The 144,179-nt window shown below is 39.5% G+C and overlaps 1 long non-coding RNA gene and 2 pseudogenes across 4 annotated transcripts; 1 reads left to right on the plus strand and 2 right to left on the minus strand.

Moving 5' to 3' along the window:
• Positions 1 to 26,494: 26,494 nt before the first annotated feature.
• On the minus strand, positions 26,495 to 99,208 carry LOC148367508 (uncharacterized). Of its 4 annotated transcripts, XR_015850204.1 has the most exons (6): positions 98,838 to 99,208; positions 98,132 to 98,230; positions 33,063 to 33,299; positions 31,013 to 31,213; positions 28,889 to 28,928; positions 26,495 to 28,791 (listed from the first exon to the last, which is right to left on the minus strand). It is a non-coding gene; the product is annotated as an uncharacterized LOC148367508 (long non-coding RNA). The 4 variants fall into 4 exon arrangements; XR_015850203.1 differs by having other exon boundaries at positions 31,013 to 33,299; XR_015850202.1 differs by lacking the exons at positions 26,495 to 28,791; positions 28,889 to 28,928; positions 31,013 to 31,213 and adding exons at positions 45,673 to 45,866; positions 69,207 to 69,285 and having other exon boundaries at positions 32,548 to 33,299.
• A 14,403-nt stretch (positions 99,209 to 113,611) lies between these two features.
• LOC148367509 (U2 spliceosomal RNA) lies at positions 113,612 to 113,751 on the minus strand (annotated as a pseudogene).
• A 20,659-nt stretch (positions 113,752 to 134,410) lies between these two features.
• LOC148367510 (U2 spliceosomal RNA) lies at positions 134,411 to 134,526 on the plus strand (annotated as a pseudogene).
• The last annotated feature ends 9,653 nt before the right edge of the window (positions 134,527 to 144,179 follow it).

Here is a 144,179-nt window from a genome sequence, read left to right on the forward strand (position 1 = left end):
TCCTAGCCCTAAAGCCTTGCTGCGATGCGTGGTAAGTTCCACAAATTCCAAATCCAGAACCACGGTTGTGGGGTTTTGGGGTTTTTAAGGGTTATTGATCTATCTTCGTTATTCATTATCCATTATCCGTAATCGGTCAGTTCATAATACGCTACAAAGCCAAGGAGCCGGGACTCTTACTCTCAGCCAAAAGGCTAAGCTAAGGTCGTGACCAACAAAACGGTGCACAACACCATCAGAGGGCGCATAGGACCGCTACGAAGAACTGTTGTAAATTGGGCGTAGATGGACACTTCAGTCACACGATCGCATACCTGTCAACCTGTACGGTTTTGCCGTACAAAGTACTTTTTTAAATGCATTTTAAGACGAGTACGACGTACAAGGACATCTGTACGGAAAACTGCAAATTTGTCAATCGCATGCGTCTGCCGCCTGGGGATTTCCCATCATGCATCATTCCGGAAAAAAAATGTGTGTGTACGATTATTTTGTATTTTGTACGGGAACATTCGACAGTTTGTACGGGCATGGAGCCCTGGAGCTTGACCGGTATCGGATCATCAGGACTAACCAAGATAATCACCAGGGCACAGTCCAAGGGGTCAGGAGGAGAGGAAGACGCTAATAAACTGGGTCGACAACATTTAAGAAATGGACTGTGCCAATTTTGCCACCACCCAAAAACAAGCCAGGAACCGTCAACAGTGGAGAAACTTGTCCAGAGTTGCTTCCTCATTGGTGCCCCGTTAAGGGATCCGTGATCCGTAAACTGTGATGTGGTTATTTCAAAGCAGTTTTAAGGGGTCTGTAGGTTTATATGTGAGGAAATACAGTACTTGTGGTCGTTTTGGATTGATTTGAAAAAAAGGAAAAAAAGAAGTCGTATTAAACCTGCTTAAAACTGCACAATCCTTTGAATCAATGAGTTTGAAAAGTGGATTCTTTTCATGACTTGGGTCACAGCTTATCATTAGGGTGGAATGGTGAGACCTTATGTCAGACCAGTTGAGAAACACTGCTCAATATGTCATTTATTTCTACCTACAAAATACAACCAACTAAATTTATGGTGGTGCCATCTCAAGCACAGCGTTTATGATGGCACTTAATTTACCCTCACGCAGATATTCTCCCTAGCGCAGAGCTATCCAAACTTTTCTGGAAGCAGTCCAGATTTGGTAGGATAAAAATGTATGAGGGCCGACTATTCAGCCTGGCATTCTTTGAACAGTCTAATAAATTCACCCTCTGTGAAAGGTTTGCAGTGCTTAGCGATCAGCGTCGAGACCTTACAGCTCGCCTTTGTAGCATTTTCTTTTGACTCAGGGTCTCGTGAAGTAGCGCTGCTTTGCCTTTAAAACAGCTTTCATTTGCTTCACCTTCTCACAGCGTTCGTTTCCAGTTAGCTTTTTTAAGGCCACGTGTTTCGTCTGGCAGTGGCTCTTGATATTATATTCTTTGAAAACAGCCACAATCTTATGGCAAATCAGTTCTAAAATTATTTTTGCAATACACCATGTTTGGAGAAGAAAAAAACCCATCCTGTACAGTAGCCAGAAATGGAGAAGGAAATATTTAATTGGTTTAAAGCCCAGAGACAAAATGGATCTGGATTGTATCGGCTAAGTCTTCGTTTGCAAGTCCTCAAGATTACGCAAGTCAAGAAATATGAAGGGTTCACTTCTTCCACAAGTCGCTATCCATGCTTTCTTCTATGTCTTTATTTTTAAGCATTTTAGGCCATTGGCTTTTATGCAAGTATATATGGTAAATTGTATCTAGATGAGGGGGTTGAGCATGTGGCCTGCGGGCCAGATCAGACCGCCCAAAGGTTTTAATCCGGCACGCGAGACAAGCTGAGATAAGTGTAAGAGAAGAATTAGCAGCAGTTTTAAATATGTCCACTTAATGTCGCAAAAGCCAGGTACTACTCATAAAGCTCAGTAGCCTAGATGGTAAGGCGCCCGCTTTGAGACTGGGAGGTCGGTGGTTCGCGCCCCGGCCGAGTCATTCCTAAGACTTAAAAAGTGGTCGGCGGCGCCCTCTGTTGGCTGCGGCTGCATCGGCTCGCTACAACGGGTCAGGTGCAATCGACATTTCGTTCTGTGTACATTGTTACACAGAATGACAATACAAGGAAATTATTATTATTATTATTATTATTATAAAGCAACTGGAGCTGTATTTCTCTTTCTGCTTTCTCTTTTTTGTCTTTGTCTCTCTCGCTCTCTCTATTTTTGTCATTCTGTCTCAGTTTTTCTCGTTCTTTTTCTCTCTTACTCTACCTCCCTCTCCTTTTTTCTTTGTCTTTCTATTTTTTCCTTTCTTTGTCTCTTTCTTCCTTTCTCTTTTTTATCTATCTTTCTCTCTCTGTTTCTTTCTTTCCTCCTAGGTTTAAAACATACTTATATTCTATGGCTTCTGAATGACCTATAATTCATGTTGACAATATCTGTGTATTGTTTGTTGACACTCTTGCAACATCCATTGCAGCCTGGTCATCTTGGAAGGGGGATTACCTTCTCAAGGTTTTTTCGTTTTCCTCATGTTTAGGTTTTTGAGCTTTTCCTTACCCTTATGTTGGTTTTAGACCAGGCATGGTGTAGTAACAGTCTGTAATAGTCAGTAGTGTAATGGTCTGTAGTCTGTACATCCTTTTTGATGCTTCTTGTGATAAAGGGCCATACAAATAAACATGACTTGACTTCTCCATCTTTCTTCTCTCTGTCTTTTCCATCTCTTTTTGTCTATATATATATATATTTTCTGTCTTTCTCTCACTACCTTTCTTAAACTCTTTTACCCTCTCTCTTTTTATCTTTTGTCTTTTTATCTCTTGTTTTAGTTTGTCTTTCTCTCTTTTTTATTTTCTTGGTCTCTTGATCTCTCATTTTTCCCCTCTTTCTCTCTGCCACTTTCTTCCTCTCTCTTTACTTTTTTTCTTTGTTTTTGTCTCTCAGGGTCTCTCTTTTTGTCTACCTCTATTTTTCTTTTTCTTACTCTCTCATTCTCACTCCCACACCCACATCTACTAGTTCAGCCTCTGTGTGTGTGTTTTCTACCGTGTGGTTCCCGAGCTAAAAATCAGATTGACACCCCTGGATTAGGTATTATGCTACCTTTTTGTGTCAGCAATCTTGGATGTAAAGGAATTACATTTTGAATTTAAAATATAATTCAAATGTAAATATTACTGTAAGTAATCACTTTGTTTAGTAACACGCCCAAGACTGGCCAGCAATACTATGTAACGGTTTTGCTTACTTTGGTTGTTGTCATAGGATAAAGGAGAGGGTGAGTGAGTGAGAGAAGCGGATCACAGAAATTCAAAAAGCTCGTGTCCGTCATCCCCCGCCAAGATGTCACACATCTCCATGAGTGATGTTTACCTTTGAAGCTCCACTGCTTTGAAAGACGGCGATGCGCTTTAGATGAAGGGCTCGCCTCCATGCGGGTGGTGGATCGTGTGTGGGCTTCTATGTAAATCTTCAGGTCAGAAGACTGTTGTACAAAAAGGCAGCGTGATGCTGTGTGGCACGCTGATGGTTTTTGATGTTTCCCAACTGATATCTCTTAACTAGCACGCAACTACATGGACAGGGGATGTGTGGAAGCTGCTGGGTTTGCCATTGCATCAAGTTTGTCTTTTTCCCAGGGGCCCTTTCTAGTTGTCCCCTGATTGACTGTCTCTGGCTTGCGTTCATGCAAATAAGCATGATTATGAGGGGCCTCCTCCCTCCCTTCTCCCAGCGGATTTGAGTGAGAATGGCAGGTGAATGCAGGGATGAAATGGACCGCTCCAACTTTAATGAGACAAACGCGAGCTTACGGGCTGACATTTGGAAATAGTCCGTGTGAATGACATCGTCAGCAGTCACCTTTTCCCAAAGCTCTCTGTAAGGAGTCCCGTGTAATGATGGAAGGAATTAAGATGACCGGTGGGGGCGGCTGGGAGAGAAAGCTGAGGATTTGGGTGGAAGGCCACAACTCTCCAATCTACTCATCTGAAAAACCTTATATCAGGGGTGGGTAAACTATGGCCTGAGGGCCACATGCAGCTTGTCAAGTCATGTTTATTTGGATAGTCCTTACTCACAAAAAGTCTCGAAAGGCTGCACAGACCACTGTTACAACATCCACTGTTTTAAAACCTACATGAGGGCAAGGATTGTTCTCGGACTAAAATAGCAATAAAACCAAGATTTATTTTACCAATTAATTATGCTGTACATGCACAACACAGAGCTTACTGTGAGTGAATTTTTGCCTGAAATACAGTGCGAAAAGGAACTAAAACTATACTCAAGACTATTATTAATGTCAGATGGCGTTCATTGTCCATTTATTAAAAAAAAAAAACATTTAATCCAATTTTTTTTTGATTGAGAGAAAATTTACAAAAACCTATTCATCTACATATAAAACTATAAGAGTTACATCAAACTTATATCTCGGGCTTTTTCAAATTAAAACGGTCAATAAAAAAAAAGTGTATATATATATATATATATATATATATATATATATACATATATAAGGGCAGCACGGCGGTGCAGTGGTTAGCGCGTGTGCAGGCACAGTTCTAGGGTTTTGGGAACCTCCTGTGTGGGTTCAAATCCAGCTACCGGACTTCCTGTGCGGAGTTTGTATGTTCTCCCCGTGCTTGCGTGGGTTTCCTCCGGGCACTCCGGTTTCCTCCGGGCACTCCGGTTTCCTCCCACATTCCAAAGACATGCATTTCAGATGGATTGGCCGGTCCGAATTGTCCCTAGCTGTGAATGAGCGAGCGAGTTGTCTGTTCCTGTGTGCCCTGCGATTGGCTGGCAACCAGTTCAGGGTGTACCCTGCCCACTGCCCGATGATTGCTGGGATGGGCTCCAGCACCCCCGCTACCCTACTGAGGATAAGCGGTGCAGCTAATGAGATGATATATATATATATATATATATATATATATATATAAATAAAAGTATTAGTCATCTCTTCCTTCCAGCATATATATCAATATATATATGCAAAAAGGTACTTCTAATAAAACTTTGTCAAGCTTTTGGCAGGAGGTAGAGTGCTCATCTTGGTTTAGCGTTATATGTCAAAGTGTCCATGGGCAAGGCACTGAATCCCTAAATCCCCCGATAATTTGCCTCGCATGGCTGACGCTGCTATCGGGGTGTGAATGCTTAAGTGTGAAGCACATTGTAAAGTGCTTTGAGAAGTCTTCAGTGACATGAAAAGTGCTATAAAAATGCAGACCATTTACAGTTAATGTACTTAAAGGTCCAGTGTGTATTATTATTATTTGACCACTAGATGGCACTGTGATGTCAGTTGGGAGCCAGGGCCAGTGCCACAGAACACAGCATGGCGGCGACATAAGTGGGGCTTTCTCTGTGTAAAAGAAATAAAAATTTCTCGACCTATGTTTATTTTTTATAAAAGTAAACATTGGTATGATAGTTCACATATTTTTGCCTAGTATTAAAACACTAAAGACACTGAATCACTAATGCCCCCAATAAGCAGGTAGGTGCCTTGCATGTCTGACTCGCTATTGGTGTGTGGGTGTGTGTGTATGAATGGGTAAGTGTGAAGCACATTGTAAAGCGCTTTGGGAGGTCTGCATTGACTTGAAAAGCGTGAAATAAATGCAGACCATTTACCATTCACTGTTGCTTTGTGTGTCTACAGCAAAGTTATCTCCTTAAGAATATTAAAGAATCACTATGAAACTACTATGGAAATACAACAAAAGTACTACTGCTGAAATACTAAAAAAATTGTACAAAATTAAAACAACAGCCATACTGTACTACAAAAATACAATAACTATTGTACTTCAACACTAAAAATCTAAGTGCTTTGAACAAGGACCCAATATATTATTTTGCTTTATTTTGTGAGCGTTTCAAAAACAATTTGATGAAACCAATCTCTTGGAAAACAATTATAATGAAATGGTGAACGTGGATGTCTGCATGTATATTCATTCATAAATGAAACAATTGGATAGTTGTCCTTGGCCAATTTTTTTAAATTAATGCGGCCCGCATCTCCAAATAGTTGCCCAAACATGCCCTCAATCAAGATGGTGAAAAATATGATTGGTCGGAGGGATCCATAAAACCCCATTAGTTCAGATGTTTTCAGTTTTACTTTTGTTTTGTAAATTCAATTTGCGTTGTAGTTGTCGAGATTGAGCTTGACCAAATAAATACATTTAACTTCATTGAGCACATTATTGATATAATATACCCATTATTACCCGTATCTCGTATCAGTCACACGCCGCTGCCCGTCAATGCCGAGGCTCATCGCTGAAGGGCTGAAAAACAACGGCGACCAGATGATAAATGTGCTTTATCTGAGTCAGATCAGGAGGCTTCTCCTGCTACTGGTAAGCATGGAAACCAGCACTATCAGTTTCATGTGGGGAAGATTATTACCCCTTCCTCCAAAAAAAGAGCCTGGAGAGGAATTGGCGCTGCCAGGCCCATTTCCCCAAGACACACCAAAGGATGGGTGGCCCCGACCACCCTGAATTAATGAATATACTTTTTTTCCACGTTTTACAAGAATAACTGCCGCCATTTTTTGTTTCATCAGCCACCAAATATAGGAGCCACCAAAGCACAAGTGAGCCTGATAAGACAACATCAAGGCATCAAGCGCTGTTTTAATTAACTGCTGCAGTGGGTAGAAGGAAACACTTTCTCGTTTTGTCGCTCCTGCATGGGTTTTGTTGCCTGTAAATGAAGGCCCTTCTGGGACGCAATTACAATCCAAGTCTGCATTAAGAGCACAGCACGCCTGATGGAAACTTCAACCCCCTGTCACCCTGCAGGAGACGGCCTTCGCTTGATTGAATTTTCAAAGGTACATGCACCACATGCAACCCCCCCACCTTCACTCGCCTCCAAAAGACATCCCTCCCTCTTGTGTTGAGGCCCACATGTGGTTCACGACTGAAACCTAAACAAATTTGTGTTTTACTGCTTTTGCTTACCTAAGAGTAAACTACGGTATTGTTTTCTAATCTTGACTATGTGCGGATTTCAATGATTAATACTGTAATTCCTTGTTTTCATACGTGGTGGGTTCCAAAAAAGTCACGGGATAGTCAAAACATACATTTGTTAGATATCAGTAACATATATACGACTGTAATAAAATAAAAAAATGTATATCTTCAAAAAAAGAAAAAAAAGGACAGAGGATAGTAGTTGAATGAAAGGTCCTTATTTTCATACAATACTACAACAAAATTGAAGGACCTTCTCTTTCTGTGTAAGAAAGCAATTTAGAGAGTGGCCGGCTAATTGCACTCTAGCATCAGGAATCCTCGGATAGGGCCAGGTCTCCGTGATGATTAAAATGCAAACGTCACGAATGTAGCGGTTTCCCATGAGTTGTAGCTCCAGGTCATCCGTTTCATGGGTAATGGATCTGGCGTTGGTGAGATACAGGCTTGGTCCGGGTGGCTTGTCACAGCTGCTACGTAGCCTAGTTGCAGTTAGGCTGGACCTGCAGCCTCGCGATTGTTTTCTCTCCCGACGCTGCCCGAATCTCTTCCGCGACCCGATAACAATCCACGAAGCACTCTGTGGTGATCAGTCTTTTTTTTCACTCCCTTGACATTCTTTAGAGTCTGATTGAATTGATTAATTGATTTTTTGTCTAATGAGCCGCTAAAATACTTGTTGTTGCCGTGCTTCGCCATTGTTGGTGGACACAGTGACTTGTGGGTCACTGGTACCCCTGTAACAGTGTTTTGCTGTGTGCTGTCTGCTGCAGAACAGAATAAACACAAAATGAAAATCTGCGAAGTGTTGAAACAACGAAACATGCTGTAGTCCCTCTTGAGTTTATTTTTAACCCGGTCATTGTAAATGTATTTTTAAGTCATTATAAGATAAGGCAGGGGTGGATAAATATTTTAACCTGCAGGCCGAATTGGCTTCTAAAATTCTAAAAAAAATGGGATAAAAAATTTTTGATTTGATTTTTAGTATCTGCCAATACAGTGTCTGGATTAGATAACCATTGAAAAATTGGTTTTAAAATAGTAGAAATTAAAGCAAAATGTTATAATATGCCCCTTTTGTTAGGGGACATTGTGTATTATTTAGGCCTCCCTAGTGGCGAATTTTTTTTGGGTGGGTCTGACGGTGCTGCGCTTCGCGAAAGAGCGACGGAATTCATTGCGCAGATGCTTTACCATGAGACACACAAAGCCTGTCAAGATAATCAAGACTGTATAAACATTTACCTCTTTAATACAGTGGAACCTCGATTTTTGAACGGCTCTCAGTTTGAATAAATCGGAGTTCGACCAAAAATTTCAAAAAATTCTTGCTTCGCTGTTCGGTCAAAAATTCGGAGTTCCAACGCCGGTAATGCGTGAGTGCGTACGCTAGGATGCGATGCTGAGTGGCGTACAGGTGTAGATCGTGTAGATCGCCCCCACCCCTCGTGACCAACTGTTATCATGTGCGCACTTGTCTCTTTTTGCTTTCGCTTTTAATATCGGTGAACGGAGTGTTTTAGCCCCTAACTATGCCTTCGAAGAAGGTCGGTGCAAGCAGGACAGGTGAAAAAAGAAAAGTTGTCCGTACAACTATTGCCTTTTAGAAAGACATAATAGCTAAATATGAAAGAGTTTCCGATCTTGCTAGGGAATACAGCATGCGCCTTCTGCTGACCACCACAAAGGTAAGAAATCCTATTCATAATTCTTTTCTTCATCTTTTTTTTTTTTACACGTTCGTGTTAGCGTAATCTTTCGTATGGAAGATTACGATTACGCGAACATACAATTAGCCTGGGTTAGCTTTAGTTTACGTTGAACATTCAGGTAAACATTCAGGGTGTTGGAACTGAGCCCAAAATTCAGGGTGTTGGAACGGAGCCCCCTTTCTAATGAAGCGCTAGCCAGTTGTTGTGGAGACCCGGGTGCCAAATGACTTGTAAACGACCTGATTTTTATAATTTTACACGTTCATGTTAGCGTAATCTTTGTACGGAAGATTACGATAACGCGAGCGTATGATTAGCCTGGGTTAGCTTCATGTTTACGTTAAACATTCATGGTAAACATTCAGGGTGTTGGAACGGATTAAAACGATTTACATTATTTTTAATGGGAAAAATTATTTTGGTGATTGAACAAATCGGTTCTCGAACAGGGTTCTGGAACGGATTATGGTCGAGAACCGAGGTTCCACTGTAATTGGATTTTTCCGGAGGTTACCTCCAATTTTCTCTAATTTAGGGATTTCTTTTTAAGAATATCGGTCATCTTGATATTTTGACCATAAACCACATCAGCAGTTCATCACAAATACAGTGAGGCACTTTGATTGTCAAAGAGACAAAGAAGAACAGTGACAGGTGGATACAATAAAAAGTCAGCAAGAAAGAATCCCAGCCTGACCCGAACGTAACGATTAATAGTTTAGACTTGGGCCAGACTTAGGCTTAAGATCTTACCTCTACTGCAAAGTGTTGTCGAACATTCAGAACTCATTTGCTCCCGATAGCTTGTGGTACAGGTCTCTACTACGATAGTACACAAAAAAATAACAAGTCTTAAATATAGAGGGAAAACTTTACATAGTGTAGTAGTGATAAAGGTAAAAAATGTCTGGACTACCAATGAAAAAAATGTCATATAAAAAGCATTGGGACTTAGCTAACTATATTTTAGGCAGTGGTGGGATAGATTATTATCACACTTTATCGTGAATAGAATTTTTTTGATTGGAACATGTAAAACGTGCAAAACGATTAACATTTGTTTCTGGTACCATGATTAAAGAAAGTGTGATAAAAAGATCAAATCTACTTCCTTTTTCACAAGTCACCTATATCACTAGTGGTCCAGTACTCTGAAAACTAAGCTTTAGTTTATGTATCATGGACTTTTTCTGTGAAGACCCAAATAGTGTTATTTGGTTGTTAGTCATTTCCATGATAGCCCAGTAGACAAAAAAATTATCAAGTGTAGTTGTGATAATGGGTCGAAAATGTCTTCAGAAACCAAGAAGAGTCCGATTGCCTTCAATCCGCATTTTTTCGCCGATAAATCACGTTGTTTTTAATCACTCTAGTCAAGTCAAGTCAAGTCATTTTTATTTGTATAGCCCTTAATCACAATTAGTCTCTAAGGGCTTCACAAGTTATTACATATAAGAAGATTAGGTTACTCGTATGCTATAGAGTAGAAGTGAGTTTTAAGCCTAGATTTAAACATTTCCACCGAGGTTGCAGATCGGATATCAGGGGGAAGAGCATTCCACAACACCGGTGCCCGGATGGAGAACGCTCTCGAACCAGCGGAACACTTCTTGGCTCTTGGGATCACCAGGAGACCGGCGCTCTCGGAACGAAGGCTTCGGGCCGGGACATAAGGGCAGATCAGATCTGAAAGATACGAGGGGGAAAGTCCATGTATGATTTTGTATAGTAGTAGGAGAACCTTAAAATCGCATCTTAGGCTAACAGGGAGCCAATGCAGGTTAGCCAAAATTGGGGTGATGTGATCATACTTTTTTGTCCTTGTTAAAAGCCTCGCTGCAGCATTTTGTACCAGCTGAAGACTCTTGAGTCTGGTCATCGGAAGACCGGAAAGTAGTGCATTACAGTAGTCGAGACGGGAGGTAACAAACGCATGAATTATGATTTCCGCATCCGACTGAGAAAGTATAGGACGAATTTTAGCAATGTTACGGAGATGGAAGAAAGCGGTTCTAGTAATTTTCTTCACGTGTGTTTGAAAGGACAGATCAGGGTCGAAAATGACACCTAAATTTTTAAGTGAGTCACTCTGTGTGATGTGGCAATTGTCCAAGTTCACTGCGGTTTTAGAGAATAAGTCACGGGACTTAGAAGGACCAATTACTAACATTTCAGTCTTTTCAGGGTTAAGACGCAGGAAATTGAGTGACATCCACTCTTTTATCTCAGTGAGGCAGGCCTCCAAAGTTCCACAGTTTAGTGTGGTAGATTCCTCCATCGGGAAATAGAGTTGAGTGTCATCTGCGTAACAATGGAAACTGATGTTATACTTGCGAATAATATCACCTAGTGGAAGCATATAAATGCTGAAGAGAAGGGGGCCAAGCACTGAACCCTGCGGAACACCACAAGTTACACTAAATGGCTCAGATGTCAATTCGCCATATTTAACGCAGTGTGTCCTATCTGAGAGGTAAGATCTGAACCATAATAGGACGTTTCCTGAGAGACCAATCCATTTTTCCAACCGTTCTAGCAAGATAATATGGTCCACTGTGTCAAATGCAGCACTAATGTCCAGCAGCAGCAAAAGTGATGATGCGCCCGAGTCCATTGCCCGTAGGAGATCATTGGTTACCTTTATCAGAGCTGTCTCAGTAGAGTGGTTAGCCCTGAATCCTGATTGCATCGATTCAAAGAGATTGTTATCGGACATGAAATCATTCAGCTGCTGTGCCACTACTTTTTCAAGTATTTTAGAAAGAAACGGTAGGTTTGACACAGGTCTATAATTACATAAGTTTTCTGGATCTAGGTTGGGTCGTTTCAGTGTGGGTTTAATGACAGCGGACTTAAAAGCAGCTGGAACTACACCAGAGGCGAGTGATATGTTTAAAATATTTAGAACTGAAGGTGCAAGAACGCCAAAGAGACCTTTAATAAGTGAACCTGGAAGTGGGTCGAACTGGCAAGTCGTCGGTTTGGCAGTATTCACCATCTGTTTAAGATTTTCGAGTGACAGTTCACTAAAACGGGACCAAGTCCCTGGACAGCCACCATGTCGTGCATCTAGGGATTTGAGTGCTTTAGTATGTGTTGAATTAATATTGTCTTTAGCAATTTCTTCCTGTATGCTCTGGATCTTCTTAGTAAAGAAGACCATTATGTCGTGAGCAGAATGGGTGGAGCTATCTGGGATAGTCTGTTGCCTTGTAAGTGATGCTACAGTGTCAAAAAGGGCCTTGGGATTGTTCTTTTGTGACGCAATCACTTTCGAAAGGTAGGCTGATTTTGCAGAGGCCAGGGCCGCTTTATACTTCAACAAACTATCACACCAGATTTGATGGAAAACTTCAAGCTTGGTAGCGCGCCATTTTCTTTCAGATTTCCTGCATTCTCGTTTAAGGGATCTAGTTTCATCATTAAACCAAGGTGTGCGTCTTTTAGGTCGTAATTTATGCCGGATGGGCGCAACTAAATCCAGGGCATTGGCCAGGGTAGCGTTAAATTCATTTAGGAGTGGTTCTATGGAGCCTATGTAGGAAGGAAAGGACGCAACTGCTCCTGGAAGAATATCGGAGAGCTCAGAAACTGTGCCTGTGCTTATATTGCGTCCGGTGAATCCTTCAGTTTTTTTGGTACTACATTTAGCTAGCACCTCAAATGTAACTAAATAATGATCCGAGATAACTGTAGTACACGATAGCACCGCCATGTTTGAGGTTGAAACTCCTCTAAACGTTCCCGACATTTGAAACAAGTTATTGAATGCCACATACTATAGCCCCTCAGTCAAAGTAATAATGTATGAAGATTGCAGCATCCCACATTATTTTTCCTGGTCCCGTGTCTCATCCCTAAGGGCCCAGTCACACAGCCGTTTGAGTCTGTATCGCGGGTAAAATTTTGCGTTTTTTTTTTTTTTTTGCCCGTGGTTGCCCGCGATGGAAAATGCGCAAAATTGGCCAACCCGCTGTTCATCGGTGGTATGCCCGCAAAACAGCTGCCGGCGACTGTTCCGCTTCCTCATCGCGACATTTCCGCGTCATTTTCTCGTGTGGACCACGGGTATAAAAGCTCCCGAGTCGGTGTTGTGCCCAAATCCGACTCCCACGCAAAATGGATTAAGACGAGATCACTACGGTGACGGGGATCCATGTCCACCCCTTGACGTCTCGAGCACAACTGACGTGTGCTCGGCAAATCGCGCTGTATATACGGGGAGAAAGGCGTTTGACCGTCACACGTGTAACACGCTAATTTCACGTAATAACACCGCGATACAGGCGCAGAACATGATATTACCGTGCTCCACCCACGATGACCCGCTGAAATTTCCCGTCCTACCCATGTGTAACCACGCCCTGGCCGCGGCCAGAGCACGTCATTCCGCGTCATTTCCGCGTCATTACCTCGTGTGCCGCCCGCGGTTAACACGTGCTCAAAGTTTTGAACAGCTCAAAACTTTTTCGCGCGGCCAACCGCGTGTGAATTTCCGACCGCGAGTAAAGCACTGCTGTATCTCGTCTATATGGCGGTCTCAAAGCGTCCAACAGCGCCCAAGAGCGTCTGCTTCACTGGCCGTGATTCAGCCACGATAAACCCGTGAAAGGCTGTGTACCCGTGCTCTAAAGTATTGAGCAGCACAAAACTTTTTCGTGCTGCCAACTGCGCGTGAATTTCCGACCGCGTGTTAAGCACTGCTGTATCTCGTCTGTATGGCGATCTCAAAGCGTCCAATAGTGTCCGCCTCACAGGCAGAAATTTCTGGCCGTGATTCAGCCGCAAACGGCTGTGTGACCGGGCCCTAACCAAGGCTTGTCTATAGCCGGCTATCGCGCTTAGTCTCTCTCCCTTTCGATGCAATGGTTACTAACAGCTTATCCACCATTGCTAAGGGGTCTTATTTTGTTCAAGAAAAAATTACTTTGCACTGTCAAACTCAGATATCCCTTGTGATTGAAAGCCAAAGAGCGTGGAACTCTCCAAGCTGCACTCACTTTCACTCAACCTAATTTTAGTGGATGGAGTGGAAGAACAAAGAAAAACTTGTGAAGGTTTGGCTGCCTTTATTATTCTTTTGTTTGGCTGCAGTCCAGGGGTTAGAATATTCGCCTAACACGCGAAAGCTCCCTGGTTGAAGACCGGGTGGAAACATTTGTTGGCCTGGAGAGGGTTGGGCGCCACCAGGCTGTACTTGCCCAGGACACACTACAGGAAATGGTTGTTAAGGGATACAACCAAGCCTCTACCCACCCACCTTGTGTTCATTTACAGTTTAGGCTGTCTTGCCCTGTCAGTGACTCAAGGAGTTTAATCAGTTGCACTTCTTTTTTGCAGCAACTCACCCAAAAGAAAAGTTTAAGAAGAAAATATTAAATGTTTTTTTTTTTTTTATCTACGCGATGAAGGATATGTATACTTAAAATCAGTGGAGGGCCGTGCATTTCACACCTAGACCTTCAGCAGTTGTACGTCTGAATCAATCCAAACCTCAATAAATATTTTATGCCTATCTGCAGCTACTATAAAACGCATCAATAATAACCTCTTAAAATGGCAATATAATAAGGAATATAGCCACATTTTACTCAACCAAAAATTGTTTATATGTGTACACGAAATATATCCTCCTGTTTCCGTATCTGAATTTCTCTCACCAATGAAAGAAAGACGCTTCACATAGTTTCCTTTGTGTTTGGATCCAGCACCTTCGTCGTGTTCCCTGAAATGAAACCATCTGCTTAGCCTGGTTTTGACAGACAAGCTAGCTTTGGAGTTGTCTGACCTTTTGTAACGATGTCCAGCTTTTCTGGGGCGGCAGTAGCTCAGGAGGTAGAGCGATCGTTTTAGGATTAAGGGATCCCACTTCGAATCCCGGCTTGTCCGTGTTACATGCCGAAGTGTCCTTGGGTAAGACACTGAACCCCCAATACCCCCAATAAGCAGGTTAGCGCCTTACATGGCTGCAGAGATCACGGCCGCCATTGGGAAATGTGAAGCACAATGTAAAGCGCTTTGGGAAGTCATTGACTTGAAAAGCGCTATATAAATGCAGATCATTTCATTTCATTTCATTGTAATGTCCGTCTCAAATATGGCTTTGACAGTAAATCTGCAACCAAATCCATTTTATTCTCCTTCTTCAGCCGTTGTGGACCGACAAAACCGCAATCAAATCAGCACAACAAAATATTTGCTTTTGCAGCTCACTACAAATACAGTTTGCTAGCTCTGGCAAGTACAGTCTATCACTAGCTAATCATTCCTCTTCGTCCTCTTTGGTACATTACTGCCCCCTAGCCAATCATAGTTTGTGAAAACACTGACAATTCCCTACGGCAGCTAGAAAGCCATAGTTTCGCCAACTTGAAATCTGATTGGTTAAAACAACAGCTTTTTCAACACTCATTTCTAGCAGCAGGGCCCGCAGAACTGATTGGGGGGTCCTAAAGGTACATTTCTGACCCTGGCAAAAAGTAATGGCTTAAATGTTATTGTTCAAATGCTTGAATATAAAAACACACATGTGGAAGCAGCGCAACCAGGGGAAAAGCAATGTAAGAAAGCTGACAAACGACTTGGAACTATTTAATACGTTTTTGTGTGCAAACTATAATAAACATCACTAGATTCAAACATTTTTTTAGGCCAGCAGAGAAGGCCTTGCAGGCCCTGACATCCCACCACTGCCTAAAATATAGGTAACTAAGTCCCAAACAGCAGTTGTGGGATACATGGTTTAAAGCAATACTCCCTTAACATCCACATTTGATCTGGCCCTTAGAATGATACCAGAGAAGATTTTGATTTTATGTCATATACCATATCAATTCCAGCTGCGCATGGTTTCGAACATATGTTGCGGCTGAAAGATAATATAAATGTCATTTGAAAAATCATTTTGGTTTCTTTCGTTGTCACACTTTATCCTGAATACAATTGTTTATGATTGGAACATGTAAAACGTTCGAGTCAAGTCATGTTTATTTGTATAGCCCTTAATACCAAAGAGTCTCAAAGGGCTGCACAGACCACAAATTATTGCAGACCACAGATTATTGCAAACCACAGACTATTATGACACCATCACCAGATCTAAAACCTACATGAGGGCAAATAATACAGATATTGTCAACATAAAACATAGGTTATTCAAATGCTATAGAATAGAAGTGTGTTTTAAGCTTAGATTTAAACATTTCCAATCTCAGGGGGAAGAGCATTCCACAGAACCGGGGCCCGAATGGAGAACGCTCTCGAACCTGCGGATCTCTTCTTGGCTCTTTGGATCATGAGTAGACCAGCATTTCAGAGCGAAGGCTCCGGACCGGAACATAGGGGGAAATTAAATCTGAAAGATATGAGGGAGCAAGTCTATGCATGATTTTGTATACTACCAACAGAACCTTAAAATCACATTTTAAGCTAACAGGGAGCCAATGCAGGTTAGCTAAAATCGGAGTTATGTGATCAAACTTTCTTGTCTTAGTTAAAAGCCTCGCTGCAGCGTTTTTTACCAGCTGAAGGCTCTTGATTTGGGGAGACCGGAGAGTAGTGCATTACAGTAATCTAGACGGGAGGTAACAAACGCATGAATTAGAGACATTATAGGGTGAATTTTAGCAATGTTGCGAAGATGGAAAAAAGCTGTTCTACTAATATTCTCAACGTGTGTTTGAAGGGACGGATCGGGTTCAAATATGACACCTAGATTTTTGACTGAGTCACTCTGGGCGATATTACATTTGTCAATGTTCAGAGCTGTTTTTGAGAACAAGTCATGTCATTTAGATGGACCAATAACCAAAGTTTCGGTCTTTTCAGAGTTAAGGCGTAAGAAGTTGAGTGACATCCATTCTTTTATCTCAGTGAGGCAGGCCTCTAAATTTCCACAGTTTAGTTTGACAGATTCCTCCATTGGAAAATATAGTAGAGTGTCATCTGCGTAGCAATGAAAACTGATATTATACTTGGGAATAACAAAATTAACATTCGTTTGTAGTACCATGACTAAAGATCATGTGATAATGAGATAAAATCTACTATCACTAATTGTCCAGTACTCCGTTTCATTGACTTTTTTCAGTAAATAAACCCAAAAAGTATTATTTGGTTATTATTCATTTCATTAATACTGTTATTTATTTTTTGACTTTTGTTCTGCAAAGAATCCAGGAGGGTTATGTAATTGTTGCTTTCTGGAAAACGGTAAAAGTGACAAACGAAAAAGTATGCAACACTATTAGAGGGAGTTTAGAGGCAACTTATGAAGAACTGTTATCTACTGTGCGCAGACAAAAATTGCAGTGGTAGGGTCACCTCACGAGATCATCAGGACTGGCCAAGATCATTCCCCAGGGGACAGTCAGAGAGGGCAGGAGGAGAGAAAGACAGAAACAGAACTGGGCCAACAACATCAATGAATGGCCTAATTCCAACTTTGCCATGACCGCAAGGACAGGCCAGTAACCGTCAACAGTGGAGAAAGCTGCCCAGAGTTACGTCGTCAACGGTGCCCTGACGAGGCGGTCAAGGGATCTGTGAACCGTGAGCAAAAAGAACTACATTAACTACTAATTGGCAAAGGGAAACAATTAAATATTACAAAGATATGTTACATTAATATGTTGTTCCAGGAAATAGGCCAAAACAGAAGCGTTTAACTGCCTACCAAATTCCATGTTTTTTCTTGCACGAAAGTGTGACTAAAACAAAATGAGTTGTTAGTTCAATCTAAATGTATTCACCAATAGCCCAAAGCCAGAAGGCCTGTTCTATTTGGCATAGCTAGGAAGAGCAAGCAGACTGTCAACTTGAACAAGGTTCATGTAACACAGTTAACTAAAGTCCCAATCAGCCAAGTCCTGTTATCCTCTTTTCTGTGCCTCAATACCCCCTTATTACACGAGGGGGAGTGGAACAAAAGCTTTAATGGCTTTATTTGTGAAACAGCCCTCTAACTAGATGTCAAATCAGAACAGAATGCAAATTTGGCCTGCTAATTCGGACGGACCCTCTGCGGTATCCAAATCCCTCTTAAGCTTCTTGTTGAGCACGTCTGCCAGCTTTGTGTACACAATTGCCTCCTCAAATATTCGCACTGCATCATTAATGTCGACCCCCTTTTGTGCCGCTCTCTTCTACCAGAATAAACAGGATCACACGTGCAAAAGTTCTTCTATCTAGCAGATAATTAGCGCACGGCACAATCTGAGCAATGATGTGCTCGGGTGAAATTAAAACTTTGCATAGCACGGGTAAATGAAGGGATTTGAATGCCCGGGGGCAGCCGCGCTTATCAAATAAACCTCGAAAAAATGTGTGCAGGGAATGAAATGAGCCAATCATTTTTCTGGGAGATGGGAGCCCTGAGGAGAATAAATAAGCAATCGTCACGTCATGCAGGGAGAACAAATGAGCATGGTACACAATTAGGTAGGGTCACATTCTGCCAGATCTGTGAGCGTAGGATGGGCTAATGAGCTGTCCCAGTGAGTGCATTTGTGTGTGCGTGTGCATCTGTGGAATGATCAATGCATACAAAAAGCCACAGAGACAATAAAAACCGAAAACCATCCTTGATCGTCCTAAACTTGTGTTAAAGGCCATGTTCAAAATGAAAAATGTTGGAATCAGGGCAGACTTTAAACAAATTGTAATTGACAGCCAGAGTAACTGTGAACTTGTGGATAGATTTGTATTCATCTTTTCTATCCATCTATCTATTTTAAATCTTTGTTATCGCTGTTCGAGATCATGTTTGACAATGGTTAGATATTGGTTGGAATCCCAAAATGTAATTCTAGGTCATGTCGATAATCAATCATTTAAATTATTGTTTATTTCATGTAGACTTATTTATTAGTAAGTTTCAAGATGTTCTAATATTTTGTGAAGGCTGAGGTCACTGCTAGTATTCATCAGGTAAGATTTTTGGGGGTTTTACCCTCAACCCAGCAAAGTTTTTTTTGTCAAAGAGATAATGGAAAAGAGAACTGCATTAGATGTCCATGTGGCATATAACACAGATGCACAGTGAGCTCGTGTCCTTTGGGGCTGATGCAGCAGAGTCAAATATTTTTCCTTTTCTCCAAAAATGATTAAACATATTTCAAGGGAAGCACATTTGATCCTTGGTTGCTCTAAACCCTGGGAACATATACAGACACCTTTTGCCTGGATCCTGTTTTAATTATATCTTCATTTTTGGTACATGAGCAACATACCTTGTAGTTTCAAATTATTAGACTGGTAACAGAGCCAAATACCCAAGATAAGCTCAAATAATACACTTACGACCATTTGACTTACGCGAAACTGTAGATACGTTTTTTTTTTTGGAATGTCGAAAAATGTCCGGACATTGCTGTGAGATTTTGTATTGTGTGCACCTTTTTCTGAGTACAGGACAATACTGTAGTGCTTGTTTCCACCGCTACAGGCGTGTGACGCTGTATGAGCTTACCCAGCATCCACACGGAAGAAAATAAATCCGCTTTCTCTTCCTAGTTCGCGTGTAAACATTCTACACTGTATGTCCAGCGGGCTAAAAACGTTGACATTTTTATTGTTTAATATCTCGTGCATCCATTTAATATGGTTGGTTTGAAGTGTAAAGAAGAGGCAAGCCGTTTCTTTTGAAATGAAAGTGGAATGAGAAAGATTGGTGCGGTTGAGAAAATGGTTGGATCGCTTTTTTTTCGTCCACTCTCTACCACGGAGGAGGACTTCTTGAAGCCCATCTTCCAAAAGTAAGTTTATCTTTACAGAGCATATTATTTTATGAAATGTATATTTTTGAGTAGAAAACATTACAGAGTCCTTATACAAGCCTTTAACATACTTATATAAACCTTAAACATACATTCCATACAAAATATAGCACTGAAGATACTTACGAACGATCGCCCGGAACCTATTTCGTTCGTAAGTAGGGCAGCGTCTGTATAATGTAGTGTCTTGTTTTTGAAAAAGTGTAAGTTGGAGTTCCGTTCAGACACAAATGTAAACACGGGGTCAAATTTAACTGTTGAATTTTTCTCAATTAACCAATCATATGAATTCAAATTACCGTTGTATGATTGACATGCGCGTGGACCAAGCAATTGGCCTGGCAGATCAATTTCGATGGAAAGTTGCAATGATATCATGCTCTTAATGGAACTATCACCATCATACCTTTCACAGCCAGATGAAGAGTCCACTCCTTTAAACTGCTGGTTGTGCACATCTCTGATGGCCTATCCCACTCTGCCAATACCAGAGCTGGTGTAGGGAAGGCCCAACTTTGACTTGACTTCCCAATATTGCATAGGAAAACCAACCTGAAACAGAAGCCACAGAGCCCCAGTCGAGAGCATACTGGCATACTGCGTCACTGTGTGGTATGCCAGCACAACAGCAGAAAGAACTTTACAAAGTGTCGTCAACACAGCCGAAAAATCTGGTTCCATGCCCATTCTGGAGCAATACCACAGCAGATCTAACTACATTATATAAGACTCCTCTCACCCTGGCCACTGACCCTTTGACCTGCTTCCCCTGATAGATGCTGCAGATCCTTTAAAACAAGGACTAACATGCTCAAAGACGATTTCCTCCCCAGGGCCATCACCACCCTAAGCAAGCAGAAATGACTGTGAAAAAAATTACATTCATATTTTATTTTTCAACTCTTATTTTGGAAACAGGCTACCGCTAATGTGATTACTTTTTTTTCAATGCACCATTGTTCTAATGCGCTTGTAACTTAGGCCAGACTACAAGCAGTACTTTTAAATATTATCATATTCATCCTAATATTCTATTCATCTTATTTTTTGTGTAATATTTGATCAATAGATGTCACAGTAGTGTGTAATGCAACCAAAAACTAGTGCTACAAAGCACAAGGAGGTATACAAACTACAGAGACTCAAAGTGACCAAACTGCACCGTTTTTCTCCTTATTTTTTCCCCCAGCCTTTCACAAGGTTTTTGGTTGTTGGGGGCAGCAAGAGTGCAAACAGTCATTTCAAGTCCCTGTAGGTGAGCTACATGTTATGTAAAATGAATACAAATTTCTTGAGCTACAAGTGTTTAAAAATACTTCTTTATATGATATTTAATGTAAGTTTTCTTATTTCATGAAAACATATATATATTTGTTAATGGATTATGTTTTTTTTACCACTTGGATGAGCTACACAATATCCCTTTTAATACAGTGCCACATCTAATCTCGTTGTTATCAATGACAATAAAGAAATTTCTTATTCTGTGGAAATAAAAGCCAAACCGTACCATACAAACCGCACAGTGTATGAATAACGGCTTTATAGAAAAGGACAGTGGACGGAATAGCCAGCCAGGTATGTGGACCTGAGAAGACGGTGGCCTATCACTTGTCTAAGCATACAGGCCACACCCTAGGAATTTCCACGGGCACTCTGCAGGTGCAGTGGCCAAAAAGACGAAAACAGAAAAGCTTTTAGGCGCGACTCATAGTTATTAACTATTCAATCACCAAAAGGAAAGTCAAAGGCGTGAAAGGTTGTGGGCCGGAGCTTTTTTGCTTCAATGCATTAAGAGCCATGGAGAAGCACTCTGGAGGCGAGAGCGATTGCCCCCTGTGGAAGATGATTGCTCAAAGGAGTTTTCCTCCTTTAATAATAGCAATCTGATGTGAAAACCTAATCCCAAGTAGCATTCCATTGAATCTAGCAACATCTGCTCACAAAAGCGTGCAACATGAATTTTACATTCTCTGATATACAAATAAACAACGCTACCCTTGCCCCTCCATCAATCGCAGCCACAGCCGAGGGAAGTGATGTGGAAGAGTAAACTGCTAATGAATACCGCCGAGTGAAAAATTCACATTTAAAAATGCCATCATGTATACCACAGGGATTAAAACACGCTTCTTCAGGGGAGCGTCTAATCTATTTTCACTCAGGGGTGTGAATGCGCACAACCCAAAAGGTCGTTTAACGTGACCTTCTCGCAGTGTTGATCACCTGTGTGACACTACAAACCACAGACAAGCAGACAAGCATGAACATCGCCGCCCCTTAGTGGGAGTAATAGCTCCATCGTTGCCATTAAAGTCAGATATGGATGCTCCTTTTAAGCCCCCTACTCTCCTCCTCACTGGCCTAATTCCCTCGTCCTCGGTGCGGGATGAGAGGGATCAGAAATCCATCCATATGCATGGCTTAATATCCGACGAGGTGCTGTCAGGTCTCAGTCAGGCCAGTTTCTCTGAAAGTGCCACTAATGACACATAATAGAGGCATGGGGTCAAGCTCAACGCGGCAATACTCAGAGATCAACAACCCCCCAACACAGAATTCATAATGGGCCTTCCTGCATCAAAGTTAAAAACAACCATTTTGCTGCCTTCTACCTAGCAAAAACAGAATAGTGGCGATGTTGATGATGATACTAAAGGTGTTCCCAAAGATTTTTTTTCTCAATTAAGCACAGAACGTGTAGCATTCCTCCCCACAATTATGCAAATATGTTTTCTACTCATGAGCCAGGGGACTTTAGAAATATTGTCTTAAAGTTGACACATCTGGCTTGTATGTTCTGTAGAGCTTTGAGGTAATTGAAGAAACACAACACTTTCAAACTGGCCGATACCATTAACACAACATGTGTGGCAGCTCTGAAACAGAGCGATTGTAGTGAACAGTTCAATATCTATCTATCTGTATACCGAAGCCATACCCCCCTAGTGGGAGTTTGCTAAAGTCACACCCTTACATTCACTGAACATTTATTCCCCTGCGTTCTTTCCTACCTGTCCCCAAACATTAAGCCATGCAACCCTTAATCAGCAGAGAGACCACACAGCCAGTTCAATATGGTAGCAAGATTATTTTTAAGATTATAACTTGACAGGACCGAAGTTAGATAAAAAAATGTTTGTAAAGTACAGTACTTTTATGTGTTGTTTGGGATGTTCTTTTCATACCAAATAATGGTGACAAAATATCGTGTCCTGAATCAATAGCGCAATAAAGCAGCAAGATTATTTTTAAAACTAGAATTTGACAGTACAAAAAAGAAAAAAAAAAGTTATAAAGTACAGAACTTTCATTTGTTAAACAAATGCTCAAGCCTGTTATTTGGGTATGTTCTTTGGTTTCATGGTACTATAATAGAGTATTTAATAAAATAAATAAATGTTTCCACTTCGCAGGCTTTGGTTATTGTGGATCCTTGTTGAAACGCAAACACCCACGAGAATAATGGATATCACCATTAATTAACCTCAATTCCAACTACAGCAAAACTACTATGAACACATTTCACAAGGGATCTCTGACTATTGTGGACACCAATTGGATCACAGCATCATGCTTACTTTGCGCATCTCTTCTTGATGTAAGCCAACTCGGAGAGGATAAGATTGGGAAGGTCTCTAAGTGTCGGTGGTCCGACTCAGAGTAAACACAAGGAATGATGGGATCGAGAAGCTGGTCCAAGCACAAGCCCCTCATCAGCACTGTCAACACATGGCAGATTGGGTTCACAACTCTCCACCTCTGAATTCCCTCCTTCCACCATGGAAGCACACCCTCAATCAGCCCGTATTTCCCTCTTTTCAATCCTGGACGATGTCAGGTAGAAGTGTAATGCAAGCAAATACCAAGTAGCAGCAAGCCGGCTGACCAAATGGGTAGATTTCTCCTTATACTGAGATTCCCATCCATCAACGTATGACTCTCACTTCCTACCTACGAAACAAGTCATAAATTATTGAGTAGGTTTGGGAGACGTGTTTAAAAATCCCATACATTTCTGTCGGGAAGGTCATGCGAAGGTGATACTATCGTAAGTGATAAGGACATATTATAAATGTTTGATTATTTTGTCAATTGATGTGGCGGGTCCCTGTATTCTAATGAAAAACATAGTTCAAATCAAATGGATCGTGGTTCAAAACATAATAAGTAATACACTTGTTCAGCGTATAATGTCTCTTAAAAATGCAAAATTTCGATTGCAATATTTATTTTTTTAAAGTAAAAGCACATTTCTTCTGCCGGGTTGAAGCGACCTTACCTCAAAAAGTTTCGTTACATTGCTTTTTAAAATTGTATTCTCTTGGCTTTTGTTCTGAAACAGTTGTAATAGAGATGTATTAAAAACATGTTTATACTGTTAAAATATGAATTGTAGTTATTTAATAAAAAGTGGGCCACTCGTGCTGCATGATATGAAGCTGTCATTACCGATGTGAATCACCTGCTCCTATCTGTCACCTTTTGTCAGTCCGTCTGCGAACCTCATTTATCACTAGGCAAGCCTTTTTCGACCCTGACTCCCACCTGTTTTTTGCTCCTGTCTGTCCCCTGGCTTCGACCCGTTTTTGATCCTGACCACGTCTACTGAAATGAAATGAAATGATCTGCATTTATATAGCGCTTTTCAAGTCAATGACTTCCCAAAGCGCTTTACATTGTGCTTCACATTTCCCAATAGCGGCCGTGATCTGTGCAGCCATGTAAGGCACTAACCTGCTTATTGGCGGTATTGGAGGTTCAGTGTCTTACCCAAGGACACTTCGGCATGTAACGCGGACAAGCCGGGATTCGAACCGGGATCCCTTAATCCTAAAACGATCGCTCTACCTCCTGAGCTACTGTCCCGTCCCGGCTTTCGACCTCTTTTGTCCCCGACCACGTCTACTCTCCTTTCCTGGCTTACGACTCGATTCTGACCCCAACCACGTTTTTGCTCTCCTCTCCCGGCTACTGACTTGTTTTTCCGTTCCCGACACCGCCATCGCTCGCCACGGAAGATCCACTTCCGTGTTCGGAGCGAGCTGCTTCCCGCGTCCAGCAATCACCTGATCGTGGGCGCAACCCTTTCTCTTTCTTCCAATAAAACCTGTGAGAAACGCAATGCAAGTGGGTCCTGTCTCCGTTCTGGTCCTGACAGATGCATCCATACACAAGATTGGGATACGCGTGGGACAACTAATTTGAATTAGTGAGACAAAAGAGTGCGAGAGGTCAAACATGTTGAATTTCTTGAGAACCGAAACAAATGATCACATACACTTTCAACTCTCTTTGAATGAGAAAGAAAGATTGTTCGTGGGTCTTACTAAGCCGCAGTGGATTGTGTGTGGTGCCTTGTCCTCAGATGGAATTCACAACTATTATTCCATTCTAAATCATATAGTGAATTATAGATGTGATTAAAATCTGCTCAGCGTGTTAGTGGCCACCCCATTGTGTCACTGGTTTAGCGCCTTAGCCAATTTCTGCTTGTCAGGAGTGTGTGCGCTTGTGTGTGCACACGACCGCCATCACAATGACCTTTCCACAAGCCTGGGGAGCGCGCAATGCAGAGGAGAGGCAATAAAAGTAATGAAAGAAGCAAAGGCAATTAAAGTGGTGTGTGTGAGGGGAGCGTGGCGGAGATGAGCCTAACTGGAGGCAGCCCTGCAATGCACTACGGCACCATATCCCCCATAATCCCTCTGTGATCGCACAGCAACCCTGGTGTGCTCCCGGTCTGATCATCCTCTCGCAGCATTCAGCGCCTTAATCCAAGCAAAAGGACAGACGTCCTCTACACACACACACACACACACACAAACACAGGAGTCCTTCAGTGAGCAAAAATAACCACAGTTATGAGAACCGCTGAAATCAATCGGGACAGCTAGGATATATACATATACATAAACATACAAACATACAAACATACTCTTAAATAATAATGATGTTATTAACAACACAAAATGGTTATAGTTACTAGTTACTCCATTTAAAAGTAACTATCTTGTTACAAATTAACATGTATACTTGCATTGAAGTCGACCACCTAAAACTGCTTCAAAAGAGCAACTTGGTAAAAGAAATAGGTGACCACGTGTACACCAGCCTGTGGAAGAAATAAAGCCTTCATAATTCTTCGGTGTTAAGAGCATGCAAACAAAAATGTTGCAGAGACATGCCATATCCATTTTGGCTTCAGACCACAATGTTGCAATGTCATAAACATTTAATGTCAAAAATGTTGCTCGCCTTGGTTAAAGTCTATAATTTATGATCTCTTGATGATGTTCTTCCGTGACATTTTACTTTTTTGTTTTGATCTTGTTTATTTTGATACTTTGGTTTGGGTGGGTGATAGAACCTACTTTATTGTAGCATTGATTATTTTAAAGAGAGAAGACTGTTGGTCTTCTGCAAACGGTACTTTCCCGATCCCTTAACCGCTTGGGTCATTGGGGCACCTCTGAGGATGAAACTCTGGACAACTTTCTCCACTGCTGATGGTTCTTGGTCTCTTTTTGGGTCGTGAAAAAGTTGGCACCAGTCCATTCCTTGATGTTGTCGGCCCAGTTATTTTCTGCGATCCTCTTTCTTTCCCTTTGAATTGTCCCCTGAAGAATTATCTTGACTAGTCCTAATGATCTTGTGACATGACCATACTACTGAAGTTTCTGTTTCTTTGGTTTAAGCTAACCTGAACACGATTCCTGGTTCTGTCCTGTCTTCTGATATGAAAGCTCCAAGATATTTCCTTTACCATTCTTGACCAAAACATTTTCTGTAAATAAATCCTTTTCTAAAGACCTTTTTTAGTGTATACGTTCATGGGAGGGTGCAATAGGATGCTAAATGACCCAGTTCATGTTCAAAAATATACTTTTATTACTGTATTAAGCATAAATAATACAAATCACAAGACAGAAACAACAGCGAGGGACAACTATTGATCAGCCGTCATTTTTTTGGGTTTGCTTTAGGGGAAGATAAACATGCAAAGCAACACAACAACTAAATACGATTCCGCAGACGTAAAGGCTTTTTGGAGAGAATGATGGAAGCCGGCTTCCCATCTTTCATAAGCCGAGACGCTTATTTTCTCTTGAAGGTGGGCGTGATTGGTCAAGATGCTTTTTCTCACAGATTCCGTGTTGAATGTATAAACTTAAATCCGTTTTCTATTTGGTCATTTTTCGATTAAATCAACAAAACAATGAAAGTGATGTTTGGAGTCAAAAGTTTTTTTCGTGAGCCAAACTAAAAGACTCTCTACAAAAAGACAGAATTCCCATTACCAATAGACACCAAAATCATATCTAATTATGATTCAGCACACAACACTATAACTTAAGATAAACATCATATCAAACAAACTGTCAACAACTTTGTTAACCACGCAAGGGCATAAAATTAACATTCTGTAATAATCAGTTCCTCGTCTTGCTGAGAATTTCAATAGTCACGTCCCAGCTGTGACAGATTTAAAACACATAGGTGGCCAGATAAGAGGTGATGTCAAATGCGTGAAAGGAAAAATCATATTAGGATTAAGGAGATTAATTTAAATTGTAACTTTTTCATCTGATTTGATCAAACTTTCTAAAAAGGTGTCAGGTGTAGTGTGATTTAATTTGCTGACGGATGAATGGCTGCTAAATTGCTGCGCTTCCAACTTTTGTCCCTTTGGTTGCTGTTTAATCAGAGATCAGCGCATTTCACCACTTTTGAAGATATGACTCATTTTGCTCGATTCCGCTGGGGTTAAAACATAATTACTAAGATTGAAGCGTAAATTCACACTGAAACAAATTCAATCTACGAGCGTGACTGGAGGGTGACACTTGGTACGGGGAAAACAGTGAGCGCTGGCTTTCATCACAAGACAAGAACATGGAATGATCCTTTTACAGATGAGAATGTGACCAGGCAATTTCAGCCATTTCACCACAAGATTCTCATTTTAGTCTGAGTAATTGAAGCAGACAAGACGTGAAAATTAAAATGTTACAAAATTTGTTGACAAATAGATTCATGTGAAGGGTCATTGTGCTTTGCAATTCATTTTTTGGACCAAATTATTTGAATAATTGCATAATTAAAATCATTGTTCATACAGATGCTTGAAGTCCTTGAAAATGCTTGAATTTTAATATTGTATTTTCAAGGTTTAAAAAGTGCTGGAATTTTGGATGAAGTTCTTGTAATTGCCTAAAATTGTTGTCATGTTTCTCGGCAGTGTGACTTGATGGTCTACGCAATTGACGAAGAAAAACAATTCTGCTTAAAAATGACGCTGACACTACCCTCTGGTGGCTTCTCTTTATCATTGCATTACTCGTGATTAGTGGCAGATGGCATTTGTTTGTATGTTGTGTGAAGTGTCACTGCCTCCTACGCGTCGCATCAGACCAACATGCCGGGGGACTGCCATTTAAATTAATTATTGCTAGAATATGGAAAATATAAACAATGGCTTAACGTGGAGCATTTCCATGGACAGAAAGCTGCAAGGTAAGAGATCCAACCCTTCACAATGGTTGAGTCATCTCGCTCCAGTCATATGAGAGGTAATTCACAGAGATGACTAGCTGAACTATGCTAAACTTATAAAAGATAATGTAGTGCTACCCAGTGGTAAATTGTAATGGGAAGAACTTCCCGCAACTGAATATGTAAGTTACATACTACTGTCATTTTTACCAAACACCTATATGGGGAGAGATTTGTTTAAAAAACATTTACAAACGTATTGTTCAGATCCACAAATATAGTCGCAATTTACTCAAGATCTAAAAATGAAATGTCTCGATAAATGCATACGCAAGATTAAAAATCTTTTTTGTAAATGATGGATACATTTGTTCATCTGCAAAGTTCATTAATCACACCGGATTTCTTCTTTTAATGGTACTGGAGAAATTGAAAAATTGTCTTTGAAAGTAATTCAAAAGTGCTTGAATTTGGCCGTGAAAAAGGTGTACGAACCATGTAAAATGAAGAAAAGAGCAGACATTTTCACTTGTAGTTTGATGTTAGAATATCCTACTTCCTTGTTTATTGGAGGGGTTACGCTTCAAATAGAACCAATGATAGACAAAATCTGTAAAGTTTAAACCTTTCCTTTTATATATTGCAGCATGGCGGATGCGTGGTTAGCGCACAGCCCCACAGACTGGAGGTCCAGGGTTCGATTCCAGCTGCTGCAGCCTCCCCGTGCAGAGTTTGCATGTTCTCCCCCGCCTGCATAGATTTCCTCTGGGCACTCCGGCTTCCTCTTAAATTCCAAAAATATGCATGTCAGGTTAATTGGCCAATCCAAATCGTCCCTAGGTGTGACTGACAACCACTTCAAGGTGTACGCTGCCCACTACCTGAAGATAGCTGGGATGGACTCCAGTGACTCGTGCGACCCTACAGAGGATGAGCAAAACAGAAAATGGATGGATGGATTATATATTGATGGAAGAAATACTACTGATTTGAAGAATCTAAAATTCCTCTGGATGCCCCCAAAATCAGGACTGAACAGGATCCTTTAGATCTTCAGTGTAACACTCCCAACTGAGCCATTTCGGCACACACCCTGTCATCTGAAATAGTTTGTTGGATTCTGCATAAGAACATCAGAAAATGGCCTGGATTTGTATTTTTTTTTTTTAAATTTGCTCGATCTATGGAACCACAAACATGGTCCTGTGACAACATCATAAACGTTTTAACAACTTGACTAACAAACAGTAAATACAAGGAAATAGAAGCAAAACATGGTGTTAGGATCTGGTTGTTTGATTTTGTTTAGAAATTTCGTTGTTTCGTGCTCCCTTGTTTGTTTTTTACTTGTTCCTTGCATCTGAAATTCCATCCCGGTCTTTGTTTCTGGTTGGGATATTGTCAGGTTTGATTTCATTTGGACATGTCATTTGTTTTGTGACCCCTGGTTTGTGTGTTACTTGTTTCCTGGTTTTGTTATTAAACACCATCATTAATTTTAGCACCCCTTCTTCAGTTACTGCTTCTCTCCACTTGGCTACCCCTTCTACACATGGCAGTAACTAAATGGTAATGATGATAACAATGATGAATAATAATTTTAATACTTATGAGGAATGTTATTTATTTCTTAAATAGTCTCTGTTATAGAAACATCGGTGGCCATTTTAAATTGATTTGATGTATTCTTTTTCCTGTTTCTTGCGAATAGGATCCTGAGATTCAACTTACCTGCATAGTAATAATATTGATAATAATCATCATGACAGTGAAATAGATCACCGACTTGTTTATTAAAGATATAAAAAGATATATAGAGCAAGAGGATGCTTTACACTGACAAAAACAAGGACTAGATATATTTGAGTAGGATCAGCAGGCTTCTCTTACTAATGGTAGCTGTTTAATGTGAGGGAGAAAACCCCAACCCCCAAATTGGCCTGAATAGGGATGAGCGCCACCATGCTGTGCTTGCCCAAGACAGACCACAGAAAGTGGTGCCCCGACGATCCGACCGGTTAAGAGTTCCAAGTACTGTGACCCAGTTTATTTAAATAATCTATCATACACTGAAACCAAAGAACAAACCATTTTTACAGGCTTTAGCATTTGTTTGACAAAAAAAGTATTTTAAAGTGAGGGATTACTGTATATGAAATTGTGGGAATATGTGTTGTGGGATATGTTTTGCAAGAGGACCCGAATGAGATGAATAACGACAACCTTGGTTACAGTTGGTCATGAAAGGAAATCGAGAGGGAATTGCACAAATTATCTTTTTATTTTGTGCCTTATGTTTAACTTTGGAGCATGAGCCTATATCTATCTGAATTGTCCAAAAACTTTGAATTTCTAATGTAATCAATCAGGAAATTAGGAAGTGGTAAGTTAATACAAACTAATACAAAATCTCAGAATTTGAATTATTAACGGTGTAATGAATTTGGGGGGAATTTTAGATTCAGCTCGGGATCAATTCCTCAACTGTTCCAAATAAGTTGAACATTTCAAACATATTGGAATCAGGAAAAATAAGAATATCAAATAATGTGTACTATGTCTGAATGTGGCGATTTTTATCTTATGTTTGATTTGAATTGTCTTTATTATCAATCTTGTGAAACATTGTATGCAACAAGATTAGACATGCCACTCAGGATAAACATGTCTTTATAGAAAAAAAAGATAAAAGACTGTCGGGATAAAAAGGCAAAAATATTTAGTGCTTAGAGACTGTTCAAAGTTTTAATAATATTGCAATCAAATATAATTGTGCATCATAACAGTAGTGCAATGTAAAGAATTGCAATAACAGTAGTGCAATGTAAAGAATTGCAATAACAGTAAGCAGCAACAAAAATCCCCAAATAATTCGCAAGCAAGGTATATATTTTCACAGTTTTGTGCGATAGCATTTTTGTGCGCTCGTTTAGGTTGGTGATGGCCCTGGGGTAAAATCTATCTGAGCTCATTTGTCCTGGTATTAAGGGACCAGTAGCGCTTACCAGAGGGCATCAGGTCAAAGGGGCGGTGGCCGGGTAGGCGAAAGTCCTTTATAATGTTGACCTATCTGCTGCGGTATCACAAGCCGACAATGTCCTCAAGAATGGTCAGAGAGCAGCCAATAATGTTCTGGGCTGTGTCGATCCGTCTCTGTATGTTTTTCCTGTCCAGTTCCGTGCTCCCAGGATACCACACTGTGACGCCTATTAAATGAATAGGAAATACAGTAGTCCTTATTTTCATCGATTCCAATTTAGAACATTGTTCATGATGAGATTTTATGTGGCACTCCAAGATAAACTGGTAATTTTTTGCAAAAAAATTCTTATAATTCTAACAACATTCCTAAAATACAATTGAATCAAATATAACTTTTTAAAATATTGAAGTGGAATGTTGAAAGTTCAAATGGAAAATTAACTTCAAAAAGTAATGATAGCCGTGTCCAGATATTTGTAATAGTGAATGATTTTAATTTGTTTCGAAATATTTAAGAGCACACTATTAAACTACTATACAAAAATCAGATCTGTTTGAAATTTGAGGCCCCACTAAGACCCTAAACTAAAAGTGTAATAATTCAAATGCAGACTTCATCCTCTAATACAGTGAATTGAAGAGTAAAAGATTTGAATCATGATAAGATTCAAGCAGATAAAAGCAGCGGTGTGTTTACAGAGCAGCAAATGGAGACACTTGTTTGGATCAATATATTGATGCTTTTTAATGGTCTCTAAGTGACTCGGGCTGAACTCTTCTGCTTGGCAAACCTGCTTGGAAAACCATTTTCAGCGCAAAGTCATAAAATGGTTCTGAACAAAGGGTTATAACGTGATCATTCTTTTTTGCATATAGTTCAAGCGTACATCGACAAGCACAGGGTTTTCCTGGAATTCGAGGATAACTGGCACTCTGAGCCGCGACTCAAATTCACCTAGCAGAGGTAACACACTGCTACATGTACTATTCACCTCTGTGGGGTTCCTGTCTGCTTGAATCAGCTAGGAGTCAAAGTTGCGCGAGAATGGCCAGAATATTATGAAGAGCTTTACTTAAGAGCACAAATACACGCACACACACACAAAATCAATGATGCTATAATGTTTGATATCTGAGCTCCAGAAAAAATAAATCGCCTAGCATTGGCGATAGCAGTGAGTTTGACTCCTTTAGCAGTTGTATCAAAAGTATGAGTGGTATGCTTATATATGTCAAGAAAATGTCATTTTCACTCTGTTCTTTGAATTTTGGGTCAATATATTTTTCCTAAAGTTAAATTAGGATGAAATAAAATATTTAAGACTTTTGTGATTAGTAGGGTTGGGCGATACTGAAATTGTAGTATTAATCCAATCTATGTAAATACATTGTAGTATTGAACAATACCGATAACAATACTTTTTGCTTGGAAATGTCATAATCATTAATTAGTTAAACCCTCCGCCTTGAGTTTAGTCTATAATTACAATAAACACAGCACACATATTATAACACTAAAAATATTTCAATTTCAATTTAACAGTATTGAAAAAATAAATAGATTTTTAACTTTATTTAATCAAAAGCCAACATAGTCAAATATAAAAGCGGCAATATTATGACAATACAATATAACGATGTCAACATGTCTTCTCTACCCTTGATTTCACAATAGTTTAAAAATAAAGTCAGTAAGTGCAAATCATGTAAATAAAACATTTTATAGCTAATAAACAGTATGACAAATATAATTCCACTAAGACTGTTACAGAGCAAAAGTCAAGAGAGTCAAACCAAAAAAATCAGCAATGTAACAAGTCCTTCTGGCTCTGTTGTCAAAGTGACAATGGATTTAGAGGTTTTTGCTCAGAAACTGTAACATGATTACATTTTTTGTTGCAGTTCGTTTTTCTCTGTAGGGTGAACGTTTATCTAAATTCGCCACAGAAGCAGATCACTTTTCCACACAAATGACACATGGCCTTGTCATTTTCTGTTGTCCACACACAGCTGCGCCTCCCGTTTACCTGTCCCTCTCCTACCACATAGCCTGCACGGTGGGTACTCCCTCACCCGCCACCTGTTCAGGTTGGTTGGTGTTGGAAGAGTGTCGTGCAGTGAACGGAGCAAGAAAGAGATCCGGAAAGGTTCCAACTTCCAGAGTTCTGGACAGGTTATTCTTCGCTTTGGAAGGTCCTACTTCGTCCAGGCTCCTTGGACTCCAAGTTCCACAGCCCCGGAACAGCTGCCTTCCTCCTCCGATTGGCGGACCTCGGCCTGCACCATGTGAATAATCTGAAGTTGCTGCATCTAAAATAAAAGCAGAAAAAACAGCCTGAAGATGCAATTCATTCAGTCATCCGATGGAAAGGTTTCCAGATTCTAAGTGTATAAACAACACAAATTAGGATACAAAAGTGTAAATTGATGTTTTCGCTAAAGTACCAAGTTCTTGTATATTGTTTCGTTCGACGGTGCGTGACTGTGCATCTAAAATACTTGAGCATGTATTGCATTTATAAAGCAGAGGGTTTATTTTGTGGTTTCAGACAAAAATGCATTGGCGGCGTAGAGTCATGTTTAAGGATAAAGTGTGTGTTTTGACAACTTTAGGGAAGGAAATTTTGGCTCCATAAAACATCGCTTTCAGTTTTGGCAACAATTTGGTTTTGCTATTTTTAGTCAACTGCATAGTTCATTAAAAACAAATCAAACATATAATATCCAATCTTAAAAATACAGACGCTGCCCTACTTACGAACGAGAGAGGTTCCGGACGATCGTTAGTAAGTCAAATTTGTTCATAAGTTGCTTCAGTGCTATATTTTGTATGTTTAAGGTTTATATAAGTATGTTTAAGGCTTGTGTAAGTAACCTGTATTGTTTTGTACTAAAAAATAAACATTTAATAAAATAATATGCTCTATAAAGATAAATAAACTGAGGTTTAACTTATATTTGGAAGATGGGTAGAGAGTGGACGAAAAAAAGCGATCCAACCATTTTCTCAACTGCATCATGCTTTCTTATTCCATTTTCATTTCAAAAGAAACAGCTCGCCTCTTCTTTACACTTACTCCAACCATATTGAATGGATGCACAAGATATTAAACAATAAAAACATCAAAGTTCTTAGCGTGCTACAGATACAGTGCATTGTGTATACAACATAAACCAGGAAGTAGAAGCCGGATTTCTTCTTCGGGTGGATGCTGGGTGACCTCTCACAGCGCTATGAGGTGGAAAGAATCACTACAGTACAAAATCTAACTCACAGCGGATGTGTTTTGACATCTCGAAAAAAATATTCATATCCACCATTTTTCAAAAGCCGCATGGTCGTAAGTAGGGGAGCGTCTGTAAATCCTTTCTTTGTAAAGTAATCTTTCGCTGTATCACGGCTTACTTTTTACGGTTTGAAGCTTCGTAGGTTTTTATTGGGCATTGTGTTTTGCACTCTGCTTGGCTAAGAAGCCCCCTTTTCTGCCTGTGTCTGCCTGTGCGTCAATGACTTTGCGTTCTAAGTTGGACATAGACAGCTTAATGGACCTACATTACGTACGTGAAAGTCTTTTTCAGTTTCGAGTTTCTCTAAAAGCTAACATGTCAACAAAACACCCTGGACCGACAAAAGCACCAAAAGGCAGAGAAAGATGCTTTCTATCGACAACAAAGTTGAACTTCTCAAAATACTAAAGAACGGTTTACTAGTTTTTTACATTTTTGTTCTGCCAATAACGTCTACATGATAGCGACAAAATATCATCTGAAGTAAGTAAAGTGTCCTGAGATTATTTTCAACGCTATAGTGCAATACATAATATACAGCAGACAACACACAGCAAATGCAATCACAGAGGCTGGTCACCGAAGACTCTGTGTATGTGTGTGTCGTGTGCGCGTGACTGTCTGTGTGCGAGATTGTGATAGGCTGGTGTATGGTGTCCGCCAAAAATCTGGGTTGGCAAACAAGTCAATGGGTCCATCCAAAACAAATTGTGAAGCATGGTGACAGCTAATAGTTCAGCATCTCTTTACATTTAAAATAAATTCATCAATTAAACCGGACTCTGAGGAAAGTCAAAAGAGCGCTAAGAAATGCTTATCACCAGTGGGTTCTCCGTAGATTCGGGTCCGGGAAGAGATTGAGGCAGTGTCGGTAGACAAAGCAAAACTAGGGCCGCAGGTCTGGCCTACTGCTACGACTATATAAAAACTCTTACAAGCCACCCCGGCCAAGCCTGTATCTCACCAACTCCAGATCCATGACCCATGAAATGGATGACCTGGAGCTACAACTTGAGGGAAACTGCTACATTCGTTACGGTTGTATTTTACTTCAGACCTGGCTCAATCCAAGGATTCCTGATGCCGGCCGCCCTCTACAAAGCTTTCTTATACTGAAAAGAGAATCTCTCCAATTTTGTTGTACTATTGTAAAATGACAATAAATACCATTCAACTGAAATTCTGTGTCCTGTGTTTGTATTTGTCTCATTATCTCATCTCATTAGCTGCACCGCTTATCCTCAGTAGGGTCGCGGGGGAGCTGGAGCTCATCCCAGCAATCATCGGGCAGTGGGCAGGGGACACCCTGAACTGGTTACCAGCCAATCGCAGGGCACACAGGGACAGACAACACGCTCGCTCATTCACACCTAGGGACAATTTGGACCGGCCAATCCACCTGAAATGCATGTCTTTGGAATGTGGGAGGAAACTGGAGTGCACGAAGGAAACCCAGGCAAGCACGGGGAGAAAATACAAACTCCGCATAGGAAATCCGGTAGCTGGATTTGAACCCACACAGGAGGTTCCCGAGACTTTAGAACTGTGCCGCACACGCGCTAACCACTGCGCCGCCGTATACTGTATAATTGTCATTTTGTTAAGAGTCACACCTATCATATGTTACTGATATCAAATAAATACATCTTTCTACTCTAAGGGTTTTGATTACTGTGGTACTTTTTGGGATTGTAACGCCCGAGAGAAACAAGAGATTACTGTACATAAAAGCTGATAATTTGTTTTTCTCTAAAAATAATGTCCAATTCATCTCTTGTATTTACATACTTAATATTTTTGCGCATTATATCCTCTGTGCTAAAAGCACCTGCCAGGCCTTAAACATTTGAAATCCGTGCCCCCAGCAGCGACTAATTGTTTGTTTTGTCATTGCCAGTTGTGCTAATTTGCTTTAATGCAGTGCACTGTAGCGATCCATCAGGGCCTCACATCAAGCTGAAGGGGTCGCATGTCAGTGGGCTATACGTGCCTTATGCATGGGATTTACTGCTTGCCCTATGTGGTGCCGTCTCCCCGCCTTTTACCAACCTATGCAGCTCACTCCTTTTCTACACTCTTCTCAGCTTTTCTCACAGACCAGATTGATTACTGGCACGGCTGGCTTGTGACACTTGCCATCAACCGGCAACCTTTTAGTGCCATTTTATAGATGTTTAGCACACCTCATTTGGCTATTTATACATCTGTAAGTGGCCATGAAATATAGATTTGTCTTGATGGCTGTCAGCGGCAGCCCGACAGAAGCAGAGCTCTGGCGGGCAGGTCGTCATTTTAACTGTGCGAGATGATGAGGCCACGTGTCGAGAGTCATTTTCAAACATGCATAAATGGTACTGTTTTTATTTTCATCTAATGCCCACACTCATATTTTACGGAGTGCAATAAGGCAGCTTGTGTGCATGAGGTGTTTATTGGTGCTGGGAGATGGAAACCGCGAGAGGAGACGAGTAAAATGCGCACACGCTGTTAAAGTCTATGTGGATGTTAAAGTTCCCCTTACTAAGAACAGTAACCTGCTGAGAAAGCTGTCATCTTGCAGGTAATTAGACGCTAGCACACGCTGAATGTGACGGGATGCTTAATTGAATAGTTAACAAGGACGACGCGCACATCGGAGGTGGCACCTGTCACCAAGCTCTTCCATCTCAGCCCTCTGCATTTTTCTGCTATGCCTTGTAAAGAATGTCAAAGTTGGTGCGAAGCCAAATTAGGGGCAGGCACGCTGACTGAGTGGTGTGCAGCAGGTGGGGAGATAGCTGGAGGGTGAAGGGAGACAGGTGCCCGCTGTGCCCTTCAATGAAGCTCCAGGAGCCCATCCGTACTTCCCCTAAGGCCCTTTTCATGACCGTGTGACAGAAAAGTGACAGTGTGACAGTGCGTGTGACCTGTGTGTCTGTTAATCTGTCGTCTGTCGGTTGTCCAGTTTTAAGTCCCGAGTGTCAAGTGTGTCATGTGCAGTATTGGGCGTGTTACTGATGAAAAGTAATTCGTTACAGTTACTAGTTACTTCATTTCAAAAGTAATGACGTTAACCCCAAGATCAGTGGTCCTCAATTTGTCTAACTTGTGGACCCACCGTATCACTTTTGTTACAAGCTGTGACCCGAAACAAGAACAAAAAAATTCTTTGAAGGCAAAAGATTGTGCAGTTTAAACAAGATATTGTACATTATATTCACTCCCCCCCCCCAAAATATGCCCACCCAGCAAAACTAAAATGACTTTAAAGTACTGTATATACTTACATAAGCCAACATCACATGTAACTCGATCTCCTAACACTGCTTTAAATAACTACATACCAAAAGATACACAAAATATCAATAAAACTTATTGAAACTTATTTAATTATGTAAATAATAAAGATTAATGTATTAGCAAAAAAAAAGCATTTTAATGGTGTTTTCAAGTAGCGCTTGAACACCGTTTTGGTAGTTCGCAATAATTTCCTTTTTCGACTCGATAATTGTCACTGTTTTCCGCTTTTCTTTCCCCTTTTCACTAACTTTCTGGGGATTCATTTTTATGGGCGGAAAAGTAAAGTTTAATGAAGAAAATCACAATAAAATGAGATGTGGTCCCACTCAAACAAAATTGTGACGGCAACATTTGACTGGACAGGAACAAGAGATTAGGCAGGGCATTATTATCATCTACTGTTAAAGATTGGAATTGAACTTAATTTTCTTTTTCTTTTTAGCATATTTTGCCAAGGCAAATGCCCGCATCCCACTGAAAAAAGGTCCGAGACCCACTTTTGGGTCCTGACCTGTCATGAACCGGAATTGGATCAGAACCCAAATGCGTGACGTTTCTCACACAAGCCTTTTATTGTACGGGAAATGGGGAGTCGTGCACGTTAGGCAGCAGTATGGCGAGGAATGATAAGAAGCCAGAGGCCGACGAGATTGAAACCAATTGCCCGAGCAGATATAGGAGAGATGTGGTCAATACTGGACAGAACGGGACAGACAGGATTGATATCAAAACAGGGTGTCGGAATCAAACAGGACAAACTAGACGGGAACAAAACTGTAAACCGATATTAAACTGGACAAAATGAATGGAAACCATACCGGACACATTGTACCAACAGGAAACAGGACCGAGTCAACACCCACGTCTTGCGGGGCAGATGTTTGTTGACAGACTGACAAACGAAGAGTGAGAGCACTGAGCCTAAATAGACGGAAAGCCAATCTGTCAACGAGCCGCAGCTGGCGCCTCGCAGGCGGGGCCAATTAGGCGCCATGGCAACCGTGACACGACCCACCAGTTGAGAAACACCACCTTCGATTACTGACGCCCAAAAGTAGTGCGTTACTCTGAAAGTAACTACTGTATCTGGTTACAAATTATTGTACATATTCGCATAGAAGTTAATCCCCTATAACTGTTTCAAAATAGGCACACAATAAAATAATGAACAACCCTGGCATCTTAAGTAATCTTTTTAGCAGGTGTCCAAGATTAAAATCAGAACCACATTCTTGTTTGTAAGCAAGCAGAATTTTTTATTATTTACCTATCAAGTGGACTCTGTAAACTCAAGCACTTAATTTAGGCACGAAACACACTAGCTTTATTAGCCTTATGTTAACATAGCACAAGAGTCAAAGGTGTTTAGCCCTACTAGAATATTGTTACTAACTAGCTAGTTGCAGCGTCAAGTAGACCAAGCTTACCTCAATGGTTTATTATCACCCAAAGCATAGATAAAATTACAGTAGGTGTGCCCAGTACAGTGAAGCTTTTGGGGAAAGACAAGACTTTCATATGGCAATGCTATAAATGCTAATTTTAAGCTCAATGTCCGAGTGAATAGTCAGTAGGAGATCAGCGTTTGAGACCAGAGTGTGTGAGCAATACTGACATGAGCCAAGCATGCTCTAAAAAGCAATAGCGCACAACGACCTTACTCATGTTGCTGAGTTTTTATGCTGCCTGTTATAGACCATTGCAGACCGGCACTCTCCAACTGCATAAAATTGTCATGAAAAACAGTTAACAGTCTGCACATTAAAACATAAAAAGTATGTCTCACATTCAGTAGTAGCCTTCAATTGGTTCTGCATGCAGTGAAGCACTGTTGAAGGCATCACCGACTTAGCAGTAGGCACATAAGCAGTATTATCTGAAGCAATATATCCTGAAATATCCTTTTCAATATACATAGTTTAAGTTCAACCTCCTCTTAACTCTTTTTGTTAGCCGTTTTTTTGAATGTATTGCTTTATTTCTATCGAATCTTTGTTCTTTTTCGTCAAAGCATTGAGCATTCATTTACAAGCTCATTTCTCAAAGCAGTTAGTTTTAAGCATGAAAATCACCTGTGCCCACTCATTTGGCGCCAACCGCTGTGGGCTCTGATTGGCTCCCTGTCCCTATTTATGCCCAGTCCTGTCAATCCCCTTTCGTCAGTCTGTCTGCGAACCTCTGTGTATACAAGGCAAGCCTTTTTCGACCCTGACTCCCACCTGGCCCGTTTTTGCTCCTGTTTGTCTCCGGCTACGACCTGTTTTGATTCCGACCACGTCTGCTCTCCCCTCCCGGCTTACGACCCATTTTTGATCCCGACTTCGTCTACTTTTCCGTCCTGGCTTACGACCCGTTTCCGACCCCGACCACGCATTTGCTCCCGACCGTTGTTTTCCGTCCCTGACACAGCCATCGCAGGCTACGGAAGATCAACTTCCGTATTCGGATCACAATCGGAGTGCGAGAACAACTTGGTTCCTGTGTCTAGCGAGCACCGGATCGCGGGCGCTGCCCTTCCTCTCTCTATCTCAATCTCAATAAACTTGTGAGAAAACGTTACGCAATTGGGTTTACCCTTTGTTCTGGAAGTGACAAGCACAGATAGTTTCAAGGGGCAACATTTTAACATTTTAAAGACAGCTAAATGCAGTTTTGCACATTCCATTTAGGCAAAAACATGGATTTGAGCCTTTTTAAAAGAGAAGTTACGATATATTCTTTTTTTTTGGTCCATAACTGTTTAATCAAAGTAGTTTGGAAATGCTCAGACTTAAAGCAAACTAATAAATTGAAACTCAAAATGCGATATAGCTAGCTAACTTGTTTTTTTCTCTTGTCATTAAATTTGACAAACATCTTGATAAAAAAAATGAATACAGATAAAGTCTAAGTAAAAAAAAACTAACCAGCTATTTTAATGTATGGGACACTGGGGACAAGATTGGTAGCAAATGAACACATTTTCATTACTTTTTAAAACGATTTCATACACGTTACCATATTTTTACCATTTTTGTTTGGCGGGCCAGATTAAAACGCCTGAAAGCCCGTATGTGGCCTTCTGAAGTTTCCCTACCCTTCTTCTAAAGTGTTATTTTAAATCTCTGTACTTTGCTTTACAATACTGTATAATATTGAATTTTGTGCTGGATTTCAATACCTTGCATTCAGTTCAGTGTCGGTTGTACGTGTAACCTACTTCAGGGTATGTACAGTTCTAGTTTATTGGGAGCTTTAAGAATAAAACAACAGAATGGCACAGATGGAAAAATAAAACTTATGTAATAATTTTGGAATATTTACAACACAATATTTACAGAGTATTGGGCTCAATAGTAAAAAAGAAAAAAAATGTATGATTCTTTCCATTGATTTTTGTTCAAAGGGAAAAATGCAGTTGGGGGTTTAGTCTAAGTCAAGTCAGTCAGAAAGAAAGAAAATACTGCCACGAGACCACCGGTAGCAGAAGTAAGAGGTAAAGCACTCGTCCTGGGATCAAGAGGTCGCAGGTTCGATTCCCGGCTCCTCCACGTTGTATGTCAAAGTGTCCTTGGTAAACTGAATCCCTAATGCCCCCGGTTAGCAGCTAGTTGCCTTGCATGGCTGACGCTGCTATCGGTTAGTTAGTGTGTAAAAGGGAAAAGTGTGAGGCACATTGTAAAGCACTTTGGGAGTTCTTCAATGACTTGAAAAAGTGCTACAAAAGTGCAGACCATCTACATTTACATTTGACGGTGAAGGATGGTACGGTTCAATGATCAAACTGGGTGGCTCACCATCAATTTTGAGTCATGTAGTTCCAGGTTTACCTTGTTAGCAACTGGGGCCAATCCGGTTTTGTACAACAGATTTTTTTTTTTCCAAATAGAAGATAAAAAAATGAGTAAAATAAATCGAAAATCTGTTATTCTCTTTTACAAACTCAGTCATAATATGACAATTGCTATTTTAACAAAAAAAAAAACATTCTACCTTTAATGCACTAAATGGAAACATTTTCCTTTTACATAACAGAAATGTTTGTTTTGTAAAAATCAAAACTGCAAGAACTAAAATAATTGCATGAGTTCGGGTCATGCACACTTTTAATCTTGAAAATAACTTTCTAGAATGTAGTTTACCAAACTAGGGTGTCTTTTTTAATTGGAGAGAGTCGTAGTTCCTCGTAGTTTGGTGGACTTTTAACAGGACATATAAACGTTATAATCCTCATCTTAAACAACAAGCTATAGGATCAGCATCGTTCATGTCACATAAGTAATGTGATTTACCTTCAAATAATTAACCTAACTTAATGTGACTTGTAAAACAGGCTTTGTTATTGCTACTAGCTTTTATTAATCTAAACCTATCTTCAAGCTCCGTATGATTATCAAAGTACAAAAACTAGCACATGACAGGCCACTATACTCTCAGTAAACAAAGTGACGTGATGTAGAATGCAATTTTACAGTTTGAATAACTTAATATTTCTCTCCAGCACAGTGACTCACCTTAAAACAGATGTAGACATCCTTATTAACTTTAACCACGTTTGGTTGGTGCAGTGGACAAGCACATACTTTATTTAAAGGTGCCACGATTTAGATGTGGCTAGGAAAAGGGTAAATCAAACACACTATCGCCCAGCCCCTCTGGATTCATCGTATCAGATTTGCATGCACCCCATGCACACGGTTTGACCATTTTAAAGTTGAAAATGTAAAATACAAAAGAAGAACAAAAACTGACAAACTGCAATGCATTTTAATGGACGCGCGAAGACAGAATGTCCGACTCCATTGGGTTGGCTACGCGCACTGCGATTGGCTCGTCGCGTTCGAGAGCGGGGCTTGGCCATAGGTTAATTGTGGTTGCGATCCCTTTCTGGAGTGTTAAACTCGGGTGAGTATTGGAAGCACAATTTCCGATTTCCTCCAAAACAAAACTTATGATTTCCCATACTATGCGACATTTCACTCAAAAGCAAAAGACAAATAAATAATAAAAAGGGGCTACTCAAATTAATGGAATATTGTGGCTGTGGAGGAAAAGTTGGATTTTGGTGCTTTTATATTAAAAATATGGAATACTGATAGGAATACTGTGTTAAGCCTTCTTGCGAGTACAAAAGAATTTTGCCAAGAAATTATTTACAAACTTTTCTTGTGTGAGATTTTATCGAGTTGTGACAAGAACATGATACTTTGTCCTACAATGTTATGGATGACACTGAAATATTTTTTTAAGTAACTGATGACAAAAATAAACCACAAGGAAATGCGACTAGTCCTGGGACATTCCCATATGTGTGTAAGACAGCTGATCAATACGGGGATCATTTTAGATACACAGGCCGATCATGAACTAACTAGTCAAAGTGTGACAAAAGTACCAAAACCAGCACCTTGGAAAAGGTCTGATCCTTATTCATTCACTGAAGCCCGTGGAAGACCACACGCCATCTGCCAATAGACATTAGGGAGGATTTAGTAATTAAGTGATAGGTTAAGGACTAAATTGGGTGTTTTAGGTCCCTACAGCAATGCAGATAGGGGATTCTAATTGCCCAGAATATTGATTACCCCGGTTAGGGGTGTGCATGCTCAATTCATGAGCTATTGATTAGCTGTTACTCCTCCTCACTTGTCAATGGAGGAGTATCCCTTCCCTGCAGCCGCAAGCAAGCAGTTTCATTCACATGAAAAGTTAATACCATATTATGCAGTCATGTAGTTTGAGCGTACGACTTACAGGGAAACTCTTCTCTTTAAAAATGTTTAGGCCAGCGATATCCAAACTTTTCAAAAAGAAGGACAGATAAGATGAAAATGTGTGAGGGCCAACTATTCAGTCTGGCATTCTTTAAACAGTCCGTAACTACTTATTGTTCTTACAACACAACGGGGGGCCGTCTGACTTTTCCATAAACAAATACGTGTCTGTACAATGTCACCAGTCACAGAGATATGTCATGCCACATATCATTGGAATTATTAAACCATTTCAAAATATACCCATCACAGAAACATCACGATCAGTCTGAAACTGGATATCTGATAACTAACGGGATAGCTCACCTAAAAGAACTAGGAACTTCTTCCAAGACACTATTGCGCACAAATATGGTGTGGTTAAACTAATGAAAGTCCAGTGAATCCGATCTTGTAAAATATTTACACCAAAACCCACGATAATGCCCAGAAAAATAAAATCTGCCTAAAAGCATTCCTGCAATGTCTTGAAATAAACAGATTCATCAGAGATTTCCTATACAGTCGTCAGCCTCTGACCATTTGATTGACACCACTTTTGGGCAATTGCAAACATGCGCAGAGCTAATGGTGATTCGTTTTTACGCACCATTATTATGCGCAAGTGTGCAGGATCATCGATTGCCTTCTGGAAAGAGATGTCAAACATTTACAACTCTTTCTCAATGTCTAAATGTTATCACCCTCCATGATAGGTGTGCTTGGTGATCAATGTTGTGACCTCCTGGCTTGCCTTTGTAACATTTTAATTTGACTCGCATTCTCTTATGAAAAAGCGCTGCTGTGGTGTTAAAACAGCTTCCAGTTTAGTCACATTTTCCTAGTGTTCATTTCCTGTTAGCTTTTTATAGTCAACATGTTTGGTCTGGCAGTGCCCCTTGAAATGATATTCTTTGAAAACAGACACAGTCTCTTGGTAAATTAGGCAAACACAGTTGTTTCATATTTGGGTGAAAAAAGACTCCAATTTGCACTTGTCCTGGAAGCAACAGCCATCACAGTCAACTTTCCTTTTTTATTTTCCGTCGCCATGTCGGAAGGGGGTGGGCTAAAATTCTCACAAAAGGCCAAGAGCAAGTTGGATAAAGGGCCACTGCAGGATCCGGTGATTTTTTTTTTTTTTTTTTTGTACTAATTCATTTTATACTGCAGTTAAAATTACTGGTGGACCACATATTATTTATTTTATGACAGAGGCCGCGGGCCAGTTAAAATGTGATCAAGGGCCATAATTCGCCCCCGGGCCAGACTTGGGACATGTTAGTTTAGGCTGTCCGCCAGTTTAAATACAAGAACAGGGAATTTGATGCATAATTTATATCAGGAAATTGGGTGTGTTAACAAAATGAAACATGGCTGCTATGAAGTTGCCTGAAAGGCTTTCCCCTATTTACAGTATTATATACATTGATTTCATTATATTTATTTGATAAATAATTTTGCCCCTTTCCTCCAAAAACACAGATGTCATGCTCGATTGGAGTGCTCACATACAATTTTCTAATCAAGTTTCTTGCTTTTAATAAATAAATATATATATATATATATATATATATATATATATATATATATATATATATATATATATATATATATATATATATATATATATATATATATATATATATATATATATATATATATATATATATATATATATATATATATTTACACACACACAGTATACACATGTGAATTTCCCTTCGGGGATGAATACCCGAATATGAATATCTTCACAAACAACAACCTGTTCACAATTAGCTTTTCCATTACTTGTTTGACCTGAGATAAAAAGGGAAAGGTTGACTTACTCAACAAGACAACTTATCAGAACTTCTTCTCGTGACTAGGCCACCGAGGTGCTGCGCTAACATTAGCATAGCATTTCGGTACTTTTTACCAGCTAGTGTTCGGCAAATAAAGTGTCTATCTATCTATCTATCTATCTATCTATCTATCTATCTATCTATCTATCTATCTATCTATCTATCTATCTATCTATCTATCTATCTATCTATCTATCTATCTATCTATCTATCTATCTATATATATATATATATATATATATATATATATATATATATATATATATATATATATACATATATATCTTGACTAATAAAGTATTTCCCCCCCTTCGTGATTTCTGTATTTTTTGCATATTTATTAACAAGTTTATGATCATCATAACCCAAGGAATACAAAATGAAGTTTTGACATGTTTATTCCTTAAGGCACGAAAAAAGATCAAAACATATTTAGCTCCATGTGAAAAAGTAACTGCCCCCTGAACCTAATAGCGAGTTGGGCCACCTATAAAAGAAATCGAACGTTTAATGATAATTGCTATTGAGTATTTTTACATTGCTGTGGAGGAATTTTGGCCCACTCTTCTCTGCAACATTGTTTCAAATCTGTCATCGATCGTTGTCCTGCTACATGGTCCCAGAGTGTTTAAGTTTGGGTACACAAACTGATGGCCGGACTTTCCCTTTCAGGATCTTCAGGTATACACCAGAATTAATTGTTCCGTCCACCACAGCAAGTTGTCCAGGTCCTGAGGGAGCAAAGCAGCCCAGTTAAGGTCAATTTTCATGATTCTGCTATAAGTAAGACACTGCCCCAAAATGGCATCCATTAAAAAGTTCCCTGGCGAAAACTACTGCTGTCACCAAGGAACACAAAGCGTGGACTCACATTTGCAAAAAAGCATCTTGGTTATCCTCAAGACTTAGGAGAAATATTCTGAAATCAGAAATTGAACTTTGTGGTAGGTGTGCTGCCCATTACATCTGGCGTAAAAATGGCACGGGATTTGACAAAAAGAACATGACACCAACAGTAAAGCACAGTGGTGGCTGTGTGATGGCCTGGGGCTGCCTGAATACATATTAAATATAAAGTCAATATTGAAAAAAGCATTACATTGATCATTAGAGTATACACAATAGGGTGAAATAATATATCAGAAATAAGATTTTATTCTTTCATCCTTTTTCGAATGTGTGTGTCCTTGCATCAAGGAATACACGGAAGAAGAAATTCACCACAGAATGTGTAATTGTGAGCTGGCCAGATGTGCACCTCCTCTCTCCCGCTGCACCGATGGCACTTTAATGGCGCCGACTCGGTTGTACATTAGATTATTAGACTCCAGAGTACAATATCACATACTGGATAATATTGTTTTTCCCCCTGGCTGATGATTCATTATAGAAATAAGGGATGGTTTACCAGATGTCTCCTGGGGTGAAAAAAATATTGCGACCTGTACCATGCGGCAAAAACAAGATGGAACACTGTACCCTTTTATTTTTTTCCTTTATTCCATGGAAGAAACAACCATCAGACTTGCCATTATCCAATTTCTAAAGGTATTTAGAACAATGGCTAATAATGCTGCACCAAATGAAAATATTACTTTACCCAAAGTTTCACGATTAAGAAGTAAGTATACATTTGAACATTTGACAGAAATGCTATTTTACCTTTTGTTAAACTTTTTTATTAAGTGAGTCAGCCAGATGTCACTGTATTGAGTAGTGCAACAGAAACAAGTGCTACAAAGCCTTTTGTTTTTTTTAAAGTGGTAGACCCATGAGGAGAAACAAGAACTCGAAAGCAGGAGTTCTCAAAATAAGGAGGGCATCTAATAACAAAACCAGCAACAAAGTAAAAAAGTAACAAGAGTCACAGATCACATAAAATCAAACCTGACAAAGTCCAAACAAGAAACCGGAAATGGAAGGAACAAAGTACCAAACAAACAATCAGGCACTGAACTACTTAGAAAACAAGAAAAACAGGGGAAAAAAAAATAAACCAAACTTGGCATGGCAGTGAAAATAAGGTGAAAATGACCCGACCCTAACAAAAGCACTCGTACGATTACGAAATAAGGAGACTCAACTTGACCAAACTGCACCGATTGTTTTGCCCCGCCTTTCACAAGGTTTTTGTGGGTACCCTTGGCAGCAAGATTGTGGACAATCATGTCAGCTCCTTTTAGGCCTCATGAGCTTCATGTTGTTGAAGATAGATACAAATTTATTGACCTACCAGTAATTTTAAAAAGCACGTTTGGATGATTGTTCATGTGTTTTTGCTTACTATTCAAACCAGTAGTGTTTTTTTTTTTTAAATATATTTTTTCCCAATTGGAAATGTCCCTTTAACGGGAATGTATATTTCAGAAAATAAATGGCACCATGTCATAAACATGTTTAACTTTTTTAATGTTTTAAATGTTTGGAAGAATAAACAAGCCATGGGCACATTTTTTATGCTGCTTATGGATCAATGGGTGAAAGCACAAAAGAAATTACCCCTTTTGGTATTACTATTAACCCCTTAATGTTTGGACCATTTCAAAATGTAATAATCACAAAAACATTACGATCAGTAGGGAAACAAGATACCTGAAAACTATAAAGCAGATAGTCTTTCTTCAAAGCTGCTGAGTCAGCAAAACCAAAAATGCTGGGTCAGTTTTTTTTGAAGGGGTAGTTTTCACTTCTTGGGTAATCTACCCGAGTGCCTCTAAAATATGGTGTTGACGTTCAATGTCGCCCTATCCAGGGAGAGTGAAATGTTGTTTTTTGTTGTTGTGTTTCCCGGAAAAAAAAAAAAAAGATGGTGAGTCAGAAAATCCCGAAGTGCTGAGTAGCCTTTTTTTCTTAACATGTTTTCACATATAGGTAGACCCTTCCCATTGCCTGTAAGCCATTGCTTTGAAATTGAATGTTGTTCTGTCCTAGCAGAGAGGAATGTCTTTCTGAAAAAAAAAAAAGAAAAGAAAAAAAAAAGCTGAGTCAGCAAAACTTAAAATGTCGAGTCAACTTTTTTGGGGAAGTTTTCACATCTTTACTGAGATGGTGTTGAGATATATTGTCGCCCTGGTCTGGGAAAGTGGAATTACTTGGGCTGAGTTGTACACATACCTACAACAGGTTGACGGAGCTAAAATATGTGTGCGCAAATCTTTCATTTTCCAGTTTCTCTAAAAGCCATCATGTCAACTAAACACTCTGGACCCACAAAAGCAGCAAAAGGCAGGCAAAGATGCTTTCTATGGCCAACAAAGTTGGACTTCTCCACACATTAAACTTGCTGTGGAGCCACATGCAGCTCTTTGGTGCTCTCTATGGCTCTCTGGCACTTTTTGAAAAATATTTGACCTGGGAAAGTGAAGCTTCTTTTTGGGGGTAAAAAGGCTGAGTCGACAAACCAAAAGTGCGTAGTCAGTTTTATTTTTACATTATTTACATCTAAGGTAAGTTACCTGACTGAAGGATGATGGTAATTTTTGACAAACAGACAAATATACACACTTAAATCGCAAACAAAAACATTATCACCACCTTCGCTTTGCTCGTCGGTAACAAAAATGATGCAATTTGGTAACTTGGAGTCACCGTATTTTATATTCCTTCCTTGTGTTTTGTAGCACTCGTTTTTGGTTACAGTACACAATACAATCAACATCTAGTGGCCAAATACCAACCAATGTCTCTTTAAGCAGTATTAATGAACTACAGGGAAAAAACAATACAACAATAATACAATGTTTATATAGATGGATAGAGCTCTCTATTTCTTTGTGAATTGTTTGGCATTTCATTCTAAACTCTGCCATGCTATCCCTCATCTGGCTTCTCAATTTATTTTCGACCAAGCTGCGTGACTTGTGGACTCATTAGCATAACATTTCCATGCATCAAGACCAACTATGGAAGCCATTTTATCAAGCTCCTTGTCACATAGCAAATTTCTCATTTTGTTTGTAATATCACTTCCATACTTGGCTCTGATGGCTGCTGACGTGGCACTGAGGGGTATTAGAGAATTGTTATTCCAGACATAAATGGAGTCATCAATCAGAATTAATAAACCCTCTTGGTTGAGAAAAATGCAAGCACACAGTCATGCATGCACGCATACATGTGCACTTGCAGCCAAGGTCAGTGATGGAAGATGGTGGAGGAGGGGTGACCGACCACTGGCTTTGTTAGAATTGGCTGACATAAATAAATAAATAAATACAATAAAACCCCAGTTTAATCTTTTATCTCGTTGCACTTCAAGTCAGCAACTTGACTCTCTAGTGCGGGGAATCTATCAGCACACGAAGCAGAACAAACTCATCAAAACTTGTTACTTCGCCTCCGTAAATAATTTGAACGGCTGCCTTGATTACAAATTGTCGGCGGGGCCCCGTCATCCCGACTGTCACACTTTACGATTATTTGTGAAAAATAAGGACCAAGAATGTCGGGGGGTGGTGAATTTAAATGAGGCCGTTAAAATCAATGTATTTAATCTATTTTTATAATTGAAAAAGAACTACTGTTTATCATAAAGCAATCAAAGTGGATAAAATGAGAGTATCATGCAATGCAGGGAAAACGCGCATCCTATATTGACATTTCATAAAGCTTTCAGGCTGCGCTGTTTATTGACATATAGAAAGAGGAAATTGTGACACATTTGATCAACTGTCGCGACACAGCAACACAAACTATCGGACAGGCTGTAATAATGAATTAAGCACTCATTCACACAAATCCAAAATGAATTGAATGAATTTTCACATTGTATACAGTAGTCCCTTTACTATTGCGGTTTCGCTACTTCACAGATTGTATTTGTATATTATGTTCTGCATTCTGATTGGCCGAACAGCTGCCCCACCACTTTTCTGCTTGTCTGCCCGCATGTCATTGACATTGCAGTCTGAGTTGTACACATACCTACAACAGGTTGACAATTCTACATTATGTATGCACAAATCTTTATCATTTTAAAATTTCTCTAAAAGCCATCATGTCAACTAAACACCCTGGACCCACAAAAGCAGCAAAAGGCAGACCAAGATACTTTCTATCGCCAAGAAAGGTGGAGCCAAATGCAGCTCTTTGGTGCTCTCCAGTCGCTCTCTGGCACTTTCTGAAACATATTTGAAATTGGGAAAATATATTGTTTCTGTAGGACAAAGCAAGACACATTATTGACATTTTCCAGTGAATATAGATGGAGTAGTTATCTACTTTCTATAAGGCTTTTACTGTTTTATTTGTCCAATATGGCTGCTTTTTTGGTCCAATATTTTTGCTGACCGGAAGGTAAATTCAGTTTAACATTTTGTCCACATGATGGCATTAAAGTGTTTATGTAAAGTAGATCGTGTCCCTTAATACAGATGCACAATAAAACGAGTATTTTGAAATTATGATTTGGGAGGAAATGTATTTGTATTAAAAAAAAAAAAAAAAAAAAAAAAAAAAAGTACTTGCAGCTGTAAATTGGGTTTGTTCTGCAGTATTTATACATTTAAATACATCCAATAAAGGTGTCTACTTCATTGGTGTTGACTATTGCAAGATGTTTTTGGAACAAGGGATTACTCTCACGGGAAGTAATGACAGTAATTGCTCCCTCTACTCTTTTTATGCATTTTTTGTCCAATGTTCTTTAATAGAGAATAGAGAATATACCTTTATTGTCATTGTTACAAAATGGGTTAACATATTGTGACAACGAAATTGGGCATGACACTCCAGTTTTACACATTCACAGTGAGGTATGAGCCAAGAAGATAAAGGAACAGAGAAGATAAGGTTATAAAACAAGGGGGATAAGGCTATAGTTATAATTTACATGGTATTTACACAAGAAATGTCGGCATGTGGGATGTTACATACAGTGTTGTCGTGATACCGTTGGTATCGTAAGGGTTGTGCAATATTGCATTTGGTACAAAGTCATCATAGTGCAAAAAATAGTCAGCATATGCATTGGTGCAAACATAGACAACATAGTGCAGAAAAAAGGAAATGGTCAGACATTGTGCAAGGTGAGCAGTAAACGTAGTGCAGTCGACATGTGCAAGAACATAGACATTAGTACCATTATATTCGTATGAGGTAGTGTTGGCACAAGTTTTCAGTTTTTTTGTGCGGTGTCTGTTTTGACCAGTGAACAAACATAGTGCAGACAGCATGTACGTGAGTACAATTTTACATTCATGTGAGAAAGAATTGCGCAATAGCCCTCCTGTATGTCGTTGCCTTCGGCACATCAACACAAAACCAGTGGCGTATGGTTCCAGGCAATTTGGCTTAACACAAGCCTTTGACCATTTTTACACATTTAGAAAATTACTTTGAAATTAACACATTAGTTAGGTTGCGCGAGAGGGCTGGGAATCCCCTCCTCTGTATCAATCTCCCAGAAAGAGTAAAAAATGTGAATGTGTTCTTGACTCTAGCCCCCTCCTATTAGGGGGATATTGCACCGGCATACGTAAAACATTGAAATTAAGGGTTAACTAAGACCAACATATTATGTCACAGTTTTCGGCTCAATAGCAAGAAAAATATCCCTTGATAGACATAATCTGGCAATTTTTTTGTATTAAACATTTGTAAAAAGATGCTCCAAAAATGTCCAAGGTATTCAGTGGTAGGTATTATGAAGTAAACTCGTGTGTTCTGTAAAATTTGTGAATGACTGAAATACAACTACTTCTTGGCGTTGGATTCTCAGTTTTGAGAGTCAGGTTGTGATAATAAATATCAATACATTTTGACACACACATTGGAAGTCAAACCCTGTTTTGGGTGTATGAAGTCCACTCACCTTAATGATTCAGATCATGCATAAGATCTCTAAAAGTGTCCCGAGATTAAGTAATGACCAGTACTTGTCTGTCTTTGGTCAGGGAAAGCTCTAGCTCACCTAGGGACGAGCTGTCTTTAAAACTAAATACACGGGATACTGAGCAATATATATTTTTATAAAAAAAAAAAAAATCCCCTTAAAATCACCATGACTTCAACGTTTCCGTTTTTTAAAAACACTATGTCTCTAACATGAGGAGAATGTTGAAGCATGAATATAAAACACGTCAAACACAGCAGATAATATTTAGCTATCTTGTCTCTTGTGCCTTCTTTGCTTCTCCCTCGTGCCATTATCTGGTGAGTCTAAGTAAAAGTTGTACTGCATATGCAATTACTTGAAAAACAAAACACACGCACACAACCTCACACAATTTTTTTTCAGTGTCTGTCTGGATAGAGTGGAGCCAAGCGCCCTTCAGCAAAAATGAATTTTCCAATTCCAGATTTCAGTTAGTTGTTCCATGAATAAATAAACACATGAATAATTGAAAAGAGCAACATAAATAAATAACATCACAAACATTTTCACTGGTACTCATAAGTATACTGTAGATAACGCAAGCTGCATATTGATGGTAAAAACATTTTGTGTAGCACTTTGAAATGTATCATTGACCTTACAGCTCAAAACCAAATTAAACTCCTCTCAAGATACTCCAAAATTCTCAGTGATGGTGTTTTGGGACGGTTTACGTATGACATGCTAGGACACTGTGGAATTTAAATGAATGGCCGGCTAAAGGGAAGTAAAAATATATAAAACAGCAGAAATGCAGTTCCCATTGCATTGATTGCTCTAAGTACAATAGTTTTTTGAGCAGTCTTTGTTTTTCCTCACCCAGCACCCTCAGCCTGAGTCATGACTGACTGGCAATTTTTTAGCACCTGGCCTGCTGCTGCATCCTGCCTAACAGGCAGATGAAAGGGCTAAATCTATGTGATTACCCCTACCAGAAGCTAAAAATGAGGCAAACAGAAAGCGCCATGTGGTGTGGACTTTTTCTCAACTACAGAATATGACAATGCCACAGGTAATTTATGTGTTAGAGTGGTCTGGTACTGTGGCAACACAACATATTGACATAAACACATGAAAAAAGATCAACAAGCTGTAACCAAAAATCTAAGCATGTTCCTGAACAAAAGCCTATTAATCCATTGTCACTCTGGCAACAGAGCCAATGAGAGACAAATTTTTTTTAATCACTGACTTTATTTTCAAAAGATTGTGCAATGAAATGTATTTTAGTTCTCTAGATTAAATTGTATCGTTACACTGCTGCTTCTTTGTGTGACTCTCTTGGCTTTTGTTCCAAAACATTTGTGATATAAATATTGATATTTCTTTTTCATACTGTTTAAGTTTGCATTGTAGTTATCTAATGAAAACTCACAATGTTTAGTGCCCAAAATATATGTACTGTGTCGTAATGTTCATTATATTTATGAGCAAAAAGTATCTGTATCGAATTGGCATTAAATCTGTATTGATCAATACCACCATTCATTTACTTGGATTGCATTAATTTAGAATTTCCCAGTATCACTCAACCTAGTAAATACCAAAAATTGGAAGAAAAGTATTAACATGCTGATGAATTGTAAAAAAAAAAAAATTGGGCGGTACCCCTGACAATTCACCAAGAATTGGATTATAAATGTAATGAATAGATTTTGTCCCGCCTTGTGCAACATTGAAAGAACAACACAAGGATTTAAAACAAATTCACACTAATCTGAAGATTATACGACCTCATCAAGAGCCATCTCATTACCTCTTGTGATAATGAAGGAAGGATTGCCTGTTTAATGTGCTGGTAGCCAATTGAGACTTCGGTGGCAGAGGTGAGGTTCCCTACGAAATGAGGAGTTAAACACTGATTACAATTGGAATTATATTAGAATAAAGAAGAGCGCATCAACAAACAGTCCCAGTAGTTGCTCTTTGTCCTCTGTTGTGCTCCCTTTTCTCAAAGCTCATTAAGGCATATTGTTAACACGCCTTCTAAGCACAGAATGTTAATTAAAAACTTAAAGGTTATTATCCATTTTAATGCCTTGCTCATATGAATGCCACTGACAAAAAATCATCTGTGGTTCTGGTGATTGTGGTCTGATATGGTGTTGAAGTTAATTAGAGTCCTTTCATGTGATGTGATGAGGGGATGAGGAGGGCAACCGTATGGCACACCGCCACCGGCTTATTCCCTCGTCACCCGACAGCATTCACCTCGAATCGTGTTCATAATTACTCTGGAATAGTTTGAAGATCTTGTTTAGATCCAAGGTCCCAATCTAATTTGAGGTCACCAGCCTCAACTGATTCCAGAGGGCAGGGTTCCTGCTTCACTCCCACTTAGTGTTAATTGTCACCCATAGATTAATTAACATTTTATTATTTTCCCTCTATTCCTCCAAAAACAAGGTTACCATGAATTAAAAAAACAACAACTTTATGAAACAATTGACAAAAGAGAAAAAGCTGGCTGACGGGAAAAAACTTGACAGTCCAAATTCGTCTGACAAAAATTCATTCTTTCTGTGTTTTTTTTTTAATGGAAATACATTCACACATACAGTTATTGCCGTTAATGGAGACCAGAAACCCCCCACGAAAAGTGAAAATCTGCGAAGTAGCGTCGCACCTTCATAAAAGCCCCCAAGTGTCAAACTTACCGACTGAGAGTATACCACTGTAACAAAATAAAAATATAGATCGACAAATAAAACACACAGAATACAGGATTTTAGTTGAATGAATGGCCCTTATTCTCATACAAAAGTACAACGAAATTGGGGGGCTTTTCCTTTGAGTGCAAGAAAATGATTTAGAGAGCGGTTGGCTAGCTCTACACTGGCATTGGGAACCTCAGATTAAGCTGGGTCTCTGCTATGAATAAAATACAATTGTCCCGAATGTAGAGGTTTCCTTGAGTTGTACCTCCAGGTCATCCGTTTCGATGGGTAATGGATCTGGCGTTAGTTGAATACAGGCTACGCAGGGGTAACTTGTGAGGGTTGTTGTGCAGCTTTGCCATAGCAGTAGGCCGAACCAGCAGCTTCGCTATTGTCTTCTCTGCTGACGCCGCCTCAGTCTCTTCCTAGACCCGATAACGATCCGCAGAGCACCCGCTAGTGATCACTAGTCCTTTGTGCTCTTCAGAATTTTCTCACAGTCCAATTTAATTGATGAATTTATTTTCAATGAAACAAGCGGGTAAAAACTAGCTGTCGCTGTGCTTTGGCAGTTTGTTTTGATGGACACATTGATATGGGGTCTGCCCTGCTCTTTGACTGACAGTGTAGATCAGCCTATCAAAGTCATGCCCACCCAACCTGCCCCACGTGGTAACATTTTCTGTGTGCTGTTTGCTCAGAAAACGATGCACAAGATGTTGATGTCAATGTCAATGAAGACAAATCAATTCAAAATCCACAAAGCAGTTAAACAGCAAGACCGAAGAGTGAAGTAGCGAGGGATAGCTGTAATTTATTCTGTTCATTGTTGCTTTCCTACATTACATCTCTTAGGTACTGAAATAAATCATCTATCTTTCTATCAGATGACCTGTATAGATGGCTAAAAATCATAATTCTGTTTTGGTTCATGTTACTTTATATGGTAAAACATACACATATTGTCATTTGCACTTGTCATGTTAGTTTTAGTATTAAATTAAATATTATTCTTATTTTTAATAAATGCAACACCACCACTTTGTTCTAAATTTCTCAAATTTGTCTTCAATGAGATTTCTTAGCTCTTTATCAGAGGGTGAGTTAACACTGAACTGTGTGAAAAGCCTCCTTATCGTTTAAGAAAAGAATGACAACTAATATTAGATAGATAGATAGATAGATACTGCTGTGTAGTGGATGCGATGGATTGTCCATGATTGACCTCAGCTTTTTCAGTGCTCGTCTCTCAGCTACTGTTGTTAGGCTGTCCAGCTCTTTGCCCACAACAGAGCTCGCTTTCGTAGCCAGTTTATTGAGACAAGAGGCATCCTTCTTCTTGACGCTGCCTCCCCAACACGCTGCCGCATAGAAGAGGGCGCTTGCCACTACTGTCTCATAGAATATTTTCAGGAGCTTTTTGCAGATGTTGAAGGAGGCCAGCCTTCTGAGGAAGTAAAGTCGCCTTTGCCCTTTCCTACATAGAGCTTCTGTGTTGGCAGTCCAGTCCAGTTTGTTGTCCAGCTGCACACCCAGGTATTTGTAGGTCTGGACAAATTCTACACATTCTCCCTTGATGGTTACAGGAACCGGGTGAGTTCTGGTTCTCCTGAAGTCCACCACCATCTCTCTGGTTAGAGACTACTTCAGCTCAGTACAATGTAACATTCCAAAACAATAAAAAACAACATGATTACCTACTCTATGTGGCATGTCCTGAACATTACTCATTTCCTTTCTGGTATGATAACAGTTTAGGGTAGTTTTACTTTTAACATTTTTCTTTAGATGTTGATCTGCAATAACAATCTATTCATTCATTTCCTACACTGCTTATCCTCACAAGGGTGGTGGGGTGTACTGGAGCCTATCCCAATCATCTTCGAGCAGTGACAGGGGACACCCTGAACTGGTTGTCAGCTAGTCAAAGGGCACAGAGACAGAGAAGTCACTTGTCCATTCACACCTTGGGACTAAGAGGACCTGCCAAATAACCTGACATGCATGTTTTTGGAATGTGGTAGTTTTTATGCCAATTTGAGTTTGGTTCTTACACAACACATTTGAAGATTAATGTTAAAAAAACAAACAAAGAAGATCCTGCAAGTTCCATTACTAAAAACATCCACCCAACTCCAACATTTTGAGCAAAGCCAGGGATAGGCTCTCTTAAGGTTACACTGGAACTGGAACACAATTTTAACAGAAGCTCAGTCCAGTAGATGCTTCAAAAGGTTATTAAGCACTCAGGTAGTATAATTGCATAAAACTTCTCGAGTGTATCACACTCCAGTTTCTTCTCCAATAGTCATCTTATGGTTCTAAACAATAGAATAGAACCTCTTGTCGAAAACCTTGCACCTTGACCTTCAATCATCTATGTATTGCGTGCACCAGAGAACCTCACAAACGTCATTAAAACAACACGTCTGCCAGAGAGCTGATACGTTTTTGCAAAACTGACACCTGAAGAGAAGGTGGCATCACTTTTATGAAGTGACAAACTCATACAGTGGCAAGATCAGCCCATAAAAGTCCACCACGGATGAAATGAGCGAGTGTTGGCTGGCGTGATAATATACTGTGGTGTGCACCTCCGTGGACCCTTCAATTAATCAACCTGTCCGCACTTTGTTTTGAGAGTAATCTCGGCCAACCACCCTAGAGGCACTCAGCAATAAGCGTTGTGCTTTGAAGGCCGTTGGTTTATTGCGTGCTCTGTAAAAACACCTCAACTCAAATGACACACTTTCCTTGCACAAACGTGAACCCCTGGCAAATTTGACTAGCCTGTCAAAATGATGTGATGTCTTGTTTTTTTCATGCGAGGGGGTTGTACGAACTAACCAGATTTACTCCTTTAACAATGTTGTTTAGAGGCTGATGTTCACTAGCTAATCACTTGCTATGAACTGAATAATCTAGCAAAATTAGCATATGGTAGTGTACTCAACATTTGAAAGGATCTTAAATGCATTTGCACAATGCCCACTGAATCTCTCGATATATTCACAGGTTACATGTGAATGAATGTGCGCATCCAGATGCTGTAAACTGAACAATGAAGGCAGGAGGGCGAGATTTTTACTCTGACTTTTTTTTTTTGTATTCAGTGATTAAAATAAATATCATCACAATAGATTACTGATGTAGTACTGTATTCTAGGGGTAGGCAGATAAATCTAAAGCAAGTACTTGGATCGGATCGATGATATTGTGGGATTTATACTTCACACCTCCACTAATTTCTTCAAAGCGCCACTCCTTGTAGCAGCCCTTCTCTCTCTCAGCATCCTCAGTTTTACCTTTTGCATGAGTTACAGGCACACTTTTCAGCAACTCTCCCTGCTGCTGCATCCTACCTGCCAGGCAGAAGAAAATGCCAAATCTATGCACCCGTCCCTACCAGAAACTAAAAATGTAGGCCAATGGAAAGTGCAGCGCGATGTGGAAATGAAAGAAAAGAACAATGCTAGGTGTCATTTGTGTGTTAAAGTAATCCCCTCCTGTGGCAAATTTACATAAACACATTAAAAATAGTTCACCTAACAGAGAGAAATGAGTGGCAAACAGATATGTATGCTTGTTAGTGTTCCTGGACAAAAAACTGTAAATCGATTGTCACCATGGCAACAAAGCAAAGGGGCTCCTTTTTTTACATTGATGTTTTTTTTGGGGGGGTTGACTCTCTTAAACAATTGTAGTTTATATTTAAAAAAAATCTTTTATACTGTTACTAACTGTTTTTACAACATATTATTTGGTTGGTTGGATCCCTTACCAGTAAGGTTGTAGGAGCACCATTTCCAGCAGTGTGTCTGAAGCAAGTACAGCCTGGTTGTGCCCATCGCTCTCCAGGTCAACATATGTTTCCATCTAGTCTTCAACCGGGTAACTTTTGCGTATCAAACAAATGTGCTAACCACTGCACTACGAAAACATTCATGTTTGATACAGAAACAAACTCAACAGGAGAATGTTCAATTACCGGTATTCAATGAGCAAAAAGTGTGATATCGGAATCGACCGATACTACAACGTATTGACTAGGATTGGAGCCATTCTAAAATTACATAATTCCCCACCCTAACTGTACTAAAAATATCCCTGTCATCTGAAACTACTAATAATTGATGTTCATCTACTTTGTGAAAAAACTAAATCCAATTTTATACATCATAGCTAGGAAGTGTCAAGTCCCAATTTTCAACCATTGATGGTCTTTGAAATCCCTTTAGGCATAACCAAAAGATGAAGAGTATTATACAACATCAACAATAGCTGTTGAATAAGACAGAGATCCAAGGTTTTGTTTGCTTGTTTGTCTCACATTTCCAATTACACAGGCACAAGAGTAATAGTCAGTAGATATTTCAATCTTTCTCTGACATTTCAGAGATACTATGTAAAAGGAATTATACAGAGGTGATGGCAAGCTTGAAGGGGCACTAGTGAACACAATTTGCTGTTGCGAAGGAAATTAAATTTCAAGCTGGAAAGACCATATGTGAAGCCATCCATAGAAAGTGATTGCTCTTAAAATGAATGACCTCCCGTCACACACGGCCATGAAGGATTATTGTGGACCATTCTCTAAATATTTGACCAGCATATGCGAATACAACATTCATTCTCCGAGGCCGTGAAGAATGAATGTTCTTCCGCACACACTTCAAGGGCTTTTGACCTCCATCCTGAAGGCAACAAACAAACAGTGTGCAAGCGCTCCTTTTTAAATGGGAACGTAATTGTCCTTTCCAAGAGAAAAGGGAAGGTCAACAGGTTAAAACATTCCTCGTCACTCTCCTGTATGGAAAATTGAAAAGTACAACAAAAATGAAATCAAGACAAAGTTACAAAGTAGCATATTACGAATAGATTAAACATTCAGACACATTTGCTGCTATGTTCCTTATAATCTCAGCCATTCACTCACAATTAAGAGCCATTGGGTTTTAGACTTTTAGACTGCAATTTATTCAACACTGAAAATATGAGTAGGAACCCAAGAAAGTCAAGAAAAAACATTGTTAGGCTCTAGCACGCCACGACTCTCTAGGGCGCCACCAGATAGAGGGATTGGAGGACCCCGCACCTGTGCCTCATCACCAGCACCTAACTACTCAGAAAATCGAGTATTTCTAGGTGGGGTGTGTCGTTTGAAATGGCCTGAAAAAGTTGGAAGTAGAATGCTTTCTCTATTAAGTATGTGTTAACAATGCCAGATTGAGTTCAAAGAGCCTTTATAATTTAATTTCCATATGTTATTATCTGCAGCACGGCGGTGCAGTGGTTAGCGCGTGTGCGACACAGTTCTGAGGTCATGAGATCGAAACCCTTGTGTGGAGTTTGCATGTTCTCCCTGTGCGTGCGTGGGTTTCCTCCGGGCACTCCATTTTCCTCCCATATTCCAAAAACATGCATGTTAGGTTAATTGGCTGGTGCAAATTGTTCCTAGGTGTAAATAAGCGAGCAAATTGCCTGTCCCTGGGTGCCCTGCGATTTGCTGGCAACCATTTTAGGGTGTCCCCTGCCCACTGCCCGAAGATAGCTGGGATGGGCTCCAGCACCGTCGCGACCCTACCGAGGATAAGCAGTGCAGATAATGGATGGATGGATGGATGTTTTTAATCTTACTTTTATCAGAGCTGTATCTTCTGACAACACAACAAGAAGCAGGAAAGGGTGGCGGGGGTTGGAGAATGATTTCATGCTCATTCTCGCAGATTTCCGTTTGTGTTGCTTGAAAATGGTGATGGTAAGAAAAGCATTGTCTTAAATTATTTCAAACACACATCCCAAATTCCCAAAATGAAAATGGTGGCGTTTATTCAAGAACGTTTAAGAAATGCAAGTACTTTCACGCACCACACAAGCAGCTTGAAAGAGGCTGCAAGGATGACTTAAGCCAGAAGATGATGTGAGCATGCAGAAAACTTCAAAATTCTGAATTGCACCTTTAGGGCAGGGCTCTCAAACTCAATTTACTTGAAATGGCCGAAGTTTGGGCCTGGGTTAGGTTGGACCAAATCGGGTTGTCCCACAAGGAACGCTTTGATGAAAACATTCCAGTGTTCTCAATTAGAGTAAAAAAGAAAAACACTACAAAAGAATGATCTAAAAATAAAAAATAATAAGAACTAATATGAACACAAAACAATCAATCAGTAATAAATTAAGTAATAATTTGTATGGGCTGCACTTACATTAAAGGGGACGGTATTATTTGACCACTAGATGTCGCTGTGTTTTGTAGTGCAACAAAAAAACAAGTGTGAGGAATAAAAAGTTATTAAAAAAAAGTCCTATGAAGCACAAGGAACGACACAAACTAAGAGACCAAACTACATCATTTTTCTTATTGTTTTTACCCATACATTCCCAAGATTTTTGTTTTTTGAGTACCTGTAGCAGCAAGATGGCAATTATGTCAGCTTCTTCTGGCTGAAGCCCATGTCATGTATAAGAAATACATTTCTTGACCTACTAGTATTGTACAAAATGTCTTATATCATAATAATTATTTTTACGTATTTTAAAAAATATATATATACATTTTAGGCAGCACGGCAGCGCAGTGGTTAGCTCGTTTGCGGCACAGTTCTGAGATCATGAGATCGAACCTTCCTGTGTGGAGTTTGCATGTTCTCCATGTGCTTGCATGGGTTTTCTCCGGGCACTCCGGTTTCCTCCCACATTTCAAAAACATGCAGTCCAGGTCGGTTGGCTGGTCCAAATTGTCCTTAGGTGTGAAAGAGCGAGTGAGTTGTCTAATGAGTTAGTTGAGTGAGTTGTCTGTCTCTGTGTGCCCTGCAACTGGCTGGCAACCAGTTCAGGGTGTCCCCTGCCCACTTCCCAGAGATGGCTGGGATGGGCTTCAGCACCCCCGCGACCCTACTGAGGATAAGCGGTGCAGATAATGGATATACGTTTTTTTTTTTTTTTTTTAATGAATAATCTTTTTTTGCTACGAAAATGAGCTGTTAGAAAATACACATTGTCCTTTTAAATCTTCATATTAGGGCCTCAAACTATCATCCAGCAGAAAGGAATTAACCGCCCCCCTCCCCGGGCTGCAAGTTTGAGACCCTGGATTTTAGGACTTTGCTGACGGCAGAGGCTGTCAGATTCTTGCTTGCCACTTGGATATTCCTTCCAGCGTTTGTTTCTCGACCCCTTGGTACTTCTCTTTGGTTAAGTCTGTACTTATCGATCATTGCCAAACATTTTTTTTGTTTTGTATATTGTTTCCTCAACTCCACACATTTGAGATATTGGAGCTATCAACAATGGAAACAAAAATATAGCACCCAAGTGAAAGTTATTTTCCGAAAAGCCGTATTTCTTAGAGGTTTTCTTGACAACCAGTATTTTCAAGAAACTTAGCAATGTTTAACTGTTGTTTACTAAACCATGGTAAAAGTTAGAAACATACTTTTTTTTTCTAATGAAAGATGAGGGTTCGAGCTTTCTTTTGACATGTCTTTTGACTATAGGTTTACAGAACAACATTTTCTGTAAGCCTTCAGAAATGCGTCAAATTGGCAAAAATTCGCTGCCACTTGCAATGAGTTTATTTTTTGGTGTATCTATTTTTTGAGCAAAGAGAGTAAAAATGTTACCGATGGAAATAAAGAGGGAAGGAGAAAGACAGAAGAACAATACTGAGCAAATATACAGGGGACTGAAAGTGTCTTCATTTTTTAATGGTGTAAGCACAACTCACTTTTGTGTAATGCATATCACACTTGAGAGATGATCCATTTGCAGGTTACTGCTGGAAAGTCCAATGAGATGATGTGACACTCAACAGTGGCTTCACAAACACACTGGATGTTTTCTCCATCCCTGTGGGGCAAACTTATGTGTTGGTGCATTTAAAAACCACTTTTCCTGGGCTTTGACCTCACATCCCCTCCGGTAAAAGAAAAGTGTGCGAGATTAGGAAAAAGAGACATAAAGCTGAGGATGAGCAAGGAAAAAACACAAGTAGGAGCTCTTGCACAGCCCATTCCAACCTGCTCTGCGGACACTGATGTATAATTTTAATATCTCTAATTTCCACGGCTGCGGCCATTTTCTAAATGTCATTTTCCAATTTGTGTCAAAACAGGCGACCATTTTTCTTAATACAGCTTATGACAAGCTCGGCGGCGAGGCAGATATGCAATTCAGATGGAGCGTTTTATAGGCGCAACACACCGGGGTGTTTTCGTGTTTGTCTTTATCAGTGTCACCCGTCCGTGTTGTTTGGCCAACGACCGAGCCAAATATGTGCCTTCAGGGAACACAAACATAATTTAATCGTAAATGGAGTCATCATCTTTATCACAATACCAGTGACAATAGTGTTAACGCTAATGTATTAAAATGTGTTATTACAATTAGGATTGGTATTAGGGGTCTTAAAATGGAGTGGAGGCTGATTTATATTAATTATAACTAAATCTGCTTTTGACAGTAAAGTGTAGATAATAAACACAAGGGATCATCAGTATGATAATGATAACCTAATATGTGGTTATAGTCATAGTTATGATTTTCTAAACTAGTCTTTGATCAATCTGCACATCTTTATGACAGTACTGTAATGTGTTAGAAGAAAATATTACAGTGGAACCTCGGTTTTCGAACGCCTATCCTTATCCATTAAAAAGATTGAAAACTATTTTGGTTTATAATTTTGAGCTCATATTGCCCAGCCCTAACTTAAACACAAACACTTTATATGCACACATCCTAGTATTGTTTAGTCCTTGCTATAGGCGTCAACATAAAGATCTGCTCTAATATCGTAATGTGTCACTGAATAAATAGTCAAATATAGTAATAGTTGTTTCAGATTTCTAGTTGTATATAGTTATATATCATTATTTTAATCAGCTTAATCTTTAGTGGAAATTAATGCACCTTATGATTAATCATATACAATGGGACCTCTACTCATGAATGGTTCTACACACGAAAGTATCGGGTTACAAAGTACCTGAACGGGAAACTATTGCCTCTAGTTACGAAGTCAAAAATACAGTACAGTAGGCACTGCTATTCGCCATTCCCAGAGTTTCCCCAACGTAAACAAACTGGCTATTGCTTCAAATATGCCTGGCATTCGCTCAGGAGCGGCATTAGCTCAGGAGGTAGAGCACTCGTCTTGGGATCAAGAGATTGCAGGTTCGATTTCCGGCTCCTACGTGTTGTATGTCGAAGTGTCCTTGGGCAAGACACCGAATGCCTAATGCCCCCAATAAGCAGGTTGGCGCCTTGCATGGCTGCACGGCCGCTATAATATACGGGTAAGTGTGAAGCACATTGTAAAGCGCTTTGAGAAGTCTTCATTGACTTGAAAAGCGCTATATAAATGCAGATCATTTCATATCATTTCGTTTCATCCGGTGTGTCACTGTCTTAGAGTTCACAGAAGAGGAGGAGGGTTTCCGGCAAGACACAGCCATCATTCAATCAGCCCAAATTAAAAACATTTTAGAAAAAATTGATAGAGTCTCGAATTTGTGGAATCACCTGGAAAAAGTGTTGACAAGCTTTGTCAAAAGTCGGCAAAAGAAGACGTCATTGGATCAGTTTTTCAAATAAAAGGTAAATGAATGTTTTCATAATTTCCTTTAGTCTTCGTTTTATAGATTATGTGCCTCTCGTTTAATGTATCGTGCAGTAATTTAATTTTAAAATGTATTTGTTTCATGTTCTGAGGCACTTTTATGATTTATTAAAAAAACCTCATACAGTACTGTACTTTTGCAGAGCTTACAACGGATTAGGGCATTTACATACATTATGTGTCTCTACTCCCAGAACAAATTAAATTCCTAAGTAGAGGTACCAATGTATTCAAATGTTGTTATTTACCTAGTTCACCATGAACCATCTCTCCGTTGTTACAAGTAGTGTTCTGGTTTACTGTTGGGAGGGAGGCCTGGAGATGTATTAAACCACCTGCAGCATTCACTCCCAAAAGGACAATTTCCCATTGACACGTTTTGTTTTAGTCATAACCAGCTGTGTTTTGCCCCTTTGGTATAGAACTGATTCTCAGCCATTGTGAAAGAGCACTTGTGAACTGGTAAAATTGCTCATTGCACAAGATTGTGTTTTATTTTATTTGTCTTAATAAGTAATAAAAACTGCTTATGTCTTATTTTTACCTCTCGCGTCGCGCGAACCTGGATGTGGATTTGACCATGTGAACGAAGAAAAAGTCTGGCATCACTCAGTTTCCTGTAGTCTGGTGGAGAGGATCTGGTTAAGTGTGTCAAAATAAAAAAGGTGTGGAACAAGAAATGAAGGGTCACAAAGACAAGAACAAGTTGTTGGAAATGAAATTTCAATTCATCCAGTCCCTTTTCCACACTGCTTCTGTGAGAGGTTGGTGTTGAGAGAGAAGGATCAATAGAGTTTAGACAGCAGGACAGATTTTCTAAGCGCCAGATCAATAGGAAGGAAAGAGGAAAAAAGACCCTGGCTTTTCTTTGCCTGTTGTAGTAAATACGAACAAATCAGTGGCCTAAGGCTAAATGGATTGATCAGCTGTTTCCGAGTCCTGTGTTGTAAATAAAGATCTGTTCTGAAGTCTGTAAACGAGGCCCACAGGCGAGTGTGTGACGGGTGAACCAGTTTTTGCTACTGGTCTCAGACTCAGTGCACCGCTATCCTCTCTTACTTATACTTTGATCAATTCTTGACTCTCATGTTCTTGTCAAAAAGTTTCAAATGGATTTGATAAAGAAAAATAATGAATAAAAAATGTTCACTTGCATTAAAAAAAAATCCAATCCCATTTTCTGGCTGATACACATTTTCAACAGGCATGAAATGTGACCTTTTCCCCAACTTGTCTACTGGGCCGTGACTTAGGCAGGCGGCTGTGGCAGATTAAAGCCTCCACCAGCAATATGCTGGGTGATAATCAGAAGCCAAGATCCTGACAGGATGACTGATCACATGCCTGCTTTGCCTCACCTCTGGATTTATTAAACAACAACAACAGCAGCTCTCGTTTGTTATAAAAAGCAGTGGTCAACCAAAGTGGAACGTGTGGGGGGTAAACACATCACCAAAAGCACAAAGAAAACTTCTGTTGATTATTGTTAGATGTGTGCCTCAGTCTCATGCCAAGGGAAAGGCTAGCTGGTCCATTGATAAGAGTAAATAGAGAGAAGAGACAAATGTTGGCTTTTTCTCCTAGAAAATGTGTCCACGTGTCTTACTTTTTACCCAGCTTCTTTATTTCCCAAGACAAAGGTCATGATTTGATTACAAAATACAAATGTGAGTTTCCCAATAAGATCTTTACTCGATGACCTATGATTTTGTGGATTCAAATGTGAAACCAAAGTCTTCCGTTTTTAGAACAACGTTCAGAATTAAATAGTTGTGATATTTGCAAATGCAGTAATTTGGTTGCACAAGTATAAATAGCTGTTTTGAAACCGGGGATTTGGCTTGGTTAAGAATAAAGCAATCACTCTCAAACATCTTACAGGGACAGTGTGTATTGTTTAACGCCTTCTAGTGATAAAATAACTTGATTGAAGAAAAATGATATTGATTTGAATACATATACATATTTTATAGTTAACAAATTAAAAATCATCAACACAGAATCCCTGGAAACGAACTGACAATTAGACTAATTTAGACTAGAGTAAAGGCGTAAGGGCAAACGACACACTCCGCCATTGATGAGAACCCAAAACGAAGTGGTCAACCAATACACACTGTCCATTTAAAAAAGATTATTTCAACTGTTGAAATTAATTTGAGGTTAATCAGCAGACACATTAACTAATCACACGCTGAATTTTCGTTATAAGAATTTTATCGTATACCTGCATGATTTGGTTCTTTTACTCTTATCTTATTTTCATATATTTTCATAAAATTCTTATATTAATGATTAGATAGTTAAAATTGGTTTTAGAAGGATAACATTTTTAAAATGGTTAAGATTATAGGTTACACTAATGCCGAAAATGTTTTCAAAGTGATTTATGTTTTTTATCGTATCACTAAGACCTGGCCTTTTTACATAGTTGTGACAGATTTTAATGTAGGTGCAGAAGCGCTGTTTGTATTTTTACATGTTTCAAAAGTTCTTCCACAAAATGCTCCAAGCATTACATCGATTAAAGGCAGTGACTAATACTTAACGGAAAAAGTGTTAAAACATAACCTTTACATGGGTTATATTTTATTGCTTTTGTTGATATATCTTACATATTAATGTCCAATAACAAGCCTCCAGAGGTTATAATGCAACATAAAGCTCCATTTCCTGAATGCATTATTTTAATAATGCCATACCTCTACTAAATGTATGCATCATATTTTGAAAAGCAGCAGCCACACTATCTATTAAAGTGCTGAAATGTCTCCAGGAGCTATTTACAGAAGCAAAAGCTATTAAAAAAAAAACAGGGGTAGCCTGACATGGGAGTGACAGCTCTGGCTTGCTTTCTTTACCAAACACCATGACAAAGTTGTCACAAAGGAGTGGTCATTAATAATTTAGATTATCGTCTTCTCCTCCTGACTGTGAGAAGGGATTGTCTTTCTTGGTTTGTTAATAGCATTGTTTTTGTTTCAATACGAACATGACGCCAGTGACACATTGTGAGCCGGCTGCCTGCTCGCGTATCTGATCAAACCTCATTTACTTGACTATGAGATTGAATGAAGCTTGTGATCATTAACAACGTATGTACGCGTATAAAAGGAAGGCTAGATGTTTGCTACCAAAACATTTCATCTTCTGGTACGTCTCTCGAAGTTGCTGTTTTCCATGTTGTCATGTCAACCCAAATGTATTCTTTAGAAAAGTAAAGGATACGCAAGAATAAGATGTACATTATCTTTCAGAATCTTGATACTGTGACACATTGAAGCTAATGTTTCCTTTCTGATGTTACGGTTCAGATTAAGGGTGGGCGGATCGATCCAAATATCTATATTATCGATACCGAATGAATACTTCGGATCACTGACCCCGCAAAGCAGCCAAACCCAATCTTGACTCGGCAATGCCGGGCCGTTTTGCTTGTCATACCAAAGACGACAATGTGTTTTCTGAAAGTTTTTCTTATTTTGTTATTGCGTCAAACCATGACGTGACGCTACAATATAAAATGTATTTTAAATGCACACAACTAAGATAGACATTAGTTGGGTTCAATGCCGGATAACAATTTGCAAAACAGGCTACTCTGTTTTTTCGGAGCAACAAGAAAAGTTATACCAACTTTTTGTCATTTACAAAAGAAGTTAATATCATAAAACCACAGTTAGTAACGGAGTACATTTTATGAAAATAACGGTACTTTTACTCCGCTACATTAGGCAACATTGAAGTTATTACTTTGTTACTTAATAAATCCCCTCCACATAAGTAAATGTCTGTCTGTCTCCGCTAAGGCGCATTTATTTTGATGAAGAACTCCGCCAGGCTCTACCATAGTTTACCAATTAATTGAGCAGCCCTGTGACCATATATTTAACTTCAGCGGGGAAAAAGTTGTTTCCGGATGAAACCGATTGAAAATGTCACTTGGCAATACTGACTATGAAAACCCAGAAGAGGAGGAGCACCCTTGGCCTCACATCAAAAGTACGTTCCCCTTAAAAGAGTGCAAAACACCAGCTACAATATGCAAAGCTTCCTTTGTTGGAGTTCATGGGCTCGCTTGTTGTTCTGCTTGCAGAGCCTGTTAGGATAAGTATTGGGCTTTAAATGTGATACTTGGTGTATATGGGCTTAAATTGTTATTTAATATTTAATAATTATTATTATCATTTAATTTATACTATTTTTATTTCATTGTTTATTAAAGCACTTGAATTTAAGTTGATAATTTTAATCTACTTTTAAATTAAATGTATTTTTCTGTTGATCAGATGGACTTTGATAATTGGATGATCTGATTGGTTGTTTAAAAAAAAAATCAATACATACGACTTTGCTACAGTTACTCAGGACTTTTTTTTTCACCAAATACTTCTTTACTTTTACTCAATTAAGTATTTGGATGACTACTTTTACTTCTACTTGGGTAATATTATTCTGAAGTAAGAGTACTTTTACTTGAGTAACATTTTTATCTACTCTATCCACCTCTGCATAAAACTAATGATTCTTGATCCCCAGATACTTGAAGCATTTAAATACAATTTATAAGAATACTGTTTCAGTAATTTCCCTCGAAAATTGTGTTACTTAAATGGTAATGGATCTAACTTGTAATTTTCGGACATTTCCCAAATAAAATATTTAACTCGCCTCTACTCTTATACCGTCAAGGTCTAACAATCGGCACATCTCAAAGAGTGCCTCCTAATGTGGTCAAGTCCCTAGACTATCTATTCCATATGGCCTCCTTCCCCACTGTTCTGGGGTGTTTGGGGTGTTGTTGGGGGAAGAGATAAGGTACTGAGTGTTTAAGTTCCTGTTTTGTAGAGAGCGTTCTAATATGCAACACAGCACACTTTGGTATTCAGATGCCTAAGGCCATTTTCTAAGTGGTCTTTACTTTGAAAACACAGGAGCCCTCCAGGGAATGAAGAGCAGCGCTCGCGTGCTTGTGAGCGGACACATGAGAAGGTGGTAATCTGGGAGGGAAGATAAAAAAGATGGGAGTTGGAATAATACATCCATAAACTGTCGGACCGTGTCTATCTGTGATAGGCATTGGGGATCTTAAAGAATCCACTGAGGTTTTATCTGTATTAATTCATTTTTTCTGTTGCATATGAAGGAATTGACATGGATTTGGTCGCAAAAATCATTCAACATTCAATATTGTCACTAGGTTGCACTTCATTGGATTTGTTTTGTGGACTTTTGAAACTTTTTGGAAAAAACAATGGGATACTCAAAGACGACAAGGCAATGGAAGGCAATGCAACACTGCTCGTATTAGTTTCACCGAAAAAGACGACATGAAGTAGAGACAATTGAATTTAAATCCCTCTTCACTCCCATTTTCTCCATCTTTGTATTTTTTTAAACTCTACCCTGCTGCAAGATGTATATTTTGGGTGTTTATTTTTCAATGATATATGTAGTATTTTGGAAACATTTTTGGAAAAAAGACCGTGACTTACTTAACAATTCCCATCCTTGATTGTACGTGCTTCCAAAACGAGATCTTCAATTGAAATACAGCAAAAGCGCATATAATAAATCTCGTGATGTCACCATTTCCGTAGCTCTAATTAATCAAGAGTTCAGGAGACACAGCGTAAGCGTAGAGTAGAGACAGGGACCCAATTAAAATCATCTAGAAACTCAGACTTTCATCAAAGTAACTGCTGCACACAATGAGCACAAATGCAGGAGAACAAGCTCTATCATTACCTGAAAAGATTGATGAATTAGTATTCCATCCTAATGAACAGTCACCCCTTTCCAATTCCCTCTCACGTATCTGCCTAGGTTTGGTTTATAAATATTGTGTCTTCTATTGATGACAATTTTACCCTATAAATATGCAGATCAGTGACAATTACAATTACACTTAAAACACAATGTGATAAGGGTTAACAGCGCGATTCAATTTAGGACTGCAGCTGATTTTTTGGCATGATGTGACTTATAGGGGTAGGCAAATTTTAGTATTGGTCTGATCCAAGATTAACACATGGTAGCAACAATCGATGCGGATCAAATACCGTTACATTTTCCTTAGAAATGTCATGATGTCATGATTACCGATGTGATTCACCTGTGCCCGCTCATTTGGCACCAACCGCGGCGGGCTCTGATTCGCTCCCGTTCCCTATTTAAACCCAGTCCTGTCAATCCCCTGTTGTAAGTCCGTCTGCGAACCTCTGTGTATATAAGGCAAGCCTTTTTCGATCCTGACTCCCACCCGTCCCGTTTTTGCTCCCATTTGTCTCCGGCTAAGACCTGTTTTGATCCCGACCACGTCTGCTCTCCCTTCCCGGCTTACGGCCCGTTTTCGTTCCCAACTACGTCTAGTTTCCCGTCCTGGCTTACGACTCGTTTCCGACCCCTACCATGCCTTGCTCTCCCAGTCCCGGCTACCGACCAATTTTTCCCTCCCTGACACCGCCATCGCTTGCTACGGAAGATCCACTTCCGCGTTCGGATCACAGTCCGAGTACGAGAGCAACTTGCTTCCCGCGTCCAGCGAACACCGGATCGTGGGAGCAGCCCTTCTTCTTTCCTTCAATAAAACTTGTGGTAAACGTTACGCAATTGGGTCCTGTTTACGTTCTGGTCCCGACACATGATCAATGAATAATTGAAGCCTCCCCCTTGAGTTGGTCTATATTTAGGATAAACACACAAAAAAAGATTTTAGGCAATAAAATGTTTTCATGTTTTATTAAATCACTACAAGTCAAAATTAACTATATAGAAAAAGATAATATAAATATTTCTATTACAACTGTTTTAGAACAATAGCCGTGAGTGTCAAATAATAAAGCGGCAATGTAACGAATATACAAATATAAAAATGTCAACATGTCAACTATATTTTCCGTTGCACAATATATTGAAAATAAAATCAGAGAGTACAAATAGTGTAAATACTACAATCTAAAAGCCTTTAAACCGTTTAAAAATATATAATAGTTACTCTACATTAGTGGTTACAGAACAAAAGTCAAGAGAGTCGAACCATAAAAATCATCCATCCATCCATTATTTGCACCGCTTATCCTCAGTAGGGTCGCGGGGGTTCTGGAGACCATCCCAGCTATCCTTGAGCAGTGGGCAGGGGACACCCTGAAATGGTTGCCAGCCAGTCGCAGGGCACAAAGAGACAAATAATTCACTTGCTCATTCACACCTAGGGACGAATTAGAACAGCCAATTAACCAAACACGCATGTTTTTGGGAAATGGGAGGAAACCGGAGTGCCCGGAGGAAACCCACGCAAGCACAGGGAGAACATGCAAACTCCAGATGGGATTCGAAGCCATGACCCCAGAACTATGTCGGGACGTGCTAACTACTCAGTCGCCGTGCCACGCCATAAGTATAATCAATGTAACAAACAAGCACTTTTGACTCCGTTGCCATCGTGACAAAAGATTTCTGTTCAGGAACAGTCATTTGTTTTTATGCCCGGCTGAGCTCACTAATCTCTGTAGGGTAAACTTTTTTCATGTGTGTCTGTAAATTTGCCACAGTAGCGAAAAACTTTACCACACGAATGACACCTGACATTGTCTTTTTCTGTTGTTAAAAAAAAGGTCCACACCACACTATGCTTCCCATTTGCCTCTGTTATATTTAGCTTGTATATACGTGTAGATTTGGCCCTCTCTTCTTCCTGCCAGCCAAGATGCAGCAGCAGGCCAGGAAAGGAGAGGTGCTAAAAGAGTGCCTGTCACTCACACAAACAGGCATAAACTTAGAGAGTGGCCGAGGGCGCTTGGTGAGAGAGAAAATAACTGTGTCTAAATATAGAAGCAGCGCTTTGATGGAATTTCCGGAGGGGTGAAGTATTGATCACAGGCTAATAGTATCGATCCAAAGCAGGTACTTCCTTAGTATCCATATTATCGATATTCTGATTTATCCGCCCACCCTTAGTGACTTACCATCTGGATAAGAGGATGCCTCACAGCAAGCTCTAAATTAGGCAAAAGACATATAAATAAAACAGAGTGGGATATTGTAGACAAATTTGATGCTAAACAAGTTAAGTCTGGTACGTTACTTATCATTTAAGGGTGTCTCAGAGTTGTACAAAGGTTAATGTTAATATTTGACGACATGCATGGTCGGTCCATCGCCATTACTTTCAGCTTCTTTGGCAAGGCAATGATCATTATTGACAGTTGTTTGGGTTTGTAATTATAGTGATCTGTGCAGTTTCCTGCCCAGGTTCCGTAGGATTATACTCTGCTTCAGTATGGGGACGTATGGCTCATGAGCAGGGTGTGGCTCTTTTCATATATCTGGGTCGGAGATCAGTATTTTAACGCATTCAAGCCTGGAATGCAATACCATGTTTCTCCGACCAGCGGTAGGAGCGATGTAGGCCTTTTTTTTACCTTTAAGGCTGGTGAAAAGGAATAGCAATAGGATTTTTTTCATGTTCTTAGCCAATGAGATGTATAAGAATACACATGCGAGTGTGACGTTTTCTAATATGTCCTGGTTGTTTTTTTCCCAACATGTTGTTTGTGCAAGTTAAAAAAAATGACTAAGGACCATAAAGGCGCATGACGAATGTTTTTAGATTTCAACGATGTCGAAGATTGTCTTCTATAAAACGATGATGATTAAAGATCACTACATTAGAACTGTGACCACGTCTCATAACAGGAAGGTAAATACTTCTCTATCCTTCTCGTTTGCTGTACTTAATGACATTTTTACGCGGGAACTCTGTTCACACCTTGTTTTGAAACATTATTCACCCAAAAAAATAAAATGAAAAAGGCACCTTAACGTTTTTCCGAACTGCGGGAGGGAGAGGAATGTTAAGTGGGATATTTTACGAAATCATCAAAATGTCACACAGTGAAATAAAATACCATGTAGAATTAGCTTCTGTCTGGAACTAACTTATGTCTGGAAACCAGATTTGACGGCATTGTTAATTTTTGTCTTAAAATATATAGTGTGGTGCCTACTGAAAAAAAAATCAAAAAGGTTCCCAACCCGTGTTTATGACTCATGCGCCACGAAGAAGGGGAGGCAAGACACGCCACACATGCTTGACATCATCAGAATCAAATACATTTGTCCTGTCAGTCAATGGGACATGTTGTCAATAATTTATGTCCTAAATCTGGTCTACAGAAATAAAAAAATAAATAAAAAATATGATGTTGAACATTCCATTTCCATCAGTGATAACATGACAGCAAAAACCTTAGGTGGGCGCCTTCATAAAGGTACAGCTCTTCGATCTTGCAGTTATTTGCATTATAGCACAGTGTGCAATTTTAATTGCATAATTTACTGCTTATTGAAAATGCAATTCATGATAAGCCATTGACGCTCTGAATAGCGAAAACCGTTCGCCAGCACGTGGATTTGGTTCTATTAAAAAGAAAAATCTTGTTAACCATTTGGAATTAGTGTCATTTGCCAACAAGCATTCTGCTTCACTCCAGTAAAATAAGTAATTATGCTTCCTACCAGGTTTTTTTTTACCATCTGCACAAGAAAATTGGAAAATGGCTGAACGCAAGCAGGCACAGATGTAAAGGTAATTAAAGTGCACGCTATCGTTTTGTTTAATGTCGGCCTTAGGCCGGCTTGAGGCGACACAAAATGAGAAACATGCTCGTTGTTCTGTCTCTGTCAACAAGCCGGCGGCTGAGCCGATACTGGTCCATGCATTACTTATTCTGTTCCTCCAATTTGAAAACTAAATAGGAAACCATCCCAGTGAAAACCTAATCAGACGATTTATCTGCATTTATCTTGCTAATCCAATATAATTGCATTCTCGTTGTTTAAGGGAGCACTAGTAAATTTAAATCCATGCAGTATAAAAGTATGCAATTATACATACATAATGTATGAATGTATATATAAATATATATATATATATATATATATATATATATATATATATATATATATATATATATATATATATATATATATATATATATATATATATATATATATGTATATATACACATCAATGTAATATGCTACTATACAATCCATCCATTATCTGCGCTGCTTATCCTCAGTAGGGTCGCGGGGATGCTGGAACCCATCCCAGCTACCTTCAAGGAGTGGCCAGGGGACGCCTTGAACTGGTTGCTTGCCAGTCGCAGGGCACACAACTCACTCGCTTATTCACAATTTTGACTGGCCAAATAACATGACATGCGTGTTTTTGGAAAGTGGGAGGAAAACATGCAACCTCCACACGGGAAGGTTTGCACTTATGACCTCAGAATTGTGCCGCACACGTGCTAACCACTGCGCTGCCCATATATTCATCCATCCATTATCTGCACCCTTTATGCTCAGTAGGGTCGCGGGGGTGGTGGAGCCCATCTCAGCTGTCTTCAGGCAGCGGGAAGGGGACACCCTGAACTGGTTGCCAGCCAGTTGCAGGGCACACAGGGACAGACAACTCGCTCATTCACACCTCGGGACAATTTGGAGCGGTCAATTAACCTCACGTGCATGATTTTGGAATGTGGGAGGAAACCAGAGTGCCCGGAGGAAACCCACGCAAGCACAGAGAGAACATGCAAACTCCACACAGGAAGGTTCCCATGAACTCAGAACTGTGCCACACATGCGCTTACCACTCCGCTGCGGTGCTGCTGCCCGTATATATATATACAGTATATATATATATATATATATATATATATATATATATATATATATATATATATATATATATATATATATATATATATATATATATATACTGTAAATTCCGGACTATATAACGCACCTGATTATAAGCCGCACCCACCACATTTCGGGAGGAAAACCGATTTTGTACATACACAAGGTGCACCTGTATATTAGCCGCATGCGCCCACATTGAAAAAACGCAATTCAAACACGAAATTAGCCCATACCCGATAAAGTCCAAAAAACACAGCCGGCAAATTGAACGAAAAATGATACCGGTACATAAGATTTAATTCAGACCTGCAGAGTCCGGTGCCGGTTGAAAGTAATCCAAGGAAAAAAGTGTATATTTCCGAAGGTAAGGGTGAAAAAAAATTATATATCCACTATTGTCGGCCGCGTCCACAAACACGTCTCACCTTTACTCCCCTTCCTGTCAGCCCGCGTTTGCCCCGCCCCTTCTTTCTCATTTGCTCGTACAAAACATATCAGAATAAGTTTCTAAAATAAATACATTACAAAAATATAAAGTTGCAAATACATATTATACATGGTTACACATATTTACAAAGAAAGACGGTACACCGAGAGAGTTTTCAAAGCTTCAATAATAATATTATAACTTTCATCCCAAACCGTGCCTGTGAAGGGTAGCAAAACGCTACTAGCAACACGCTCTCAACACAGTAAGCAGCCCTGTTAAAAAAACATTCCGTACTCGTTATAGGCACAGTAAACCGTCCTTATCTTCCTCCCTACAACTGACGTCATCGAAGTCGTCTTCCTTCAATATGGGAAAGAAACTTTGTCATATAGACGACGTACCACGCTCCCTTATTCATGAACATGCTAGCATCACGCTCGCAAAGTAAAGAATAGGTGCGGTAGCTCTTTTTCCTTCTATATCGGACTGCTCGGTTGCGTTTAACTTAAAAGTTGCGTCATGTGTCTTTTTTTTTGCAATTTGCATGATGAGGATATGTCCACACTAATTTTTGAATATCGAGTTATGAATATCGTGGGACCTTTTGGAAAATCAAACCCCCCTAAAACAAAAAAAAAGAGGGATTGCTGTCGACCGCATTTCAGGCAAGTGAAGATGATTTTCGGGGGGAAAAGTACTTAACACTTAACACTTTTTAAGTGAACAAAAGCAATGCCCGATCATGTTGCGACCCCTTAATTTTCATCCATTTCACATAATGGTTGACCGAATCGCAATTTTCAGACCCCATTAAAGGCGACAAAAAAAAGCTGACTTATGTCATAGATGGTAAGATCTCTACGGTGTTTTATGGCCGGACCTTCCTGGCCTATTTAGCAAGAGCTGTGTACTCCTGCTGACTACAGTTATTGATTGTCAGCAATGGCCGTGGAGTTGTGACCATTCGAAGGCCTCGCATGAAGATGAAAATGAGACCTTGATGTGTAACGATGCGTGCGTGAGAGAAGAATGAGAAAGAATTAAATGATTGCCTTACTCCTTGAGGAGAGACACGCTGCAGACGGCCATGCTTGGCTGCTTAATGCCGGCTCTGTTTTTGAGAGAGAAATGAAAAAGAGAGCAAAGCGAGAGTGAACGGAGGAAAGGGAGATAAATGGCCGCCTGTGAAGGCGGTAAATGAGAGCGTCCTGATGCAAAGAGCTGTGAGCGGATGCGCCTAATGGGGAGAGGTTGGTGTGAGCTGACCACCATGCTTATACATAGCCCCGCTTTCAGAGCTCACACTTGGTCTTTGCAGCAGGGAGATAACCACACTTCATGCTAATTGGTTAAAAAAATGATGGAGAATAACAAATACAAAGGGGAGATAGTGGTCTAATTTGAAAGCGGGGGAAACCATGGATGAAATGCTTTTAATCATACGAGGTATTTTCTCATCTGCGAGCCAGAGGCCTCTTTTAGCCTCTAGGGAGCAACAAATCTCCACTGTAGTTTATTTTTAAGTTACACGCGCACACACATTGCGCTTCTGGTCATCATTAGTAAAAGCTTTACAATCTGATCACTATAAGTGAATTTTACTCAGTAATTCTGTTTGCAACAGGATACAAATTTAACATAAAATATAAGAAATAGGGGAAAAAAAAATATATTTAGTAATCCTTTTGTCATGATTGCCGATTGAGCGCAGCTGCGGCGGCTTAATTGCCGCCAACAGCCCGGACAGCTGATTGGTGTCCGGGCTGTTCTCTTTTTAAACCCCCGGCTTCCTCTTGGAAGCCGTCAGATCGTTATGCGAACTGTTGTCTTTTTGTCCGACTCCGTTCCTGCCCTGCTTTTTTCTGCCTGATCTTTGTTGCCAACCTGTTTCCGGACCTGCCTACGCCCCGTTCTGCCTGCCTGTTACCTGACCTGTTTCGCCCGTTATCTGCCGGCCTCTTGCTACCGACCTCGCTTACGAACTCGACACCGCCTTTGATCTCCAGTCCCGGCCAACAACTTGCTATTCCCGCCTGTCTCCGGCTCTCCTCGCCAGACACGGAAGTGCCACTTCCACACCGCTCGCTCCTTTTGTCTGTCAGCCATCGGATGGTGGAAGCAAGCCTTACTCTCCCTCGTTATCAATAAAAACAGAGAAAACGAGCGCTATTGGGTCCTGTGTCCGTTTCTGGTCTGTGACACCTTTGCTGTATCACAGTTTATGTTTTCTCGACGTCGCGGTTTTTCATCATGCATTCTGATTGGCTAAACAGTTACCCCACCCTTTTCCTGATTGTCTACCTGCACGACGTTGGCCTTGCGTTATGAGTTGCACACATACGTAAAACAGTTTGACAAACCTACATTATGTATGTACAAACCTATTTTAATTTAAAGTTTCTCTAAAAGCCATCATGTCACTATACAATCTGGCCCAACAAAACACAAGAAAACCTGAGGTAAAAACAAAAACAAAAAGCCAGAGGAATGCGCTTTCTATCGCCAACACAGTTGGACTTCTTGGCCCACTAAACTTGCTCTGAAGCCAGCTGGTTGGCGCTCCTGAGTGGCTCCCAGGCACTTTTTTTCACAAAGTTTGTATATTAGAAAACTATCTGTTTTCTGTAGAACAGAACTGGAAATGCAGTTTTCCATAACGTTCTATGATGGCGGCAAAGTGTCATGTAAAGTAAAGTGGATTGTGTCCTTAATCCATACAGTGTTGCAATAAAGCAAGATTATTTTTAAAATTATTATTGGACAGGACAGTTGTTATTTGTAAATAAAAAGGTTCATAAAGTACAGTACTTTTATTTGTTAAACAAATACTTGAGCCTGTAAATTGGGTATGTTCTTGAGTAGTACATACATAAACAATTAGAGGTTTTACTTTTTATAAAAATGAGGGATTACTGTATATTCAAAAAGTAGCAGGTACCATTAAGGCTCATAAAGAATCAACAGATTTGTTTTGACTTTATTTTACCTTTAATATTTGTGACTGAGGTAACAAATCACCAGCTAATTTGGTCACCCTGTGACTATGGAAGTGAGCAATGGGTCTTATTTGTGATCGGTGTGATGTGCATGTATTAGACATGTAATAACAAACAACACTTTATCTCTCAGCATTTAGTGAACCAGATAAAATGGAAGCAATGGTGGGTGTGAGGATGCCAATTAGTGACCTTACATTGTGGTAGTTGCACAACAACAGACTCTGCTAAACCTAGTTGGAAATAGTCACAAATTCTGTGGCGGGCTTTGCATTTTAAACATAGGCCTTCAGTTCCAGTCTGAATCAGTGATGTGTCCTTCGCCAACAAACAGGCTCTATAATCCGGCTCCTGGAAGTGAAGTTTACTAAGGACTCGGGTGGAGGAGAATCCGCGAACGCGGACTGTGCAAGATGGGGAGGGGTGATGCAAAGGGTCCCGCAGCACTTGACACGAACAGCCTGTCTTTTGTAACAAATTCTAGGTTGAACAAGACAATATAAACAGAGAAAAAGAATAACAATGACAGGTGAGTAATAAAAAAAAATCGTTGAGAGAAAAGTTCAACGTGACGTAATCATAATGGTGTACATTTTAGGCCTAACCTGGCCCGGAATTTGGATTGGTTCGGGCTTAAGATCTTACCTCTGGCCTAAGAGTGGCGGACAAAACTTTTTCACGTTTACGAATTGCTTGCCTGCTTCGGAGTTGTCCGACTTTTCGCTATTAAATCAACACGATAATGTACGGTATTGTCTTGCTCTTCAAGTTTAACGGCTATTGCCGCAATTACTTTGGTGGATTACCGCCCTCCTAGCCAATCATAGTTGGTGGAGTTTCACGACCCCTGCTAGCAGACGCTTAGACACCAATTCAGAATTTGACTGGCTAAACCAACAGCTTTCTCGAATACTGATGTTGCGATTCACAGCCTTCAGGATTTTTGGGGAAGGCCTCCTGGTACAATTATGAGCATCCCTTAGATGGGATTCGTTAAATGCTTAAACATGAGTGCAGACATCTATAAGCAGTGCAACCAGAGAGAAGGAAAGAAAGGAAGATGACATTTCAAAATGTTTGAACATGTATTGACATCACATGAGTCAGATCTGTTTTTTTAGGCCAACAGAGAAGGCTTTGCAGGCCCTGACCGCCCACCATATGACCCAAGAATTCCTGGAACGGATATTTCGTATTGTATAGTCAAAGACATGTCAAGGACTATGACCTGGAAAAGAAGTCGTACTTGTTTTTCGTTTCACCTCAGTGGCCCTATTAACTAAGCCCTCTCTCATGTCATTAAAACGTTTGGGGGGAAATTAACTGAAAGACGGATTTAAACTAAATTAAGAAAAATGCCTTGAAGAACGCATGCACGCACTTCATAAATCACTGAGGCAGAGCCAGGGCTGGCTTTCCATAATTAACTGCAGACTATTTATTTTATCCTGACAGCCTGTCTACAATGCAGAACTTTGCTGAGGGGGGTGTGGAATATTTTAAGAAAATAAAAGAAGTGGAAATTATAATATGGTTTAAAGGCAAACATTATGGAAATGCATATGAAGCAGAAAGAAAACATTTGAGTTACTTGGAATAAGTCAAGCTGAGAACAATGAAACAATCAACCGGAACAGTAATTAAAGGAAACAGATCGTACCATCTACTCTTCAGGAAAGGCAATGCTTTGGATTTTTGTAAAGGTCATTGATGCAACCAGGTTTTCCTTCTTCCTTACTAATACTATCGGAATAATATATGAGAATTATTTATTTTGTAGATTAGTTTTCTCTTGATCATCTAGCAGAGCAGCAAAAGATCAGAAGCAACAAATCTAGACTAAACCACTCCTACCACTCAGCAAATGGTGATGTGTCGTTTGCGAATGAAACGGTTCTATGAGCTGACCCCGTAAAGTGAAAGACAGGACCTGGCTCCTTATTGATATACCGTAAATTCTGGACTATAAGCCGCTACTTTTTTCCCAAATGTTCAGCCCTGCGACTTATTCAGTGAAGCGGCCAATTTATGGAATTTTTCTAACGGCCACCAGCGGTGCTGGAGTATAAAATGTAAGATTAAGACCAGTAGATTATGTGCACCAAGAGACTGGATCCTCTATGTTTAAGCATACGTTGTTAAGTTAAGGTACGTTCCGATAATGAGGAAGACGCCCTTGATGGCGGGGCTATGAGGAGGAAGTTGAGAACGAGCTACCGTAAATTTCACATTTAAGGGAAGCTTTTTTTCAACAGGTACGTTTGATGCATTGCGAGCGTGATCCTAACTAGCGTGTTGGTACCTTTCAAAGGCACGGTTTGGGATCTGTCTGTTGTCGCAGCGGACAATAGTGGATATATATTTTTCCCACCCTTAACTTTGGAAATATACATTTTGTTTCCTTGGCTTACTTTCAACGGGACCCGGACTTTACAAGTCTGCATTATACATTAATTACGGGTATCATTTTCCATTCATGATGCCAACTGAGATTCCAGGTTTGTGTACTATCTATGAAGTTACAATCGTCTGCACCACCCGGAGGGGGGAACCGGAGCTCCACTGTGGGGGTCCCTGCAGCAACGGCCTGGTTGTGGAGGGTACAATCGTCTGCACCCACCCGGAGGGGGGAACCGGAGCTCCACTGTGGGGGTCCCGGCAGCAACGGCCTGGTTGTGGAGGGTAGAAGTAAGAAGGGAGAGGACCCACACAGCGGACTGGAGGATGCTGCTTGGGAGGGTGGGATGGAATCCCATTTGAGAAGACAGAGCTATGCCCTTGCACAATAGTATTGCCCTTTACACATTGGTTAACTACTGTTAAAAGATAATAACTCTGAAATTGTTTAATTGATGTTGAAAATGTCAGAAAAAAATGCTAAAACGTCATATTGTCACATCATAACAAAATTGTGAATATGCTTGTTTGCTGTTGAGATTGTCGAGAGGGGTTGTCCTAACCTCACATTGTTTGTTTGCTGCTGTTGGTGTCGGTGGATTTGTTCAGACCAAAAAACAATCGACTTTGGCCTGGACGGACCTATTGACACTAACAAAGATGTTACATAACGAAATTGTGAATATGCTTGATTGCTGTTAAGATTGTCGAGAAGGGTTATTCAAACCTCGCACTATTTGTTTGCTGTTATTAGTGTCAATACATTTGTCTTTCTATGTCTTTATATTTCCCTCCTTAACTCTCTCTCTCTCTCTCTCTCTCTCTCTCTCTCTCTCTCTGTCTGTACCCCCCTCTCTTTTAAAGGCACCACTTGTGACTGGTCAACATACATAACGTCAAATCCATGTTGTTTACTTAGTATAATTAGTCCTTCCCCCCCTAGAAATGTGTACAATTTGAAAGTTTAGTTAAATAGTTCACGGTATATTGGAACAATAAAGTTTGTAATTATATGGTAGCGGGCAGCGCAGTGGTTACTGCATGTGCGGCACTGCTCTGAGGTCATGTGTGGAGTTTGCATGTTCTCCCCGTGCTTGTGTGTTTTTCCTCCTGGCACTCTGGTTTTCTCCCACATTCCCAAAAAACATGCACGTCAGATTAACTGCCCGGTTAAAATTGTCCCTAGGTGTGACTGAGCGAGTTAATAGTCTGTCCCTGTGTGCCCTGCGACTGGCTGGCAACCAGTTACGGGTGTCCCCTGCCTACTGCCCGAAGACAGCTAGGATGGGCTCCGGCACCTCCACGACCCTACTGAGGATAAGCGGAGCAGATAATGGATGGGTTATATAGTAGCAAAATACATTTTCACGATTAAATAATTTTGTGCAAAATGTTTCATTATTATTGGTAACGCGTCCTTAAAAACATAACAACATCTGAAGAACTGTTTTGGAGCCAAAGGAGCTGGCTCGTTTGAGTGAGCCTAGCCAAAAAAGACGGTTCTCTCAAAAAAATATACCAGCCACCAACCTCTCCTGCCTCACTTCAAACACTTGGGATTCTCTTTGGGTGCCTGTTTGGCACAGTCAGTGCTGCCTCCTCGTGGGCACAAGCCCAGCCTGGCAGCCACCAGTCAGTAATGCCATCTTCTCTCCCGTTACACCCTTACATCAGACTGCTGGTGTCTCCTTCCTCTGTTTTTATTCTGCACTGCAGCTGAGATCAACACTTTAAAAGCATGCCCTCCAACCACTCAGGGAGAAAGTAACACAAGCTCTGCCATTGGGAACAAATAGAGCGCTCACACATTTGATTTTCTTGATCATTATGCAATCACACTGAAGGCAAGTTATTCGTAAACAATGTTATATCAAGGCAGGATAACGCATGAAGAAGGTGAAAATACTGGGATGCAGCCCACGCTGTGCGCGTGGAGACAAATTCAGTTCCACTTGCAACAGTGTTCTATACATTGTCTGCATGACTAAGACTCACGAGACGGGTGTATCTCTTCATGCTGCTTTAATCATATAGCTAAGCTCATAGCATCTCAAAACATTCCGTTTCTGTGAATGGGTGTTATCCATGTGCTCCTAACACAGGCACATTAGTTCCAGCTATTGGTCCCCAACAATATTCCCACATCTCCCCTTTAAGTAAATTACCCAAATTTATTTTTACTTAATCAGTGCCATAACGTACACATACGTTTTCATAAGCATTGAACTCGAGTGCCAAAACGTAAAAATATGTTTTTCTTTTGCTTTATAATAAAAAGGGTTGGGAGCAGCTCATCAGTAAGTATCAAGCCTCTGGGAATGGTTTTAGTATCAAAAATTACCGTTAGCGGCAGGAGTAGCTTTCATCAGATCTTTGTCCACACATCAAGGAAGTCCCCACTTAATAGTTTTGCTTCCTGTATCCAGCGTTTGAGAGTATGTAGGCGGCCCCTAAGTATGTGCAGTGAAGCAGTGTGATGAGAAAAGGGAATATATGGATAAGTACAGACGCTTCAACTTAGCTTTTTTAATTCTAAAAAAAAAAGTCCCTTCATCAACGTCGGGGCAGAGAGTGATAATTTTGTATGCACACCCGCAGGGACGCGGTAGTCCTTGTGACTGTTATCCTATGATCACTTCACTGTAAACATCAGGAACTGAAAAGTTCTTGCAAAGTTCATGCATAAGTTCAGTGTTCTTGCAATAAAATACTATTTTGCAAGCAAAGCACCCTTGTGTTTATGGAAAGCGTTGTTTAGATATTGGAGGTAGCATAAATGCCCCCCCAAAAAATCCCCTTAGTGAAAGTTCTCCTTGAAATGCATTTATTTACTAAAAGCCGTTTTTCACAGACATTTTCTTGCAAAAAAATATTTTCAAGAAACTTAGGAATGTTTAACTGTTGTTAACTAAAAGATTTGTAAACAATGGTAAAAACAGGAAACATATCATAGAAGAAAAATGTAGGCCTTGCAAAATGAGTCAAAATGGCTGCCACTAGCTCTTCCCATTTGAGAGAAACATCTGGCATTGAGTGAGTTAACAACATCAACAATAACATCAACTGTTTTTTTATATAAGACAAGGTATTAAGTTGGTACTTTATCATTGCAGGCACTCACGACCACTTTTACCAGAGCTGTTTTGGACACGCAACACATTGAAAAGCTGGAATGGGAGGCTTGGGGGAGGCGGGCGAGTAATTTTATGCTCGTCATCCCATGTTTTTGTTCGTGTAGCATGAAAATAGCGAAAATAAGAAAACACCTGTTTCAAATAAAGTCCAAATGCCTACCCAAATCCCAAAAATATGCAGAAAGAAGTTTATTTGAGTGTTTCTAAGAAATGCACGGACTGGCTCGTGCCACACTGGGAGCTTGGCAGAGGCCGCAATGATGACTTAGGCCAGCAGATGGCGTCAGACAGTATATTTTTATTTCCAATTTTGGACAGCACCTGAAGGTAAGGCAATGTAACATTTTTTTCCATGCTGCAATTTATAAATAGCTAACTTACTCTGCCAATCAAATAATGAAAACTCATTTATTTGTAAATCTGACTGTGCTCCACCAGACACCTCACCGCACATCACTGCATGTACAGTATCATTTGATATATTAACGCCTACAACAATCATTTTTGGGTTTTATTGCAGCTACTGTCAGTCCAATTGAAACTTCCAAAAAGTAAAATTAACATTCTTGCTTCTTACAATTTTTTTGAGACTGACGATTATGTATATTTCACCAACATACAAAGAGAAAGAGGGTTTATATTAATATTTGTTAACCTGTCTAAATTTAAAAAACGTACCACACTATCAGCCTCTGATAAGGTTTGTTTGCATCTCTATGTTGTGTGAGCCTGCAAATGGATTTTAAAGACTGAGGAGCCGCTTGAACTTATCCACAGCATTCCTTTCCACGGTGGTGTAAAATACGGTGAAATGCAGTATTGTTTCTGCAATAATAAATAAAAAAAACTCAAATACATGGGTTAATTTAATCCATCATACTTTTTAAATTTGAAGAGAAATTGTGTACTATTTAGCGCCTCCTAGGGGTAAAAAAAACACCATAATTTTTTTAAGAAAAACTGTATTGATTTAAATAACAAGCAAAAATAAATGAACTCTTATCCAAAACTGCATTTTGAAAATATCAGCAGGTCGAGAATTTTGCATTTATTTTACATAACATTAGCCTCACCTTAAGAGAACTGACATGATTGTCTGGCATCTTTCTGTACAGATACCCAAAGACTGAAAAACTCTTGGGCTTGCAGACTGCATAATTCACATAAGGCTGGGATAGTAAGTTAGGAGAAAAAAGGTGTGGTTTGGTCACTTTGAGTTTCCGTACTTCATATCCTTCCTTTGTGCTTTGTGGCACTCGTTTAAGATCACACTACACAATGCAGCAACATCTATTGGTCAAATATTACAAAGTGTTCCTTTGGGGAAAAACCTCAAAGATAAAGAATGAAGGTTAAAAAAGTTAAATGAAAAACAACTTCATAAAAATAGGGACTTAAATGCCTCTCTTGATTTTGTGTGACTGATGAATAGTACAATTTGATGTCTGCCTTCAACCTGCAATTAGAATAATTAGGCTTAAGCAACATGTGTTCTTAACCACAATGAATAGAATATAGAAAAAGAGGAATTTGTTTTCAGACAGTCCATAGTTTGTAAACACACCGTGACAACATATTTATAACTCTAACAAGAACATAGCAGTGAAATCAAAGATCAGACTCATGTTAGCGCTGGCTACTTCTATCTTCCTCTACGCTTGCGAGACATGGACTCTTACTGCAAAACTGGAAAAGAAAATCCAGGCCATGTGTAAAACAAAACGGTGCACAGTTCATCAGAGGGTACATTGGATCCTACAAAGAACTGTTGTTAAGTGTGTGCAGACGGAAACTTCAGTGGTATGGTCACGTTACAAGATCATTAGGACTGACCAAGATAATTCCCCAGGGCAGAGTCCGAGGAGGCGAGAGGATAGGAAGACCGAAAAAAGAACTGGGAAGACAACATTGAGGAATGGACTGGTGCAAACTTTGTCACGATCCAAGAACAGGCTAGGGACCGTCAACAGTAGAGAAGGCTGTCCGAAGTTGCGTCCTCATTGGTGCCCTGACGAACCAGGCAGTTCAGGGATCCATGAGGTGTGACCTTTCCTGAACAGAGATGCCGCAAAGGCAATCTTAACTCCTCCCCGATAAATAGATTTTCATTAAATAAGTAATAATTTAGACAGCTTGTATATACCCCCACAAATTCAGTATACAAAAAATATGTTATCATCTTAATTCTGGGAGTGTCACCATAACATGTCTCCCTCCTCCTGGAACACCACCCTACTTGCATCACACATATCAGAATCTACCACTGCCCATGATTTGTTTGACGTGAATTTTTGATACCGAGTTGCACGAGATCTCCAAAAAGTGGGTTACTGTTACGTTTCATTGGAAGGCAGCGTTATGCTTCGACCCCATAACCTACCAGAAACCAGAGTAGTGAGCGGTTTCCCAAAGTTCTGTCTTTAATACCACATACATTAAAAAAAACACACACAGATGTAGAAGATATATATATATATATATATATATATATATATATATATATATATATTCACACACACAGAAAGTCAGCTTTAGATTTATAATTTGGTATCCTGGGTGACTAAAGAGACCGAGATTTGAGTGCATGCACAGCACAGCAGTCATGTTTGTTAAGATGCATGGTGAGAGCCTCCTCTTTTTCCTCATTGAAAATAAATACACACTCATTACATTCTGCACACTGCATATTTCCACATCCTTAACATATTGCTGGGCTCAGAGCAAATGTGCACTGCTGCACACAGGGAAATACATACCATGAAAAATGACAACAGGGCAGGATAACTGCGGACCTGGAATATAATGGGGCGGTGGAGCGAAGGAGAAATAATCATACCGTGAGGTTGGGGGAGGGGGGTGCAAGGGAGGATGGGAGGAGTGAGAAAAAGATGAGTCTATGGCCTGTGGTGAGGAAATGGAGCTCTGCTCCCTGCTGCCCGGCTCCCCCCAATAACACTGCCTACTATGTAGAGACAAAGAAGACACACGCGTATGGGCTGCACTATTCTCCTAAATCTACGATAAATAGCTGAAATAGCAACACATTCCAAAGCAGACAAATTATATTCTAATACCAGTATTAGTAAAAGGTAAGTCGTGTTGTTTCTTGCTGGCCTTGCCAAAATCATTATCACCATGCAGTTCACCGTGTGAACATTGGGTGTCTCTCTTTCACTTTGCAAAACTTGACCCAAGCTCTCTGCTCCTGAACTCCCATATCCACATAATATATACACCATCATTTGAAAATGGCAGCTTTTTGAAAATTCACCTTGATTATCAGACATTAAAAGTGACTTCTCCAGAGCTGAGTGTCTGGCTATGGGGATAGCTGCAGACAGTGGAACAATACAGCACGCTTGGTATTAATGCCTGGCTAGGGTGTGCAGGGAGAAGAGAGGAGCCAGCCCTTTGTTCTCTCCTCTAGCCAATTATTTTTTACGTGCGTCTCTTTTCACAACAACAAGAGAATTTAATTTTAATGCACTCTCCAGAAAGAGAGATAAAAAACATCTACAATGTTCATAAACGACATGTTAACTATATGGCATCGTCAGCTAAGTACACCGGTGTACACGCGTACATCTCTGAGGAATAGATGGACGACGAGGGCAACCCAGATGAGAACGAGAAATCAAGAGAACGAGAAATCTCTTCATGCAACATGAAATATAAAACAAACATCCTCGCTTCCAAACTGCTGCCAAAACACAACATGGTTTCATGCTGAAACTCATACGAAAAAAGAAGAAAAGGTACCAAAATAATACTCGGAATGTTTCATTATACCACAACGGGGTGAAGAGATGAGGACCACGAGAACATGTGCATACCCAAGGCACGGCGATAAGGAAGCAAGCGAGGATTCCTGATCAAGCAGAATGGAAGATAAATACCTACATTTGCAGTAGGTAGGTATGTGGCCAAATATTTTTCTAATTGGGAGGGCACTTTATCTTGCTGTCAGCAAGCTGTTAAAAAAAGGTGCAGTTCCCACAAGGAGAGAAGCACAGTTTGATGGCCTTTTATTTGTGCTGGAGCTCTGATATATGCTTAGACTCCAGACTTTCATCAGAAACCTGTACAATAAAAACACCAACAATTTACAAGCCATTGTGAAAAACCAAGGCAACCGATACAGAACAATTCAACTGTTTTTTTTCCAACGTGCAATTACCATGCACAAATTACTGCCAGAACTTCTACCGACAGCACAAGAGGGCATTTCTTTTCAGGTTAGCATAATGATAACACATTAAGTGCTCGAATGAAGAAGAAACATTAACAATCCAAAAGCAACAGAGCATTGTCAAGAGCAAACAAACACAGCTGTGAATCCCCCATGTGAGACAGTATTGTAACAACCCGTGTAAAATGATTAAGTCACAAGAGAATAAAATAAACTAAAAACATACAATGGATCTTCAACAAAATGACTGAAAAATGCATTAAGTGTACATGCACAAGTTTTGTGCATCAAACTGCAAACAAAAGCACTTGGATTTTGGGCCCATACACACTCATGCACACAAACACTGACAACACAGCAGCTAAATTAAATTTCAGTCCTTGGGCAGACAACTAAACTGCTTGTGTGTGGGACTCACTCTGAGGCACAGCAAAGGCAATTCTCTGGAGACGCCGAAATTAAAGGGCACAATCCTGCTTGTTTATGGTTCTCACTCTCTTTGCCTCTCAATCACACGTTTTATTAGCAATCATTCGACCCTTAAAGTCAGGCTTTTCGGCAGGCCACCAACAGGATGATAGCATTCGCTGGACTTAGCTTGCACGTAGCACTCACGTTTATTCACACATGAAGCTTGATGTCTGCTAGAAACTCCAACCAAGCCCTTCTGAAATAACCTATTTGAGAAAAGAATTGTTAAAAGTAAAAACTGTTGTGCTGTACTTGCATAAAATGAATTCTGTTTAGTTTTCAGGTTGCTGCAGGTTTGCTATACAGGGACATCTCGCTACTTCGGTTATTGCTGGTTCTCGGATTTGCGTAATTTCAGCGTGCATTGTGTTGTGCATTGGGATTGGCTAGACAGAGGAAGATGCTTTCTACCACTAACGAAGCTGGAACTGTCCTCCCGCTAAACCTGCGCAGGAGCCACCAGTGGCGCTCCCTAAAGGCTCCCTTGGGCTTTTTCAAAAGATTTTTATTTCTGAAAGACAGAATCAGAAGGTAAATGTTGTATTCCATAACAGTCACATAATTGCCCTCCAAAACTAAAAGCCTTGTGAAAGGCTGGGCAAAAAAAATGAGAAGCAAAATGATGCGATTTTGTGCATTTTGAGTATTTGTAGTTTAAATCTATCAGTGTGCTTCGTAGCACTCTTTTTCTGTTTCACCACACCAAACTGTGACATCTAGTGATCAAATAAGACACCCCAGCCCCTGAGTGTTTTCGCTTTCTTCCTGTGCTCAGCCGAGTAACTTTCGCATTCATTTTAGTAGGTGGCAGCAGGTTAATATTTCTTCTTTCCTTTATATTCTAATTATCTGCTGATGAGGTAGTACAGATATATCTAATAACTTATTTTGTTTGTTATTTGCAATTGAAAAATCAATAGTGACAATCTTGCACATGTTTTGCTGATCTCAATTGTTTTTTTGTTATGTTACTAAAAAAGTACGGTAAGCAGATATTTTTGTTTTGCTTGTTTTAAGTCATGTCAAGTCAAGTTATGTTTATTTGCACAGCCCTTAATCACAAGGAGTCTCAAAGGGCTGTACAGATATAAACAATAGATTATTTCATGTACCCAAAAACTTAAAACATTCAAACTGTGCGGTGTTTGTGTGCATGTTTCCTCTTCAAGATGCCTGTCTGCAATTGGTTGACATGGTATAAGATTCAGGTCTGCTTTTGGTTTGCGTCACAACATCGTCAAATTGCCTACAGTGTAAGCTATTGGCTGACCAACCTTCCACAATTATTTTCTGTTTCTGCATTCAATTTGTAAGGACTGCGATTCAGCAATGCAATACAGTATTATGCTATGTATTTTTTCACTCTGGGTCGCAAGTCTTGCAATGGTGCAAAAGGGAGAAGCAAAAACAAAAAGCCATGGAAAAGAAGCTTGTGATTATCAAGTAATACGAAGAATGCACTTGCATTATTACCCTTTGCGAAGTTGCATGGTGGGAACCCATCGATGATCAGGGCAATTATTAAGAAGAAGGAGCTGATTAAGGTCACCGAATTTTCTAAATGTATGACAATCCTAGTTGCAAAACCAGTCTTAACATGAATCTCGCGTCTCTTTCTCCTTGTCCATCTACCCACTAACTTTCAAGTATATTTTGTAATTTTTCTATAAAAACAAGATAAAAATTTAGAAAAACTTGAAAATTCCAGCAACATTACAAAACAAAATTATTTTTTTCCTGAAGTACAGTAACCACAAATGATTGGAAAAACTTAACATTAAGTTGGGCAATACAATATATTAAATCCTGTGCGATCACCTTTCCTTATTTGACTTTCATACACTCTACCAAAATCCATGAGGGTACTTGAAATACGTGAATCTTAAATTTTTTGTGCTTTAAATAGTGCTTGGATTTTAGGTGAACTGCTTGTTAGCGCTTGACATTATTGCCATGTTTTCTTAAAGAGTCTGCTCAAAAATGGCACCGACACTGCTTCCCTTGTGAGCCTGGCATTAGTTTGTATGTCCTTGTCCTAAGGAGCTCCCAAGAGAACAGATGGATTCTACCCCCAGAGCACTAAGAAAATAGTGTATTTGTGCATGGGTTATGTATCAATTATGGACATTTACTATAGGCCATGCAAAAAATAAAGTAGTGTTTCCCATTGGTAAATTCTAATGGGAAGAACTTCCTGCAACTGAAAATGCAAGATACATATTACAAAGTAATTTTTACCCAACATTTATATGGGAAGATATTTGTCTCAAAAATAAGTATATGGTATTTGCGATGTACACAAGATTTTTAGTTTTAATAATAATGGAGAAATTAGAAAGTTACCTTTGAAGGTCCTTAAAAAATCTTGAATTTTGCCATGAAAACAGTGTGCAGACCTTTGAGAACAAAATGTACTATAAATAGTGTGTTCTATTCTTCTAAAAAGGAAATGTTGACATACATAATGTACTGCATATTTTGTGCAAATGGTATAAAGTGCTGACCTCCAAAATCTGCCTCAATGTAATATTAGTGAGGCATCTCCTTCCGACCTCCCCCATCTACTGTAGATTTACTTTTCTTTCCTTTGTCTGGAAGAAGTAATATTTGCCTGAGCTAGCACTGTTAGGATTAGCAATGACTGCGAATAGGATGTATGCATCATTGAAGCAGAGAGAAGGCAGTGCATAGTACAGAGAAACAAAAGGTGGGAAAAAAGGAGTTATAAACAAACACAAGATACCATGTCATTGACCATGTTGCCGGGATGGAACATTTTTCCACCTGACTTAGAATATGTTTTGTAAATATTGTAAGCAGTCTGACAAAATTTCCAAACAAAATGAACCTCTGTCTGAACACAAAATGTGGTTGAGAAACATTCACATTTTGAAACATAGAATGAAGCATAGTCCAAAAGGTGCGATATTGATTTTGTCAAATATTTCGAAGAAAATCACAAAGTACGATCTTTTCTTTCCGTACACTATTGTATTAAATCTAAGATGCATGTATCCATGCTGAATTTTGATTTAAAAGTATCAATTAAAAGGGTCTAATTATCATAAAATCACTGAAAAGTCTTAATTTTTCCCAGGGAAAGTCAAGTAAAAATTGACCTTTGAACAAATGCCTTGCCCTAAAATATCTAAAGGCAACATTCTAATCAATATCCCCTTTGCAGAATGTTAGTGAAGCTGCAGAATTCACCCTTTGTAAAAACAAACTCATTTGGCTGCAACAATTGACTAAAAATTACATCACATGGGTCAACTTGTGACAGTTACACGATTAAACCAAGATAACAGATGATCCAAGACTGGTCAACCTTTTATATTTTTTGTTTCTACTTTTATCCTCATGCTCTCGTTGAAATGGAATACACTACTCCCAACCACAGTTTACAGTCAACAGACCTCGTTTCGGGTGTACGTCGCTAAGAAATTCTTTATAGGGAACCTTATTAAACAAATAACGTTCACTGTTGTAAAGTAATATTCTTTGGTAATCAAGATTTAGAAGTAAAAATAGATGGTGCTGCAATAGACACTGTATCAGAAATGAAGTTTTTAGGGGTCATAATAGACCATAAATTAAGCTGGAAAACACACGTCAGACACATACAAACTAAGGTATCTAAAAGCATTTCAATAATTAATAAAGGCAAATTCATTTTAAACTATAACACAATGTATTTATTATATTGTTCTCTAGTTCTGCCATACTTAACATATTGTGCAAAAGTCTGGGGCAAGAATTACAAAAGTTCACTACAGCCCCTTTTTATCCTCCAAAAACGTGCAATTCGAACCATACACTGGGTAGGATATCGTGATCAAACTAATATTTTATTCTTGCCGTACTAATCATTAAAATTGAATGATTTATTAAAAAAATTCACTTCACAACTGCTATTTAAGGTCAACAAAAACATAGTGCCAGAAAACATACAAAAATGTTTCGTTCGGAAAGGGGGAAATTATAACTTAAGGGCCTGTAGTAAATTCAAAATTGACCACAACCAGGAAAAGTATGTGTGTGTCTGTGTGTGGAGTCAAACTTTGGAACAATTTACAAGACGAGATCAAACAATGTCCAACCGTTCACGTGTTCAAATTTAAATACAAAAAAACATTACTGGCGGAATAGAGAGATGAAGAAAATGGGGTATAAGTGATACGGGAGATTGGAACTATAATATAGTTAACTTTGTTGTAATTGTTGCTATTATTATATCATAACTGTTATTATTAATATTATTGCTATTGTTGTTATTATCATTGGCGTCGCAGTGATGTTTGGTGTCTAGTGGCATTATGACGTTGAGGGATGGGTCTTACGATGATTAGTGTATAAAATATGTGACTATTGTTATTATTATCCATCCATCCATTATCTGCACCGCTTATCCTCAGTAGGGTCGAGGTGGTGCTGGAGCCCATCCCAGCTATCTTCGGGCAGTGGGCAGGGGACACCCTGAACTGGTTGCCAGCCAGTCGCAGGGCACACAGGGACAGACAATTCACTCGCTCATTCACACCTAGGTACAATTTGGACCGGCCAATTCACCTAACATGCATGTCTTTGGAATGTGGGAGGAAACCAGAGTGCCCCGGGGAAACCCATGCAAGCACGGGGAGAACATGCAAACTCCACACAGGAGGTTCAATCTTATGACCTCAGATCTGTGCTGCTCACGCGCTAACCTCTGCGCCGCCGTGCCACCCTATTATTATTATAATTATCATAATTATATCTGACCTGTGCAATGTGTGTATCCTTGAGATTGTGTTGTATTTAGACACAAAAGAGGAGCTATCTATAGAATGTAATTAATAGGGAAGATGAAGGGGTAGGGAAAATAAGATTCTGCTTCATACTACCTCTTTTCAAACATGTTATGTTAACATTATTTTGTTATTGAGTCATTGTTTTTGTCCTGTTTTAATGCTTGAAATAAAGTTTTCATTCATTCTTTGGGACGCTTAATGATGAAAACCTACAGAAAGACTGCCATCGTCCAGAAACACCAGCCAAGCACACATTACTCACATTTGATTAGGTAAGCAATAGTGGTAGGCGGAGCTATGCACACAGCGCACCTCTGTCTGCCCAGCACAGTCTGTACCAAAGGTAAATACATCCTTGTTTGCAGTTTTTTGTGGCATTTGTACAATATAACTGGCTGCACCTTGTTTTGAAACCATTATTTGTGATATAAAAAGAAGGACAAAATGACTCATGGTGATCTTAAGTAACTGTGGAAGGGAGACACGTCTAAAGTGGTATATTTGTTGTTATGGGGCATTATTCTTATTTCATAAATGTTATCAAATCTTCCGACGTCACACAGTGAAATGAAATGCGCTGAAAAATACCATTTTGTCAGGAGAGCAAGTTTGGTGGTTTTGCAGAAATGTGTTTGAATACATGGTATGGCTCCCTTTCCCAATAAAATAAAATAATATAAAAATGATTAAATCTAAGAAAAAAATGATAATTCAGTAATAAATTAATCTATAATTTGCAAATGCTGCACTAAAGGGACATTGCATATTACTTGGTGCCTCCTAGCGGCACAGAACGTCATTAATTGAAAAAAAAAAGAACATTGATTTAAATAATCAGGAATAGTACACAAAGTATCGTATAATTGTGAATTCTTTCGAATACTCGTAGGTTTTATAGAATTATTTATTTGTGTATCTATGTAACTTATTTCAAATCATTTATGTATCTTTCAGGAACCAATTAATTTAGTCATTTATTCTTTAAAAAGATAAACAATTTAAATATATAGATTCAAACAGGGTTGGGTAGGGTTACTTTAACTTGATTACTTTCAATTACTTTTGGATTACTCCAATACCAAATATGCTAATAAAAGACAAAAGAAACTAAATATGAATAAAATTACTAAATCTTGTGCAGGCTTGGGGAGAAACGGAATACATGGAACGGCAAAAATGATGTTGGCAAGCTGTTTGGATTTATTTTCATTTCGTTTCTGTCCCATTTTATGTTAGTTTTGCCGGAGATCAAAGCCAAGAGAGAAGGCTTACCACGTGTTGTGAGTCATAATTTTATTCCTATTTAGTTTATTTTGTCTTTTATTAGCATATTTGGTATTGGAGTAATCCAAACATAATTGAAAGTAATAAAGTTAAAGTAACCCTACTCAACCCTGGATTCAAAAATATACGAAATGCAAAGTCCTTTACGGGACAAAGAGCCTTTGGGCCCTTAATACGTCCCAAAAGAAAAGGACATAACATCATCGCAGAAAAGTTTGTTTTTCAACAACAATATGAAAGCCAAAAGTGATGCACAATGTGATACTCATAGGTTTAGAACAAAGGAGTTTTTTCCAAGTTTCATCATTGTTATACGCCGCTTCCCGTCATTGAGGAGGTCTGGTCTTATCTCTCAAGAGCGAGATAACACTTTACACTGAAAAACAACAGCAACCAGATGACGACGGTCCTGTATCAGAGTCAGATCAGGATGTGTCTAATGTTACTGTTTACCAAGGAAATGAGTACTATCTGTTTCATGTGGAGGAACAAACCTCCACCCAAAAAATCGGCCTGGCAAGGAATAAGTGCCACCAAGTTGTACTTGCCTAAGACACACCACAGGAACTGGTACCCTGACCACCATGGCAGTATGTGATTAAGCATGGAAGTCAAATCGTGTTTATATGTATAGCCCTTGATCACAAGAAATCTCAAAGGGTTCTACAGATTATTAATACACCATCCCCTGATATCTACACGAGGGCAAGGACAAACTCAAAAACCTCAGCATGAAGACATTAAGAAACCTTGAGAAGAGGCCAAACAGGGAGGAGAAGTACTGTAATTTAGGCTAACAATATGTAGCGGTATCCACCAATAAACTGTTACGAGTTTAAATTACGACAATAAAGTCCATCATTTGAATTTATCTCAATGGGTGGGTCAATTGTATTGTTCGACTTATTTTTCTGTGCTGCGGCTATAACTGAAGTGAAGAATGAGACAAAGAAATTCTAAGAAGGAAATGTGGGTAAAATGTGGCAGGCAGATGGGGCTGAATATTATTTTTTTATGTAGATTTATTACGTTCAACCACATTTGAAAAACAACTTACACAAACTGCTACATTAATAAATATTTAAGATATGTGTTGTTGTGTTCTGTATTAGTAATTCCATACATCATTATGAACTACATAGACCTGTTTCATGTGACGTAATTCTCATAAGTGCGTCCGCAGCGCCGAGGCCGAAGGGGGCCACTTGGGTAATAGGCAATTGCGTATGTGGTTGGAGTGATCACTCCATATCCGGTAAAGCGCTTTAGAATATCTTGTTGAATTCAGTGACATGCAGTCAGGGGAGACAAGTGAGGGTGTGCCTCACCTGTCATTCTGGAAGTACAACATTAAAAAATAGATCAAATGGTTATATTTATTCAGTGTTAGATTCTTTGTCATTTAACATCACAGTTTGGGACTTTTGTTTTTAAAAATCACTGCATTTTTGCACTATATTATGTATATTTGTGATACAATTAGTAAGTAACGTATTACATTGCTGAGTGTTTCTGATTTGGCACACTTCAGCGCCAAACAACAGAATAGTATCAGCAAGTTTAGCCATCCATTAATTTTTTATATAGCATGGATTTTTTTAAAGATAGGAGGATTACCTATCTATTGATGCTTTTATTCACAGTACAGCACATTTAAGTTAGATATGGGGTGCGTCGTTTGAGTTAAAAAGTTGAAAGTAGACTATTTTCTCTATTCAGTATGTGTTAACAATGCCCAACTGAGTTTAAGGAGCCTGATGAAAAAGGGAATGGGGGGACGTGTGGAGACGTTTTTTTTTTGCCCGTTCATGTTTGTTATTGATAGTGTAGCTTGACAAAGGTAAGAATCAGAAAATGTCTTTTTCAAATCCAGTTCAAACACCAACCCCAAACCACCAAAAAGGTAAACAAAAACAACACGTTTATTAGTACTTAAGGAATAAGCTGAATGTGGCTGCAATCACGATTTTAAACCAGGAGACGGCGGTAGAGAGTAGCAACATTTCAAGTTGCAGACACCACCTTTAAAGTAAGAAAACACAACTTTTTTTCAACACTATAGTTTTCATAATGCATTCATGCTCTTCTGGTCAAATTATGAATTTATCTGTTAATTTGACTATGCTTCACCAGACACAAACTTCACTACACGTCACTGGTTAAAGTAGACTATTGGTCTGAAATGATACTTTGGCGGCATTTTCATCAGGAACAACTAGTCTATCAGAATACTAGAGGTGTTCTTATCCGATATTGATGTCAGTTTGATTCTGCTCCCAAAACTGTTTTCTTTAGAATTCATCCAAAATGTCCGACATTAACGGTCACATACCAGCAGTTAATTACATCTGCTGCACCCGTTTTTCTATCCGGCAGTGTCTAAATGTAGCATGCAGAGGCGACATTATGAAAACAGCTGTTCACTTTAAGGAATTAGCTTTTTGTGTTGGCAATGGGTTAGCTAAATTTGAGAAGAACAGATTTATAATGAACACTGATATAGCTAGCCCCCTGAATCCACTTAAGGAACCTCAATCGTCCAGATGCAAACTGTTTTGTTCCCAATTTTAGAAAACAAAACAAAACAATAGCATGTATCATTCCTGGTGATGTCTGATTGGATAATATTGGTAATGGCTTATGAAGTGTATCAAGACACTACTTCTGAATTACAAAACAATAGATATTTCTAGACCTATTCACTACCATGCAATATTTCAGTCGGAGCTGTTACATTATGGCATATATTGAAAATGTCATACAGTCTTGTTTAGAAAACCCAAACCAACAAAGGAACTTAAACGGAAAAAAAAAGCTTATTTTTCTTTCATACCTTCTTCATTATTTTAGGCACAAACTTATCAAAAATCCAATCTTCTGAGATTTCTCTTTTTCCATTGCCTATTGAGAATGAAAATGATAAAATGTCTTCAGCTATGTTATGACCATTATTTATTTTTGTATCTTTGTCCAGGGAATTTTGTAAAGTTGGCATGATAAAACACATTCCCAAAAGCTTTAGCTTGCTAAATAAAGTTCAATTTAATAGCCCACTTGCAATTTAATTATTTCATAAATGTATTTAATTCATATATGTACAGATTTCAAGAAACCAAACAATGACTCTACACACTATTTTTTCCATGGCATGTGACGAGTGAGGTAGGAAAAAGTTTAATACAAAAGCTTGAAGATCAAGGAACTGTAGTGCAGTTATTAAACAATATATTATTTACTCTGTTTAAGAAACACTCATTTTTGATCATCCATTTGAACCTGATTTTTTAAGGAATTGTGTTAGACCAAATATAATGAAATTGTGTTTCTAACATGCATTTGTCACTACCAAGATTGAATCATGTCACATTTCTAATCACATTACACAGTGATCTAGAAGGGGATATGAAATGTAATAGTTTAGGGGCCTTAGAGAAGGCATTGAACATACCTGCAGATTTTCTGGACTAGGTGCCCTGCCTTTGATGGTTTCTGTTGGAGAAGCTGCATACACTCATGCTCCTTTGGAAATCTTGTATTGGTTGTCCAACTATTGAAAGACAAAAGAAGGCAGGGCAGAGGAAAATTAATCCACCAAGCCGGTTTTATTGGTCTAGACGGGATGTTCAGACACTTCTGCGAGATTGATAATAGCCATTTATATCCCAATTATTCATTAGGTAGTTATAGGTTTAGAAATTCCAAAATATGAAGAACTGTAGTTGCTTGTTTCATGTTGTTTGGGCTTTAAATGAAACCATTAATTTGTGTGCATTTGATGTAAAAATCAGCTTTAACTTTGATACAAAAGTTCTCATTAAAAATACTTTACTTGATAGCAATAATTTCAAATCTGGCTGAATATATTATTTTTGTATCTCAATATTTTTAACACAATAATATTAAATAAATTTAAAAATGTGTGTATATTTCATCATTGTTGAGCCATTTGGCATCCAAATGTCCATGCAGCAGGCGTGACACCAACAACAAACAGGCTACTAATTAAAACATCAATGCGTTATTCTATCACACAAGAGGATGGGATGGAAGGAGGAGAGAACACGGTAAAGATCATGCGAGAGAGAGAGAAAGAGAGAGAGTAAGGACATGGAGAGAAGATGCTAAGGGTGGCATCGAGAGAACGCCAACCAGACCTTGATTCGGCTTCGCGGGAATCCCTTGCCCGTTGTGTCCGAGGCTGCAGCATCGTCGACAAAATGACGGCCCGACAAAATCCTCGAAAATCAAATCAAATAGAACGATAACAAACCCGATCTCGTCATTTGCTGCAAAAAGCTAAGCAAGTATTCCATGGAATTAGTACCACTCATGCATTATTCTAAAAATGGAGATGCTTTCGGTCTCTTTCCGGATAAACGCGTCAAAGCTTTCCTCAAGTCAAAATTAAACAACCTGGTGCTTCTTCTTAAATTATGATAAAAGATTACGCAAAAGGATATTTAGCAGAAAGACTAAAAACGTGTCTCATCCGTTAGCGCTCGCTTTCTGTGTGCGATCCACACGATAACCCTGGTCTTGCTGTCTTTGCCTCACAATCGCTCCCTCTCTCTCTATTCTCCCCAACTGATCAATACTTCATTTAAATCCCAACATTAGCGCGCTAATAAAGGACAAAGGAAGCTAAAACAAATGCGAACAAATGTGCAGTATTAGCTGACGACGCAGCATGGTTTTTTCGTTGTGGGTTGTGGAATTTCATGATAATATGGTGTGGGGAAAACATCCATTACTATATGTAACTGTGGGGAGGCTGCACTGCTGTTTTGATTTGAGCTCCAGAGACTCTGACTGATCAATACACATTTAAATCCAGCCAGTGGAGAGCGACTGCAATATCTCGTCTCATCAGAAAAAAAGGCAAACACGCCAACCCAATTATCATCTCAAATGACTGGTGTCGAGGAGACACAAGTTGGATGCTGATAGAAGCATATTTCATATTTATTCAGCAGATTTTTTTACATTAGCACCCGGGCTCATAATTGGCTAATATATATGCACGTTCACACTTTTATCTATTCACATAATTCACAATGAGCACAATCAATACTGCTCTCTCTATACACCGTGCTCCAACACTCATAAAGTGTGTCTGCATTGGATCATATAATAAGCCGTTCAGAAAAAAACAGACGGGACCAGCTAATTTCTTGGCGCACAGCGAAATTGCGATCCAGCGTAAGTAGCTAATCTCCCCGTCCGTCATTAAACTTGTATATTTACCTGAGGAGCCTGGAAGTCACGGGCCTGGGCAAGAGAGCCACATCTCAATGGATAATACTCCGTCGAGATAACTGAACAGATCCCTGTTAAGTCAGATCTTTTCCATTAAAGATGCAGACCAACTCAGGCAAAAAGACTCAGAGAATAGCACAAGCCAAACATTGAGTGAAAAGTGTTCTATTCAGGTAAAGATGAAGATTACGCTGAAGAACTTAGAAATTGAATGGTAGTAATGTCGGGCACTGAGCAATTACAAAGACAAGATTTAAGTTATTGATCCAGATTCCAAGTTTTTTTCCTTTGGCTTGAAAAGAGGTTGTGCAATGGCTGTTGTGCTAGGGGGGCAGGAAAGGGAACAAGAAGTGTGAGAGGATGCACGTAGAAGGACAGTTCTCCCTCTACCAGGCTTTAAAGTCTTTAAACAGGTTGCATTCCATCTGTAGGTTGACCTTGATTGCTGAAGACTTAAGCAACAAGCACTTGGACTTTACATATTCTATGCATATTCTCAAAATCAACATACAATATTTGTCACAGTCATAGTTTATTTGCACAAACACAAACATGTTAAGAAACTGAGCTTGACAAAAATAATTTCTTATACATTGACAGGCAACACAGAACTTTCTGACTCTTCTTTTCACTGAGATAATGGATGTCACTCAACTTCTTGCGCCTTAACTCTGAAAAGACCAAAATGTTAGTTATTGGTCCATCTAAATGCAGTGACTTGTTCTCGAAGACAGCCCTGAACATTGACAAATGTAGTATCACCCAGAGTGACTCAGTCAAAAATTTAGGTGTCATATTTGACCCCAATTTGTTCTGTCAAATACACGTTAAGAATATTGCTAGAACAGCTTTTTTCCATCTTGGCAACATTTCTAAAATTCGCCCTACGCTGTCTCAGTCGGATGCGGGGATTATAATTCATGCGTTTCTTACCTCTCGTCTCGATTACTGTAATGCACTACTCTGCGGTCTCCCGAAGTCCAAAATCAAGAGCCTTCAGCTAGTACAAAGTGCTGCAGCGAGGCTTTTAACTAAGACAAGAAAGTTTGATCACATTACCCCAATTTCAGCTAACCTGCATTGGCTCCCTGTTAGCTTAAGATGTGATTTTAAGGTTCTGTTGGTAGTATACAAAATCATGCATAGACTTGCTTCCTCATATCTTTCAGATATAATTTCCCCCTATGTTCCGGTCCGGAGCCTTTGCTCGGAATATGCTGGTCTGCTAGAGATCCCAAGAGCCAAGAAGAGATCGGCAGGTTCGAGAGCGTTCTCCATTCGGGTCCCGGTGCTGTGGAATGTTCCCCCTGAGATTCGATCTGCAACCTCAGTGGAAATGTTTAAATCTAAACTTAAAACACACTTCTATTCTATAGCATATGAATAACCTACATTTTATGTTAACAATATCTGTGTATTATTTGCCCTCATGTAGGTTTTAGATCAGGGGATGGTGTCATTATAATTTGTGGTTTGCAATAATCTGTGGTCTGTGCAGCCATTTGAGACTCATTGCGATTAAGGGCTATACAAATAAACATGACTTGACTTGACTTAATGATGTTTTGTGAGGTTTGGTCTAGAAATAGCTGACACAAGTGATTAATCCCCTGTATAAATATCATAAAACATACCCAAACTTTTAAACACACCAAGCATGGTAGAAGTTTCATATTTTTTGCAGAGTCAGCTGCTTCCCCTTTCATAGAGCTTTGATCAAGAGTTTTGTTTTTATGAGAAAAGTGATTTTCCCAAAATATTGTTGTGTTTGCGCAAAGCTCATGCCAGCTGCATTAAGTCCATACAACCACTAGATAACCAAGTTTTTATTTATTCCGCTTTTTTCTTTAGTCCGAGCTGGTTTAGCTCCTCTAAGCTCCAGATAATTTTGCAGCTATTCCCCCCAAAAATTCAATTGGTTCAAATAGGGTCTTTAAATGATCTGTTCAAACCTAACCTTGTCTCACAATGCTTTGTTAGGAAGATTCTAAGTAACTCAGGTTCATACAACAGTCTTGTTTTTCTCTAATTCTATTATAAGCCTTGTTCTACTTAAATGCAGCTTTCTTTATATTGCTTAATATCTTGAGTTGATTGTTGGTGTCATGTTTTCACAGATTCCCTTTATAGTTCAAACATGCACATGATTCCAACTTTATTGAGTACTTTTTGCTTTGTCATTTAAAATGCCAACTTGATAAAACAGTAAAACTAAATAACCGGAGTTATATATATATATATATATATATATATATATATATATATATATATATATATATATATTTCATGTATATATTGTCAGAACCAGAACAGATGGTAGACCCAAAGGCGTAACATTCCACACAAAGCTTTATTGGAGAATCGAGGAAGTCAGGTGCGGGGAAACAAACAACAGCGATCCGATGCTCGCTGGGCAGGAGGAGCAAAGAGCTCACGGGATCGGAGCGTGTTCGGAATGCGGAAACGAGTGGAGTTAACGGGACGGCTGATCGGAGCTTGGTTGATGTGCAGAAATGGGTCAAATAGCCGGAGCGGGGGATCGGTACGTGGTCGATTGGCAAAACGAGTCAAGTAGCTGGAGCGGGAGATCGGAGCGTGGTCAATGGGCAAAACGGGTCAAGTAGCCGGAGCGGGAGATCTGAGCGTGGTTGGTGGGAAAAAATGGGTCAAGTAGCCGGAGACGATTGGGAAGTCAGGGACAGACGGGCAGGGTACAGGTGAGGACAGGTCAGACGGGAGCTAGAGTCAAACTGTGCTTGCCTTGCGTATACGGAAGTTCGCTGACGGACTGACAAGGAGTAAATGGGGTACTGAGTTTAAATAGGAGGAAAACCAATCGGGCAACGAGCAACAGCTGGCACCAAACGAGCGGGCACAGGTGAGGGCAATAGTTAAGTGATTAATCCAGGTTCCACATACTGTATATATATATATATATATATATATATATATATATATATATATATATATATATATATATATATATATATATATACATACAGACAGTGGAACCTCGGTTTTCGAACGCCTCTCAGTTCGAACAAATCGGTGTTCGACCAAAAATTTAGAGAAATGTCTGTTCGGTCAAAAATTTGGAGTTTGAACGCCGGTAACGCGTGAGTGCGTACGCTAGAGTGCGATGCTGAGCGGCGTACGGGTGTAGATCGTGTGGATCGCCCCCACCCCTCGTGACCAACTGTTATCACGTGCGCACTTGCCTCTTTTTGCTTTCGCTTTTAATATCGGTGAACGGAGTGTTTTAGCCCCTAACTATGCCTCCGAAGAAGGTTGGTGCAAGCAGGACAGGTGAAAAAAGAAAAGTTGGTCGTACAACTATTGCCTCTAAGAAAGACATAATAGCTAAATATTAAAGAGGTGTGCGAGTTTCCGATCTTGCCAGGGAATACAGCATGCGCCTTCTGCTGACCACCACAAAGGTAAGAAATCCTATTCATAATTCTTTTCTTTATCTTTTTTTTTTTACTTGTTCGTGTTAGCGTAATCTTTCGTACCTAAGATTACGATAATGCGAACGTACGATTAGCCTGGGTTAGCTCTATGATTACATTGAACATTCAGGTAAACATTTAGGGTGTTGGAACTGAGCCTAAAATTCAGGGTGTTGGAACGGAGCCCCCTTTCCAATGAAGCGCTAGCCACTTGTGGTGCTAAATGACTTGTAAACGACCTGATTTTTTTTATTTTTACACGATCATGTTAGCGTAATCTTTCGTACGGAAGATTACGATAATGCGAACGTACGATTAGCCTGGGTTAGCTTCATGTTTACGTTAAACATTCATGGTAAACATTCAGGGTGTTGGAACGGATTACAACGATTTACATTATTTTTAATGGGAAAAATGATTTCGGTAAATAAACAAATCGGTTCTCGTACAGGGTTCTGGAACGGATTATGGTCGAGAACCGAGGTTCCACTGTATATATATCCATCCATTATCTGCACCGCTTATCCTAAGTAAGCTCGCGGGGGTGCAGGAGCCCATCATATATATATATATATATATATATATATATATATATATATATATATATATATATATATATATATATATATATATATATATATATAATATACAATGAGGTTTTTCATCCATACTGCTGATAAAACTAATCTGTTTGTTTCACTTAGTCAGGCTCAAGCTATATCTAATCTGTTTAACAGTGCATCGAAAATTGCACCCTTTTATCACAAACAACTGACTATGACAGGGGACACTTGTATTCAGCGTGGTAAGTCTGAGATACTCCACCCCCAATGCTGACATGGGAAAAAGGTTCAATTACTTAAATTTTGCAAATCAGCTGATTTGAAATTCATCACACATGCTTCAAACGTATCAATATGGCTGCACAACGGCCATTCACCCAAACTGGGCAAACTACATTAACTATGGTGTAAACACACCACCAAAGACATCCCAGTCCATTTTAGAGTTAATGTAGCAATATATTATAATTGATAGCAATATATCCCCCATTAAGTCACTCAAGTTCAGGTTTTACTTAAGACAATTGTATTTGTGTTGAACAATGGATGAGAATCAAATGTCAAATAATACTCCACATGGACCACAAACAAGACCAAGTCTTGCCCCTTTTAATCGTAGCACCAATGTGCTGTGTCTGTTTTCTTTTTGAAATCACTTCCAATATTTCAAAAGATAAATGAGAATCGCTTCTGAGGTGATTGCTCATTCCTCCTCCATCGTCTTCTGAAAGAGGACACCATCAACATTTGGACCTGTCACGTCACTCTCGGCTAAATCCCTAGCAACCACCATAGCAACAGCTGAACTTGAGGATAAACGTGAAATGCATGGCAATCACCCTCCTGCCACTAGGCAGAGAAAAAAAAAAAGGGGGGGGGGTGCTAGGAGAAAATAAACATAAGAAAGGCAAATATTTCTGAAATACTCGGATTAACCGTTACATAGAAGACAAATGCAACAAATTCAGTACGTAAACTGTAATTTCATGTTATTGTAACAATCCTTAATGTCAAACAAAAATAGAGAAGGGCTAAAATAGAATTTCTTTGGTGGCTGGTGAAGATGCACATATATCCTTTGAAATTTAAGGACGGAATTATTTATTAGACCACATTCTGTTTGACAAGCCCAGCATTGATAATTAATATTAATACTGGGCTCGTCAAACCTCTTTTAGAAGACACACACTTTATGTGTTACTCAATGACTTGCATTGCTCTATATGAACAAAGTGCGCTACGGAATACAATTTGCCTTTTACCAGTGCTCATTATTCAGGTTGGATCATAATAGCGATACATAGAAATTTTCCCTGCATTAAAGCCTTTGAAAAAGAAGCCATTCTTTGAAAAGCTGAACCTTTCTGGCCCTTCATTATTCGTTGGCAGTCAGGGCAAAATACACTCTCTACAGTTGTCCGAGTAGTGATTAAACAAGCGTGGAAGTGACCTCCAGTTTTAAGTTTTTTCTAAAAGCGAGAGCTGCAAAGCCCATCTTAAATTGATTTATTTTTTAAAGTTTCATGCTGAAATTTAGAGACATCAAATTACTGATTTTTTTTTCCCCAGATATATTACATTTTATTTGACTTGTATTACCATAACAAATAAAATTACACAATTAAAAAAATGTGAATATTTGATAACACAAACTCTTTGCAAAAAGGCAATGTCCTGAATACATTTTATAATGTGCCCATACTGGTTAAACAATGATCTTAATACACTAAATTAGGCTTTCAGGTTTTGTATGATGAAAACTGACAAAGCTGAGGAAAGCAGATTCAGCTTTCTTAAATGCAATACATGTATTCATTTATTTTACCAACAAAGCATTAATCACATAATCTGTTCCTTCACAAGTCACTACACAGCTTCTTTCATCTCAGTTGGTAAGACCAAAAACTCGGATTTTCTTAAACATAGACTTTTAGATTCTATTCAGGCTCCCTTTGAGTTTGTTATGCATGTTTTGTTTCTGCTATTCGGCTTTTTCCAACCCGCATAATGTAACATCTCAATTAGATGCAGTGAACTTTGCAGGGCAATGATAATGTTTACCTTGCTCCGGCATTTACTTCAAACGGTAACCTGATGTATTCTGGCATTTTTCGAGGCAATGTTAAATCAAATAAGTGAATGTATTTCTAATTCAGAGCAGCATTTAATGAGGGAAAAAAATAACAATAACAATAAGTCTCAATTTCCTCTTGACTAATCTAATAATGCTTAGTTTGTTCACTTTAAGCAAATTAAACCATTAAAAGGCATAGACGAGGCTAAATCAAGCAGACAGAGCATTGCATAATCTTCATTTCATGGACACTTTTTGATTTCCTGAAATTTGTCACACAATGGAATGCATGGATAAGTGTATGGTATTTCAAGGGGTCATTGGCGCTGTTATGTTCATTCAATTTTGGAATTTAAAAGATGAGAGAATATGAGTAATCAACCAAAACTTATTGTCTAACCTTAAATTTTATTACAATTTAATTCAATTTTGTTTCACTTCAATAGCACGATCGCGAACCAAACCAATGAAACATTCAGGTAGTTTCCAGCAGTAATCATATAAAAACATTCGTCAGAATTTTATGATATCTGCCAGGATATGTTGTGTATGTGATGCACTTATCTAGGGCTGCAATTAAATCAGTTGATTATTTCTTAATAGATTGATTAGATTAAATAAATACAATTTTAATTTCCTTCCCTAATTAATTATTAAAGTTGTGGACGAATAGAAAAATAATGCAGAGAAAAACAGAGAAATAATAAAACAATAAAAAATATGCAAGTGTTTGTTAAATAGTCTACACCGGATCAAGAGGAAATTGAATGCAAATAATAATAATAATATAATAATAATAATAATTTCCTTGTATTGTCATTCTGTGTAACAATGTACACAGAACGAAATGTCGATTGCACCTGACCCGTTGTAGCGAGCCGATGCAGCCGCAGCCAACAGAGGGCGCCGCCGACCACTTTTTAAGTCTTAGGAATGACTCGGCCGGGGCGCGAACCACCGACCTCCCAGTCTCAAAGCGGGCGCCTTACCATCTAGGCTACTGAGCTGGTATGAGTGAATGCATTGTATTTCCTCTTGATCCGGTGACGAACGTTTTGAGAGCCTAATAATTTACACGACAAATCGAATCGATGATTACATTTGTTGCCAACGCTTTTAATAACCAATTTTTTTTTTTTTTTTCGATTTTATCGATTCATTGTTGCACCCCCCCACAGGGCCTCCCGAGGAACACGGTCGAATGCCTTCTCCAAGCCCACAAAACACATGTAGACCGGACAGGCAAACTCCCATGTACCCTCAAGGACCCTGCAGAGTAGAGCTGGTCCAGTGTTCCACGGCTAGGATGAAAACCACACTGTTTCTCCTGAATCAGAGATTTGACCTCCTGGCGGACCCTCCTCTCCAGTATCCCTGAATTGGGAGGCTGAGAAGTGTGATTCCCCTGTAGTTGGAACACACTCTCCAGAATTTCCTCGAAGCCGTTCGGAAGTCGGCTTCCATGGCCTCGCCAAACTCCTCCCATGCCCGAGTTTTTGCCTTGGCAACCACCGAAGCCGCATTCCGCTTGGCCAGCCAATACCTGCCAGCTGCTTCCAGAGTCCCACAGGCCAGGAAGGCCCGATAAGACTCTTTCTTCAGCCTGACGGCATCCCTCACCGCCGGTGACCACCAACGGGTCTGAGGGTTTCCGCCGCGGCAGGCACCGACTACCTTACGGCCACAGCTCCGATCAGCTGCTTCGACAATGGAGCCGCGTAACAAGGTCCATTCGGACTCAATGTCCCCCGCCTCCCTCAGGACATGGGCAAAGTTCTGCCGGAGGTGTGAATTGAAAAGATTCTGCTAGCCGTTCCCAACAGACCCTCACAACACTATTGGGTCTGCCAGGTCGGACCGGCATTTTCCCCCACCATCGGAGCCAACTCACCACCAGCTGGTGATCAGTTGACAGCTCCTCCCCTCTCTTCACCCGAGTGTCCAGCACATGCAGCCGCAGGTCGAACGAAACAACGACAAAGTCAATCTTCGAACTACGGCCTAGGGTATCCTGGTGCCAAGTGCACATATGGACACCCTTATGTCTGAACATGGTGTTCGTTATGGACAAACCATGACGGGCAGAGAAGTCCAAAAACGAAACACCACTCGGGTTCAGGTCAGGGAGGCTGTTCTTCCAAATTACGCCCCCCCAGGTCTCACTGTCATTGCCCACGTGAGCGCTAAAGTCTCCCAGCAGTACGAGGGAGTCCTCAGGGGGTGGGTACTCTGAAAAGCTATTTGATGCGTAAGCAAAAACAACAGTAACGACCCGTCCCCCCACCCGAAGGCGGAGTGAAGCTACCCTATCCTCTACCGGGGTGAACCACAACGTACAGGACCTGAGCCGTGGAGCAACTAATATGCCCACACCAGCTCTGCGCCTCTCCCCACGGGCAACTCCAGAGTGGAAGAGAGTCCAACCCCTCTCGAGAGGACTGGTACCAGAGCCGAAGCCGTGTGTGGAGGTGAGTTCGACTATATCTCGTCGGAACTTCTCAACCACACACACCAACTCGGGCTCCTTCCCTGCCAGAAAGGTAACATTCGATGTCCCAAAAGCCAGTTTCTGTAGCCGGGGATCGTCGCGCCAAGGACCCATCCCTTGGCCGCTACCCAGCTCTCTACGCACCCGACCCCTTTGGCCCCTCCTACAGGTGGTGAGCCCATGGGAAGAGGGACCCACGTCGTCCCTTCGGTCTGTGCCTGGCCGGACCCCATGAGCAAAGGTCCGGCCACCAGGCGCTCGCCAGCGGACCCCACCTCCAGGCCTGGCTCCAGAAGGCGGCCCCGGTAACCTGCGTCCGGGCCAGCGAAATTGAGGACCAAAGTTTTTATTCTTCATAGAGGTCTTCTGATCTGCGTTTTGTCTGGCCACCCACCTAGAACCTGTTTGCCATGGGTGACCGTACCAGGGGTTTAAAGCCCCCAACAATATAGCTCCCAGGATCATTGGGACACACAAATATTAATATGGATATGTATTGTTATTATATTTTAATCATTTTTGTTAGGTGAGCCAGATGAATAAGCTTGACCGGCTGCATGCTGCCCAGGGGCTGTAAATTGCCCACCCCTGCTCCAAAGTGTCTACCAGGACATGTCTGAACAAACTAACAGCAACTTTAAACCTGCCACCCACATTGAAATTTGTGCTAAATCAACACACATACTGTCCTAGTAGGCTTTTTTTGACCTTTGATTTTTAGCAAATGACTGAAGATTTTATATTTTTTGATCAAACTGACTGGCTCATGGAACTGCTCGTGATCCTGTCCACCTTGTGTTATAGTCCAGTTTTTCCTAAAAAGTAGGATAGAAAACAACCCTAAGCACGATCCACTATTTGTATCGTATTATTTCAATGACAAGCAGTCACCCAAAGAAGCAGCTATTTTAGAGCTATGGCAGATGTGCATTGGCTCCCATTTATTTATTTCATTCCTGTCCCTCCAGATGGGTCTAAGTCCGGGAAGTGCGGCTGTAATTACAGCTATCCTGGCCATGATTTCTAGTTCTGACCCCTTCTCTAATATGTAAGCTCCAAGATTTTTAAAATTGGTGACAGGTTCAGGCTCTTCATGATTGATGGTGGTGTTTGTGGTGATAGATTGTGGGTTGTTGGTCTTTACTTTTGTTTTTTTCTGCACTGATTTTCATCCCATACTTGGTTGATTTTTTTGCCCAGGCCTTCTGAAGTGCACCTATATCATACCATCTGTTATTGACAATTTGTTGACACAAATTTCTCACATTTTAGAGCATTTAAAAGAAAATAATTGGGCGCAGAAGACCACAGTACTTCCCTCAAAAGTAAAGCAGAGGTGCTTGATATGCAAAATGAAGAGAACGGGGCAAAGCTGAGTTTGTGGCACAAATAATATCTATTAGCAGACATGAGCTGCTGTTAAAAAAATGATGGAATCCTAAATCAGATTTTAATCTTACACTGCGGTCTTGTTGGTGGCAGTGAAGCATATTAAAAGCATGTTGCCAACTAAACAAATCAATGGAAACTCAATATACCTTCCTTTTTATCCATATCTGCATTTTGATTTGGTTTCTGCTACATTCCTGTCACATTTTCTGACATTTTTAATAACATTTGAAAGGGACAATTTTGTGGAATTAAACAGAATAAATTGTTCTGACTATGTGTTTTTTGATTGAAGTCTTTGTGAATACATTGGTTTCAACAGTACTCATGAATAGGTTGGATACAAACAAGTAGCGATGTTCTATTTTTACGGCAGCAGAGGATCATCATATGGGCAATATCTGTGAAAGTGCACCCTAAGGGCAAATGTTTGCTGAATAAGGAATAGGTCATGAAAAGGCTTTAGATCAAATTATAAAAAGAAAAGAAAGGGGTGGGTGGGAACTTCCGTCGGACCCGAAGAAAAAAATAAATAAAATAACTCATTCCCCATCAGTGAGTACGATCACTTGAATGGAATCAATCAACTGTGTTCCGCTTGGCTTTGCTCTTCGTTTCCAAATCCAATCTCTTCTGTCATCTCAGAGCACATTTATAAGGGCCCAGCCTCTTGATTATCTCCCTCCATCGCCTCAACTCCCCCGCTTCTGCATGCTCCAATGTATTGAATTAAATGAGGTGTCTGTCCAGGTCACCCTCACCCCAGCTTTCCATAGCCCTACCCTCACTGCTGGTAATCAAGGAAGAGGGCCCCTCCCTGCGAGTGCTGTGCCAGGCATGCTGCATAAATTAGCATTAATACAGACCTGCCGTAAAGGAGACAGAAAGGAAAAGGGGGAATCTGGGAGATACAACCGCTTTTATGGCTGAAAGCTGGACATCAACAAAAGGTTTCCTCATCATTTTACCATGAGAGGGGAATTTTTTTAAGGATGCGGTAAATCTTTCAGCCGGCCATTATCCAAACACAAGGATTTATTTGCAAAAGAGAAAAAGAAAAAAAATCTAATTCTTAGTAAAATCTTTTGCCTTGCATGAACTGAAAGAGGGTGGGGAAAAGGGAAGAAATGGGCAAATGCCCAGGAGTGGCTTATAAAAAAATCTTAAAACACGTGAAGATTATTTTGATGGATCATTTTACGTAGTGTCACTTCTATTTCAAAAACACAAACCATCATTTTTTTTTCCATTTTTTTTGTATTTTGCTCCTATTATTGTAAACATTCCATTCTTCCCCCCAAAATTAAAAATGACAAAAGATGGAGATAAGTCTTTTTATAATTGCAACAACACTACCCAGCAAGATAACATCACTAGCATAACATAGCATAGCATAGCATAGCATAGCATAGCATAGCAAACTATTAGCACGAGTGCAGTTCAGGTATCAGCTCTAAAAACTAAATATTTACCAAAACATTTACATAGGTTTGATTAAAAGGGTTCGTATCAGATCAAATACATGTTTCAAACATTTTGATATCCTTTGAATATTAATAAATAACCATTATTATTATTATAAATATACGTATTTCCCTATACTATGCCACGAGCAGATAATTTCTCCAAAAAAAGTAAAAAAAAATGTTGCCCAAAACATGCTTCAGTGTGTTTGGCAGTAACTAGATGACCGACTTCATGTGTGCCGTGACACAGGTGGTGCACATACTGAACAATTGTGAAATTGTTCACATAATCCACATGCTTTTGAATATCTCATTCAGGTCTGGCAGAATAACTCTTATGATCGTCAACATTATTACTTTTTAATTTAATTTACATTAATCATGTTTTTTCTGTTATGTTTATAATTTAAAGAATATCCGTTTTTTTTAAACACGCTGTACAATAATTAGTATGTGCTGAGCTGCGAGGAAGAATCATCAACAACAAATTAAATAAGTATAACTTCTTGTCATGTAAATAGTCTGTATTTAAAAGTGCTTTTCAAGTCACTGATGACCTCCCAAAGCAATTTACAATGTGCTTCACACTTTTTTTATGCACACTAACATAGCAGAGTCAGCCATGCAAGGCAACTACCTGCTCATTGGGGGCATTAGGGATTCAGTGTCTTGCCCAAAGACACTTAGACATATAACAAGGGGGAGTCGGGAATCGAACCTGTGACTTCTACATCCTAAAATGAGCGCTTAACCTCCTGAGCTACTGCCGCCTAATGACTGCATAATTTCTTCATTTTTAACTGATTTCCTCATTTTGTCGCAATTATGTAACATAAGTTGTGTTTTATTATACAGTGTGGCCTTAAGTGCCAACTTTTAATTATGAGTCCTGAGATGTGAAAACAAGCACATTTCTGAGTGCCAGGGTGGAAGGTCACATAAACCAAAGTCCATCTCGTACCTATAAAACAAAATGCAATTGATTTGCTCAGGTAAAGATTAAGTTGCTTGAGCGTAATCTATTTACAATTATTTTATTACCTCCCTTTTTGTATAAGAATGATAATAAACCACCTCAGTCTTTGTTCAAGCAAATTCATACACCCTTTCTTTTGGCATTAAGAGACACGTTTTGGTCTATCACCATACTTCTCTAAACGGAATACACAATGAGAGATGGGAAAGTAAAATTTGAGGCCTCCTGAGACATGAAAACAAGCACATTCCTGACGTGCAAGATCACAAACACCAAAGTCCAACTCAAACCTGTGAGACAAAATGCAATTGGTTTCTTCAGGCAAAGATTTAGTGGCTTGAGCATAATTGATTTACACAGCTTATTACCACACTTTTTCTATAAGAATGATGATTAACTACTTCAGTCTTTGTACAAGTGATTTCATAGAGCTTTTTTTGGGGTAGCTCATTAGTTCCTGGAATATTCTGTAATCAAACCTTCAAAGAAACTTCTCATATCCAGCTGTTATTTTGACAGATATTTGTCTCGTAACCTGTAAATACTAATGGACAAGATGAGGAAGAAAAGTTGTTTCTGAACAAAACAAAATTTATTTGTGTGAAGGTTTTACATTACTAGAAAGCTGTACATAATGTGTTGTATGTTAGCAGGGTTGGGAGAATTATTTCAAAAACTAATTCTGATAGTTACTCGTTACCCATTGGAAAAATTAGGTACTCTTATGTCAAATATGATAATATAAGATAAAAGGAAGTGAATATAGATATATTTAGTCAATTTAATTTAAGATAAATAGACAATGTAACTTTGAAGAAGAAATAGAACAATCCAAGATCACTTATAGTTCAACCAAAAGGAGTTAATAATTTAACTCCTAATTACAGTGTATTGAGCAAAATTAAAACGTTCACATTAGGAGCATGTTAAAAACCCAATATTGTTTTAAACACACAAAGTGTTCACTTTCTAAACTCCCCCGGGCATTAAATTGTTTATATAATTTCATATCATTTCATTTACATGTTCATCATTGTTTGTTGATGTCTCGTTTGTTGCATTTTTATTACATGACATTTTTCTGTTTTTGGTCGTTTAGTCATCCTTTGTACTTAGGCACGTTTTTAAGGGTTATTGTTCTATTTTCTTTATTAATTATCCATTATCGGTCAGCTCATAATACGCTACAAAGCCAAGGAGCCGGGACACTTACTCTCAGCCAAAAGGCCGAGCTAAGGTCCTAGCCTCAATGCCTTACTGCGATCATTGCGAATGCACCGTTCCCGGAGGTACTGCAATACCGGGCCGATGCGTGGAGTGGACAGAGCAAGCTCTTATTCCGTCTCTTGATAGCAAAAATCAGCAATATATTCAATTGCGCACAGCCACGATGATTCGAACTGGGATCCCTCAATCCCAAAACGATCGTTTTTTGGTTCAAAGTCGGTTCATTTAGATTCTCAGAAGGCGCAATTGGACATAACAAATGTAAAAATAACTAATGTGAATAAAGGAAAGCGTAAAAAGACGTAAAACCAAACGCACATCGAACTTCATCATGGTTCCCTGAAGTGTGTAAAATAAATGTATTTTGAAATAAAATTGTAATCCTGGAATGTAATCCCTTTATTTATTTATATGTACCTATTATTTGATTGTCGTTTTCTGTAACTGTAATGGAATACAATTGGATTTTTTGTATGGTAATTACATGTATTCCGTTATAAGCATATCAATTTGCATTTTTGCGCCAATGTTTAGGTTGTGCTGAAAATGCTGAGTGAACACGTGACATTGAATTCTGCAACCACAATCTTAAAAAAAAAAAAAAGAACACACTTACATGGTGTACACACATCTGTAGTATGTCATTATTCAGCTGTAGTCTTGTCAGTAGCTTCAGGAGTGGCTGTTATTAAGCAGACGCCAAGAGCATGTGCTTGAGCTACCGAGCACAATAAAAATTCCTTTTTTCTTTAATTAACTTTTACGAGCTATGTGGAGAACATGCTGTCACCTGACTATTGCTCCAGCACTGATTATTGTTTGCCTTCCACAACAGGCTTTCCTGTTGTTGACTCTTTCTGAGACACTACAGATAATAATCCAGTGAAAATGGCTGTTACTATAGGGTCCATTTCTAATATAACAATTTTAGAAATATCATACTTATGAGCCAATAAACAATAAATACTATTTAGAAATGGCTTTTTTTTCTATTTACAAAGAAACACTTGCATACCACTTGCACATCTTTTATTCTATTGTCATGATTACTGATAAGATTCACCTGGGCCCGCTCATTTGGCGCCAACCGCCGCGGGTTCTGATTGGCTCCCTGTCACTATTTGAACCCAGTCCTGTCAGTCCCCTGTTGTCAGTCTGTCTGCAAACCTCAGTGTATTCTAGGCAAGCCTTTTTCGACCCTGACTCCCACTTGTCCTGTTTTTGCTCCCGTCTGTCTCCGGCTACGACCTGTTTTGATCCTGACCACGTCTGCTCTCCCGTCCCGGCTTACGACCTCTTTTTGTCCCCGACTACCTCTAATCTCCTGTTGTGGCTTACGACTCATTTCCGACCCCGATCACGCTTTGCTCTCCCAGTCCCGGATACCGACCAGTTTTTCCGTCCCTGACCCCGCCATCGCTCGCTGCGGAAGATCCACTTCCGTGTTCGGATCACAGTCCGAATCCGAGAGCAACTTGCTTCCCGCGTCCAGTGAACACCGGATCGTGGGCGCAGCACTTCCTCTTTCTTTCAATAAAACTTGTGGTAAACATCATGCAATTGGGTGGTGTTTCCGCTGTTGTCCTGACAACAATGGCAAAAGAAGGTCTTCAAATGAAAAGGCATTTTACAAAGCCACAGCAATGTCAGAAATAGCTATGACTGTCAAACCTCAATAAAAAAATTCAATTAAAACTCCTGAATCAGCAGCAAGGCAACACATTTCTTGCTTGGAAACAAACAGACGCAGACTATTTTTCATCTCAAAGCAAAATGCATGGGTCTCGCAGATAGGAAAAGGCCACACTGCTTAGTTCATTTCCTCTATCTTGTAAGGTTTGATAAAAGGAACGTTATAAAGGAGCGGAAATTACATTTGTGACAAGCCTGAACTGAGAAGAAAGAAAAACGCATTTTTTTCGTATTATATAATGGACAGCATTTACATCAATAACTGATGTGGATATTCAACTGCTGAATACAAAAACATTCCGACTTAACTATTTTATGTATCCCTTTGAATTGGTATTGGAAGTTATACATCATAAGGAAACCTTACATGCATTGTGTATTTGTCCAGAATTGAGTTCAATCTTATTCATAAATTCTTCTACATTAATACAATTCATACATCTGCTTGATGCATTGGTTGGTATCAGACAGTCTTAAGTGTAGCAAAGAAAGTGTTCAGTTTTTCGGCTTTTATGCAACAATAGAATCCCAATTTCACTTCTTTTTGTTCTGTCCTAAAATCACTAATCTTTAGTTATTTCAAGTTATTTGCCTTTAACTATTAAGCTCCACCCAATCAAGTTAAAAGAAACCTCACCTCCCTGAATCTATCTTTGTGAGGGTTTAAATAAATATCGTGATAACTTATTTTCACAGTGACTTAACCATGTTATGGACATTGCATAAACAATTCACATAGTCTGTACATTGATGCCTTGCAGTGTTGCAGCTTACTTATTGCAGTTTCGCTTCTTCGCAGATTTTCATTGCGCATTATGTTTTGCATCCTGACTGGCTAAACAGTCACCCCGCCGATTTTCTGCCAGTGTCAATAATGTTACGGTATATTTTATTACATACGCACACATCTTTTTAGTATCCTAAAAGCCATCGTGTTAATATAATGCTCCAAAAGGCAGAGGAAGAAGTTGGACTTCTCGACTCGCTAAAGCAGGGGTTGGGAACCTGGGGCTCGCAAGCCATATATGGCTCTTTTCATGAGTACATATGTCTTGAACTTCTGCTGTTTTTATTGCTTCAAGAAGAGCTAAATCGTCGCATATGCAAAGCTATGACAGTGCTGATGAGCGAAGGGGTTTGGTCCAGTAAATATACAACACAATTTAAACTATGGTTTACAGTCAGGCCGTGTCACCATCAGACCCCATTTAAATAATCTTTTTTTTATGGGAAACTATCTATGTTCATTGTTGAGACACTTTATGACGAAAAGCCACAGAACAAACTTTAACCCCCTCTGGGATATTTATTGTTTCATAGATTTTATCAAATCATCCAACGTTACACAGTGAAACAAAATGCGCTGAAAAATTAGCTTTTGTCTGGAGAGCAGGTGTAGTGGTTTTGTTACATTTTATCTCATAAAATTATGTGTGGCTCTCTCAAAAACAATAGTAAAAAAAAATTGGGTCAAAAAAGTTCCGACCCCTGCGCTAATGGAAGGTAAACGCAGTTTTCCATAACGTCCAGATATGTAAAAAAGTATCAATATATGCAGCTATACAGTATTATCCTGAAAAATATATTATTACAGTACTGACTTTATCTGTAAAAAAAAAAAACAGTTGATTAATTACAGCACTTTTCTTTGGTAAACTAATGTTTGAGCAAATAGTGTTCTTTGATGTCTCGTTCTTCGGTTTTAATCTATAAAGAGTATTTTATAAATAAATAGATAGTTAAATGTTCTGATTTTTTTCTTTACTTTATTATGTTGATGATTTTTTTTCCCAAGACACATGATTGGAGTGTTTTCATTTATTTTTCTTTTATAAATCAAGCGTTTGCTATGTGTTTTCTTTCTGTAACCTACCCTCCAATATGTTAGCCAGCTAGCTCGACAGTTAGCCTATTAATTTTCTAAAATAAATACTGTCTAAGAGGTTTCCGTTGTAAAGACAAATGTAAACTGCACAGACGTAATACATGATACATCCCTTAACTCATGGACAGCCAGCACGGTGGATGACTCGTTAGGAAGTCTGCCACAACATCCAGAGGTTCCAGTGGAAATTCCAACTAGTGGCCTCCCTGTATTCCATATATTCATGACAAAAATAAAGGGTTTGTGCCAGCATCTAAAATCACGTGTCCCTAAATGTTAGGAGCAATGTAAAAGGCAACCCAAGATGGAGTTAGCTAACAGCTCAGCATGCTAAAGCCAGCACGACATTGAACATCTTTGAGTCATATACGTGACAAAATTAGACTTTTAGTCTAAATGAAACGTGACCTTGACACAAAGCACAATATTATCCATCCAACCATCCATTATCTGCACCGCTTATCCTCAGTAGGGTCGCGGGGGTGCTGGAGCCCATCCCAGCAATCATCAGGCAGTGGGCAGGGGACACGCTGAACAGGTTGCCAGCCAGTCGCAGGGCACACAGGGACAGACAATTCGCTCGTCCATTCATACCTAGGGACAATTGTTTGACCGGCCAATTAACCTGACATGCATGTTTTTGGAATGAGGGAGGAAACCGGAGTACCCGGAGGAAACCCACGCAAGCACGGAGAGAACATGCAAACTCCGCACAGGAAGGTTGGTAGCTGGATTTGAACCCATGACCTCAGAACTGTGCTGCACACGCGCTAACCAGCACAATATTATGTGGAGCACAATTTTCAACGGCCCATTGTAAATCTATTTTCTTCTAAACATGGTTATTTCTGTGTGAAAGCGTAAAATAAATGAGTGACTACAATGTGAAAAAGTCAAGCTATAAATCACATTTGTTCTGTTTTTGTTGACCAGAAGGAATGTGCACTTTTTCTCAAAATGAAAATGACATAAGAAATTTGATTTCTTAATTTAATTTCTTAAATTGTGTCAAACAAATTCAACGTTCTGTAATTCAATACAGTGGAACCTCGGTTCTCGACCATAATCCGTTCCAGAACCCTGTTCGAAAACCGATTTGTTCGATCACCGAAAATCGTTTTTCCCATTAAAAGTAATGTAAAATCGTTTTAATCCGTTCCAACACCCTGAATGTTTATCATGAACGTAAACATGAATCTTCCATGCAAAAGATTACGCTAACATGAACGTGTAAAACTAAAAAAAATAAGGTCGTTTACACGTCATTTAGCACCCGGGTCTCCACAAAAATGGGTGAGCGGTTAAAGGGTAAAGAAAATAATTATGAATAGGATTTCTTACCTTTGTGGTGCTCAGCAGAAGCCATGCTGTATGTGTAGCAAGATCGGAAACTCGCACACCTTCTTCATATTTTGCTTTTTTTTACAGTTGTACACACTACTCTTCTTTTTTTACCTGTAGCAACTTTGCTGTTTGCACCGACCTTCTTCTGAGGCATAATTAGGGGCTAAAACACTCCGTTCACCGATATTAAAAGCGAAAGCGAAAAGAAGTGCGCGGGCATGTCATAACAGTTCTTCACGAGGGGTGGGGGCAGTCTACACCCGTACGCCGCTCAGCATCGCACCCTAGCGTACCGGCGTTCGAACTCCGATTTTTTGAACGAAAAGCGAAGCAAGAATTTCTCGAAATTTTTGGTCAAGAACCGATTTGTTCGAACTGAGAGGTGTTCAAAAACCGAGGTTCCACTGTAATAAAATTGTAACAAACTTGAGGCAGTATCATACAAAAGAGTAGTCAAGTCATTTTCTACAGACTGTGATGCAGTCAACTTAATCATTTAAATAATGGGCTCATATGATACATAGAGCATGTTTTGCTCTAATTATACGGCTTATGAAAAGCGTTTTTTTTTTTTTTTTTTTTTTTAATGGGGGGTCCACAATGGCTCTTTCGACATTTTGGGTTGCCGATCTCTGGGCAAGCATGTTGTTCTGTCTGTAGTGCTTGCTAAAAAAACGTACTGGGGCTTTAAATGTGCTATTTGTGCTGAATTAACTTATTTGATTCATACATATATTATTTTATAGTCTTTTAAAGTACATGCATTTACATTAATCCTTTTAATTCATGTTTAAATTAAGTGTAATTTATTGTTGATTGGATGCACTTTGATAATTGGATGATCAATCTATAAATGCGACGTTGCTACTGTTATGTTACTCAGTACTCGAGTGATGTTCTCACCTAGTACTTTTTTACTTAAGTAAGTATTTGAATGATTACTTTTACTTCTTCTAGGGTAATATTATTCTGAAGTAATAGGACTTTTACTTGAGTAACATTTTTGGCTACTCTACCCACCTATGAGAATAGCTCACATAGTTCTTATGACCCCAGTGGGGGTGGTTGTCTAGTAGAAATCAGCATGTTGTCTCATGTTAAGGCCTTGTCTTCTAAGGAAGATAAGCAAGACATCCTCCGTTAGCCTTTCGTCATCTTTATACACCAACCAGGCGCAAACTTGAACACGGCTCATATTTAACCTAAAACTGCAGCCATCTACAGTAACACAAAACAAAGGGGTGCGTTACTCCACACACTAGAGAATGTCCTACTGTCATATCTTGCGTAAGAAGCACTGTTAAACTCACAATTCAAAACATGTTATTTGGGGAACTAATGTAGTATTCATTCTCAGTGGTTCTTGCTTCGTTAAACACTAATGGATCCAAAACCGCTGCTCTCTCCCCACTGAGAGAAGTCTTGTCAGCTATTACAGACAGAAAAAGAGGGATAGAGAGAGGGAGATTATAAGAAGCAATATCGAAATACCCCCTTTGTGAAATATGTTTTTTCATATGTAAGGCACATTGAAATTAAAACCGAGGATGAAAACTTGTTTTATGGGACATAAATATTAGCGAATCTGGTTTCACAAATTTTTTTATCGATTCATTTATGAATGGTTGCCGCATTTTGTTGAAAATATGGTTTTACAGATGTATGTACTGTACTTTATGCTCTATAAAGTTGCACTTTTGAATCTTTGGCTATTTTGGGGTTTTTGGGTGCTCCTCATAGTCCAAAAAATATGGTATTTTTGCTGACATTGTTTGACGGTATTTGTATATTTGTATTGCTGCTTTTTTGGATGAAAGTCTTGACTTTTGTTCTAAAACAATTGTTCTCATTGAAGTATTTTAATTTTTATGCAGTCAAATGTTTTCACCTTGTATTATTTGCACCGTTTGCACTTTGACGTCATTTTCTAAATATTTTAAAATTTTATGTTGACTTTGTTATATTTGTATTCTCAATAAATTGCTGCTTTTTTGGCTCTCTTGATTTTTGTTGTAATAGAATATTTATATTTATCTTTAAACTGTTAAAGTATGCATTGTAGCTATTTAAAAGAGATACACACATCTTTTAGGCTGCTGTTATTGTAATTATAAACTAACCCAAGGGTAAAGGGTTGAATGATTCAATGATCATGACATTTCCAAGCAAAGGTATCAACATTGGATCATATTGATCGATGCTACCTTGTATTTACTTGGATCGGATCAATACCAAAATACCCAGTATCAGCCACCCCATTATACAATGTTAAAGATTGTAAATAATCTCAGTCCAATTGCCAATGCTGATAATCTGCTGAAATTCATGACTGCTATGCCACTGACATTTGTGAACAGTTGACTCTAATTTGCTCCTATTTCATGCAGTGACAGTCCACACAATATAGACAACAGTGATTACCATTTGCACAACAACAAGCCTCAGTGTTTGTAAAATTCGCTGTTCATAGTTTAACCGATCCAAACATACTATTATGCTATTCGGAATGAAAAAAATGTTTTCTTTATGGAGGGTGAAAAACAGCATGGATCTGAGTGCCGTTCATGATTCTGTAGAAAAGGTGCATGAAAATATTATCAGGCAACGGAAATGTCTCATCACAATGGCTGGCCATAAAAGCGGCGGTGGAAGAGAATGAAAGCGAGGGTGTGCCAAAGCGAGAGAGAAAGGTTGAAAGGCTGAGAAAAGAAATTAGTTTATGTATATTGCAGGCAATTCATACACACACATTCCATCTGCAATCCCATCATCTGTCAAATTGGGAAAGCGATGTGGATGTGAGATGTGCAAGCAGACCTGAACTTGCTGCACCACTGAGAGCTAATCAAAACACAATCACGTACGCTGCCAGAACAGATGCACACAGACCGCCGTCTCTACGCTTCCTCTCTCAGCTCGTCCTCGCAAGCCCAGAAAAAGGCTCGTCTCTCCCTCTCGCTTTCACAAAGTGCTTCGCAAATCTGTACAAACCATGCACACACTCAGACAACAATATGAACTTGAAGTCACACACTGGCGGCACGCATGTAGTCCATTCCATTTCTATTTCAAACTCGACAAGTTTCTCAAGTGGGAATTCGGGTTTAGAAAAGCAACATGTTAAAATAATGGGTAATTCTGGTCACTCTGAGCATTGGAAAACGCCAATTTCGCATAGTACGGGTGAGCAATACCGGGAATTTTAGTATTGATCTGATATATACCATGGTAGTATTGATCGATACTGATCCAATACCAATACTTTTGCTTCATGATCATTGAATAATTAAACCCTTCCTCCCTTGAGGGGATTTATAACTACTATAAACACAGCACAAATATTTAAGGCACTAAAAATGCTTAATTTTCTATTCAAAAAAACTTCAATTCAAACTTTAAAGTTGGGGTGCAGGATTTGAAAACTTGTGGCTGCAATCACGACTTTAAGCCAGAAAATTGCGGCAGAGTAAGACATGAACTACATGCAAGTAGATGCATTTCTTAGACAAGCTAAAAAAAAATTCTTTTTTAAAATCTTTTTGGGGGTTTGTGTTGGCATTTGGACTTTACTAGAGGCAAACCTTTTCTTACTTTCTCGATTTTTATTCTCCACCGACAAATAAACAGTTAAAATTGAAATGTTTAATTTTTTTATTAAATAACTACAATTCAAACTTTAAAGGTGGGGTGCAGGGTTTGAAAATTTGGGGCTGCAATCATGACTTTAAACCAGAAGATGGCAGCAGAGTCACAAATGATTTCTGTGTTTTTCTTTGTTTCTTTTTGGTTAGGGTTGGCATTTGGACTTCACTCTGAGTCATTTCTTTACTTTCTGTTATGATTACTGATGCGAGTCTGCTCCTTTGGCGCCAACTGCCTTGGACGCTGATCGGATGTTTGTCTCTTTTTAAACTCCCATCTTCCTGTCACCCGTCAGTCCGTCTGCGAACCTCAGCTCACGCCTAGGCAAGCCTTTTCGACCCTGACTTTCTCCTGTCCTGATTCCTGTTTGGCTCTGACCCCTTTTCTGGAAGTTTTCTCCCGGCCATCGATCTGTTTTTCCCCGCTCTCGACACAGCCCTCGCTTGCCTCGGAAATGTTTTCTTCCGTGTCTGAGTAACCTGCTCCCCACGATCAACGATTTACAGATACTGTATACTACCCTTTCCACTCTTCCTAATAAAACTAAGAGAAACGCACGCAATTGGGTCCTGTATTCGTTCTGGACAACTTTTTCCATTTTTATACTTCACTGACAAATATTAATTAAAAAAAAAAAAAAAACTCCAGGGACAAGGATGAAGTCTCCTCAGCCCCCTTTCCTCAAACCTAATGTTTTCGACCCCCAAACAGGTCCATTAAAAGTAAGATAAAAGCAGATAGGTATAAAGGACAATAAAGGATAAGTTAACTAAAGTTCCAAGTGGATCAGTCGGGCAGTATAATAAAAATGAGAAGTCTTGAGGGAATTCTTTGTGATAATGTAGACTATGTGAGTGCAGATGTTTTACTGGCAAACTGATGCCACACATATCGCTATTATGAACCAGGAACGGAGACGGGAACCCAATTGCGTTCGTTTCTTAGTTTTATTTGAAAAGAGACGTAAGCTGGCACCCATGATCCAGTAGATTGTGGGGAGCAGGTCGCTCGTGACGCGGAAGTGGCAGTTCTCTGGCGAACGATAGCGGTGTCGAAGAGGGAAAAGCAGGTCGGATTACCGGGGCGGAGATCAAACGGAAACAGGTCAAAGCCGGGAAATGTACAGGAGTCAAAAACAGGGAGTCAGGTTCGGATGGTTTTGAAACACTCAGAATTAAAAAGTAATATATTTTTATTTTTTCTAAGTACTACATTTGGTAATATGATTTGAAAAACTCAACAGGACTAGCTTGAAAGTGTCTTAGCATAAAGTTTGACAAATATCTAGATAAATAATAATGAATAAAAATAAATAAAAACATGATAAAAAGGAATAGAAAGTAGACAAAAATCATGCATGCCAACCTTTTGACATTAAAAAGAGTTTTTTTCTGTGTAAAATACAATCTTTCTCCAAGATATTAAAAGAAAAAAAAAACCAAAAACATGTGCTTGCTCAAAACCGGAAGTGGCAAACTTTTACCAAAACAGATATGTAAAATCGTTAAAGCGGTTTTATTTATGACTTGCTTCAAAATAAAGCAGTAGTAGAATAAAATACTAGCATTGAGTCAAGATTTTTTGTCGTTCACATTTGAAAAGCGGTAGATTTTTTTAAATTATTTTAAGCTAAAGGTGTTTTTAAAGGGCGAAAAGTGGTGGTTTTACTCATAAAGCTGTAGTGTTGGCAGGTATGAAAGATAAAGTCAACTATTTAAATGTTGGCCTTGAGCACAATACACGTTCATGCCTCATGAAAACTATTTTTTTTCTAAGCGGATCAATTCAAGAAGTTTTCATTTGTAGTATATTTTTTAACAATCATATCACTCTCTCTCTCTCTCTCTAATGTATATATATATATGTATATATATATATATATATATATATGTCTCATCTCATCTCATCAGCTGCACCGCTTATCCACAGTAGGGTCGCGGGGGTGCTGGAGCCCATCCCAGCAATCATCAGGCAGTGGGCAGGGGACACCCTGAACTGGTTGCCAGCCAATCGCAGGGCACACAGGGACAGACAACTCGCTCATTCACACCTAGGGACAATTTGGACCGGCCAATCCACCTGAAATGCATATCTTTGGAATGTGGGAGGAAACCGGAGTGCCCGGAGGAAACCCACGCAGGCACGGGGAGAACATACAAACTCCGCAGAGGAAGTCTGGTAGCTGGATTTGAACCCACACAGGAGGTTCCCAAGACCTTAGAACTGTGCCGCACACGCGCTAACCACTGCGCAGCTGTTGCTTTTACATGTTCATTTGGCGGGCATATGCCAGAGGGCGCCAAAGGACAATGTGAATGGAGAATCCCCACACCTGCCCCCAATCATCCACACCTGACTCTCATTAAAGAAATGAATGCACCGACAGCTTCCTTTGTCAGGTAATATCACCGTCACACTGTTTTCGAGTTTCATCCCTGTTTGTGAAGTTTGGTTTATGTTTATGCTTTAGACATTTTGCTTGTTGTTCTAAAACATAGTTTTTTTTTTGTTTGTTGTGAGAACATGCTTTGTTAAGTACACCTGCCCCTGGTTTGTTTCCCTGCATTTGGGTTCACTCCAATTCATAACACTCCCTATCCATTCTGTCCTTCATCTTCAAACCACTCTAATATTTCCTTTTATATTTCTAGGTAATGCCCAGGTCACATTTTTTTTCCAGACACAGACTATCGCAAAAATAATTCAACATACAAAAAGACCAAATTCTGATTTTGTTTTACTGTGAATTCTCTGCTGACGTTTGCCCCATTGATTTTTTTATTTCCTATACGTCACGCCCCCTCCACATTGCCTACCATTTGCTACTGGTGACACACAACCAAATATGTGCATATAATTACTTTTTTATTTTATGGTTATAAATATGGTTTAGATACGAGTAAATGCGGTAAAACGAATATCGGAATATGAGTAGGAAGAAATTACACAACCCGGATTTGTGCTTGAGATGGTGCCACTGTAACTGTATTCAGTTGTATTTTGTAGGTAGATACACAAACATCCCAGGCTGGCTGAGTTGATGTGTTAAGTGACGGGTTCCTGGCAGAAAAAGAGTTGTATGTTACTCAATGAGCAAAAGAGCAATACAGTAGACGTGGTTATCCATGGTCTTTTTTTTTCAAGTAGCGAAGTAACGCACCTTCGTTACAGAAAAACTTAAATACTTCCCGAAAACAAGTTCCTTTGTAACGCGTTACTCCCAACACTGTTCACAACCAGCACAATAACTTTTGTCCTGCATGTTACTTTTACACCACTGAGCCTTGATTGTCACTGGCAGCACATCTAACCTTGGTTGTGTATAACCTTGTTAGCTCCAACACTGCAAGGATAAAGAATAAGCGAGCCACTGCCCTTAGTTATCCCCCTCATGTATCAAAAGCCCACACCCACACCCACACTCTACACACATCTGCTAACGCAATATGTCCCACTCGGATGTCCCATTCTATTGGCCAGTGTTTGCAGAGTTGAATAATTGTTAAATTATTCATGCTGTTAATAACCAGCTGAGTCTCTGTGGTACAGAGTAGACCTGTTCAAACATTGCTGTATGTGTGTGGGTGTGCACACACAGCACAATGAAATTGAGGGCAATGTTTGCACAGTGAAGTGTATGTGTATGGAGAATGTGTATGTGATGGCAGCATGAGTTATCACAGACTGGACTGAATTGACTGATATGCTACTTGAGGATGGGCGTCTGTGTCAACATAAAGGGAAACAGGTTTTGTCAAATTCAAGGTCACTTGGCTGGAATAAAATGACAAAGCCTACATACACTACTCTCCCCTTGAAAAAATGTAATTTGGTTTTGAGAGTGGCAGTAATCAACATGTCAGAATTTGTTTGCGATGTTTTACAACAGTGGTGGTCTGTTCAGACTGTAAGACCTTTTGTGGCTCAAAAATATAGTAAAGTATAGCCTATTATCGTATTTGTCGAATGGTTGATCAGTGGAAAATATCACGAACCGCAATCGCAAAGCATTGAATGCAACCTCTCTCCACTCACAAGACACCTACAGTCTAATTTAAGTAACAGTATCTGAATCACTTGTGTGAACGTTTCATAGAGCATATGACAATTCCTAATGGCTGAATTACTGAGGAATGGCGACTCTTAATTTCTTTCTTCGCCTCGCACACACAGAAACGTATGTCAACCATAGTTGTTTTGCACAATCACCGCCATCAAGAGTTAGAAATGCGGTCTTCATCATATTCAAATTATATCTTGGTTGCCGTCGGACATAAATCTGGGCTCCGAAAAGGAAATGTCCTGCATCTGAAGCCTTTCTGAGCTCAAAGTTGACGATCATGCTGAAATGTACGGAAATCTGGTAGCTAGCCTAAAAATTGCCTTGCCAGAGACTTATATTAGAAAATTGAGAAAACGAGAGGTCATCATAAAAATAAAAGCAAAACAGAATGTCAGAAAACAATGCTTGGCTGTAGGAGATGATAAATCAGAATTTGTAGGGCATTAAGTTAATTTTGTATTGGTATCATTTTCATAGGTGTCATTAAATCATTTTAATCATGGCTGCACTATTCAAAGTTGGTCAGTTACAATCCTTTGTCTGTGCCAAGAAAAATAAAAAAACACATTATATTAATTTTCAATAAAATATTAGGGGTGCACGTTATACTCAAGTACGCATTATACACAAATAAATGCAGTCAATATCTAAAAACAAAAGGCTTTGTCCTTGCATTTCCTATTTTCTAGAGCAAATTTAAGTTAAAGGGGTTCATACATCTTACATTTTAAGAAGTTTTAAAGCCAATTTTTCAAATTGTCCAGTACTATTAAAAGAAGAAATCCGGAGTTAATCGTGTATTTTGCTGGTCCACCAATATATGTATGTGATTTTTAATCTTGCGTCTGCATTTATCAAAAGATATTTTTAGATCTTAAGTAAATTGCTGACATATTTGTGAATCTGAACAATACTTGTGTAAATATTTTTGAGAGAAATCTCTCCCCATAAGTGTCGGGTAAAATGGTGGTAATATATAGCTCATATTATCAGTTGAAGGAAGTATCTTCCAATTACAATTTCTATCTATCTATCTACCTTGGTCATATCCCTCAAGAGGGGTGACCAACAGCAAGACAAACATACAAAATCAAAGAAAATAAAAGGGAAAAAGCAAAAAAAAAAAAAAAAAAAACAACACACACACACACACACACACAAACATTTTGGACCATGGCCAACCCAAATGCCCAAACACCCAAACAAGTTAAGCACCTCGGCACCCAAGTTGGTCATGCTTTTGTCCCTCCAGATGAAACGCGACACAAGAAAGCGGCCATGTCACTCGGGTCAGGTTGACACAACACACTCTTCTGTTCAATAGCAGGGCCCAACAGCTTTCACTGTTTTACCCCTGCCGCATCATTCGGGTGCCCAGCCCATACTTTTGAACGTGTCCACAATACCCCTATCCTTTAACAACACCTATCACCAACAAGAGCTCTAGCTTCCATTATATTAGACCTCTTTCCTGCAGTGCACTCATAACACTATCCATCCACGTCAATCACAGTCTTCCTCTTGGTCTCCTTCCATTTACTTCAGCTCTGTAGATCCTCTTCAACATTCGCTCCTCATCCACCCTCTCCTTGTGTCCAAACCAACTAAGTACTCTCTTAACCACAGGCTTGCTCAGTTCCCCTACTACTCCAGTTCTGTCCCTCACAATTTCATTTCTCAATCTATCCAATCTTGTCACTCCTAACATACTCCTCAAACACTTAATATAAAAAACATTTATTTTCCTTCTCAAATCTGCGTTCAGGCTCCTAATCATGTAAACCATACAACACAGTCAGTGCAGTGACACTCTCATACAGTCCCTTCTTAACATCCATACTCATACTCTTGTTGCTCATCACTCTCCTCAGAGCACTCAAAGCGAGTGGAGTGCAGTGTCGGTGTAATTGTTAACTTATTGAGAAACATGGCAACAGTTTCAAGCATTTATAACCACTTCATCCAAAATTAAAGCAAGTTTCAATTCTTCAAAACAAAACATTAAAATTCAAGCAATTTCAAGGATTTCAAGCACCGGTACAAACCCTGCAAGTACTTGGCCTTAATTTCACTGACCTTCTCTTTCTTTCAATGTCTAAAAAACAAAGTTCTCTTTTTTTCCTACCCTCACACATGTCTTGAATACATCATTTCTGACGGCTGGTTGGCGAATACTGTAGATAAAAGTATGGCCATACTCAGACAGTCTACACAAAAACACACGCAATACTAGCGCAAGGCATTAATAGTTAAACATCCTCCATTGGTATTGTCATCACCCTGCCTCATTGTGCGTGTTTTGTGCTTTTGCTTTGTGACTTGGAGTCAGCCAGGCTGTTTCCTGATCTGTTCGTTTATTTTCTTCCCCCAAAATGCTAAGCACATGAAAAAGGCACCGCAAGGAATGACCTTGGCAAAGGTCTGATGATTCGTGGCGATTGGCATTTGGCAATAGCTATAATAATGGTAAAATTAATAAGCAAGGTTGCATTGGCCTGAGGGATTAGCTACAAGGTTGGAGGTGGGGGTGCAGAGCAGGGGCGGTCTGTGGTATTCGGGATGAATGTATTCGGGGGCGGTGCGGATATAAGGCAAGAACAGGGAAAAGGTGGAGGGGGTCGGGCAGGAGAGGGCGCAAAGTGCACGATTTCCTTCGCAGCGGTGTGGGGCTGCAGTCCATGCTGTCACACGTCAAAGAGGGAGCAAATCAAAGGCAGCTCTTTTGATGAATATAAAACAGAGCCCTGCTGAGAACCACTCTCCCTCCCTGCTTTTCTAATCACGGTGCTGCAGAGGGAAAGGGCTGCATCAGTTCCCCCCGCGCCGACCCTACCCCAACCAATGCTGAACCAAATGAACAAAACCAAGAATCAGGGAGTGCAGGACAGACGGCACATGCAACCTCAACAATGGCTGCTTTATTATAACAGTAAACATTAGAAAAGTTTGCAGAGAAGGATGGGATGGGTGTGGCAAGATCTTACATCTGGGTTTGTTTTATATGTAAATATCAAAACAGTTTAGTTGTTTGGCTACCTGGCTTTTATAAAACACGTCTGACAGTCCTTCAAAACATGTTCCCACAATGAGAAGATGACGAGGTTTTTGATTTATGCATGGTTTAGAACTTTTTTGTAATATTATTTTCCATCACCAGGGTTCCTACACCTTCTTCATGGCCATCTTCGAATACTTTTTAAAGGACCTTAAAAGCAATGTTCCAATTTCTATGGTATCTTTACAAAAATAAATTTGTTGTCAATCATGTCTTTTGCAGATCTACAAATATATCCGCAATTGAAACAGGTGTTTTTCAGGTCCACAAATATTTTCATGATTTACTATGCGATTTTAGATTTTGCGTGTGCATTTATTAAGAGATGATTTTTAGATTTTGAGTTAATTGCAAATTAATATGTGGACCAAAACAATACTTTGAAAATGTTTTGAAACACAATTCTCCCCATATTTCAGTTGCGGGAAGTTCTTTACATTGCAATTTACCACGAGGAAATGCTACCTTAATATTTTACAAGACCCTTAATGAATGTCTATCACTGATACGTAATGCATGCACTGATACTCATTCCTTCATTTTATAGTACCCTGTTTTAGTGTACCGTTTAGCAAAAGTTCGGGAAAAAAAATCAAAATTAAGCTAGTCATCTCAATGAATTACCGTGCTTTCCGCACTGTAAGGCGCACCAGATTATAAGGCGCATCTCCCCAAAATAGTCTTTTGTGAGATCTATATATATATATATATATATATATATATATATATATATATATATTATATATATATAAGGCGCACTGGACTAGAAGCCGCATGGAATTAAAACTATAGTAAAAAAGAGGGTTGTGTCAATAAAAAAAAATTGCATTTAAATAAAAACATTACATAATATACCAGCTCAGTAGCCTAGATGGTAAGGCGCCCGCTTTGAGACTGGGAGGTCAGTGGTTCGCGCCCCGGCCGAGTCATTCCTAAGACTTAAAAAGTGGTCGGCGGCGCCCTCTGTTGGCTGCGGCTGCATCGGCTCGCTACAACGGGTCAGGTGCAATCGACATTTCGTTCTGTGTACATTGTTACACAGAATGACAATACAAGGAAATTATTATTATTATATTATTATTAAAACATCTGGTAAACTTAATGTTAGCAACAAACAATTAACATGTTAACCAAAAGAGGGCACTCAAAGACCTCTCTATATGAACAGTTATAGTATCATTTAATTATGACAACTCGTTTCCCATTCCTTACGCCATATTTTCCTGTAAATAAGGAACACTGGATTGCAAGGCGCACTTTCTAATTTCTGACCAATTTGGGGTTTTTAGTTGTGCCCTATAGTCCGGAAAAGACGGTACCTTTCATATGACTGGGGAGAGCTGACTCTGGGGGCTAGGTTTAGAGTTTTGGTTGGAGCTAAGGTCAGGGGTTTTGTTTTAGTTAGTATTTTGGTTGGATATGGTTACCCCCAGCGCTAAACTAGGTGTGTGAATTGTTATCGCTGGTAGCTCAAGTGGTCGGACTCTTACCTTACACATAAATGGATTATAAGTTTGCTCCCCAGCCATGCAAGTGTAAATTTACAGTTTTGCAGGTAAGGTTTTCGATGAAATTAGGGTTAGGGTTAAGGTTTTGGCTGGAGTTAGGGTCTTGGTTGGAGCTAAATTGGGGTTTTGGTTGGTGACAGGGTTAGTTGGCTAGTGTTTCTGAGCTAAAGTATGTACTCGAGCAAGGGTTTGGGTTTTGGTTGGAATACGAACTTTGGAGAAAGGAGCGGGGGGGGGGTAATATTTCAGCCTTAAACTATGGTGTTATCACCTGTAGCGCAACTGGAAAGATGATTACCTTGGACACTCAGGGTTATTGTTTTGAGCCCCAGCCAAACCATTACAAACTTACCGTTATGAAGGTGAGGGTTTGGTTTGAATACTGTATGGGAGATATGGTTAGGGGGCCAGGGTTTTAGACCTAAAGTAGATGACAGGATGGTTATCACTGGTAACTCAACTGGTAAGACTCTTAGCTTATACATATTAGAGTTGTGGGTTTGAGCCCCAGCCATGCCAGTGAAAACCAAGTTGCGCAGGTAAGGTTTTGGAACAAGCTAGTGTTATAGTTTTGTTTGGAACTGAGGTTAGGGTTTGTTCGAAGCTAGGGTTAGGGTTTTGGCTGGAGTTAGGGTTAGGGTCTTGGATGGAGAGATTGCAGGGTTTTGGAGCTAGGGTTAAAAGGCTTCGGTTTTCAGCCCTAAACCAGGTGTATGACTCACCGGTGTCCCAAGTGGTAAGACTCTTAGTTTACACATATTTTTGAGTTCAATCATCAGGCGTGCCATGTAAATAAGGTTTTGGTTGAAGCTAGGGTTTAAGTTTTAGTTAAAGGTTCTGGTTTTGGTTGGAGCCATGAAAAAAAGGGTTAGGTGTTTGGTCAGAGCTAGTGTTAGAGTTTTGGCTGGAGTTAAGGTTTGTCCTAACATTGCACATTTTCAATATTTACGTTTAAAAATCAAATTAGCTAATAATTCGTCATTAAATTTACAATACCAGCAACATAAATATTTTTATAGCTATAAGCTCTTGTTTGCCGTCATTTGGAAACATCGCACTCTCTGAATTCAACTATGCTTACTGTTTAACAGCGAATAAAATAGCGACTTACAAAATAAGAATAATCTTAAACAAACTGCCTGCAACAAACATGACAACCTCACCCGTCAAGTCTTCAATTACCCGATGGCTTGTGCACATTAGCTCTTAAAAACATATTTTTGTCTGATTCAATTCTCTTTCATAGAAAATATTGCCATGTTCTTAACCCAATTTTGTACTTTTGAAACAAAAAGGCTTGTTCTGAAACCCAACAAAATTTTATGTGGACTATTAAAAAGCTTTGTTTGGCACTTTTGAAGTTCTTCAATAAATGTCAAATATCTTGAAAGTCTGTAATAATTCATTATTTTCAATCAGCAATCTTTGTCAGATGCACTGCCTGGCCTCTGCTCTTCCTGGGGGAAGTCAGCATTCTTCTTGTCCCAAGGCAGCATTTGTGTGTGACACCAAGGTCCACTCCCTGGAAACCTTATGTCCAGTAAGTGACACATGCATTGGTGTCACTGCTGTTTCACCTCTCGCCTGCTGAGGTATGAGGCAATTTCCTGTGAGTTGTGCATGGCGAAAGAGTAAGCCAGAGAAAGGGATGGTAGGTATAGCCTAGCTCTACTGTTTCTTTGATACTGTCAAAGAAGAGTAATAGCTCTTTGCAGCAACAGCCACCACTAAACTAATGTAGTGTGACTTTGCTTCTCTGTTCCAAAGCATTACCACTGTAGAGAGTAAGAAGGGGGTGGCAAGATCATGAGGAAAATAGGAGGAGTAGTAGAGAAGATACATTGGAGAAGTCTTCGCAGTCAACCTTGATTCAATTCGAAACCCTCAAAGCTAAGTTAGTTTTTGTGCAAATGGCATAATATTTTTACCTAATCTAAGCTACCGTAAATTCCGGACTATAGAGCGGACCTGATTATAAGTCGCACCCATCACATTTTAAGGGGAAAAACGATTTTGTCCATACACAAGCCGCACCTGTATATAAGCCGCACGCACCCACATCAAATAACATCAAAATAATCACAAAATTAATACAAGCCATACTTCAGGTCCCGCGAATGAAACTAAATCCTTCATTGAAGCACACAGTCCAAAAATCACAGCCGTCATTATGAGTGTAAAATGATATAGGTACTTAAAATTTGTTGCAGACCTGCAGATTCTGGGTGCCCGTTGATAGTAATCCAAGGAAAAAAAGTGTATATTTTCAAAGGTAAGATTGGGAAAAATATATATCCATTATTGTCCGCCGTGTCGACAAAAACTCATCTTTACCGGTCCCCACTTTCCCATCAGTCCGCGTTAGCTCCGCCCCTCTTTTTTAATTTGCTCGTGCAGAATAAGTGTCTCAAATAACTACAAATAAATACATTACAAAAATATACAGTTGCAAATACATATTACACATATTTACAAAGAAAGACAGTACATCGAGAGAGTTTTCAAAGCTTTAATAATAATAATAATAATAATAATATAACTTTCATCCTAAACCGTGCCTTCGGGAGGTAGCCTCATGATACTAACAAGACGCTCGCACACCTGCAAATTATTCTGTTAAGGAACTAAATGCCATAATTGATAGAATGAATTTACAGCATGGCCGAACAACTAGGAAAGTTCCCGGACTTGCCAGCAGGAGAGGTCCCTGATGCACAGTACGTGCTTTACGGGGTGAGTCGGTCGAGGAGGCCTCGGAGCGACTTTGCCAGGGACTGGCTCACTCTCGCCGCCATCAAGGACGCCATCTGGACCTCCAGAAACCTGTTGGTATGGAGGTGCAGGCAGATCCCCCCCGTGGCTGTGCTCCAAATGGCTGCAGATACCATACAATCTGCGAGCGGCGGGCCTAGGACGCAGCCATAAAGAGGACTCGTCTGCACCCACCCGGAGGGGGGAGCCGGAGCTACACTGTGGGAGTCCCGGCAGCAACGGCCTGGGTTGTGGAACCCAGAAGGGAGAGAACCCACGCAGAAGGGAAAGGACCCACACAGAGGACTGGAAGAATGCTGCTTGGGAGGGTGGGATGGCAGAGCTTTGCCCTTGCACAATAGTATTGCCTTTTACACGCTGGTTAACTACTGTTAAAAGAAAATAACTCTGAAATTGTTTAATTGATGTTGAAAATGTCAGGAAAAAATGTTAAAACGTCATATCGTCACGTCATATTGTCAAATATAAAAAAATTGTGAATATGCTTGATGGCTGTGTTTTGCTGCTGTTGGTGTCAGTGGATTTGTTCAGACCGAGGACAATCGACTTTGGCCTGGACGGATCTATTGACACTAACAAAGATGTTATATAATGAAATTGTGAATATGTTTGATTTTCGAGAAGGTTTGTTCAAACCTCACTTTGTGTTTGCTGTTAAAAACGTAATATTGGAATATAATATTGTGAATGTGCTTAATTGCTGTTGAGATTGTCATGATTGTTTTCTGTTTTTAGTGTCAATAAATTTGTTCAAACCAAAAAGAATTTACAGCATGGCCTAGAAAATTGAACAAACTTACCTGGCAGGGGAGATACCATGATCATGAAGACACAAGTATCATAGCTCATGAAGATTACCCGAGACTATACTCTTAGGGATCATTTCTATAGTTTTTGACTGATTTTTGCAATCTGGAGATGGAATAAGAGCTTGCTCTGTCCACTCCACGCATCGGCCCGGTATTGCAGTACCTCCGGGAACGATGCATTCGCAATGATCACAGCAAGGCTTTAGGGCTAGGACCTTAGCTTGGCCTTTTGGCTGAGAGTAAGTGTCCCGGCTCCTAGGCTTTGTAGCGTATTATGAACTGACCGATATCAATTAATGGATAATAATTAACGAAGATAGAACAATAAACTTTCAAAACCCCAATCACGGCAGACATATGTTGGATCGGTCAGGACCACGCATTGGCCTGGTATTGCAGTACCTCCAGGAACGGTGCATTCGCACTGATTGCACCTTGGCCCTGTGGCTAGGACCTTGACTTAGCCTCTTGGCTGGGAGCAAGTGTCTCGGCCTCATGGCTTTGTAGCGTATCATGATTTGACCGATAACGGATAACGGATAATGAATAATTGATAAAGAATACTGTATAGAACAATAAACCTTACTAAATCACGGCAGACCATTCGCTTCTTCCTCCTTGGTGATGACACCTAAGCTGTCTTACGCAATGTCGAAATGAAACTTTATCATGATGACGTCGTACCACGCTCCCTTACATCAATACACCCCAGCAATATGCCCGTTTGTATTTAACATGGAAGCTGTGTCATGAGCCTTATTTTGTGCAATTTGCACGATGAGGGTATATTTTCGCTCATAAATTGTGATCTTCCTCGGCGCATATATTCCACCGGTCTAACTCTTACCTCTCAAACTCAAGGTCTAACTCTTACCTCTCATACTCGAGCGCCGCTGGCGGCCGTTAAAAAAATTACATAAATTGGCCGCATCTCTGAATAAGCTGCAGGGTTGAAAATTTGGGAAAAAAGTAGAGGCTTATAGTCCGGAATTTACGGTAAGTCAGAACAGTCATTCAAGTCGAGTCCTTTTTATTTATATATCCCTTAATCACAAAAAGTCTCAAAGGGCTGCACAGATCAAAGACTATTGTAAACTACTACAGGTATTATGACACCATCCCCTCATCTAAAATCTACATGAGGGCAAATAATATGCATATTTATCAACATACAATTTAGGTTATTTATATGCTATAGAATAGAAGTGTGTTTTAATCTTGGATTTAAACATTTTCACTGAGGAGATCAAATCCCAGAGGGAAGAGCATTCCACAGCACCGGGGCCCGAATCGAGACTGCTCACGAACCTGCGGATCTCTTCTTGGCTCTTGGTATTACTAGTAGACCAGCATTTTCAGAGCGAAGGCTCCTGACCGGGGAAATGAAATCTGAAAGATATGAGGTAGAAAGTCCATGCATGATTTGGTATACTACCAACAGCACCATAAAACCACATCTTGAGCTAACAGGGAGCCAATTCAGGTTAGCTAAAATCCGGGTAATGTGATCAAACTTTCTTGTCTTGGTTAAAAGCCATGCTGCAGCATTTTTAATAGCTAAAGGCTCTTGATTTTGAACTTCGGGAGACCAGAGAGTAGTGTATTACAGTAATCGAGACGGGAGGTAACAAACCCATGAATTATAATCTCCGCATCCGACTAAAACAGCATAGGGCGAATTTTAGCAATACAGTGGGACCTTGCTACTTCGCGGTTCCACGTTCGCAGGTTCAGAGCCTCGCGGGTCTAAAAAATAATATTAATAAAATAAAATAATTGAAAAAAAAATTTATATACATATATATATATTTTTTAAGCATTTTTGAAGGGGCGTCGCTACTTCGCGGATTTTCACTTTTCGCGGGTGGTTTTGGTCCCCATTAACCGCGATAACCGAGGGATTACTGTATTGCGAAGATGGAAAAAAGCTGTTCTAGTAATATTCTTAACGTGTGTTTGAAAGGACAGATCGAGGTCAAATATGACACATTATTGGTCTATTTTTTGCAAAAGTTTGTAGAAAAAGCAGTATTTGATTTTTGCAGCTGCTTTAGTAGCAAATTCATTGAAACTTACAGTGCATGCAGGTAAAAAAACATGGGTTACCTTGGTGTGTTTCAAATGCAATATAAAGTCAATTTCAAAGTTGTACCAAGTTGAGTAAAGTCAGTAAATTTTTTTCGAGAAGCGGGTCTCTCTAAAAAGAATCTTTCAGATTGTTTTTTGTTGCTCTAAGTCATCCATCCATTATCCTCAGTACAGGCACGGTGGTGATGGAGCCCATCCAGGCTATATTTGGGCAGTGGGCAGGGCAGATATCCTGAACTGGTTGCCAGCCAGTCGCAGGGCACACAATGACAGACAATTTACTCGCTCATTCACACCAAGGGACAATTTGGACTTGCCAACTAACTTGACATGAATGTTTTACTTTCTCTCTCTGCATCTCTCCCTCTCTTAAAGTGCCGCGATAGATTATTAATGACATACTTCTGCTGTGGCTTATGTCCTAATTTTCAACCCGTTTAAAATGACAGCCTTAGAATGTTCCCGTCCACTCATGGAAAATTGTCGGTTAATGTAACATCTGCAGACACAGAAATATTAAATATGTTAATGTTTATAAAGTTTTGTTTAACTTAGATTACTTTACAAAATACATGCTTTGATTTGTTTTCCATAAATCACCTTTCCTCCTCCTAAGTCCTCACAAATAAAATTTGAATTTTTTTTTTTTTTCGAGTTTGGTCCTGCAAATTAAGTTAATTGGTTAGGCCTGGCCTGGGTCTATCTTGACCCAAGCGTCTGGGTCGAACTGGATTATTTAGTTCTGATCTTACCTTTGTTATCCAAAAATAATGACTTCCAATACTTCACAAAAAGTAAAGCTATTCCCCCCAAAAAGCCTCGGCGCAAAACAATGTATATTGATCCTAAATTTAAAAATGTTTGTTTTGACCATTTTAATACAAACATGTGATACAGTAAACATTCATCTAAAACTTCTCATGCAATGGCTAACCTAAGAAGTTGACAAATTGTCATAAAGAGACTCAAACAACCAACAGTAATTCAACATGTTGAATCGGCCCAAAAACTCGACAATCAAAACTGTCAAACGATGCAGACAATTCCCAGTGATTATTTTGAATTGCTACCTTACTTCATCAAAGGCATTCCCAGAAGTCAATACAACCTTGCTTGCTTTCTAAAAATTATCCCTTCACAATCATGAAAAAGCAACCAGACACTTTACATTCTTGTCTATCTGTCGTCCGACTTCAAATAATATTGTTAAGTAAGTGAGATTCTAAAGTGACAAAGATTGAGAAATATTATTTAAACTAAACATTGAATTCATGGGTCAGTCATTCTCCAGAGATGCATTCAGATGTGAAGAGATAATGGCGATGTAAGTCCTAAGGGCCTGGAGCCAGCCTATGATTCTGACCTTGACTTCTATATCCTGTCAGTGTCATCATTAGAAATCCAATTAACAGGTTCTACAACGCCAAAGTGCTGAGCTAGCTCTATAACTGTGTGACGTCTAAATTAAAAGGTAGACCAACGGCAACATGATTTAGCTATTAGGTCATTCATCTTCTGTTGCAGCCATGTGGTTCACTTTGAGTAATGGCTTTACATCTACATTCAGAACATTTTAAGAAGTTACGATTATTTGCAGTATAAGAAAGCTCCCTGTAAACCCTAAAACTTGCTCTTTATTACTTGCTATTTATAGCATTTGCCTGTGGCCAAGGTCCTTCACCTAAGGAAATTAAGCACAATGACATTGCTCACAGCCTACATATGCTTCTATTCATTTACATTTTGATAAAAAACCCTTTTCAATGTATCATTGCACCTTTTGAATTCTTGGAGTTTTGTATTGATTCAGATTCCGATTCAGATATACTTTGTCATTCTTGTACACGTGTATACAGAACGAAATGTCGATACATCTGACCCGCACAGTTTTCTTGAATGTACAGATATAAATAAATGTTGTACTGAGTTAGAGTATTGAAGTACTGATAATATGCTAAATAATTTATGGCTATGTATAGTATTATACAGTAGTGCAAAGAGTGCAAGAGGAGCAGCTAACCAGATGTGCAAAATGGGCAGTCAGGTAAACAATAACAATAACAATAACACTGGAGTACGATAGTGCAGAGGAGAACAGATGTGCAAGAGGAGCAGCTAACCATTGGGATATTATTACAGTTCATTATGAATGGGCGAAACTGGGAATTGGGGTATTGATGTGATCCAAGTAAATACAGAGTAGTATCCATCGATACTGATTTCATACCGATGTTTTTTCTTGGAAAAGTCATGAGGGCGGCAGTAGCCCAGGAGGTAGAGCGCTCGTCTTGGGACCAAGGGATCCCAGTTCGAATCCCGGCTCGTCCGTGTTACATGTCGAAGTGTCCTTGGGTAAGACACTGAACCCCTAATGATGTTTTTTCTTGGAAAAGTCATGAGGGCGGCAGTAGCCCAGGAGGTAGAGCGCTCGTCTTGGGACCAAGGGATCCCAGTTCGAATCCCGGCTTGTCCGTGTTACATGTCGAAGTGTCCTTGGGTAAGACACTGAACCCCTAATACCCCCAATAAGCAGGTTAGTGCCTTACATGGCTGCAAGGCCGCTATAGGGAAATGTGGAGCACATTGTAAAGCGCTTTGGGCAGTCATTGACTTGAAAAGTGCTATATAAATGCAGATCATTTCATTTCATTTCATGATCATTGAAAAAAAGAACACTTTACTTGTTAGTTTAATTTATAATTATGATAAACACCTGGAGCTCAGTACTAAGTAGCCTTGTTTATCCCTCACCACAGTGACAAAGCTTTACTAACAGGCCTCCAAAGTGAGCCTCTTACAACTTGATCAAGGCATGAAAAAAAATTTGTGGCACCTTTGCAAAAATATGTTCCAGTTCATACTTTACAAAAAGAAAAAGAATGCAGCATTCTCTGTTATAAGTGCCTATGATTAGCTTTGGGCAAATGTAGGACTGAAATAAAAGAGTCTAGCGCCACGGTTTTACACAAATGGCTTTGAGAATAATGTTTTTACCCATAATTCATCTGGTAAAGGTCATTTGTTATCTCTGAGCACACACAGAGAGAACGATTATCAAATATTGTTGGACCCATCATCCTGCTAATAACCAAAGATGATTTTCTTTTACCCACATATAATAACAGAGCAGGCCTGACCACAAATCCTTTCTTTATGATTGTAAACACATTTTTTTAAAGGTACTCACACTGGGGTTACAAAATGCATTTTTTTGTCTGAATAAATACAACATTTTAACAATGGCTATTGGACTTAACAACAAAGTGGACCACAACCTTCTGGTAAATGATTTATGTTCATTTGTTGCAGTTTTTATGTGGCAAACAACAATAAACTGCCCTTTCCATTAAAAAGACACATTCCGAAGCTGTCTTTCTTTCTTGCTAAATGGTGGATTATATTTCCAGTAATAAAGTGACAAGAATTAATCATGGATTTCAGGTTAGTTTGAAAAATATTCAACAGAATTAAATACTGAGACATAGTTAAGAATGTACCAGTCAGTCCATTCCTTTTTAAAGTTGATCAGCAGCTCTGAACCAGTTTGGTTGGTGACCTGTGGTGTTGCTTGGATTATATATGGAAAAATTCTCCACAAGTAGACAAACCAACAGAAGGACAAAACTCGGCTCTGATAGCTGTTCGGGTTTCCTATGGGTGCTTGAAATCTTTGAAAATGCTTGAATTTGTATAATGTGTTTTCAATTTTGGAAAAGTGCTTTAATTTTGGGTGAATTGCTTGAAAGTGCACTTTGACACACCAAACATTAAATGCAGACAAATAAAACAAGTCTGCTTAAAAATGATGCCATTACGACTGCATTGGTGTCTTCGTTTTGCCATTGCATTTCCTCTTCCCTTGTAATGAAAGGCATCTGGCATTAGTTTGCATGGCATCATGCCCTAGAGTACAGGTGCATCAGACTAAGATGCTGGGAGGGTACGATGGCTGGAAAATGGACAATGCAAACACTGGCGAAACAGAAAGAAAATCCATGCACAGCATGCTTCAAACAATAAAAAGGAGAGCCAACTCATCACAAAAGGAGAGTAAGCTCTCTCCTGTTATATGAAAGCTAATTAATGGAGATGACTAACTTAACTTTGATTTTTTTTTTATAACCGCTTGCCATATTATACACCTAAACAGGACACTATAAAAGGAATGAATGTGTATGAGTGCAAGGATTACCTATCAATTATGGACATTTATTAAGGGCAATGTAAAAAAGTAGCGTTTACCCTTCGTAAATTTCTTCTTTTTATGGTACTGGAGAAATTGAAAAATTACAGTATCCCACAAAAGTGAGTACAACCCTCACATTTCTGCAGATATTTCATCGTAATGTTTAATTGAAAATCACAGAAGAAACATCGGTTTGACACAATGAAAGGTTGTCTGTGTAAAGTTTCTATAGTAGCGTAAAGAAAACCTACCCCTCATAAAACTCAAAATATAGCCATAAGTAGCTAATCCGATGGTAACAAAATATACCCATAAGTAGCTAAACCCATGGTAACAAATGTGAGTACACCCTTAAGTAGAAGTTCCTGAAGTCCAATATTATGTGTGACCACCATGCTTTCGCAGAACCACTTCAATCCTCCTGACCATGGATTTCACCAGAGCTTTACAAATTTCCACTGGAATGCTCTTCCACACTTCCATTACAACATGACTGAGCTTGGGAATCTTCAAGACCTTGTGCTTCTTCACCTTCCGTTTGAGGATGCCGCAAATATGTTATATTGGGTTTAGATCCAGAGACAAGCTTTGCCAGTCCATCCCCTTTACCCTTAGCACCTTTAGAAAATTCTTGGTCATCTTAGAAGTGTATTTGGCGTCATTGTCGAGGCTGGAAAATTGCCCTGTGACCCAGTTTCTGGAGTGAGGGAATCATATTTTGTTCCAGGGTTTCACAGTACATCCTTGAGTTTGTGGTTCCCTTCATAAAATGCATCCCCCCAATTTCAGTTGCACTCATGGAGCCCCAAACCATGACATTCCCAACACCATGCTTGATGTTAGACACAACACAAAAATGTTTGTACTCCTCACCTGGTCGCCGCCACACATGTTTTTACACCATCTGAGCCAAATCAATTCATCTTCATCTCATCATACCAGTGGATATCTTTCCAGTGAGCCATAGCCTTTGTTTACATACTTATTTTCAGAGATGTTTCTTCAGTGATGTTCTATCAAACATTAGAGTCACATCATGAGCGAACCGGAAGCAAGTGCAAGTAAACTGATATTGGAGTGATATCTTCAGGTAGTGGGCAGGTGACACCCTGATCTGGTTGCCAGCCAGTTGCAGGTCACACAGAGACATACAACTCAATTGCTCATTCACACCTAGGGACTGACAATTTGGTCCGGCCAATAAACATGACATGCATGTCTTTGGAATGTGGGAGGAAACCAGAGAGCCCGGAGGATACCCATGCAGGCATGGGGAGAACATGCAAACTCCGCACGGGAAGGCCGCGGTAGCTGGAATTGAACCATGGACCTCCGCACCGTGGGGCTTTGCGTTAAGCCGCTGTGCCACCCGGGTTCAACTTTCACATTTTTTGTCCTTCCTAACTATGCATTTTGGGCTGGTGGAATTTATAATCCGGAAGAGACGTATAGAAAAATACGGTAGTTAAAATATGGATTACTTTTCCGGATTACAATTTTATTTAAAAGTAGATTAACATACATAACGTGCCGATAGACTAATTGTGTCTATCATAATTTCATCTTAATCACTGACACTAGAAAGACATAGAAAGAAGAGGCTTGCCCACGTCATGAGCACGCATTGTAGTAACAGATGTCCAATTCCTCCACTTTATAATGTTAAAGGTTTTTACATCGTAGTATTTACACCATTTGGACTTGACTTGATTTAAAAAAATATTGTGTAATAGAAGGCATTTTAGTTTTCTTTTTGACATTGCTATACTGTATTTTTGTTGCATTCTTGTTTTTTTTGGGTGCCTTAAATCTTTGTGCTGAGTTTATCAAAATTAAAAACTAACTCGAGGGAAAGGGATTCAATTATTCAACAACAATGACATTTGCAGGTAAAAAGTATCTGATCCGTATCAAATGTGGATCGCGAACCACCAGTTGAGAAACAGTTTTCGAGATAGTTTCGAATATCAGTCATAACGTTGTATCGTCTACTATGTGTTTGTGTGCGTTTGTGTGTGTGTGTGTGTGTGTGCGTGCGTGTGTTGCTACCATTAAAGACATACATACTTACAAACATAGTCGCTAGCTCAGCAAAGCTGCCACCTGCACTTGCCAAAAGCGCCTGTTTTTCTTCTCCTAACCAGACACTTTGGCATTAATGCCAGAGGCCTTCTTTCTCATTCAACAAGAAATCAAAATGATAATGACTTCTTATTAGAAATTCTGTCTGGAAGGCCAAACAGGAAAACATCAAAAGGTGCTGACAGTGTGACCAGGGGCAAGCATGGGGCTTAATGATAATCCACATCAAAGCAAAGGGCCAAGGGTGTGGGGACATCTATCATGCGAGCAGGACTGTAACACACAAATAAATAGCCAGGCAAAAATGTTCAACCCACAGCTGGGATAATTCACTGCTTTGAAAATTGGAGCACATTATTGGTGACCATTCCCAAAAGGAAAAGGCACTTCTGTTGGTCTGATGAGCAGAGTTGAAGGAAAGCTTCCGCAGATGGAATGATGTTGTTTGGTAAATTATAAATGATAGCCTCTCTGAAGTGACATAAAGGAAATAATAAAACAGAAACATGTTCTGCCAACAGGGTGACCATGCACTGGGATTGTGCACTTCACTAAACAATCAGCCAGTCCCAATTATATCAAATTGGACTTGTTATGGAGCATTGCTATTCCGTCCACGGCACAGTCAACCCAACGACGATAGACCGTCCAGTTATTTCTAGCGGTTTGTTTCCATTTTGAATTTCCAGACAGAACTGTTTACAGACCCAACAAAGCGTAGCCTGGCTGTTTCTTTAAACTGAAACTTAACCAAGCATTACTGTTTCCATTTACAGTCAGAGTGGCCACGACCTCTGGAGGAAGTTTGACCTCCTCCAAGAATGAACTTCATTAAAGTCCCTATAATAATCAAAATCTGTAATTATCAAGTTCATCTCTTTTGCCATGCATTCTTTAGATATTTTGTGAAGCAGCATTTCTGACTTGATTCTTTTACAACTAGCGACACAAAAAAATTGCGACTGAAAGCATTTACCAGTTTTCTTTTCACGCAGTGATCATTTTTACCCAAACAACAATTTAGTTGTACTGTTAATTGAGAAAAACATCAGAAATGTTTGGACGAGTGTAGCATGTATGCAAATCCATGTCTAAGAGAACCTTTAAGTCACATCTTAAGCAGACTGAGTGCCAGTGCAAGTTAGCTAATATTGGAGTGATATGGTCAAACTTTCTTGTCTAATTCAAAACTATTGCTGTCAGATTTTGAACCAGCTTTAACTTTTAGAGCTCTATATCGTAAAACCCGAGAGCAATATATTACAGAAATCAAGCCAAGAAGTTATAAACGCATGAATTATTCAGCATCTAATTTTGACAGCATTGGGCTAATCTTCGCTATAGTACGGAGGTGGAAGAAAGCTATTCTAGTAATATTTTTCACATGTAGCTGAAACAACAGATTATCATCAAATATAACACCTACATTTTTGACTAAGTCGCTTTGGATGATATTACATTTCTCAAGGTTCAAAGCAATGT

Source organism: Urocampus carinirostris, chromosome 4 (assembly GCF_059441175.1).
Source record: "Urocampus carinirostris isolate Australia breed hairy pipefish chromosome 4, RoL_Ucar_1.0, whole genome shotgun sequence".
NCBI lineage: Eukaryota > Metazoa > Chordata > Actinopteri > Syngnathiformes > Syngnathidae > Urocampus > Urocampus carinirostris.